The 111,621-nt window shown below is 46.5% G+C and overlaps 5 protein-coding genes and 1 long non-coding RNA gene across 10 annotated transcripts in view; 2 read left to right on the forward strand and 4 right to left on the reverse strand.

The window, feature by feature from the left end:
• Window positions 1-25,251: 25,251 nt before the first annotated feature.
• LOC142849698 (eukaryotic translation initiation factor 3 subunit C) lies at window positions 25,252-43,374 on the reverse strand. The gene is made up of 21 exons (XM_075972223.1): window positions 43,253-43,374; window positions 42,983-43,126; window positions 41,181-41,246; window positions 40,899-41,088; window positions 40,166-40,291; window positions 39,781-39,835; window positions 38,887-38,993; window positions 38,178-38,305; window positions 37,309-37,468; window positions 37,075-37,178; window positions 36,091-36,232; window positions 35,785-35,910; window positions 35,384-35,477; window positions 34,896-35,086; window positions 34,433-34,657; window positions 28,801-29,164; window positions 26,099-26,258; window positions 25,940-26,005; window positions 25,766-25,853; window positions 25,514-25,676; window positions 25,252-25,419 (listed from the first exon to the last, which is right to left on the reverse strand). The coding sequence occupies exons 2-21, from the start codon at window positions 43,081-43,083 to the stop codon at window positions 25,337-25,339; spliced, it is 2,739 nt and encodes a 912-aa protein (XP_075828338.1). The 5' UTR covers window positions 43,084-43,126; window positions 43,253-43,374; the 3' UTR covers window positions 25,252-25,336.
• Window positions 43,375-48,627: 5,253 nt separating this feature from the next.
• Cln3 (CLN3 lysosomal/endosomal transmembrane protein, battenin) lies at window positions 48,628-65,145 on the reverse strand. 5 transcript variants are annotated; one of them, XM_075972225.1, is made up of 18 exons: window positions 64,934-65,145; window positions 64,365-64,842; window positions 63,465-63,772; window positions 63,152-63,334; window positions 62,923-63,001; window positions 61,943-62,039; window positions 61,193-61,264; window positions 60,715-60,794; window positions 60,525-60,610; window positions 59,820-59,892; window positions 59,592-59,735; window positions 57,649-57,761; window positions 55,046-55,092; window positions 54,902-54,970; window positions 54,759-54,814; window positions 54,551-54,644; window positions 49,043-49,183; window positions 48,628-48,958 (listed from the first exon to the last, which is right to left on the reverse strand). In XM_075972225.1, the coding sequence occupies exons 4-18, from the start codon at window positions 63,195-63,197 to the stop codon at window positions 48,839-48,841; spliced, it is 1,317 nt and encodes a 438-aa protein (XP_075828340.1). In that variant the 5' UTR covers window positions 63,198-63,334; window positions 63,465-63,772; window positions 64,365-64,842; window positions 64,934-65,145; the 3' UTR covers window positions 48,628-48,838. The 5 variants fall into 5 exon arrangements, with proteins under 5 accessions (XP_075828340.1, XP_075828343.1, XP_075828345.1 ...); XM_075972228.1 differs by lacking the exon at window positions 64,365-64,842; XM_075972230.1 differs by having other exon boundaries at window positions 63,152-63,252; window positions 63,465-64,842.
• Apobr (apolipoprotein B receptor) lies at window positions 65,108-70,490 on the forward strand. Its single transcript, XM_075972224.1, has 4 exons — window positions 65,108-65,253; window positions 65,550-68,042; window positions 68,128-68,390; window positions 68,475-70,490. Exons 1-4 carry the CDS (start codon window positions 65,197-65,199, stop codon window positions 68,542-68,544), a joined length of 2,883 nt encoding a protein of 960 aa, XP_075828339.1. The 5' UTR covers window positions 65,108-65,196; the 3' UTR covers window positions 68,545-70,490.
• Window positions 69,278-74,862, reverse strand: Il27 (interleukin 27). The gene is made up of 5 exons (XM_075972231.1): window positions 74,803-74,862; window positions 73,041-73,201; window positions 72,854-72,952; window positions 71,474-71,632; window positions 69,278-69,736 (listed from the first exon to the last, which is right to left on the reverse strand). Exons 1-5 carry the CDS (start codon window positions 74,831-74,833, stop codon window positions 69,494-69,496), a joined length of 693 nt encoding a protein of 230 aa, XP_075828346.1. The 5' UTR covers window positions 74,834-74,862; the 3' UTR covers window positions 69,278-69,493.
• A 272-nt stretch (window positions 74,863-75,134) lies between these two features.
• LOC142850966 (uncharacterized) lies at window positions 75,135-98,871 on the forward strand. Its single transcript, XR_012910725.1, has 2 exons — window positions 75,135-75,220; window positions 98,633-98,871. It is a non-coding gene; the product is annotated as an uncharacterized LOC142850966 (long non-coding RNA).
• Window positions 98,872-109,986: 11,115 nt separating this feature from the next.
• Window positions 109,987-111,621, reverse strand: part of Nupr1 (nuclear protein 1, transcriptional regulator) — a 2,226-nt gene continuing 591 nt past the window's right edge. Inside the window, exons 2-3 of the mRNA XM_075972232.1 lie at window positions 111,484-111,621; window positions 109,987-110,286 (exon numbers count right to left, since the gene is read on the reverse strand). The exon at window positions 111,484-111,621 is cut by the window's right edge and continues 6 nt beyond it. Coding sequence (XP_075828347.1) covers window positions 111,497-111,621 — 125 coding nt within the window. The 3' untranslated portion in view covers window positions 109,987-110,286; window positions 111,484-111,496. The remainder of the gene's footprint in view (window positions 110,287-111,483) is intronic.

The following is a 111,621-nucleotide window of genomic DNA, read 5'->3' on the forward strand; positions in this document are numbered from 1 at the left end:
TCTTTTAAATGATTTATTTTTGTTTTATGTTCATTGATGTTTTGCCTGCATTTATGTCTGTGTGATCCTCTGGGTCTAGAGTTACAGACAGTTGTGAGCTGCCATGTAGGTTCTGGGAATTGAAACCAGGTCCTCTGCAAGAGCAGCTAGTCTCTTAGCCGCTGAGCCATCTCTCCAGCCCTCATTCCAGGAACTTTTAATCTATGAGCCATACAGTATCTAGATGCAGACTCAATACTTGGTAATCTGGTTTTGCACACATCTCAGACTCTGGAGGCAGGGAGATTGAAGATTCAAAGCTAGCCTGGGCTGTGGAGTGAGATCTTGTCTATGAATGGACAGGGCTAGGGAGGTAGTTGAGTGGTACCTAAGTTTGCGTTGCAAGAAAAGTAACTTCGCTTCAGACATTTCTAACCTTTCCGTCCATATCTTTTATAAAATAGTTTATTATATGTATGGGTGTTTAGCCTGCATGTATACTTGTGTGTCGTGTGTGTGCCTGGTGTTCCAGAAGAGGGCATCAGATCCCCTGAAACTGGAGTTACAGATGGCCTTGAGCAGCCACGGGGTGTGAGAGTCAAATGCGGGCTCTCTAGAAGAGCAGCCAGTGCTCCCAACCACTGAGTCCTCTCTCCAGCCTCAGACCACCCTCCCAGACTTAGTGTAAAGCCTTCCATAAAAACCCTGTAGCCGGGCGGTGGTGGCGCACGCCTTTAATCCCAGCACTCGGGAGGCAGAGGCAGGCGGATCTCTGTGAGTTCGAGACCAGCCTGGTCTACAGAGCTAGTTCCAGGACAGGCTCCAAAGCCACAGAGAAACCCTGTCTCGAAAAACCAAAAAAAAAAAAAACCCTGTAAAGTTTGAAGAGCCCACATTTAATCTATAAGAACAAAAACTCATTTTTTGGCCAGGCAGTGGTACACACCTTTAATCCCAGCACTTGGGAGGCAGAGGCAGGCAGGTCTCTGTGAATTCGAGGCCAGCCTGGGCTACTCAGAAAAACCCTGTTTTGAACAATTTTTTTTCTGCATATGCCTTAAATCCAAACACTTGGAAAGCTAAGGCAGGTGGATCTCTGTGAGTTTCAGGCCAGCCTAGTCTAAGTGGCAAGATCTAGGCCAGTCAGGGTTACAGTGTGCAACTTCATCTCAAAATAGGGAAAAAGATTGTTTTCACTGTGCTTTGCTTTGCGTATTGTGTGTGGAGGATGGGCACACCGTGGCGTTTCAGTGGAGGTCAGAGGACAGTTTGCAGGAGTTGGTTCCTTCATTCCACCTTCTGGATCCTGGGTCTAGAATCAGGTCAGCTTTGGTGGCAAAAGTCTTTACCTGCTTGTCATCTCACTGGCCTCCACAAACCCTCATGAGTGAACTCTCTCGGAAAAGTCCTGACAATCACCTGGAAACACTGGATAGGACTCCGTCACCCCACCCCTTCCCAGCACCTTCCCAACACCAAGACAGGGTTTTGCTGTAGTTTTGGAGCCTGTCCTGGAACTTGCTATGTAGACCAGGCTGGCCTCGAACTCAGAGAGATCTGCCTGCCTCTGCCTCCTGAGTGCTGGGATTAAAGACGTGCGCCACCACCGCCCGGCTCCTGGCCTCATTTCTTTAAAAAAGAGAAAGAAACCTGCAGCAGTGAGTGCTCTCTAGAGTGTCCAGGATGGCAGTCCTGCAGCAGTGAGTGCTCCCTAGAGTGTCCAGGATGGCAGTCCTGCAGCAGTGAGTGCTCTCTAGAGTGTCCAGGATGGCAGTCCTGCAGCAGTGAGTGCTCTCTGGAGTGTCCAGGATGGCAGTCCTGCAGCAGTGAGTGCTCTCTGGAGTGTCCAGGATGGCAGTCCTGCAGCAGTGAGTGCTCTCTGGAGTGTCCAGGATGGCAGTCCTGCAGCAGTGAGTGCTCTCTAGAGTGTCCAGGATGGCAGTCCTGCAGCAGTGTGTGCTCCCTAGAGTGTCCAGGATGGCAGTCCTGCAGCAGTGAGTGCTCCCTAGAGTGTCCAGGATGGCAGTCCCTGGGTCTTCATCCCTCTGAGCACTTTATGTCCACTGCCAATCTCCCGAGTGTGGAAGATGGAGGGAGTGGGATTTAGGTTCTTGAAGTCTCAGGAGCAGGCAGCTCTCCATCCAGAAGCCCTGGCTTACTCCCAGGAGGGTCTTCCCTGCCTGCCACACAGCACTTCTCAAACATCTGACTTTTTCTTATTTTTCATTTTTATTTATTGATCTTTTCTGCTTTCAGGATTAGGGTCACACTGTGTAGTTCCAGAACATACTGGAGCTCAGTTCTGCTGTCCTAGCCTCCTAAGGACTAGAGTCCCAAGCATGTCTCAGGCCATCTATCTTCCAGCCCCCAGAACTCTCTCTATGTTTTTTTAAATATTTAACTAACCCAGTGCATCTCCTGGGAAGAATTTTACTACTGTGCTGTTTTCCTAGCTCCTTGTTGTTTGAGGTAGGAATTTGCTGCACAACCAGGGTGACCTTGCTGGGTGGTGGTGGCACACGCCTTTAATCCCAGCACTCGGGAGGCAGAGGCAGGCGGATCTCTGTGAGTTCGAGACCAGCCTGGTCTACAAGAGCTAGTTCCAGGACAGGCTCCAAAGCCACAGAGAAACCCTGTCTCGAAAAACCAAAACCAAAAAAACAAAAAAAAAAAAACCAACCAGGGTGACCTTGAACTCTCCAACCTCCACCTTCTTTCTCCTAAGTACTGGGATAGTAGGGGAGCACAACTAAGCCTCTAGCTAATTGTTTTTATGTGTATGTGTTCGTGTGTGTGCAGATACGTGTATGTGCAGATACATATGTGTGTATTTGTGTACATGGGTATGTGTGATTGGAGAGGTCAGAGGACAGCTTAGGGATCCTGAAGATCCTGTGTTTTTTCCTGAGACAGGGTCTCTCACTGGATTGGAACCCCTGTAGGTCAGGCTGGCCTCAAATTCCCTATGTAACCAAGGATAACCTTGAGCTCCTGATCCTCTTGCCTCCATCCCCCAAGTGCTGAGGTTACGTGCAAGGGCCACCACTCCTGGCCTTCCCGTGCGAGCTGTAGGACATCCACACAGTGTATAGCGGCCAGGTCGGAGTACTCAGCATAGCCATTACCTCAGATGGTCATCATTTGTTGTTGAGGACACTCAAATGTCCTCTATTAGTTATTTAGTAATACCCCATTAATTGTTGCTGAACAAAGGTATACTGCTGTGTTTGAAAGGTAATGCCCCTCCTGTGCAGCCATGCCCACTGTACCCACACTTGTCATCTGTCTCACCCCACGCTTTCCCCAGGCTCTGACAACTCTGCCATCAGCTCTGATTTGAAGCTTCTCCTCAGGGAGAGGACGCGATCTTTCTGTGCCCAATGTCAGTCGTCTCTTTCTCATTTTCTCTAATCTCTTTTCTGCTTTCTAGCAGGTTTTTCAAGTGTGTGCATGTGTGCGAATGTGCACACACACGTGCAGAAGTGTAGGTACACAGCTTGATACAGCATGCATGTGAGATCAAAGAGTGCCGGGTGTCTGCCTTCACCATCCACCTTGCTTGAGACGGGGTGTCTTGTTTCCCACACGCACACAGACGCTGGCCTATGAACTTGCAGAGGTTCCTACATTGCTGCAGGAGCACTGGGGTTACAGACTCACGCTTCCATATTCAGCTTTCCCCTGGGCTCCAGGACTTCAAACTCAGGTCCTCGTACTCACAGCAATCACCTTTACCACTGAGCCGTCTCTCCAGTCCTATCTTTATAGTTGTGTTTTTCAGAACTAGTTCTTATTTTGAGCAGTGAGAAAATGTTGAAATTCATTCATTCGTTTGTTGACTAATATATCCAGTGAACTGTAGGAAGCAGAGGGAGCCCTGAGTGAATGTGTCTGTTGATACTGATATAGACATGACTATTTCAATGACCCTAGAGCTTCAGCTCCATGAGAAAATGGCAAAGCCGTCCCCAGTGAGGCACAGAGAAATGATCAAGCCTCCTCTGGTCTGTGTGCAGATGTTGATAGTGTGGCAGAAAATGTCCACCACAGCTTTCTTCCCCAACAGATATGTACAACCTGAGGACTGCTCCCCTACAGAACCTGGCTTCTTCGTTCAACTGTGTAAAACAAGCAAACTAAGCACCCTGGGTGTTGCAGTTTCTCCATCAGAGAGCCCAGACCACCCGAACCCAGCTTTCTGTACATGTCCATTTCTTCATTATCTCCAGCTAGGTCAGCTCTCTAAGACTATACAAGCTAGGAATACATTCATTCTATTGACTGAGACAATTGACATCTTCCATCATTGCCAAGTGATCCTGCCCAAGAAGATGCTGTTATCATTCATACAAAAGTTTTTACTTTTTGCCTAAAGGAGTCTCATTCCCAAAGATTAGTCCTTGACCTGAATATCCAGCTACCTAAATGTTGTGGAATAATCTTTATGTACACTATGAAGATGTGTATTGACCTAATGAATAACTGAACGGCCAATAGCTAGGCAGAGAGGATAGGAGAGATTTCTGGGCAGAGATAGGAACTCTGGGAAGGAATCAGAGAGGTGGAGATTCGCCAGCCAGACACGGAGAAAGTGGGATGCACGGTATTGAGCAAAGGTAATGAGCCATGTGGCAGAATGTAGGTTGATATAAACAGGTTAACTTAAGTTTTAAGAGCTAGTTGAGAACAAGCCTAAGCTAAGGACAAGCTTTCATACTTAATAAGTCTCCATGTCATTATTTGGGAGCTGGCAGTCTAAAGAAAGTATGACTGCATCTCAACCCTACGTTGTAAGACTAACTTCCAACAACAACCAAAAAAGGGTGAGAGAAAAGAAGACAATGATTGAATATACAAATGAACAAGAATGTGTTAAGTAATCATGTCAAACTTTTATAGTATATGTATATGTGTGTATGTATATGTAGACACACACACACACACACACACATATATATATATATATTTAATGAGACAGGGTCTCACTGTGTAGCTCTGGCTATCCTGGAATTACTATGTATAAAATGCTGGCCTTGAATTCGGAGATCTGCCTACCTCTACCTCTTGGAGTGTTGGGATTAAAGATGCATGCCACTATGCCCAACTATATTTTGTATATCTTTTTTACATTTTGTATTTAATTTGTGTCTTAGTCACTGTTCTATTGCATACTCAAGGCAACTCTTACAAAAGGAAGCATTTAATTGGGGACTTGCTTATAGTTTCAGAGGTTTAGTCCATTGTCACTCATGACAGGGAACATGGTGGCCAGCGTGGTGACAGAACAGGAGCTGAAAGCTACACCCTGATCCTCATGCAGAGAAAACAAGACTGGGTTTCAAACCTCACCCCCAGTGACACGCTTCCTCCAACAAGACCACACCTGATCCCATGTAATCCTTTCAAACACGCATTGAAACACGTGAGCTTTGGGGACCATTCTTATTTAGACCACCAAACTCCGTGTATGTGTGTGTGTAGGTGCATGAGCCACAGCGTGTGTGTGTGTGAGTCAGAGGACAACGTGGGAGTCGTCCTCTCCTACCACATGGGCCACAAGGGTGGGACTCAGCTTGTCGGGCTTGGCAGCAGGCCAATCTCATCCGCTGGCCAATTCTGCCAGGCCTACAATTTTGTTTTTGAGACAGACTCACTAAGTAGTCTAGGGTAGACTTGAACTCATGGCCCTTTTGTTTCAGCCTTCTGAGTGCTAGGATTACAGGCATATACCTCTGTGCCTGGCAGATACCATTCTTTTGTTATTGTTTTTTGTTTTGTTTTTTGAAACAGGGTTTCTCTGTAGCTTTGGAGCCTATCCTGGAACTAGCTCTTGTAGACCAGGTTGTCCTTGAACTCACAGAGATCCACCTGCCTCTACCTCCCAAGTGCTGGGATTAAAGGCGTGCACCACTACTGACCGGCCGCAGATATCATTCTTAATACCATCTGTGAAATATTCCTTTACACTATGTGAATATATGTCTCTGTGATTGGCTTAATAAAGAAGCTGGCTGGCCAATAGGATAAGGTTAGGGGGAGAGCCAAACAGAATGCTGGGAAGAAGAAAGGTGGAATTAGAGGAGTCTCGACCAGATGCAAAGAGAAGCAAGGTGGGCATGCTGTACTGAGAAAAGGTACCAAGCCACATGGCAAAGCATATATAAGAAATATGGGTTAATTTAAATGTAAGAGTTAGCTAGTAGCAACCCTGTGCAATTGGCCGAGCATTTATAATTAATATTAAGCCTTTGTGTAGTTACTTGGGAACAGCTTTCCGGACAGAAAGTTGCACCTACACCTATCACATAGCAGCAACCTAATCTCATCCTAGTCGAAGGCTGGTGATTCCAACCAATAAAGTAATTCTTTTGTCTCCAGTTTGTTCAGTCCCAAATGTCTCAGCTGATATAATGGAACTACTGTTGTGTCTCCTGGAGGGAGAAATCCTCCCACGGGGGCTGAGACCTCTAAATGAGCAGGGCTCAAAGTTGACAAAATGAGAGGCAAGCAATAGGTTATGTTTGAGAGTAGAATGGGACCCAGTTCCACTCTTGGTCGTGACTTGTGTGCTCTGGATGAAGGACACAGCATCTCAGAATGGTCTCTGATTAAAGTATACTCTGTCCTATAAAATGGAACCTCATTTGTCATGATTTAAATCTGAAGTTTACTCCCAGACTTGTGTGTTTGGTCCTTCGCTGGTGGTGACTTTTCCCCTGTTTTTGTTTGAGACATTGCCTTTTTTTTTTTTATGGTTTTTTGAGACAGGGTTCCTCTGTGGTTTTGTAGCCTGTCCTTTAACTAGCTCTTGTGGACCAGGCTGGTCTCAAACTCACAGAGATCCGCCTGCCTCTGCCTCCCAAGTGCTGGGGTTAAAAGCGTGTGCCACCACCGCTCGGCGTAGAGACGTCTTGCTATGTAGCCTTGGCTGATCTGAATTCTCCCTATGTAGACCATGTTGGGCTTGAACTCACAAAGATCTGCCTGCCTCTGCCTTCTGAATGCTGAGATTAATGGCATGTACCACCATGCCCTTTGTGACCATTTAAAATTTTTAAATTTTCCTTCATCATCACCACTACCATCTTGTGGTGTGTGTGTGTGTGTGTGTGTGTAGTCCACCTGTGGAGCCAGTTCTACTTTTGCAAAGGTTCTGGGGATCAGATTCCCATCATCAGGCTTGCACAGCGCATCTTTACATACTGAATCATCTTACTGGCCCTGGTGGTACTGTTATGGGAGGTTGTTTGACAAAGGTGGGGCCCGTGGAAGGAGTGGGTGAGTGGGGAGGCAGGCCTTCAGGTTTTGTTTATGTATTTAGTTATTTATTTTAAGATGGCTTACTGTGTAGCCCTAGCTGGCCTGGAGCTCATAGACTCGGCTGGCCTTAAACTCAGAGATCTGCCACCTCTGCCTCTGGGGTGCTGTGACTAAAAAGGCAGGTCTGATGATAGACTTGGTATAGCCACCTGCATACTTTCCTGCCACAGTGGAGCTACCTGCATCCACGCCTTCCCGGTCATGATGGACTGTATCCTTCTAAGACAAGGGACAGATCTGCTCTCCTTTAGGTCGCTTTATCTGATATTTGCTCATAGGGACAGGAAAAGTGACAAATACAAAAACCACAGAAGTAGGTTTATTTGTGATAAATGTGGCTGAGTGGTTCACAGGGCTTGGAACTGGTTTGTGGGAGAGTTTGGAGCATGGGATAGAAGACGCTAGGCTCCTTCAGAGAACCACATAGCCATTTTAGTAAAGTGTCAAAGATCAGACTGTTGTAGCAGGCTGATTCCTTGGCCAACAACCAATTCCCAAATCATGACATGGATACTTATTAATTATGAATGCTTGGCCTAGCTTAGGCTCATTTCTTGCTAACTCTTATAACTTAACCTGTTACTCTTCATCTACCTTTTGCCTTGGGGCTTTTTACCTTTCTTTCCTTTACCTACTTTCACTGCTTCTCATATCTGGCTAATGGCTTCTGGCCCACGGTGTGTTCCTTTCTCCCTTGTTCTCATCTTCTCTTGAGCCAAGATTTCTCCTCCTTATTCTCTCTGCCCACCAGCCCCACCTGTTCCCCTCCTAACTAACTATTGGCCATTCAGTTTTTTATTAGAACATTCTGGTGTCTTAGGCAGGCAAAGTGAAACAAATAGAATACATCGTTACATAATTAAACAATTGCAGCATAAACAAGTGCAACAAATCTTTACACAGTTAAAGTAACATTCCATAATGGACTGCTGATGGGAATGTAGACACTAGGGACAGTTCTTACTAGGTCTCAGGTGAGAGAGCTGAAGTTCACTGGGAAGTGAGCATAGCACCTGTTTTCATTTTTTTATATTTATTTATTTATTTATTATGTATACAATATTCTGTCTGTGTGTATGCCTGCAGGCCAGAAGAGGGCACCAGACCTCATTACCGAGGGTTGTGAGCCACCATGTGGTTGCTGGGAATTGAACTCAGGACCTTTGGAAGAGCAGGCAATGCTCTTAACCTCTGAGCCATCTCTCCAGCCCGCCTGTTTTCATTTGAATGTGACTTGCAGGAAGTTTGTGAGCCCGATAGGGCAGTGGGAACGAAACTCAAGTCCTCTACAAGGACAGCCAGTGCTCCTAATCACTTGGTCACCTCTCCAGCCCCCAACCCCTTTCTTTTCTATCATTATCATCATCATCAGCAGCAGCAGCAGCAGCAGCAGCAGCATCCTCATCATTATTTGTTTTGTCTTTTGAGACAGGGTTTCTCTGTGTAGCCGGGATGTCTTGGAACTCACACTATAGACAAAGGCTGACCTCAAACTCAGAGATCTGCCTGTCTCTGTCTCCTGCGTGCTGTGATTAAAAGGTGTGCTTGTTATGATTAAGAGCTGTTTCTGGCTCCTGAGTACAGGGATTAAAGGTGGGCACCACCAGCCGCTTCTCTTTTTCTCTTCTTTTTTCTTTTTTTAAAATTTATTTATTTTATAATAACTGGTGTTTTTACCTTCATATATGTCTGTGTAAGGGTGTTGGATCCTGTAGAACTGGAGTCACAGACAGTTGTGAGCTGCCATGTGGGTGCTGGGAATTGAACCTTGGTCTTTTGGAAGAGCAGTCAGTGCTCTTAACCGCTGAGCCATCTCTCCATCCCCCCCCCTTTTGTTTCAAGACAGAGTTCCTCTCTGTAGCCCTGGCTGGCTGTCCTGGAACTTACTTTGTAGACCAGGCTGGCCTCGAATGCAAAGATTCACCTGCCTCTGCCTCTCAAGTGCTGGGATTAAAGGCGCTACACCTGGCACTGCTTTCTTTTATTGGATCAGTATTTGATACTAGCTCTCTGGGACATTCCTGCCTTACAGTTTCCCGTGGGAATGCAGAAATCTCTGCTGGACTTTAGTGATGTCCACTACTATGGAGCTGTAGTTCGAGCTTAGAAAACACAGCTACTGTGAATTATGTGGGAGTGGAGACTGTGTTTTGGAGATTTTTTCCAGCATAATATTTTTATTGACTATTTGGGAATTTCACGTCATGCACCCATCAAACATCTCTGTCCTTCCATGCCCCTCCCTGTGTTTCCCCCTAAGAAGAAAGATCAAAAAGAAGAAGAAAAGGAAAATTTTTAAAAGGTCCAATTCCTGGGGCTGGAGAGATGGCTCAGAGGTTGAGAGCAGTGGCTGCTCTTCCAGAGGTCCTGAGTTCAATTTCCAGTAATTGCATGGTGGCTCACTACCATCTGTAATGAGCTCTGGTGCCCTCTTCTGGCATGCGGGCATATATGCAGGCAGAACACTTTATTTTTTTTTAAATATTTATTTATTTATTATGTATACAATATTCTGTCTGTATGCCTGAAGGCCAGAAGAGGGCGCCAGACCTCTTTACAGATGGTTGTGAGCCACCATGTGGTTGCTGGGAATTGAACTCAGGACCTTTGGAAGAGCAGGCAATGCTCTTAACCACTGAGCCATCTCTCCAGCCCCAGAACACTTTATACATAATAAAATAAACCTAAAAAAGGTCCAATATCTGTTGTTCATACACTCACTGGAGCATGGTTAAACTCCCAGTGGCGAGCCTGCGCTCCTGCCAGAACCATCAACTGTGGAGAGCTACTCCAGCATCCTATCACAATTTATTTGTTTAATTAGTTGGGTTTTTTGTGGGTTTTTTTTGGGGGGGCGGGGGGAGCACTTTTTCTGTGTAGCCCTGGAACTCTCTCTGTAGACCAGGCTGGCCTCAAACTCTGAGATCTGCCTGCCTCTGTCTCTCCAGTGCTGAGATTAAGGGCATGTACCACCACGGTCTGGTAAATATACGCATCTTAAGTTATGCAAATGAAAACTTAGGTCAGATGCAAATTTAGGAAGACAGCTTTGAAATACAAAATATATATACTTTATATTTAGGAATGTCATGAGTTTAGAAGTAATGTCTTAATATTAAAATTAACTTTATGTGTATGAGTGTTTTGCCTGCATGTATGTCTCTGCATGCATGTGTGTGTCTGGGTCCCAAAGAGGTCAGAAAGGGCACCGTATACCCTAGAACTGGAGTTGCAGATGGTTGTAATTGCCGTGTGGGTGCTGGGAATAGAACCCAGGTTCTCTGCAAGAACTCTATTCCACTTGAGCCATCTCTCCAGCCCCTTAAACTAACCTTTAAAAACAAAGTTAAGCATAAAATGCAAGAAGACCGGACAGACTACATACCACGTGACAACTGCTGGCCACCGGACCTAAATTACATGCTAACAGCATAAATCTGCTTTAAATCCTTGGCATGACTTATGGGGTTTGGATGAAAGCGGCCGGCACCGGGACTGAAGTTTTAGCGTCCCGCCGAAGCAGAGCATCAAGAGGAGCCGGCACTCCGCCAGTCTTGGCATCCAGGCTGCGCTAGTGCAGCAAGGGAGCACCCCGAGGAGTGGACGCTCCGGCGGAAGCCACGGTGCCAGGGAGCACCCCTGGGAGCGGCCGTACAGACGGGAGCCACGGTGCCAGGGAGCGGCCGCACAGACGGAGCCACGGTGCCAGTGGTGCTGAGGAGGCACAGTGAGAGAGAGAATCTCATCCAGAAAGTTGGTGCGGGCTGACCAGGCTGTGCTCGGAGGACGACGTCGGACTAGACCTGCTGGAACGCAAGACTGCCGGGAGTGGAGGGCCGGTGGAAGGGCCATGCCAAGCACAAGGCATGCGGGGAAGCGAGGAGGTCTGGGGTGAACTGATCTGGGGTCGGGGAGTCCGCAGCGGATTTCTGAGCTGGTTTGTACCGCGAAAACAGCATTTTGGAGAGATTGAGGCCTGTCCTCGGGCCCATAGACAGGCGCCTGCAGGGAAGGATGCGACCCAGAGAGTTAGTGCTCTGTGCGAAACACGGCCACTACGGAGAGTGCTGGGGTGTGTGTGTGTGTGTGTGTGTGTGTGTGTGTGTGTGTGTGTGTGTGTGTGTAAGAGCAATGGCAAAGTTATTTGTTTTTAATGGAGTAGCAGAACTTGAAAAGCAGAACGAGACTGGCAAAAGGAGGGGCAGTTTAATAAAAGGTTTTGGAGGGGAGGGAGGTAAGGAAATGCCAGTTGCTGCTCTTGTTTAACCATTTTCTTTTTGAGTCCTTAAGGAGTTTGACGTGACAGATAATCTGTTTAAGACCACCGAGACTGGCCAGATTTTGTCCTGGGAAAGCATTTTGAGATTGTATAAAAGGCGTGTGAGACGGGGCTGGAGAGATGGCTCAGTGGTTAAGAGCATTGCCTGCTCTTCCGAAGGTCCTGAGTTCACAACCATCTGTAATGAGGTCTGGTGCCCCCTTCTGGCCTGCAGGCATACATGCAGAAAGAATATTGTATACATAATAAATAAATTAAAAAAAAAGGCGTGTGAGAGAAGAGACCTTAGGTATTTGAGAAGGAATGGCACCTACGCAAAGATAACATTGTGTGTCCTCCAACAATGTATGGTCTGGGCTGATCCCGAACCAAGCCAAGTGACCTAGCGCTGAGACTGTAACTGGCCCAGAGACTGGCAGGTGTCCCAAAAACTTGAAAAACTCACCAGACAGGATGAAGGCCTGTGTTGGGTATAAAGACAGCGCGGGCCAGGCGGTGGTGGCGCACGCCTTTAATCCCAGCACTCGGGAGGCAGAGGCAGGCGGATCTCTGTGAGTTCGAGACCAGCCTGGTCTACAGAGCTAGTTCCAGGACAGGCTCCAAAGCCACAGAGAAACCCTGTCTCGAAAAACCAAAAAAAAAAAAAAAATAGACAGCGCGAAGAGGAGGGCGAAGTCCCCAAACTGAACTGTAACCCTTTTCAGTGGCGTTGGATCTGGGTCACATCATTATGAGGGGTGGCTGTGAAAAGGGGCACTAAGACAACTAACTGAGGAGGAAGGTTATCTGTCGGGGGAGTCGATAAAACATGGGCATATGTAGAGAGTGGTAACAGCATGGCAGAGGCTCTGAAGAGGGTTCGGGCCCCACCTCCAGAGGCAGACAGCTTGATGGGCTCTCAAGAGTGTCAGAGCCTGTGCGGAGAAACGGAAGTCTCTTACAGCTCTCTGATGATGAGGGAGGTTTACAGAAAGAGGTGAGGCCAGACTGATCCCAGTGGGATGCAGGTGAGAAGGTGGGTGTAGCACTTCTTTGGTGTAAACTCACAATCCGGGTAGGAAGTCACAGACAATGTGTGAGGTGTTTGTGGGTATCTGCCAGAGGGCAGAGCCGCTGCAAAGCCATGGCTAGAGTCTCACTTGTGATATCCATGGGAAACCCAATCTCTGTATTTTAGCCAGCGTTCTATTGCTGTGAAGAGACACCATGACCACGACAACTCTGATAAAGCATTTAATTGAGGCTTGCTTACAGTTTAGTCCATTCTCAGCATGACAGAAAGCACAGTGCTACACTGGCAGACACAGTGCTAGAGAAAAAGCTGAGAGGTTTTCTCTTTGTTTGGTTTTTAGAGACAGGCTTTCTCTGTGTAACAGCCCTGGCTGTGCTGGAACTCACTTTGTAGACCAGGTTGGCCTCGAACTTACAGAGATCTGCCTGTCTCTGCCTCCTGAGTCCTGGGATTAAAGGTGTGCGCCTCCACTGCTGGGCTGGAGCTGAGAGTTTTCTGCATTCCCATCTGAAGGCAGTGAGAAAGGAGAACCCCTGCACCTGGCTTGGGCTTTGGAAGCCTCCATCCCCAGTGTGTGCTTCCCCAGTGATACACTCCCTCCATCAAGGCTGCGCCTACCCTAACAAGATCACACCCCTAAACCTTCTAAGTAGTGTCACTCCCTTAGGTGACCTTTTGATTGTCTTCTGACAAAGCGTGCTTGCAGTCAGAGGCTGGAGTTAGCTACAAGCCAGGCAAATTTAACCACAGAGGTTTTGGAAGACAGGACAGATAGGACAGGAGGTAGTAAGGCAGGTGGAAAGGAATCGACCTCGCTGTTTGGAGGAAGCAACAGCAAGTAGGGAGGGTTGTTGGCTTCTCTGTTTCTCTGATCTTTCAGAGTTTATCCCAATATCTGACTCCTGGATGTTTATTGATAAAGAATAGAGTAACGCTTCACTCCCTGACAACTAAGCATTCAAATATATTATCCTATAGAGGCTATTCTTATTCAAACCACACCCTCCTTCCACGTGGTTGCTTGCACGTGTGGAACCAGGAGGAGTGTCTAGAGGGTGACCTTAAGCTAAGCCTTTGCTTAAGTCCAGTGCTCTGGTTAGGGCAGTTCTTCAAGAGTCTTCTGGACCAAGAACTCTATACAGAGGGCTCCCTCCAGAGTCTGGGCTAGCTGTGTGGGGGTGAGCACCACAGAGTGGATGGGCTTACAGCCTCGTTAATCACTTCTCATTGGACTTCTGGACTCCCAATAAAGAAGAGCTACATGGGCTGTTGCATGGCACTCAAAGATTTCAAAAATTTAAATTGTTTATTACTGGAGGCAGGCCTTTTTGGGACCTCATCTCAAAGAATATTATCTCTGGTAGAGAAAGGGACTAGGATCTTTGAGACCAATTTGTACAGGGTTAGCTGCCTTAGCTCTCCTGCTTCTTTCATTGGCCACACCTCAGGGTTAATGTCTTCCTGGATCAAGGACAGACACATCAGCCCAGGGGCTATAAGGATAGACCCATCTAGTTTACTCATAGATGTATGTGTGTGGGTGTCTTGCTGTGTGTTTTGCACTGGATGGTGCTTTGCTGGAAAGGGCAGCTGAGTCATCTAGCCAGTCCTGAGCTTCCTAATCTAGATTGGAAGTGGGTACCAGAAATGGGAAGAAGCCTCTGGCATAATCAGAAAGACACAGGAGAGGGGCTGGAGCGATGCTCAGTGGTTACCATCACTTGCTGCTCTGTGGAGGACCATCCCAGCACTCCCACGGTGGCTCCCAACCATCCAGAACTCCAGTTCCAGAAGATCTGACACCTTTTTATGACTCCACGGCACTAGGCATGCAAGTGGTACACGTATATACATGAGGCAAAACATCCATACATGTAAAACAAATATACACAGAAAGAAATAGGTTTTTTAAAAAAAGGCACAGGAAAAAGTACTCTCCCATTGTAACTGAGAGGTGGCATAGAAAAGTGCCTGGCAGGAATGCCTACCACAGTCACAGTTTGAGAAGATGTGGCCAGGATTAGAGCTCAAAAACTAGTATGCGGCTTAGTGCCCAGCTGGAGAACGCCAGGCTTGTCCCCTCTAGTCTGTCACCCGGGGCCCCTGTAAAGTGATGACGTTTAGTAGTTCCAGGTACTTCCGCCCATTGGGACCATTTGTAGGGCTGCCTCTGCTCTTGGGGTTCTTTTTTTTTTTTTCGAGACAGGGTTTCTCTGTGGTTTTGGAGCCTGTCCTGGAACTAGCTCTTGTAGACCAGGCTGGTCTCGAACTCACAGAGATCTGCCTGTCTTTGCCTCCCGAGTGCTGGGATTAAAGGCGTGCACCACCATCTCCCTGCTCCCTTTTGTTTTTTCTGAGGCAAGGTTTCTCTCTAGCTTTGGAGCCTGTCCTGGAACTTGCTCTGTAGACCAGGCTGGCCTGGAACTCACAGAGATCTGCCTCTGCCTCCCTAATGCTGGGGTTAAAGGTAGGTGCCACCACCACCTAGCAGGAAGAGATATCTCAATAGAGGAAGCCATTATGGAATTAGGGAGAAAACTGGCACTAGAGAAACTCCCAGAAATACACAAGGATGACCCCAGCTAAGACTCCTAGCAATAGTGGAGAGGGTGCCTGAACTGGGCTTCCCCTGTAATCAGATTGATGATGACCACCTTAACTGTCATCAAAGACCCTTCATCTATTAACTGATGGAAGCAGATGAAGAAATCCATAGCTAAGCATTGGGCCGAGCTCCTGAAGTCCAGCCAAAGAGAGATAGGAAGGATTATATGAGCAAAGGGGTCAAAATCATGATAGGGAAAACCCAGAGACAGCTGATCCAAGCTAGTGGGAGCTCACTGACTCTGGACTGACAGCTGGGGAACCTACATAGGACCAAACAAGGCCCTCTGAATGTGAGCGACAGTTCTGTGGGTCCACTAGCAGTAGGACCAGGACTTATCCCAGATACATGAATTGGCTTTTTGAGCCCATTCCCTAAGGAGGGATACCTTGTTCAGTCTCGATACAGCAGGGAGGGGGTTGGTCCTTTGACAATTTGATATGCCAGACATTGTTGACTCCCTATGGGAGGCTTTACCCTTTTGGAGGAGTGGATAATGGAGGGCTGGGTATAGGAAAGGTGGGGGGTGGGAGTGGGGAGGGAAGAGAGGGAGAACTGTGGTTTGCGTGTAAAATGAAAAGAAATATGTGTTGTAGGGTTGGAGGCAGGGGAGATGGCTCAGCAGTAGAGTTTGTACTGCTCTTGCGGAGGACCTGAGTTTGGCTCTTAGCACCCATGTCAGGTGGCACAAAACTGCCTGTTAACTATAGTTCCAGGCAGGAACGAAGTGGGGTCTGCCCTTCTGGCCTCCTTGAGCATCTGCACAAGCATGCACATACACACCCGCACTAAAAATGAACCTTACCTTCAATTCCCAACAACTGCATGGTGATTCACATCTATAAGAAAGGTGCCCTCTCCTGGCATCCAAGCATATATGCAGGAGAACACTATACATAAGAAATAAATTTATTAAAAAATACTTATTAAAAAAATAAACCTTAAAGCCAGGCGGTGGTGGCACACGCCTTTAATCCCAGCACTCGGGAGGCAGAGGCAGGCGGATCTCTGGGAGTTCGAGGCCAGCCTGGTCTACAAGAGCTAGTTCCGGGACAGGAACCAAAGCTACAGAGAAACCCTGTCTCGAAAAACCAAAATAAAATAAAATAAAATAAAATAAACCTTAAAATGTGGGTGTGATGGTGCACACCTTTAACAACACCACTTGGAAGGGAGAGGCAGCTGGAGCTCCATGAATCTGAGGTCAATCTGATCTACACTGCCAGATCCAGGACAGCCAAGACTATATAGTGAGAGACCCTGTCTCAAAAATCAAAAACAAAAGGACATTTAAATAAATAAATAAAAATGGTCTTAGATGGAAACTTAAGGCCAATTTTATTATAATTTGAGAAAAGAAAAAAATAACAACAATGCAGACAAGCCTCTGGGAGGAAAACGGGGAAGAGAAAGTAATTTTTTTTAAGTTAGAAATCAAGAAAGCAGCTGGGCGGGCACAACATCTGAGAAAGCCCCAAACCTAGAGAGCAGGCCAATGAGTGAACATCTGTAAGCAGCAGTGCAGCTGCAGATCCCGAGATCCTGCAGAGCGTGGCAGCTGGCACCTGGGCTTTGAGCTACCTCTTGTGATGCTACCTTTTGTTTGAAGTGCTTGATTCTCACCTGAGTTCTTGAAGAGTTCAAAGTCTTTGCACTTTGTTATTAGAGAACTTAGAAAAGCAAGAGGTCCTGTGACGGAGAATTGCTTTAGCATTCGCTTCCTTCAATGACCTCCAGATAAGAGGTTTCTGTACTTAGAAACTGACTTGCTAAAATGAAATTATGTAACAATGAAAAGGCCTCTTGGGAAGAATGTGTAGTTGTTCAACATAAGTTGATGCACCCCACTGCTTTGCTAAGCCAAAATTCATCCTGGACTGAATTCTTCCTAATTCTCCACAGACCCATGCAAAACAGCAACACTTACAAACTGTAGGGGAAGGACGTCCTGGGGTCAGTACAGAGCTCACTAAGGACATTGTCTCTTCCCTTTTTGGGTTTTTATCTTTGCTTTTTTTTTTTTTGAGACAGGGTTTCTCTGTGTTGCCCTGACTGTTCTGGAACTTACTCTGTAGATCAGGCTGGCCTCAAACTCAGAGATTCACCTGCCTCTGCCTCCTAAGCACTGGGATTAAAGTCATGTACCACCACAGCCCAGCAATCTCTTGAAGGGTGTTTTCTTGTCTTTCTGGCATTTAGTGTCTATAGTCTCCAGCTTGAGCCATTTATTTGACCAAAGAGCCTATCAGATTAAAAAGAATTAAAACTAGGAAATAGCCGGGCAGTGGTGTCACACACTTTTAATCTCAACACTCAGGAGGCAGGCAGATCTGAGTTCAAGGCCAACCTGGTCACAGAGCAAGTTCCAGGACAGCCAAGGTTACACAAAAAAAAAATCTCTGATGGAGTTGAAGACTAGTTATAGTTGCAGTTTTCCTTAGTTATACTAGAAGGTAAATAGGGTTAAACCTTTGGACTCACCAAGATAGGATAAATAATGGAGCATTTTCTCTGAGCTAGCCAAATACCAATGGACTGGATAGTGCAAATGTAATTCTTACTTGATATTTATTCTTACAGTGTATATAGCTTTACTATGTTAAAGCTACATCCTTATCAAGGGGAGAAATGTTTTGGAATATTATTTAACTATAAAGATGTGTTACATTTGTTTATGCTGCACTTGTTTAAATATGTAGAGATGTGTGACTCTGCCTGCATAAGGTACCTGATTGGTCTCATAAAAAGCTGAACATGCAATAGGCAGTAGAGAGATAAGAGGGACTGATGGGGAGAGAATAGGTAGTAGGAGGAATCTAGGCTGGGGAGAAGAGAATGAGAGAGAGAGAGAGAGACAGAGAGAGAGACAGAGACAGAGACAGAGACAGAGAGAGAGAGAGAGAGTAGGACATCCAAATGAGGGTAAAAAGCCCAAGGCAAAATGTAGACGAAGAGAAACAGGTTAGGTTCTAAGAGCTAGTGGAACAAGCAGAAGATAAGCCCAAGCATTCATAACTAATCAGTCTCCGTGTCATGATTTGGGAGCTGGTTGGTGGCCCAAAAGAAAGCCTGCTACAACTGCTAGCAGGATGAACAATCCTCTGTGGCAAATTTGAGACTGCCAAGAGAGGTGCCTTTGGAAACATTCAGAAGTAACAGATTTTTTTGAATTAAAGGTCTCTTAGCACCAAAATAAAACTTTAAGTCATAAATGCAGCCCATAATGAGGAGACTGGAAATTTTATTTTATTTTAAAGGTTTACTTATTTATTTCTTATTTATACAACATTCTGCCTCCATGTATGCAGGCCAGAAAAGGGCACAAGATCTCATTACAGATGGTTGTGAGCCACCATGTGGTTGCTGGGAATTGAACTCAGGACTTTGGAAGTGCAGCCAGTGCTCTTCACCTCTGAGCCATCTCTCCAGCCCAGAGACTGGGAATTTTATAAAACAATAAATATAGATTGCCCATAGTGTGTTAGGGAACCTTATTTTCTTAATCCTTGTATAGTCCAGCATTATAGAATACCAGTTTCGGGGCTGTCTCTTTGCCTCCCAAGTGTTGGGATTAAAAGCATGTGCCACCACCACTTGGCAATTACCCTTTTTTGCTTGTAATTTATAGGTCCCCTTTATGCCCTCTCTCACCTGAAATGGTCTTATAGATCCAGAGAAAGCTTCCATTTCAGCAACATTCCATGATCTTGAATGGGGGAACATTTTTTGTAAACATGAACCAAGAAGGAAGAAGTCAAAGAGCTAGCCATCTGTAAACACATTTAGCCATCTCAACTTTTATATAAATCCCTTTTGACTAAAGAATTAATAAACATGAGACATACCAATAACAAATAAATTTAGCATTTGTGTTAAGAAATTTTTCCTAATGGGTACTAGACAACATTTGGAGCCTTTACCCAGTATATAACGGCTTTTCCATTGTTGCACATGTAGACCCCATCCTTATTCTTAGCTTTTAGCCAATGTACCCTAGTTTCTCCAGACAACCTGGAGGCCTCAGGCAAATAGGGCCTGATTATATACAACCAACTGGGAGGAGTGACTGAATGCCCAGGGAAAGTCTAGTGACCAGCTTATCTCAATCCTTGGAAAGAATGTTACTTTTTTTGTTTGTTTTTCAAGAGAGTTCCCTGTAGCTTGAGAGCCTGCCCTGGAACTAGCTCTGGCATACTAGGCTGGCCTTGAACTCACAAAGACTCGCCTGCCTCTTCTGCCACCAGAGTGCTGGGATTTAAGGCGGGCACCGCCGCGGCCCAACAAGAATATTAACACTGAAGAAGTCCAGCTCTGATTTTTGTTTGTTCTGTTTGAGACAGGGTTTCTCTATGTAACAACCGTGGCTATCCTAGAACTTGCTCTGTAGACCAGGCTGGCCTCAAACTCACAAAGATCTACCTGTCTCTGTCTCCTGTGTGCTGGAGGATTAAAGGCATGCGCTACCACGTCCCAGCCAACTCTGATTAGTTTAAGCAAGCATATCTGGTGTTATTATTGAGAGATTTATTATATAACCTGTTTGTGTGTGTCTACAGATGGATTCAGACAACCGGAAAAGCTTAATAAGTATTCATATGCTTATAAATCTTAAGGTACAGAAAATATTAAAGCACATAGTGTCTTTCTTGGGCTGTTTTTTGTTTGTTTTTCCTTTGCCCTAGAATAAGATGGCCTCCTGACATAGGACAGAGATTGAGGAAAATTTTTATTTTATTTTATTTTTTTTTGGTTTTTCGAGACAGCGTTTCTCTGTGGCTTTGGAGCCTGTCCTGGAACTAGCTCTGTAGACCAGGCTGGTCTCGAACTCACAGAGATCCACCTGCCTCTGCCTCCCGAGTGCTGGGATTAAAGGCGTGTGCCACCATCGCCCGGCTTGAGGAAAATTTTTAAATGAGCATGCTTGGATCGAGAGGAGGCCATAGACCCAACTCCAGAGTCGGCTTTTTAATAAACTAGAACATCGTAACACAGTATTTTAATACTATTCATAACCAAAAGATCTGAATCCTTGCAAAACCAAATTGAGCAAAGGGAGAAATCAGAGCAAGCTGAGTACAAAGAAACATTAGAAATAAAAAAAATTCTGGGTGTGGACCAGCTGCAGCAGTGAAGTGAGCAGCAGGGAGTGAAACCCACACTGCCCAGCCCAACAGTGCTTCCTTCAGAAGCAGAGTGCGAGGAAAGGATCTCAAAGGGAGAGTGTAGAGAACCACCTGATGCACCTGTGGACTTAAACAGTAGGCTCCAGCAAGGTAACATAACAGCGACAGAGAAGCTCCAGGAGGGAGATCAAGTCTACTTCGTGGGAAACCTGAAAATGTAGTATGTACCTCAGGGGCAATTTGGCTGTGATGATTGATTTCCATCCCTGCAGCAAGGCTTGAAAATACACACCTAACAGACAACAATGGACAAAGACAGACAGTATAGTAGCACAATCAGGGAAGACCAGATGAACTCAGACACAAGGTGACCACCTTCATTCATACACCAAAGCCAGGACAGTACGCCAGAGACTGGGTCTATGATTGCACCCAATCTTACCTTTCATCTCTTTAAATGTCTGGACTCCAAAACAGAATGGAACAACTCTCCAATGGGGGTGGGGCAAGCCAGCAAGCAACACCCTTCCATGGCTTCTGCCTCCAGGTTCCTGCCCTGACTTCTTCAATGAACAGTGATGTGGAAGTGTAAGCCAGACAAACCCTTTCCTCTCCAACTTGCTTTTGCGTTATGGTGTTTAACAGCATCAAAAACCTTAACAAAGACACCATCCACGAGTTGCCTTCTCACTGTGGTTATTTTCCCTTTTGATGCTAGGAAAAAACCTGGAGCTTTGCAAATGAGAGAGATGATGGCTGGATCTTACTGTCTCCTCCAAATTCATGTGCTGAAGAGTTGGTCCCTAGTGCAGCAGTGAGCATCTATAGGCAGAGCCCTTGGAAAGTCATCGTTTATGAATGCTTTGTCTGACTCATACATGGACTCATAGCTTAGGGACTACTGGGAGGTGGTGGGAAGCTCAGGTCACTGGGGCATTGCCCTTCAACAGTTTTGTTCCCTTCTCCCTTGCCTTTTCTGTCTTCCAGTCCATAATTTTGCTGTATGTGCCCCACACCATGATGCTGTCTCACAAGGCCAGAAACAAATGAGTTTTGTAACCACATGTGGTGGTTTGAACAAGGATGGCCTCCATAGGTTCATATATTTGAATGCCTGGACCCTGTTGCTAGAACTGTTTGGGAAGGATTAGAAGGCTGGCCATGTTGAGAGAAAGTGTGTGTCACTGGGAGGAGGCTTTGAGGTTTCGAGTCTTTCTCTGCCTACTTGTAGACAAGATGTAAGCTCTCAGCTACTGCCTCCAGGCAGCACTAGGCCTGCCTGCCACCATGCTCCCTACCACGATGGTCATGGACTCACTCTGTGAAACTGTAAGCAAAGGCTCCAATGAAATGTTTTATCCACCTGCCTATGTCTCTTAGTGCTGGGGTTAAAGCTGTGTAATATCAGATCCAGCTGTTAGCTTTCTTTTGTAATTGACTTGGTCATAGTGTCTCTTCACAGCAACAAAATAGACACCATGAATTCAAACTTAAGAACTGTAAGCCAACAATCAAGCCTCTTCCCCCTCTAATTCTCAGTATTTTGTCACAGTGATAGAGTGTCCTTTCCTTATTTTTTTTTTTTTTTTTTTTGGTTTTTCGAGACAGGGTTTCTCTGTGGTTTTGGAGCCTGTCCTGGAACTAGCTCTTGTAGACCAGGCTGATCTCGAACTCACAGAGATCCGTCTGCCTCTGCCTCCCGAGTGCTGGGATTAAAGGCGTGCGCCACCACCGCCCGGCTCCTTATTTTCTTTAGTGCAGCAGTTGTCTGTCCTAATCAAAACATTCCCAAGACTGAGGAAACTCAGAAAGCTAGAAGATTGAAAGGCTCTTCCTCGAGGTACGTAAAGCAGCAGACAGCTGCCTTTGAATTACCCAGGTTCCCCTAGATAACTTAAACCCACAGGCTCTCCAAACTGGTCTTAGGTAAAATCCCAGGAAGTCACCAGTGCACACTTACCTACCTTCTACACTCCAGGCAGGCCCACATTACTGAGCTATACTCCTGTCCCTTAATGTGTCTTCAATGTGCGCATCTGATTTCTTTTAATCTTACAACTTTGCTGAATTCATTTCTTAGGCTTAGTCTTAACATTTTTGGTTTTTCTTTTAAAATATTTTTTATTATGTATAGATGTTAGTGTCATGCATAAAGCGGAGATTTCTTTCTTTTTTTTTTTTTTTTTTTGGTTTTTCGAGACAGGGTTTCTCTGTAGCTTTGGAGCCTGTCCTGGAACTAGCTCTTGTAGACCAAGCTGGTCTCGAACTCACAGAGATCAGCGTGCCTCTGCCTCCCGAGTGCTGGGATTAAAGGCGTGCGCCACCACCGCCCGGCATGAAGCGGAAGATTTCTATGAATGTTAAGTACCCAGGAGCTGGGGTGACAGACAGTTGTTATCTACCTAACGTGGGTGCTGGGAATCAAACCCAGGTCCTCTGAAAGAGCAAGTACTCTTACCTGCTAAGCCATCTCTCTAGTTCCTTGAGATTTCTTTCTTTTTTATGTTCTACATAATGAATTGTGTCATCTGAAAATTAGTATCCTATTTCCGTCCTTATTTAGATCCATTTGAATCAAACTTCTAGACACCCTTGGTGCTAAAACCTGTGTTCCTGGTCTAATTCTTACTTGGTCAGGGTGCACAGTTCTTTCAATAAGATGACAGGTTTCACTTGTTAGACTCCGATGCTGTTTACGCTTATGAAATAAGCAGGTTGCTCTAGGGTATACTGAATACTTCATTGCTAGATTGTTAAATTTCAACTACTTTCTGGTGTAGTGGTACATGCCTTTTGTCCCAGCACTTCTCTGGAGTTCCAGGGCAGGGTATCTACATAGTGAGTTCTAGGACAGTCAGGACAAAATAGAAAGATCCCATCTCAAACAATACACCCCTCCCTCCCCCACACACAAACCCTCAATTACATTTGTGTGAACACTGACACCTACCAGAAGGGCAGAACTGTTAAAGTTTTAATGCTTCTAACACCGTTACAGCTCTGTGGTAGAGGACATCCTTAGGCTAAACCAGAACAGAAGTGTTAAGTGGTGGCTCACCCCACTCCTGTCAACATTTTTAGTTGCCAGAGCCAGGCTCCATAGCCATTGCTGCCTATACTTGGAGAGAAGAAGGGAATGGATTCACCTACCACACTCCTAACTTACAGAGTCCTTTTGCCTAGTCCTCAGTTTGACCTTAAAGGTTAAAAAAAGCCACAAGAAAGGAAAAATGCCAAGAAGTCTTAACTACCTGTGTGGAACACTTAAAGTTCTGAGTCCCCAATCTGCTTATAGTTTGCAAAGTTGATGGTACTTCTCGTAATTTTTCTCATTTCTTTCTATCTCCAGTGAGAAACAAGACATAGGCTGGAACATAACTCAACTCCATACTCAGTAAATTCTTTTTTTTTTTTTTGGTTTTTCGAGACAGGGTTTCTCTGTAGCTTTGGTGCCTGTCCCGGAACTAGCTCTTGTAGACCAGGCTGGCCTCGAACTCACAGAGATCCGCCTGCCTCTGCCTCCCGAATGCTGGGATTAAAGGTCAGTAAATTCTTGATACTGAGCTGTTTCATGGCTTCTGTTGCAGTTAAACTTATGCAAACTCATCTTGCAAAATGACCTTTTCCACATACATTTTATTAAAACTTGGTATCACTGGGTGGTGGTGTTACATGCCTTTAGCCCTAGCCCTTGGGAGGCACAGGCAGGCAGGTCTCCAAGTTCCAGGCCAGCCCAGTCTACAGAACAAGTTTCAAGACAGCCACATCTACATAGAGAACTGTCTTAGGGGGTGGGGGAGAACCAAAATAACAACAAAACACTTCCACAAGCCAGCAATGGTGGCACATGCCTTTGATACCACTCAGGAGATCTCTATGAACTGGGGCCAGAGCAAGCTCCAGGACAGCCAGAGCAACAGAGAAACCTTGTCTTGAAAAAACCAAAAACAAACCTAAAAAACAAAACTTCCTATCTATTGGGAACCAAAACATAAAACACAAACAGCAGGAATCATACAAATTAGCAGAAAAATAACAATAGGCTTTCAATAAGTCACTAAGTTTCTCAATGTTCACTGTGATCTTGGCACTTGGCCTATACCAGTTAACAGTGCATCTCTGCTGATCACTGGACCACAGTGGTCCGGACTAAATCACTACCCACCCCACTCCAGGTCCACTATACCTCCCGTACACTATACCCCATAATCAGATCCTATTCAATTTACCTACCTCCTTCAGACTCCCCCCCCCCCCCAAGGCAGAGTTTCTCTGTGTAGCCCTGAAACTCACTCTGTAGTCCAGGCTGGCCTTAAACTACCTCTGCATCCCAAGCGCTGGGATTATAGGTGTGAGCCACCATCAGCTGGTTCATATTCTTTTAAATTTAATTAATTAATTAATTTTTTAAAATTTATTTTATGGATATGTCAGATCATCCAGAAACTGGATTTACAATCACTTATGAGCTGCTGCCATGTGGGTCCTGGGAACTGAACCTACTTTTTCAGGAAGAGCCACCGAGCCATCTCTCCAGGCCTTTATTGTTTTTTTTTAAATATTTATTTATTTATTATATTATGTGTATAGCATTCCTTCCACGTGTGCCTGCAAGCCAGAAGAGGGCACCAGGCCCCATTACAGATGGCTGTGAGCCACCATGTGGTTGCTGGGAATTGAACTCAGGACCTCTGGAAGAGCAGGCAGTTCTCTTAACCTCTGAGCCATCTCTCCAGCCCCTGGTTCATATTCTTGTTAAACACGTTATGACATTTTCCTGAGAAGACTGAAGAGCAGCAGCCCTCCCAACTGACGAGCATGTAAAATTCATCCTGCATCTGAACCTGGCACCTATCATGGGGTGGAAACTCAAAAACATGTTTGGCAAATGAATCCAACACAGCTATATGGCAACAAGCAGACAACAACTATATAAATTCTCAACAGACCTTTAATGACTGGGTGAATTTAGGAATGAAAAGCTAAGTAGTCTGGTCACAGGAACAGAAGTGGAGAATTCAGTAGGCTGTCTGAGACTGCTGCTGGCGGTAGCCACCACGGCGCATATAGCCTTCATTTTTTCGGTAACCATCCTTTTGGTCTGCAGGTGAAAGATACACAGGAAAGAGGGGGTGAGTGAGTGGAGAGACAAAGGTTCAAGGATCCTCGGAGAATGGAGAGATGGAACCACTCACCTCGGAAATAGCCACCATAGGTTCCCTGCTTATGGTCAAACACCCGTTCGTTATTCTCCACTAGGCTGCCAAGCTTCTCAGCCAGCTGCAGAGCCAAGTTCTGCTGCGCAGTGGGCTCAGTACGGTGCATCACCACTGTCTGTGTCGGCTGGTCCAGGGAGGCCTGACAGGAGTGAGAGGGACAGGCAGGATATAGGTCAAACTATATTGCCTTCTTTGTGACCTGCTCAACCCACCACCTCTGACCCTCACCATCAGTTCTTCATTAATGATCATCTTGCTGATAATGGAGTGAACAGTGGGAAGATCCAGCTCGAACATATCTGACAGCGTCTCCATACTGGGGAAATAAGGCAGGAAAGAGGGCTGTTAGGAAGGAACCCCGCTGACAAAGCTGGGACTCTGGACCCCCAGAGCCCGTTTTACCTGATCGAGTCATAGACACTGCTGTAGGTAAAGAGGTAGGTCCTCAGTGACTCTTCCTGGATCTTCCTGTGAGGAGAGGGCAGAAAAGGTGAGGTCCCAAGGGAAGGAGACCAGCCAATTTTTTCCTTCCCACCTACCATGGTTTCTTCTACTGCTCACCGAACTAGCATGGTGCGAACTTTGTCAGCCTCAGGGAAAAGGTCCCACACTTTCCCATTCATCTTTTCATTAATGATGAAACTGTGACAGGTCTTCCAGTCACCCATCTTCATGGCCTTGGAGGCAGCAACCACATGCTCCCTCATGGATTCAGGAGGACCTGAAAGGAGAAGAATAAGGCAGGACTGAAACAAACTTGGGACCACGACTCCTGCCCACATGAGTATTGTTTAAGGAGAAACAGAGGCCAGAAGGGCAAATAACCGGACTAGAGACTTCCCCAGCACTCCACTGAGTAGCCACAGGACTGTACAAGTCACTTAATAGCTGAAGACACTGACTTTAGTGTGAACCAATCCATACAGATGTTTCAAAGGATACTGACTCCCTTGAAACTGCTGACGAATGGTTGCTGTGGATACACTCATATGCATTTTCCTAGGAAAAAGGCCCACAGCTTTTCATCAGATTCTCTTAAAGTTCCTTGCCCTTAAAAAGAGTTACTGGGTGGTGATAGAGCATGCCTTTAATCCCAGCAGAGGCAGACAGACCTCAGTTTGGTCTACAGAGTAAATTCTGTGACACCCAGAGCCACACAGGGAGCCCATGTCTTGAAAAACAAAACAAAAAGTCTAGGGGCTGGAGAGGTGGCTCAGTAGTCAAAGGCACTTGACTGCTCTTCCAGAGGACCTAGGTTCAATTTTCAGTACCTACACGGCGGCCCACAATCCTCTGTACTTAAGTTTCAGCAGATGCAACACCTTCTTTTTGCCTCTGTGGGACGTAGTGTGCGGGCATACATGCAGGCAAAATACACACACATAAAATAATTAAAAAGAAAAGGGTGTAAGATCTTGGGGCTGGACAGATGGCTTCTGCAGTTTAAGTGTTCTTCCTGCTCTTGAGCAGGACCTAAGTTCGACTGTCAGCATCCATAAGCATCTATATCTCTAGTTTCAGAAAATCTGATATCCTATTATGATCTTTGCTGGCACTTGTATGCATACGGTGCACATAAAGGCCCACAGGCAAAGACATATACACATTAAAAAAATGTTTGAGCTGTGTAAAATGTTTGAGGTGGTGTACACCTTTAAACCCAGCATGCGGGAGGCAGAGGTAGGAGGACCTATGAGTTAAGAGGCCAGCCTGGTCTAGAGTTAGTTCCTGGACAACTAGGGCTACACAGGGAAACCCTGCCTCAAAAATCAAAGCAAAAAAGCTTAACATATTTCAAATAGGATAATATTTACCAAGCTTTACAATTTTATTCATTTATGGTTTTTCAAGACAGGGTTTCTCTGTAGCTTTGGAGCCTGTCCTGTAACTAGCTCTTGCAGAGGAGGCTGGCCGCGAACTCAGAGAACCACCAGTCTCTGCCTCCCAAGTACTGGGATTAATGGTGTGTGCCACCACCACCTAGCAACCTTACTTATTTTTTTTTTAAATATTTACTTATTTATTATGTATACAATATTCTGTCTGTGTGTATGCCTGCAGGCCAGGAGAGGACACCAGACCCCATTACAGATGCCTGTGAGCCACCATGTGGTTGCTGGGAATTGAACTCAGGACCTTTGGAAGAACAGGCAATGCTCTTAACCTCTGAGCCATCTCTCCAAACCCCCCCCCCTTTTTAACCTTACTTATTTTTATATTACCTGCTGTGGGGTATTTGTACACTGTGAAGTTATATTGCTGTGATTGCTTTAATAAAGAGCTGAAAGGCCAAGAGCTAAGCAGGACTCCTAGGCAAAGAGGAAACTCGTGACAAATCTAGGTGTAAGACAGAGAGCCACCAAGAGACAAGAAGCAGGATAGGTTGGGGGCTGGAGAGATGGCTCAGTGGTTAAGAGCATTGCCTGCTCTTCCAAAGGTCCTGAGTTCAATTCCCAGCAACCACATGGTGACTCATAACCATCTGTAGTGAGATCTGGTGCCCTCTTCTGGCCTTCAGGCATACACACAGACAGAACATTGTATACATAGTAAATAAATATTAAAAAAAAAAAAAAAAGCAGGATAGGTGGTATGTGACAGAATATAGATGAATAGAAATGGGCATACACCTTTAACCCCAGCACCGTAGAGAAGGGCAAGTAAATCTTTTTGAGTTTAAGGCCAGCCTGGTCTATACCATAAGTTTCAGGTTGGGCACTATACATGGTAAGACCATGCACTAAAAAACAAAAACTAAAAAATCAGTGATTAAAGAAACCCATGTTAAGATTCTTGGCTGATAAAACCCTATTATGCTTGTTTTGGTCCAAAGATAATGCACATGAAGTTGAAAAAAAAGGAAAGTATTAACTGCACTAAACAGGATAAACCATTTATGTTCTCCGTACTGCAGATTTATCATTAGGTGAAAGGTAACAAAAATACTCACACATCATGTTTTATTACTTGATGAAAATCTAATAAATATTGTTTTATTGAGACAGGATTACTAAGTAGCCCTGGGTAGCCTGGAACTTTCATTGTAGACTAGGCTGATCTCACACTCACTATGTCTTGAGTAACAAATTATTATTTCTCAGAGACTGTGCCAGGCAGAGGAGGCATCAATATAAAATAGAAATCAAATGCAATCATCTTGTGAGGAAGTTATACCATCAACTTCTCTTAATGCTTACGGGCAAGCAAAGATGCCTGTAAACAAAGATCCACTATGTGTACAGACTCCAGAGTGTCACACTCACCAAGCAGGGGCTGCCGCTCGCCTACCCGCAGTTGGTGATGGAACTGCTTGCTGATCATGCGTCGTCGGGCATCACTCTCATGGGCAGCCATGTAGGGGATCTCCAGGAGCATGGCAGACACCAGATAAACACACTCCAGCAGTTCCAGGTTGATGTGCAGATGAAAGGGCACTTGTCGGCGTCGCTCTACCTTCTCCTGTTCCTGGTTGCGCTCCTGTAGGCTGCGTAGTAGCAGACCCTGCCCCAGAAGTTCCTTGGCACGACCGCTTGACTGGATATCCAGAAGGGCATTGTGTGCATCCTTTGTCAGGCCTTGGCGGAAGGCACAGATGCCCAGCTGCACCATGGTACGGTTATACAGGATCTGAGTACAAAGAGCAGAGGTGATAGCCACAGGCAAACTATTCATTTATTCAGCAAATACACATAAAGCATCTATTATGTTTGAGCAGTAGGCCAGGGCCAGAGATAAGGCCTATCTTCCATTCTAGAGGACAAAATTACTATGAGAATAATAATGTAAGCTAAGGAGAAAAATAAACTGAGGGGAAGGTTTAGAAAGTGAGTTTGTATGGTGACAGAGGCTGACAATCTGATAAAGGCTTCATTGTGAAGAATAGCTAAGAACTAAGAAGCCACCCAGATAAACACGGATAAAGTTCACACTAGAAAAAGGGAATGCTGGGCTGGAGAGATGGCTCAGTGGTTAAGAGCATTGCCTGCTCTTCCAAAGGTTCTGAGTTCAATTCCCAGCAACCACATGGTGGCTCACAACCATCTGTAATGAGGTCTGGTGCACTCTTCTGGCCTGCAAAAATACATACAGATAGACTATATACACAATAAATAAATAAATATTTTAAAAAAAGAAAAAGAAAAGGGGAATGCTGTGGTGCACGTGAACAACAAGAGTGACGTAGCTGATACTGGTCAAAGACCTTACCATAACCAGGGAGTGAGCGTGTGTAAAGCAGGGTCTAGAGACAGGAAGCCACGGGAAAGTTCTGAGCAAGCTGGTGATAAAATCTGACTCAACAGTGTTACTCTGGTTGTCATACTAAGAAACTCACAGAAAGACAAAGGGGACACGAAGGCGAACCAGAACGATGTTCAGGAAAAGGGGAAGGAAAGGACGATCTGTTAAGAAATGACAGGGGCTAGAGAGATAGCTCAGTGGTAAGAGAACTGGCTGCTCCTCCAGAGGACTGGGATTCAGTTCCCAGACTACATGACAGCTCACAATTGTGCACTCCTGTTTCAGGAGACACGGTACACTTAGACATACACGCACATAAATAAAAATAAATTAAAAAAAAAAGAAATGATCACACAGACTACAAAGAAAAGTGTGAAGCACGATTGAAAAAACTAAGAGACAGAAACTGGGATTTCAAACTGAAGGTCAGAAAAGCAAAAGCAGCCAGTCACTGGCCCTTACCTCAACCTCAGTCTGAAAATGGCGATCCTGCCTCCAGAAAACCTCAGAATGAAACTGAGACTGAGAGCTGTCTCCTCCCATTTTATAATCCTCTCTAGTTCTGGGATTAAGGGAGTGCACCACTACTGCCTGGTTTCTATGGTAAACTAGTGTGGCTACTGGGATTAAAGGTGTGTGTCATTGCTGCCTAGACTGTAAGGCTGGCCAGTGTGGTGTTTTACTTTTCTGGTTCTCAGGCAAGTTTTATTTATTAAAATACAAATGAAATGCCACTATAAAAATGACTTAAGAATCACACGTAACATGAAAGAAAAGAACCAGGCATGGGCCAGGCAAGGTGACACACACTGGCAATCCCAGCACTTGGTAGGCAGAGGCAGGCAGATCTAAATGAGACTTTGTCTCCAAAGAAAGAAAAGAGAACCAGCACTCAACAAGGCACTGAGAATTATGGTCAACGAGATGCAAAGATGTGTGGGCTTGCCACTAATCAAGACACAGACAACTGTAAACCAAAAATATGCAAGGAGGGGATTAAGGTTTCTTGTTTGAGGGTCTGGCTGTGCTTTGAATTTATAACCCTCCTGCTTTAGCTTCCCAAATTCTGCTGCAGAGATTATAGGCTAGTAGAACTAATGCTGCATCCCCCAGGTTGGGGATTAAATTTAGGGTCTTCTACGTACTAGCAAGTTTTCTACTACCTCTGAGAACACAGCCCAACAATAAGCTTTATTAACAACAATAATAAAAATATTAAGGGATCATGAACATAAATTAAAAAAACCTCAAAAAAAAAATATTACCAGACTGGGCAGTGGTGATGCACACCTTTAATCCCAGCACTCAAGAGGCAAGAAGAAGGTGATGTCTATGAGTTCAAGGACAGCCTGCTATAGAGTGAGTTTCAGGACAGCCAGGGATACAAAGAGAAAACTTGTCTCAAAAAACAAAACAAAACACTACTACTCGAGCTAAACAGACAGCTCAGGGGCCAAGAGCGCATACTACTCTCGCAGAGCACCTGAATGTGGTTCCCAGCACCCACATCAGATGGCTTACAATCTACCTCTTGCTTCAGCTTTGGGGAGCCTCTGGCTTTTTTGGGCACCCAAACTTATGTGCACATGCCCACACATAGATACACATGCAAGGCCCTGGGTTTGATTCCCAGAACGATAGTAACATGGAGGAATAGGACTACATTCCCAGCATTCAGGTGTAGAGGTAGGAAAATCAGAAATTCAAGGTCATTCTTAGCTATGTGGCAAGTCTGGGGTCAAGGCTACAGATACTGCTTAAAAAAATATTAGCAATTGGGGTTGGGGAAGAAAAATAAAGAAAGACTAGCAGGGCCAGATAGATGGCTCAGAGGGATAAATATTTGCCACCAACCCTGGTGACCTTAGTTTAAACCCAATGATCTACATGGTAGAATTAAGGAATCAACTCTTTAAAACTGTTCTGATTCCACATGTATGTGCTCATGTATACACCATAATAAATAATCAGAAAAACAAGTCCAAGTGTAGGATGGGGGACTGGCACAAGTTCCAGGCCAGTCTGGACTAGGGACTCACTGAAACTGCTCAAAAGCCAGGAGGGGTGGTGCACACCTTTAATCAAACTCCATCAATCAACCAATCTGTCTATCTGCCTGTCCTTCCATCAGTCCACCCCTGAAACTGTTGGTCTGGTATAATGATAGACAAAAATCAGGATCAGTGGAACAGAACAGAGAGCCCAGAAGTGCGACACTCCAACAGCCTTATGGTTGTTTTTGCAGTTTTTCACAAAACCACCTAAACAAAATAGTAGGGCAGGAAGTATTTGTTACAAATGATACTGGCACAACTGGGTATCATGTGAGCAGAAGAGAGAACCGACTCTAATCTCACACTGCATGAGAATATTAAGATAAACTTTAAACTTAAGATAAACTTATAAACTATAAGTCTAAATGTAAAAATTAAAACTACAAAAGCTTATGAAAGAAGATAGGGAAAAAAGGTGAAAATACCTTCCTGAATTTTATTTTTATATTTCTCTCCTTTTTTTTTGGTTGTTCGAGACAGGGTTTCTCTGTGGTTTTGGAGCCTGTCCTGGAACTAGCTCTTGTAGACCAGGCTGGCCTCAAACTCACAGAGACTCACCTGTCTCTGACTCCCGAGTGCTAGGATTAAAGGCGTGTGCCACCACTGCCTGGCCTATTTCTCAGTTTTTTTGAGACCAGGTTTTTTGTTGTAGCTTTGGCTGTTCTGGAACTTAATCTGTAGACCAGGCTGGTCTCGACCTCAAAGATGCCTAAAAGGTGTGTGCCACCACTGCCCAACTATTTACTTTTATTTATTTAAAATCTTAGGAGCTGGAGAGATGGCTCAGCTCAGGGTCCTGAGTTCAATTCCCAGTAACCACAAGGTGGCTCACAACCATCTGTAATGAGATCTAGTGGCCCCTTCTGTCCTGCCAGCATATATGAAGACAGAACACTGCATACATAATAAACAAACAAACAAATAAACAAAATTAAAACAATCAAAAATCCTTAAGCTGGGCATGGTGGCAATATGCCTTTAATCCCAGCACTAGGGAGGCAGGTGGATCTCCACGAATTCAAGGCCAGCCTGGCCAAGTATAACACAGTGAAATCATATCCCTAAACAAATAAATAAATGGATGAATGAATAAATGAACAAATAAAGTACTCTGACAAAAAAGCACAACTAAGACAAAAGAGACAAACTACAGTGTGGAATGAAATATCTGAGCTTTGATAAGGGGGTGGTCATCCAGACAGACGTGGTGGTGCAAGCCTTTAATCCCAGCACTTGCACAAAGATCTTTGTGAGTAATGAAGCCAGCCTGGTCTACAGAGTGAATTACAGGACAGAAAAACCCTGCCTCAAACACCCCAAAGGAACGGCCATCCAAATATAGAATTCCTACCTCTTCATAATAAAAACATAAATACTCAAATGTAAAAGACTAAGCAAGAGTTGGCTTTTCATCAATGAAATAAAAGAATAAAGAGAAGATACTGTCTAAACCACCACAACTGGGCTAGAGAGAAGGCTCAGCAGGGTATGGTTCACTTGCTGTGCAAACGTGAGGATCAGCATTTGAATTCCCCAGAACCTACACAAAGCTGGATGGAGAAGAGTGCATTTATAACTGCACCGCTCCTACAGGAACAGAGGAGATGGATGAACTCCTGGGAAGCCATGGGTCAGCATTAACAAAACACCATTGTAGCCGGGCGGATCTCTGGGATTTCGAGGCCAGCCTGGTCTACAAGAGTTAGTTCCGGGACAGGCACCAAAGCTACAGAGAAACCCTGTCTCGAAAAACCAAAAAAAAAAAAAAAAAAAAAAGAAATAAAGAAAGAAAAACACCATTGTTTTAAAAAAGGTGAAAGGTGAGGAGGACCCACACCTGAGATTGCCCACTGACTCCTACACATGTCATAGCACACACATACCACCACACGTACTTTAAATTTAAAACCACCATTATAAGATAGGTTTACTAAATGGAAATGTAAACCGGGCAGTGGTGGCACACACCTTTAATCTTAGCACTAGGGAGGCAGAAGCAGGTAGATCTTTGAGTTCAAGGCCAGCCTGGTCTACAGAGTGAGTTCCAGGACATCTAGGGCTACTCGAAGAAACTGTGTCGGGGAAGGGGAGAAGAACCTAAATGTATAAACGTATTTCCCGCTTGCCTTAAATACACACAAAAGGGGATCTACACCTCAAATATGGCTTTTGGTAATTTATATAAAAAGTTCTCAAAATGTTGCTATGCCTTGTCATGAACTCAGCTAATTTCACTGTGATAGTGTCCCAATAGAGCAGTTATCTAGGTTCCTTTTTCCTCTAGTTGAACAACTGCTTCAAAATCCTTTTCATCTTTCTAGAAAAGATCACCTCCTAATACTTTAAATCCACACAGTAGACAAATAAATATTGGCTGAACCCAAATCTAAGCAAATTATAATGTGGGATAGCACAAATTTTATGTCCATGTGTGAAAGCATCAAACAATGCTGGGATTTGGAAAAGACCAAGCACCTGTCTGGGTCTGCACTAGCTAAACAGGTGATAATTCTTATTGAGTCTATTTACCTAACAGAGGACAGCGGCCCAAGGCCTGGCTTCTTCTCCTTCACCATGAAGGCCAGAAATCTCCCCCACCTACCTGCACTGGTGGATCTGCATGCTGAATGTTATCCTGTAAGTGGCTCATGAGCATGAGGTCACGGGCCTGATACCAGCGGGAGTGGAGAGCATGATGGTAGATATGGCAGAGGATGGCACAGGTACGGATCCGGTCTGTACGGTCCTTGGCATAGATGTATTTGCAGAGTCTTTCCATCAACACAGCTGAGTCCTCACCCTCATTTTCTGCCTGGTCTTGCTCAGACTAGAAGAATGGAAGATATCAGTGATGGCTATCCACCAAAGACCATGGCTTTAAATAGCTGAGGCTCCAGCAACAAAACATGGAATTCTTCCCAACCCCAGTGCAATCTCTCCAATTCCCTCCCTATCCTACTTCAGAAGTCCCCTGGGAGACAGAAGACTTACCATCAAGATCTAACAGATAAAGAGGACAAATTCACACTTCTCTCACTCCTCACATGATTGCCAAGTGGTCTCACCTTTGAGGACCCTTCAGGAGGAGTAAGCTGACGCTGATGGGCCTTGTAATCGAACTTGTAATAAGTGTGCAGGATGCGCCTCAAGTAGATCTGGCAGATTTCCTCAGTGGTACCTTTCTCCTCCAGGTAGCGCTGCACACGTTCAATGATGGCACATACTTGTGCCTCATCCTTCAGGTGCTCCACATACTCTGGTAGGGAGGATATCCACACTCATCTCAGATGTCAGTACTGGCTTTCCCAACCATCTGTCTGCAGTCTATCCAACCACTCTGATTTGCCCTCTACAATTACACCCTGAAAACATCACCCTCTCCCATGAGCTTACCACCTCACTGCTTAGGAAAGTATCTGAGTTACCACTCTGGTCAACAAGGACTATAAATCTAACACTTGCCTCCCCAGGGTTGCTCTTTCACTCTGACTTTAATGCTTATAAAACCTCTAAATTAGTATGACCACCAAAGCCCCTGTTTCCTTAGGCTTACCTTGGGAGTGAGGATCAGTATTTTGCATTATTTTGGTAAATTCTTCATCCATTCGCTCCACCAGAGTTAGGATGCAGCCGCGTACACGCAGTGGCTGAAGGATCCAAAGAAGAAACACATTAATCCAGGGTCCTAGCCTAAATTCAACTATTTTTTTAAAAAAAATTTATTTATTAATTATGTATACAATATTTTGTCTGTGTGTATGCCTATCGGACAGAAGAGAACACCCGACCCCATTACAGATGGTTGTGAGCCACCATGTGGTTGCTGGGAATTGAACTTATGACCTTTGGAAGAGCAGGCAATGCTCTTAACCTCTGAGCCATCTCTCCAGCCCCTAAATTTAACTCTTGTCTCCACCAGGCCTTCCCAGTTATCCTGCCAATCCTTCCCCTTACCTGATCAAAATTGTTTAAGTTCTCACTCTCTTCCAAAATGTTCTCTCCAACAAAGATGTTGGAATGCGCAACCAAGATATCCATCAGTTCATTGATGCAGTCCAGGCACATCTGCCACATCTCTGGCTGTCGAGAGATGAAGGGACAAAGTTAAAGAATAGATAAATGTTGTTTCTGAAGAGCTATTCACCAAGAATCACAGGGCCTTCAACAAGGCTGTTGTGGGCCCCAAACCTTAAAACTCTAGGTATTTCCTCATGAGCCCCCCCACACCAACATAATCCCGTACGCTTCTGTTGTTCTCACCTTCATGTATGTGGCCAGGTTAGGGTTGTAGTCGTAGAGAGAGGCAATGATATTGAACTTGATCTTGACAATGACACCCTCCCCTAGGTTGTTTTCAGAAGCAATTTGAACCAGCAGCTGAAGCAATTCAATCTGGGTAGCACTGGAGGGTCACAGAACTGGGTAAGGCTTTGAAGATAAATCTGCCAGTCTCACTTATGCAGGCTATCCTTTCAGACCAGCAAAGCAGCCAATTCCACATCTTTACCATCTGTGTATGTGCTTCTTGTTTATTTATGGGTTCTTTTGAGACAAGGTCCCACATAGCCCAGGCAGACCTTAAGCATGTTATGTAGCTGGGAAAACCTTCAACTTCTGATTCTCAAGCCTTCACTACCCAAGTGCTGGGATTACAGCTCTTTTTATGTGCTGTCAGGATTCAAACCCAGAGCTTCATGTATGCTAGGCAAGCACTCTACCAACTGAACTACATCCCCAACCCTTGCTTCTCTTTTAAATTCCCAACAGAAACAATGGTAATGCCAGCCATCCTGAAGTGCTATTTACAAAAGGTCTTGATTATTTTCATCTTTTTGGTTACCTAATAACTAAAGACACGTATCATTTCCATTTAATTACTGTAACAGAAGTTCAGTAGTTCAAACTTATAAAAAGAGCATGCAGCAGAAAATGGACAGGTATGCTCCCAGTATACAACCACATATAATATTCTCTTAAAACAGAATAATTTCCACATCAATGTTTGTGTTGTAAAGAAAGCTGTCAAAAGAGGACCCTAAGAGAGACATGCATGGATCTACACAGGAAGGAGAAAAGACAAGATCTCCCGAGTAAATTAGGAGCATCGGGGTCAAGGCAGAGAGCAAAATGGGAGAAGGGAGAAAGAGGGGGGAGCTTAGAAAAATGTACAGTTCAATTAAAACAATTAAAAAAAAGTTGTCAAACTCTGAAAACATAGCCATGGGCCAAGGCCACAAATCTCACCGGTCTGTTCCCTTCTTGCCTCTAGCCTGCAGAATCTCATTCAGTTTCTTGATGACGACAGCATGAGTAATCTCAGTGCCCTTGGCAAACATTTTTGGTTTTTCCTGGGCAAAAATATATCCTGTCATACATACATCAACAGAAACCTATTCTTGCTTTAAGCTCCTTCCCACTCCAACAAGATGGAACCTGTGCACCTTCCTAAATCAGTCTCCTTTAGTCCAAAACCCTCACCTTTACAAGTGGCACACCACCACGGACTCTTTCCCACTCCCCGCCTTCATTGTCTTCCTCTTCCTCATCCGGGCGCTTTATCTTCCTATCATGCTTCTTCTTGGCTTTGTCCTCCCGTTTCTTCTCAGCTGCTTTTTTGTCCTCCTCTGTAGTGGGTGCCCTGACAGGAGACAAGGGAGATGAAGAATGAATCCTCTCCTCGCCCCACCTCTTAGGCCTCCTTCTCCCCACAAATGCTGGGGTTACAGATATACACCAATATTTAATTTATGTATTGCTTAGGGATCAAACCCAGGGCCCCCTGCATGGCAGGTAAGCACTCCATCAACTGAGCTACAAACCTAGGCCCAAAACTAACTCGCACATATGACAAGCATACTCATTAAGTTGAATTCTCTTGGTCTAAAGTGACTATAAATTATATCAACAGCTCTGACATAGAACTTCTTGTTCCTGTTCCTTGACTTTGCCCCTTATAATAAATAATAATAACTAGAATCTTTTTGAGTTAGCTTGGGATTATGTGACCCGCGTCCTCACCCCCTTTTCAGTAACACTGAGCCACTTCCTACGCTACCTCAAACATCTGTCCTGGGAGACAACTCGAGACTGAAAAGGTACAGCTTGTCCACTATCACATAACTAACAGATGCCTAAATCGTGAGTTTTGTAATGAGAATGTGGTTAAGATTCGAACTACAAATCCTGTATTTTCAAGACAAGCTTTGTGATCAGGCACTAGAATCTTAAAACCGGCTATAAAAGGGGAGCAGTGGGATTCCATGAAAACAAAGAGCAACAGCCTTCAAAATGATTATAAAGGCTTTTCTACCCTCTCACTGTAACGCTCAAACCCATGACTTCCTTACTTTTTAAGGAACTTTGAAGCCAGAACAGTTTGTTTTCCTTCTTCTTCTTCTGAGTCTGAGTCAGAAGAGGTAGAGCTGGTGTCCCATTCCTCATCATCTTCAGAATCTTCAGAGTCCTCATCATCATCCTTAGAGGAAAGAGAGGATCAGGAGAAAACAAGAGACCTTCTCTGCTCTTGCTGACACACATTCCAGGCATTTGATTACCAGAAAAAGAGCAGTTACTGATAGAACCAAGATATTACATAAAACTGACCACTAAAACTCTCGAGATCATAAATTACCCCAAGAGGTCAGGTGATGGTGGTGTGTGTCCTTAATCCCACCACTCAGGAGGCAGAGCCAGCTGGATCTTGTGAGTTCGAGGCCAGCCTGGTCTACAAAGTGAAGTCCAGGACAGACAGAACTGTTACACAGAGAAACCCTATCTCAAAAAACCAGAACACACACACACACACACACACACACACACACACACACACACACACACACACACACACACAAATTATCGCAAAGCAAGTACCACAAAGCTCCCCAGCACAGTGCTGGGCCTGGCAGCTAGATCCCAATTCACCTAATGTTCCAATCCAAATTCCCTAACTTTCACTGAACTGTGAACTGCAAGATTTTATTAGATCAAGTTTCTTCTTCTAAGGACCCAAATAACCTCTGGCAGCAAATCACCTCCCAGTCTAATTCTGGATCTTACTTCCATCTTTTTGAGGAACTTTCGGCTGTCTCCAGAAGATTCTTGTTTCTTCTTCAAGAAAGCTGCAGCACTGACTCCATCATCATCCTCATCTTCATCGGAAGAGCCTGGTAGGAGATGGGAAGAAAAGAGCTAGAACATTAAAGAGCAAGACTGAAATGAGAAACTAGTACAAAGGAACCCATGACTTTCTAACTATCAGTGAGAGGAGAGTAATTTAAAAATGGAGAGGCTTGTGTTAAGGCTCTGCACAGTCTAAGGCATTAACTGTCGATGACCCCTCTTCTCTGTTTTGAAAACCTGACCAGTTCTCAGAATCGAGAATGGGGAATCTTTTGTTTTAATTAAGATGGAGACCTGTTGATGCGCTTCACATCCTTGACATCTGTCCAATGTCTGGAAGTGGACGTGCATACTGGACCAGGTGTTTGGACGATTGCTGATGACTGGGCAATGAACCCCTTTGTTCCTAAGGCTTAAAATCTTGCCTCAGAATGCCTCTAGCTGCTGCTGTTTCAACCCGGGAGAGACATGCAGTCAGATGAATGTAAGCCTGTGCCTGTGATGTTGTACTGGTGATGCATATTCCCATGTTGTTCCAGTGATGTGTATGTAAGGCCTGGTCCAGTGACATTTACTGGAATGTGTATTTCCATGTTCTGGTGCTGTATACAGAACGCCTAGTGGTAATTCCCGGGTGAAGCACCCTGTCTTGGGGGTTTCCCACTCTATTCCTTTGTTTCAGTTAAGCTTCTTTATAGAGTAAATCTCTCTCTTTACTAATTTCACATCTCGTGGAAGTTCTTTCTCACGGATCGAATCAAAAATAAAAGTCTGCATAGCAAAGTGGGTAAAATTATTCTTACTATCTGCAATCAAGTGATCTTCTCTCACCTTCTGAATCTTCCTCATTCTTCTCTGCATCTTCATCTGCAGACTGTTCAGGGTTCTGCATTGAAGAAAATCAGAGAATTCAGGATGCCTACCATAAACCAGGCATGGTGGTGCACACCTTTAATCCCAGCACTCAGGAGGCAGAGGTAGGCAGATTTCTGAGTCTGAGGCCAAGCTGATCTACACAGTGAGTTTCAGCAGAGTCAGAGCTACATAGTGAGACCCCCATCTCAACCACAACAAAAAAAGCCTGTTAAATCTAACCAATCCTCCTCACACCTGTGAAGTTTGCTAAGGCTTTCTCTGGCCACGGCACCATGTACTAGTACTGAGTTTGGTCACAGGATCATTTTCCTAGTCTGAAGTTAGCCTCGAGCTGACTCACCTGCTTGTAATTTGTGATATGTGACTCAAAATCTCGGTTGTATTTTCGGATCTTCTGCCGCAAGGTACTCAGAGCCTTGGCATTGTTCTTGTTCATCTTCTTTTTCCCTTCTTTATCTTCCCAAAGCTAGCACGGTAAGAAAGGAAGAACAGGGATCCAAGACTGTGGCATTTTCCAAAATTCAGGCTTTATAATCACATTTTGGGATCTTGCTATCTAGATACCACCCAAACCATCTATTAACCAAGACTGTAACTTAATAATGCCGGGGACTGAACCAATGCAAGTGTGCTACAACTGACCTGTATCTCCAACACTAACTAACACATGTTTTTGAAGATTCTTTATATATCACGACTACAAATACAAAACCATAAGTAAAAGGTGATTAAAAAAACAAAAACAAAACACAGCATGGGCAGTGGTGTTACACCCCATCAATCCCACCACTCAGAGACAAAGGTAAGTGGATCTCTGAAGTTGAGGCCAGCCTGGTACACAGAGCCAGTTCTAGAACAGTCAGGGCTACAGAGAAACCCCGTCTCAAAAAGACAAAACAAAACAAACACTCCATAAATACAATAGAGCTCTTGTTAAAAAAAAAAAAAAAGGTTTCTCCTCTGCTTTATCTCATTTTTTATGAGAACACGGTACTGTATGTAATAAGGCAAAGAACCCCGAGGAGGAGCATAGCCGGGGTTGCACCCTCCTCTGTATTCTCACGGAGTCTCACCTCATTAAGATAGTCCTCAAGGTCAGCCAGGATGCGGATATAGAATCGGGGGACACCTTCCTTATCCACAATACTCTTGGCTTTCCCATATGCTTTTCCCAGGAGCTCAAACTCTTCCAGACACTTGGTGACATCTCGAATCTTCATGGCATTACGGATGGTTCGTATAAGGTTGGTCAGCTCCTCAAACCTAGGCAGCGAGTTCAATACCAGATTGGTTGTTTCTATCATGGAGAAAATAACATCAGAACTCCCTTAGTACAGAGCCTACAGTGGCCTCACCTCTTGTCCTTGGCACTTCGGACAACTCTCTTTGTATCCTCCTCATCTTCACTCAGTAACAAAGGCCTGTATGGAAGAAACAGAGACCATTAACCTTCATTCTTATCTATCGTGATTCCTTTTCTCAGAAGAACCAGGAAGAGAATTAGAGCATCCACAATCCTCTTTTCTGATTCTGCTCTTCATACTCAGCTTAACAGCCATAACTTTTTCAACATGGCCCTAAGTCAAACCCACACAGCAGCTGAAGAGTGTATGTATATACCCTACGAAACTGGTTACAAATGGGCATACATGGCTACAGAAGCACCTAAGAAAGAAGCAGAGAAAAGGTACTTCGACCCTAACAAATGGAAAAGCCTTCAAGGAGCTGGTACCTGAACCAGGTCCTAAAAAGAAACATCTTGTAAAACAGGACAGGCCACTAGTAAAGCTTTAGTGGATTCCAGGGTGGTGGTGGCACACACCATTAATAAGAGCATTCAGGAGAGGAGGGTGGATTTCTGAGCTTGAGGCCAGCCTGCTCTACAGAGTGAGTTCCAGGATATCAGGGCTACATAGAGAAATTTTTTTTTTTTTTTTTTGGTTTTTTGAGACAGGGTTTCTCTGTGGCTTTGGAGCCTGTCCTGGAACTAGCTCTGTAGACCAGGCTGGTCTCGAACTCACAGAGATCCGCCTACCTCTGCCTCCCGAGTGCTGGGATTAAAGGCGTGCGCCACCATCGCCCGGCAATATAGAGAAATTTTGTCTGGGACATAAATAAATAAATAGAACCTTTTGCAGCTGGATAGATGGCTCAGAGGTTATAAGAGCATTGCTCTTCCAGAGGTCTGAGTTCAATTCTCAGCAACCACATGGTGGCCCACAACTGTCTATAATGGGATATGATGCATTCTGGCGTACAGGCAGGAATGCAGACAGAACACTGTTTACATAATAAATATTTCTTTAAAAAGTTTTGAGATGGGCCAAAGTATTCATTCACAACAGTTAATATTTTAAAATATTTTTTGTTAATTTTCCCTGATGGTTTTTCACTTTTGAACAGTTACGGAATTGTAGTCACATGAAGGTTATATAAAGATTTTATGTGTGTGTATAAATGCATATATACACATAGTTACATATAATACTACATTATTTTATAACATATCCTCATCTACAGTTCTTCATAAATCTCTGTAGAGATACATAAATAATAATATTAAAACACTACAGGCAGCCTGGCGATGGTGGCGCACGCCTTTAATCCCAGCACTCGGGAGGCAGAGGCAGGCGGATCTCTGTGAGTTCGAGACCAGCCTGGTCTACAGAGCTAGTTCCAGGACAGGCTCCAAAGCCACAGAGAAACCCTGTCTCGAAAAACCAAAACCAAAAACAAATAAAACACTACAGGCACACAGGAAAATAATTGAAGCTTTGAGAACTTTAAAAATTTTCAATTTGCAGAGATGGGGGTTAAGACAGTAAAATAAAGGCGAGCACAGCAGCGTTTAACAACTTGCACGCAGACTCCAACAACAGGACAACAGACCAGACACTGCGCGGCACTCAATGTTTCCGTGAATACTACGTCACTGAGGGCTGCTTGGTGGGAAGAGTTTTACCACGCCTAGTGCGACGCAGACAGGGAGAAGAGGACACAGACAAGGCAATGTGGGGACGGAATCTCAAGATGCAGGCGTCTGATGCAACACCAAGAGGCGGGAATCCTCGGGTCCTCAATCCTCGGCACCGCGGCGAGGACTCCCAAAGTCGGCAGCCGCCAGGAGAGCTGCCCTCCGCAGACGCCCCCAGCTCACCGTTTGCCGTGGGTCCCCGAGAAGGGCTTGGTGTCTAGCTCCTCCCCGGACAAGGACGACTCGGACTCACTGTCCGAACCAGTGGTGAAAAACCGCGACATGGCGACGGCGCTGCTGAGGGGCCGAGGCTCGCGCGGCCGGAACCTGAGGAAAACCGCGGCGTCAGGGCTGGCGGACAACCGTGGCGACCACCTCCCGACCCCGACCCGGTTCCGCCTGCACACCGCCCCCCTCGCCCGCCGGGGAGCACGCGGCCTAAGAGACACAAACCAGCTGTGCGACGGACTCCCCGGGAAAACACGAGTCAGCCCCGACGACGGAAAAGGAACTGATGCCTGCGTCACTTCCGGGAAGCGCCAAAGAATGAGTCAAATAACTACAATTCCCAGCGGTCTTTGCACTATCTATTTGCCGTGCGGGCTCTTTGATTTGCTGCTTCCAAAAACCGCTGCCCCTAGGCTGTAGGACTGAAAAGAGAATGCGGTTTCTGCCTGATGGTTTATGTCTGTAATCCCAGACTAGGGAGGCTGAAGCAGGAAGATAGTGGGTTCTGTAGAATCCTCAAAAAGTCACCAGAAGACCTCCAGTCACAATGCAATCAGCAACAGCATTTATGATACCACATGCAGGTGGGGTCGCAACGACCCAGAGAGGAATCTGTCAGCTCCTTGTAAGCATAGCTGTGGGGCTGGAATAGCTTGGTCACACAGCTGACGTCACAGGCTTCATAAAAAACAGTTGCCTGAATTTACTGGGAGGCAGCACTGGATTCCAGGAAAAGTCATAAGCTGACGTCATTCAGAAAAGCCCAGCATCTAAGGGAAGTAACTGACATTCCAGACCTCTCAACTGTTAGATAAGATCACCAGTGTCCTTGAGTCCAGTAAGGACCTATTCCCCTTTCCACATAGACAGCTTTAGACAAATTAGGGTCCTGAACCCTGAAAATCCCATCACTCCCAACAACTATTATGATAAAAACCCTATCCTGCCCAAGCTGGTCACTCTCTGATCTCCTACTCCTACTTAGGACACACGGAGGCTACAGGCTCAAGCTTAAAATAAAGGTTCTTCACTTTAAGATATGGGATTCGGTCCCCATGGTGATCTTTTGGGAGGTACCCGATCTGGGCATAACATAGCTACAGGAATTTTAAAAGCCATGTGATCATTCTACTTAGGATTGACTTATGAAAGTGGCAATCATATTAGTATATTACTAATTGGTTAAGTCTGGTCTGGACATGTCCCAGACTGTCATTTTTTGGTTATCGCCTGTGTGTGTGTGTGTGTGTGTGTGTGTGTGTGTGTGTGTGTGTGATTTAGCCCAGGCCAAGTGTGTATAGGAATTGAGGCCTAGGTCTTAACTGTGTTTTTAGGGACCTGCCATGGTACTTGCCTGGCCCTCTCTGTTTTGAGACCAGACTGGATCAAGAAAAGTGCTCTGGCCTCCCATCTGATCTTCAGAGTAAGAATCTAAGGGCAAAATGAGCCTATACTAGCCATAGGACCCAGGAGAAAATTCAGCCGAAAAGGCACTTGTCACCAAATCTGAGAACCTTAGTTCTCTGGGGTCACAGAGTGGAAAAGGAGAACAGACTACTGATGTTTGTCCTCTGACCGATCTCCCTCTCTCCATCTCTCTAAATGTAATGAAAACAATAATAAAAATACACCCTCACATTCAGCCATTATTTCATGCATACTTGTTAACGAAATGTTTTCTGTGACTGAGCAGTGGTGCAGGCACAGGACACAGCTGTGAGTAAAAGTGAGCAAACTTAAACGAATTCACATGTGTGTTCAGGGAGGAACTACTGCTCTCCCAGGTGCTTTCGGCTGTGGAAAGACAGTGATTTCACAGCCTCTGTCGAGTATTCCAACAGTGATGTGATCATCTCTGTAGGATGCGCTGAAAGAGGAAATGAGATGTCCGAAGTTCTTCAGGACTTTCCGAGCTCACTATGGAAGTTGAGGGTAAAGTAGAGTCAGTCATGGAGAGGACAGCACTGGTGGCCAATACCTCCAATATGCCTGTAGCTGCAAGAGAAGCTCCTGTTTACATCCTGGAATTACACTACCAGAATATTTCTGTGACGAGGTGATGGGGGAGTGTCATATGTCAATCTGTTGATTTCATTGGCTAAGCAATAAAGGAACTGCCTTGGCCCATTTCATTGGTTAGAAGATAGGTGGGAGGAGTAGACAGAACAGAATGCCAGGAGGAAGAGGAAGTGAGGTCAGACTCGACAGCTCTCCTCTCCAGAGCAGACGCCTTCAGAGATACGCCATGCTACCCGCTCCAGGGAAGACGCACGCCTTGCCCCAGCTCCGACCCAGGATGGACTTAGGCTAGAATCTTCCCGGTAAGCGCACCTAGGGGCGCTACACAGATGATTAGAAATGGGCCAGAGCAGTGTTTAAAAGAATACAGTGTCCGTGTAATTATTTGGGGCATAAGCTAGCCGAGCCAGGCGGCTGGGGATTTGGGGACGCAGCCCCGCCGCCGCCCCTTATTACAACAACGAGGGCCACCACATCAATATCATGGCTGACTCTACCTCTAGATGGGCTGAGACCCTCAGAGAAATCTCTGGTGGCTTAGCAGAAATGCCTGCAGATAGTGGATATCGTGCATATCTTGGTGCCCAGCTGGCCTCTTTCTATGAACGAGTGGGCAGAGAGAAATGTCTCGGGAACCCTGGAAGAGAAGGAAGTGATAGCATTCTAACTTGACTACAAGTTTGTTTATTACTATAGATGACTAACTACTAACCACTTGGGAGGATGAGGCAGAAGGAGAAACCTGGGCTACATGGTAAGACCTTGCCCCAGTCAAACAAATAGCAGTAAACCTCACACACATTCACCCACCCCTTTTGGGGCTCATCCCAAATCAATAATTGCAGTGATGTGGGTAGCAAAACACACATTTCCATCAAAAGCAAAATCACCCTTTTCTTTTTGTTAAAAAAAAAAAGTGAATTGAAAGAAATTCTGAGCCAGTCATGGCAGCATACACCTAAATTTCAAACCTTCAGGAAACTGAAGGTTCTCAAGTTTAAGCCAGCCTGGACTTCATAGCGGAATTCTGGGGATTGAGAACAAGGAAGGAAGACTTCATTTGCTGATAGGGTCTTACTGTGTAGCCCAGACTGGCCTGTATGCCCAGTCCCCCTGCTCCAGTCTCCTGACTGCTGGGATTACGCCCGCACCAGTCTGCTGGGCATCTGTGCCATTTGTTTTCTATCCTCTCTCTGCTCATCACTCATAGCCCTCCAAGCTGCAAGCCTACTTCCTTCTCAATACGTCATTCTTTTTATGGCTGAATATTATTTCATTGCAAGGCTATGCAGCTATATTCATCCATCTGTTAATTGATGGACATTAGGATTTCAGGGTTTTTTTTTTAGTATGAACAATGCTGTTATAAACACTTACACTGGATAACATCAAGGAGAATTGCTAACTCCTTTACCAGTAGTGTATACTCACTACACCCTCCCCAGTACTTGCTATTCTGTGTGTGTGTGTGTTTGGCTAGTTTTGATTTTGTCTTGTTATAGCTATTCTCACTCTGATTTTGATTTGTATTTACACTATTGGTAAAGATGTTAGACATTAAATCTTTTTTTGTTGTTTCTGTTTGTTACAGGAAGTCACACACATGTGAAAGATTTAGAGCTGTGGTCTTGTCAGGCTTGGCGGACCACCCCTTTAACTGCAGCACTCCAGAGGCAGAGGCCAGAGGGTTTCAGAGTTCAGGGCTAACCTGGCTTATAGAGCAAGTTCCGGGACAGTCAGGGTTACAAAGAGAAACACTGTCTTAAAAAAAGAAAAGACTAGAGATAGGTGTGGCCTTGTTTGAGGAGGTGTAGCTCTGGATACAGGCTTTGAATTTCCAAAGCCTGTACTTTTCCCAGTTTCTGTCCCTGTCTCTCTCCATCTGCCTCTTTGTTCCATAATCTCTGAGCTCCTGCTCCAGTGCTGTTCATGCCTGCCTGCTGCCACACTCCCTGCCTGATGGTCATGGACTCATGACGGTCAGCTCTAAGTAAACTCTTTCTTCTGCAAGTTGCCTTGGCCATGCGTGTTTTCTTCACAGAAACGGAAAAGTGATTTAGTCCTGGAAGCTGCAAAGGCATATGCAAACACATAGACTAGCACTCGGATCAGAGAGGTAAGCGCACAAACCCACAGACCAATGCACACAGCCAGGCAGGCAAAGGGAAAGCCTCAGGCCTTTTTGTGTGCTGTGTGAAAATGTATTGCTGTTATCGGTGTAATAAAAAGCCACATGGCCGACACCTAGGCAGGAGGTATAGGTAGGACTTCTGGGCAGAGAGAGGAAGGAGAACAGGAATCTACGTATGGGGAAAATGCCAGGAGACACAGAGAGGAAACAGGAGGTGCAAGATGGAAGAGAGGTAATGTCATGTGACAGAGTGTAGATTCATATGAAAGGGTTAATTTAAGTTGTAAGAGCTAGAGGGACAAGCCTAAGCTAAGGCTGTGCTTTTATAATTAAGTAAGTCTCTGTGTCATTATTAATGAGCTGGCAGCCATCCCCCCCACAAAATCCAACTACATATAGAGGAGACTTGAATAGCCAAACATAGGGTCTGAGAAAGCTAAGAAAAGTTCTGGACAAAGAGCTGGATGTGGATTCCTAATCTTGCAGTCTCTCAGGCAGGCCAGAGCTCGGAGTGCACAGAGAGACACGGCTCCTAGTCGTTGCCTATAGGCTGGAGACAGCTGCCAACACCAGTTTTCCTTGTTACCAAAATCTAAAAAGAAACTCACAAAAGAGATGTAAAGTGCGTAGGGCTGAGAGACATAAAAGCTTAAGTGGTTTGTCTAAGAAAATGTTTTTAAGTTTAAAAAGATATTTTTCAGGAGCCGGGCGGTGGTGGCGCACGCCTTTAATCCCAGCACTCGGGAGGCAGAGGCAGGCGGATCTGTGAGTTTGAGACCAGCCTGGTCTACAAGAGCTAGTTCCAGGACAGGCTCCAAAACCACAGAGAAACCCTGTCTCAAAAAACCAAAAAAAAAAAAAAAAGATATTTTTCAGTTAGTAATATAAGTTATGATAGAAAATGGTTTAGGAATAAAACTCTAGACTCACCAAGATAGGATAAATTGTGAAGTAATTTCTTTAAATATGCCAAATACAAATGGCCTGGACATGAATGTAATTCTGACCAGATAACTGTTCTTATTTTGTATGGTTTTACTGTGGTAGAGTTAAAACCTTCCCTTTCACTTAGACAAAAGGAGGGCGGTGTTGTGAATATTTGTGGACACTGTGAAGATGTGTCACTGTGATTGGCTGAATAAAGAGCTGAACGGCCAATAAGTAGGTGAGAATAGGCAGGATTTCGGGGGAAAGAGAGCATGCTGGGAAGAAGAAAGGCAGAGACACCAGGAAAACACACAACAAACTGGACATGCAGTACAGGGGGTCCACGCCACATGATAGAAGGTAGATTAGTAGAAGCAGGTCAACTGAGCCATAAGAGCTAGGTGGGAACAAGCCTAAGCTAAGGCCAAGTTTTCATAACTAATCATAAGTCTCTATGTCATTATTTGGGGACGGGGCGATACAAAGATAGTCCGACAGAAGGCTTGTTACACGACACAAAAGGTAAACTGATAAAATAAGCATTTATTAGAAGGGCATGAGGCTGAGGGAAAACTCCCAGAGACCAGCTCAGGGGTGGGAAACAATGGGGGCTCCTTGCTGAAGGGGGCAGGACTGTAGCTCTTCCCACTCCCCAGCCTGCTAGGAAGGGCTAGAGCAGAGCTCACAAGTGTGTCTCATCTGTCTGCAGGTCAGTGAGTCCCGAACAACCCATGTCAAGGGAGACGGCAGAGGAAGTCATGCAGAGGCAAGGCCAGGACCCCTGACATGGAGATTCCCAAGGTGTCAGAGATACAGGCAGCCTCCATGGCAAACTCTCGATGCTTGTCATTGGTCTAGGAGAGCAAAGAACAAGGCGTTAGGCTTCCACCCACAAGAATCTGGAGGCCACCCAAAGCCCTTACCCAGCCAGCACAGACCTCTAGAGCAATGTTGTGGAAGGTGTTCACGTAGGCGGCCCCACCCAGGAATCCTTCATACAGAATGATGACGAAGATGAGGTAGATGTTGGGCAGGAAGCTCAAGCAAACATCAGCCAGTAGGAAGGCCAGGTTGAGGCACTGCGGACAGAGGCAAGGGGAGGCTTGAGACCGAGCCACAGCACAGCACTGAGATCGCAAGTCTCAAAGCTGGGGAAGGAAAAGAAGGGACTAACAGGTCTGGGTGGGATCCTAGTGCCCAGCCGGGCCTGCACGACCCTGAGATCTTGGTGGGCCCTCCCTTGCCCCATCCTCATCCCCATACAGCTTGTAGATTCCTCCCTTCCTTTGCTCCCATAACTCCTAGCCTAAAGTGCTCCTCAACAGTCCCTCACTAGTGATCTCTCAACTTGGAACTTGGATCATGGTCATTTCCACTGTGGTCAGTGATCATCTCATTTCCTCCTTGGCTTTTTTGTTTTGTTTTTCTTTCTGGCATGAACCATCACACCTAGACTCCCCCACACTGCTCTCCTCCCCACTGCCTGACCCCCGCCAGCAGATGGAAGTCAGGACCTTGTGCTTCACAGGCAAGTGCTCTACCAGTGTTATCTTCAGCTCCCCAGGGCTCCCCTGAACACCCCCATTCTCCCCTCATTACAGGATGGAGACCTCCCTGTCTGTCTCACTGCATCTAGTCAGGGACACCGCTAACCACCCACAATGTACAAGACGACAACACAACAAACTATCAGACTACGAAAATGGAGACTGGAAAGACGGCTCAGTGGTTACTAGAGCTTGCTGCTGTTGCAGAAGACCTGAGAGTGGTTCCCAGCACCTATGGGACTCAGGAATATCTGCAATCTCAATTCCAGAGGATCTGACACCCTTTCTGGCCTCCACAAGTGCCAGGCACACAGGTAGTTCATACACACACTCTCACACACGCATGCACATGCAAGCCAACGTTTATATAATAAATTAAAAAAAAAAAGAGGGTCGGTAATGTGGTAGAGCACACCATTAATCCCAACACTCCAGAGGCAGGCAAATCTGAGTTTGAGGCCAGCTTGATCTAAATAGTGTATATTCCAGGCCACTCAAGGATACATAGAGAGATCTGGTCTCTCTCTTTTTTGGGGGGTTTTTTGAGATGGGGTTTCTCTGTAGCTTTGGAGCCTGTCCTTGAACTAGTTCTTGTAGATCAGGCTGGTCTCGAACTCATAGAGATCTGCCTGCCTCTGCCTCCTGAGTGCTGGGATTAAACGCATGCACCACCACCGCATGGTGAGAGATCTGGTCTTAAAAAGTCAAAAAATTAGCCCGGTGGTGGTGGCTCACGCCTTTAATCCCCAGCACTTGGGAGGCAGAGGCAGACAGATCTCTGTGAGTTCGAGACCAGCCTGCAGCCTGGTCTACAAGAGCTAGTTCCAGAACAGGCTCCAAAGCCACAGAGAAACCGTGTCTCAGAAAACCAAAACAAACAAACAAAAAGTCAAAAAATTGTTAAGAGTCCTGGTGTTTGAGAAACCATAGTTTTCATGTTCTCATTTCAAGAAGCCTCCTTGATCCCCCACTTGAGGGTGCCAATCCCTCCTCTGTTCCAGGTTCACAGGGACACTGTATGCCCTCCCTCGAGTGTAGGTCACCACCTGGAGGCTCACAGGATCCACATACAAAGTCTTAACTGGGGATGTGTTAAGCAGGGACCAGGAAGGCCTCCTCATTCTGAAGCCATCACTACGTCATCTGGAAGGGCTCAGCGATCTGCATTAAGAACGCACTCCGTTGACAGAGATGCAAGGGGAGGAGCTGCAAACCTGCACCTGTGGCATGAGGCCTGGTGCTGTGGGTAATGGTATAGGGATCAGGGATAAGACAACTCCTCAGCCTGTAAGCTAATACATCCGGCGACTCTAGAATCTCCATGTGTAAATGCTGACAACTATTGACCTAGCCTTGGGCTAATATCACTGATCGGATTTATAGGAGGGTCAGAGGCCATTGAGCTTCAGAATATAATCTATACTTCTGTATTTCATCATAGAATTAAGTTTTCTTACATTAAAAAATTATTACATTTATTTGGTGTATACGTGCACTTATACACATGTATGGAAATCAGATATCAAACTCAGGTTGTTAGGCTTGGTGGCATCACTGAAACATGCACCCCACTCCCCACTTTCACTTTTGTTGTTGTTGTTTTGAGACAGAGTTTTGTGGTGTAGCTCTGGCTGTCATGGGACTTAGTTTGAAGACCAGGCTGGCCTTGAACTCACCAAGATCTGCCTGTCTCTGCTTCCCCAGTTCTGGGGTAAAGGCACGTACCACCACCTCCTGGCACACTTTTTTGATTTTGAGTGTACAAGTGTGTGTGTGTGTGTGTGTGTGTGTGTGTATGCCAGTGCACATGTGTGTAGAGATCATAGAATTTTCAGTAGTTGATCCTCTCCTTCCACCGTGTGGGACTTAGGGATTGCACTCAGGTAGTCAGGCTTGGTGGCAACAGGTACCCTTACATCTTTCTGGCCCACATCTTAATTTAAAAAATGATATTTTTAATTACACATATTTTTTGAGGGGTGGCACATGGCACCTGTGTGGAGGTAGACAGCAACTTCTGGGAGTCCCTTTTCTCCTTCCACCATGTGGATTCCAAGGATCAAACCTGGGTGGTTAGGCTTGGTGGTGAGTAAGCGCCTTTACCCACTGAGCCATCTCTTTAACCCCATGAATTGAGCTCCTCAATGTTAAGGGCAAAAGTATTTTCCTGTAATGCAGGGAACAAACCCCTTAACATTTGGAAACAGAAGGATTTTTTAGATGTTTTTAGCTCTTTGGAGTATTAGCATATACATAATGATAGATCTTGGGGATAGAGCCAAGTCTGAACGTGAAACTCATTTTTCATGTATACTCATACATGTGACCTGAAGGTAGTTACTACAGTATTCGTCGGCATTTCCCCATGAAATGAAGCTTTGTGGTGTCGTACGCATTAGTACATTCTGCATTTTGGGTTTCAGATGTTTACATTAGGGATGCTCAACCCATAGTCAGAGGTTTAAGTCCTTTTAGGGTTGGAGATCTCTAGATGAATGCTGGTGCATGAGGCTCCTCTTGGGAGACTGCTACAGAGAGCCATATTTACTAAGAACCACAGATATCTGTTTGTCAGAGCAGCTGAATTTGTTTCCAGCAATTATTCATGGATAAAAACACTCATCTGACCAAAAATGCCACTGATGTTATTCTAAGTAACCTAACCTACCGTGAAAGAAGCATGCGTTTGCTCCCAGGTGCAAGCAGTATGTCTCTGTCTGATTTGAAAATATGTCTCTTTGCATAAAGTGTTGACAAATAATCATGAAACACATTTCGACCGATTAAAATGTGGTAAAAGCCAGGCATGCGGGACTATACCTGAAATCCTAGCACTCTGGAAACAGAAGTAGGAGGATCATCAAGTTCAAGATCAGCCTGGGCAATACAGTGAGACCCTGCCTTAAAAACATGGGGCCAGGCGGTGGTAGTGCACACCTTTAAACCCAGCACTTGGGAGGCAGAAGCAGGTGGATCTCTGTGAGTTTGAGGCCAGCCTGGCCTACAGAGCTAATTCCAGGACAGGCTCCAAATTGACGGAAAAACCCTGTCTTTAAAAAAAAAAAAAGGGAGCTTGGTGAGAAGGCGTGGTGGTTAAGAACACTCTGGATGTGGGTTCAGTTCCCAGCACCTACACGGCAGCACACAACCATCTGTAACTCTAGTTTCCCAGGATCTCATGCCCTCGTCTGGCTTTTGTGGATACTGAAGCATGTGGTGCATAGACATACAAGCAGGCAGATAAATAAAAAACACCCATACACATACAAACTCAAAATAAGCAAAACCGACAAACTCAAAACAAAACAAAAAAACCCCACTAAGGCTGGGGTGGGGAGTAGGGAACGTGGGAAGATGGCTCAGCAAGTAAAGACATTTGCTGTGCAGGTCTGACAACCTAAATTTGAGCTCCCAAAACCCAGAAGGAGAGACAAAAAAAGGTGTTTTCTGGCTTCCACATCCAGGCAAGTGTGTGCACACCCCTGTGGGCAGATACACATACCATATATTATACATACAATAAAAATACATACATATGATTTTATTAAAAAATAAATCAGGGGGCTGGAGAAGTGGCTCAGAGGTTAAGAGCACTGACTGCTCTTCCAGAGATCCTGAGTTCAATTCCCAGCAACCACAACCACCTGTAATGAAATCTGGTGCCCTCTTCTGGCCTGCAGGCATACATGCAGGCAGAGCACTGTCTACATAATAAATAAATAAATCTTAAAAAATAAAAAATAAAAAAAATAAATCAGCCAAGTGGCACATACTTTTAAAGCCAGCCCCAGTAATCTGGAGGCAGAGGCAGACAGATCTCTGAGTTCTAGGCCAGTCTGATCTACGGAATGAAGTCCCCAGCGCCAGAACTGTTACTTAGAGAAACCCTGTCTTGAAAAACAAACAAACACACGAAAAACAAAACAAACCAAAAAATTTGCCTCCAAATAAAATGCTTGGGCTGATGAGATGGCTCACTGGATAAAGGCCCAAGCTTTTATCCATTGCTCCCAAGCTGATGACCTGAGTTAGATCCCTAGAACCCACATGTGGGAGAAGAGAACCAATCTGCAGGTTGCTCTCTGACCTCCATACACACTACTTGGCAAGCGCCTTCTCCCCCAATAAATAAGTAAAAATCTAATTATAATTTCTTTAAATTGTAAAAATAAATAAATAGAAAGTTTGAAGGTTTAATATGTACCTCAATAAGAGCACTGACCTAACATGCACAAGGCCCTAGGTTCAATCACAAGGACCATAAAAACAAGCGACAACAAGAGGCGAGGCATGACGGTACATGCCTTTAATGCCGGTATTTGTGAGGCAGATCTGGGAGCTCCAGGACAGCCTGGTCTACATACTGGATTCCAGGCCAACCAGAGCAACACAGTGAGATCCTGTCTCAAAAACAAAGAAAAAAAAAACCTAAAAAATAAAACAAACAACAACAATGAAACCAAAATAAACCAAAACAATATCTTATTCTTCCATTTGCCCCTCAATGTGGTTGTACAAAACCATGAGAAATAGTTGTTGCCCACAGCTATTAAACATTTTAGTCTCTGCAGTACTAAGATGGAACCCACAGCCTTACACAGGCTAGGCAAACACTCTGTCACTGGGTTACATATCCTGACCCACCACATCTGATTTCTCAATGGGGAAACTGAGGCTCATTAGAGGTTCAAAGACCTGCTCTGAGTCACACAGCTATTCAGTACAGAAACTGGTATTTGCCCACAAGTATGGCCGGCTTCTGATGCCACCACACCTTTTCTATGGAACCCTGCCTGCGTTTACTGCCGTACTTAGGAATGCTAGCGTACATTAAGATCTTCTGAGTGAGGGATGCTGGGAGTCGAGGTGAGAGTGGAAGAGAGGGCAGGGGCTCAGTACCTGCAGCAGGGCTAGGACCCAGGTGAACCGGATTCGGCAACAGTTCAGAGAAGAACGGGAGACAAAGACGCCAGCCTGGTAGAGCATCTGGTACCTGAGGTGGGGGCAGGGAGGATGAGGTCGCTCCTCTGGTCCTATGGGGTTAACTCCAGGTCCCCAATACAGAGGGATCCTCCTAGCCCACGGCCCACCTGCCAACTTCTCTCACCATCGGTACTGCTCAGCGTGACTCAGGGATGTGTTCCGGAAATACAGGAGCTCAAACTGCAGCAGAGACCAGACAAGTGGGGATTTGTGGAGCCTCAGCCCTATTTCTCCTCCCGCGCCCCCTTCCCAGCAGCCCTCACTCACAAGACCCTGGTTGATGAAATACTCGGCAAAGTAAACCAGCACCAAGGGGGTGATATATCGCAAGAGGCCCTGGAAGAGTGGGAGAAGTAAGCGGGAAGCAGAGACAGAGGCTCCTCACGGCGTACCCACAGCCACCGTCCAAACCTTGAACACTGTCCACCGCTCCTGGAACGAGAGGTCCCAGCTGGAACCTAGAGAGCAGGGAGAAAGGGGGAAGAAGTTGAACGAAGAATACCTAGCTGGGCACCATCATGCGGCGAGCAACCAGACACCAGAGCAGTGCGTTCGTATTAAATGGGGCTTGGATGCATACTTAGTAGCGGCTAAAATGATAGATTTCATAACTTGTACACATGTATACACACACACACACTAAACTTTTTTTTAAAAAAGCAGCAAGACTGTAGATCAGTGTACAGCTTCCCTCTGCTCACCCCATCCCAGACTCTGGTTCTGCTTTCTGTCTCTAAAACAGACTCTTTTTCTACCACAAGGCCTCAGTCAGAGATGTTTCCTGAGCCCGGAACATCTTCACCTACACATTCACAAGGTTGACTCCTGGACAGACAAGTTTCAGTCCAAAACTGTCCTTTAAAGAGCCTTCTGGGGCTGATGAGATGGCTCACACGGATGAGGGTATGTGCTGTCAGGCTTGACTGGGTGGAGTTCAATTCCCAGAACCTCTGACCTCCACATTTGAGCACATGCCCTTTCCCCAGCTCACCCTCCCACTCCCAGTAAATAAACGGTCTGTTGTTTTTAAAAGCTCTCTTGGGGGCTGGAGAGATGGTTCAGTGGTTAAGAGTTCTGGCTGCTCTTTCAGAGGACCCAGGTTCAATTCCCAGCACCCACATGACAGCTCACAACTGTCTGTAACTCTGGTTCCAAAGGATCCAACACCCTCAAATAGACATAACATGGGCAAAACATCAGTGCACATAAAATAAAAATAAACAAAACATTAAATAAAGAAAAGGTTCCTCAGAGATGTAAGGATTGCTAGGAGGTTAAGAGCACTTGCTGTTGGACAGTTCTAAGATGGTTATTTTTACTTTTATACTTTTTTTTTCTAAAAAAAAAGAGTCTCGGGCTGGAGAGATGGCTCAGTGGTTAAGAGCATTTCCTGCCCTTCCAAAGGTCCTGAGTTCAATTCCCAGCAACCACATGGTGGCTCACAACCACCTGTAATGAGATCTGGTGCCCTCTTCTGGCCTGCAGAGATACACACAGACAGAATATTGTATACATAATAAATAAATAATTTTTTTTTTTAAAAAAGAGTCTCTTGCAGGGTGGTGGTAGCACACACCTTTAATCCCAGCACTCAGGAGGCAGAGGCAGGCAGATCTTTAAATTTGACGTCAGCTCTGGTTTACAGAGCAAGTGCCAGGACATCCAGGGCACACAGAGAAACCCTGTCTTGAAACAAAGAGCACTTGCTGCTCCATCATGAGGACCAGAATTAGAATCCCAGCCCCACATCAGGTGGTTCACAACTGCCTGCAACTGCAGCTCCAAGGGATCTGACATCCTCTTCTGGTCTCTGAGGGCACTCAACACGTTCATAGTGTAAATTCACAAAAACCACTTACACATAAATAAAGATAAAAATAAATCTTAGCCAGGTGCGTATGATGGCACACACCTTTAGTACTAGCATCTGGGAAACAGAGGCTGGTGGATCTTGTGAATTTGAGGCCATTCTGTTCTACAGAGTGAGTTCCAGCTCAGCAAGGGCCATACAAAGAGATTGTTTTTGCTTTTTTTTTTTGGATAGGGTTTCTCTGTGTAGTCCTGGCTGTCCTGGAACTTGCTCTGTAGACCAGAGCTGACTTCAAACTCAGAGATCCACCCACCTGCCTCCCAAGTGCTGAGATTATAGGCACGTGCCACCACTGCCCTGTGAGAGACTCTGTAAAAAACACACACACACATACACACACACGGCTGGAAAGATGGCTCAGAGGTTAAGAGCACTGACTGCTCTTCCAGAGGTTCTGAGTTCAATTCCCAAGAGCCACATGGTGGCTCACAACGAGATCTGGTGCCATCTTCTGGCATGTGGGCATACATGCAGGCAGAACACTGTATACATAATAAATAAATAGAACCTTCTGTAAAGCACAGCCCTTAATCCCCCCTGGTAATTTTTTTTTTTCCAAGACAGGGGGTCTCTGTAGCTTTGGAGCCTGGAACTTGTTCTGTAGACCAGGCTGGCCTCAAACTCACAGAGATCTGCCTGCTTCTGCCTTCCCAGTGCTGGGATTAAAGGCGTGCACCACCACTGCCCGCTCCCCCTGGTCTTCTTAACTATCATTTTCTGGTTTTGTTTATTTTTTTCTTTTGCAGGTGTGTATTTTGTCTTTTTTCTTTCTTTCTTTTCCTTTTTTTTTTTTAAACTTTGAGTCAGGGTCCTATTGTGTAGCCCTGGCTGGTCTGGAACTCCTATGTAGATAAGGGTGGCCTTTAAATCATAGAGATCTGCATGTGTCTGCCTCCAGGGGTCAGGATTAAAGGTATGCACCACCACTCTGGGCCTGATCGTTGTTCTCCGGTCTGTGAACATGTCCTCATTTCATCTTGAACACCATGGTCTCAGCAACTGGAATGCCTGGCATGTGGTCAGTAAGTACACATGATTGCTATAACCCAAAGCTGCTCATGCAGCCTGTCCCTCTCAACAGTGGACACAGTTGAGACCAAAACCCCAGGGGGACAGTGACCCTGGGAGGGCCTTTGTCTCCTACCTGGATTTGACTCTGGGGTCTCAGCGCCTATGAGTGGCTGCCGGGCAGCAGTCTCTGCCTCGTCTTCCCCTCCAGGGTCCTGGGCTTCAGGAGATGTGAGCAACAAGAAGTAGCTGGGATGGAACAGAAAAGCAATAGTCACTGAGCTCTTGTTCTGACAAGAGCCCCAGGGGTCCTGCAGGCCACACCTTTTTGGGGACCCCTATACATCTGTATGTATCTAAAGATGGGGAGCTCAGACTCTCAGGTATCCAATCCTGTGCTGTGGGAGCCTCAAATGCATCCTTTCGTTTTGTGGGTTTTTTTTTTTTTCTTGGTTTTTCGAGACAGGGTTTCTCTGTAGCTTTGGAGCCTGTCCTGAACTAACTAGCTCTTGTAGACCAGGCTGGTCTCGAACCCACAGAGATCCGCTTGTCTTTGCCTCCCGAGTGCTGGGATTAAAGGCGTGCGCCACCACCACCCCGCCAAATGCATCCTTTTGGAGCCCAACTTTGGCTCTTTGTTTCTACCGGGGGGCCTCATATGACTGGGTTCACACCAGCAACTCAATTCCATTTCCTTGTTCTCATTAGCCAACAGCTGCTCTAGTACCACTTCTTAAATATCACCGAAATTCTTACTAAATGTGTTCCTTCACGTTTTAATACATGTCTCTACTGCACTCTGGTTCCTCTCACCCCACCCTCCCTGTCTTCTTCCCGCACCTCACAGATTGTATGACCATGGGCTTTTATGTCTTCAGTTAGTTTTTCTGAGACAGAGTCTCACTATCTGGTCCTGGATGGCCTGGGGCTTGATATGTTTACCAGGCTGGCCTTAAGCTCACAGAGATCGGCCTGCCTCTGCTGCCTGAGTGCTGGGACTAAAGGCATTTGCCATCAGATCCAATTATCTATATTTAGTTTTTGAGCCAGGGTCTCCAACATGTGATCCCTCTGCTCCAGTCGCCCAAGTGCCGGGATTAGAGACTGTCACACTACACACATCCTGACTTCTTTTTTGCCATGCCCTTCTAACAGGCTTCCAGACCTTAGCATGACTGACTCCATGACGGAGGTGCCATTCAGGCTATAAAACTCAGCATGCAGACAGCACCACCTGCCAAAACTAAAACAATGACCTAATCCATCAAAGTCCCTAGTTCTGGGGAAGTCTCTAAATGTACTACCCTCAATTTTTAGCTTCTGTACTTCTGTTTCTGGGTAACTGTTCTTGTGAACTGAAGTATGTCAACCCAGACCATGTTTTTTTGTGCTTAAAAGTTCACCCTGAGAAAGGCTCGGTGCTGCACTGGGATCCTGCACACCCAGAGTAGTTGTCAGCTGACTAACAAATACTTTTTACTGACTTAAGACCATGTTTGAGCAGTCTTCTCTGGTGAATACCCCACAACAGTCCTAAGCTATAGATGAAATTACAGCTTTAACTGGCTAGGTAATGTTTTCTTTCTTTTTTTGCTGGGGGGTGTGTGAGGGGGGGAGACAGGGTCTCACTATATAATTCTGGCTGTCCTGGGACTCATTATGCAGTCCAGGCTGGTCTTAAACTCACAGAGATCCCCCTCCCTTTGCCTCCTGACTGCTGGGTTTAAAGGCGTGCGCCAACACTCCTGGTTTAATGTTTTCCCTACACACAGATCCACACAGAATAAACACTGAGCGCGCTCAGCCCTAGTCCAGTTTCAGAGCCCCACTGTGCTGATGCTTCACGGCACCACTGACACAAAATGGCAACCACTGTGACGCGACAGAGACAACTGGGGGTCAGGAATGAAGTTGTCCAGAGCCACCCAGCTAATACATGCCCACTCTGGTACTTAAATTGAGGGCTGTCGAGAGCCCAGAATCCACATGCCCTCAGAAAGCTGAGCAGATCTCAAGACTGGAACGGGATCAAGTTTCTCCTCCCCCACAGTTTTGTCCTTTGGGCCCAAGGACACTCACCTGGCCAGCAGCAGAATGGGAATCCCCAACATAGAAAGCAGGGTGTGTTGCGGGGAAAGGCCAGCCTGCGTGAGTCCCAGGTACGACAGCGATCCAAGGAGCCCTGCACCCCCAGTCCCCGAGGACCACCAGGAGATCACAGCACTGAGGAGAACACAGGAGCACTTAGGAAGATGGAAGCCAGCAGGGGGCATCCCTCTCCTCTTCCTTCCTGACCAGCCTGCTTACCTGGGGTAGAAGGCGGTAAGTGAGAGGAAGGTGACCTCTCCTAGACCTGAGGAGATGCTGGCCAAAACCACTCCTGGGAGGATGAAAAGCATATGGTGGCCTTTAACGGAAAGGAACAGTCCCCTGCAGCACTTGATTATAGCCTCACCTCCATCCGCTCAGCGAGCTAAAAGCAGACGTCACTGAACAGACTGGACAGGGTAGGGTCTCATCTGAAAGAACCACACCCTCTTCCACGTGTCTTCTCTGAGACTGTACCCCATCCTCATCCTCCCATTTATTCAGCTCTGCTCAGCCCAGTCTGTACTGGTCCACCCATCTCTTCCTCTAACACCTCCAAATTGTTCCTAGAGCACACTCTGATTGGGGAGCTCTAGCAGGTTTGTTTTTTAGACAAGGTTTCAGTATGTAGTCCAGGCTGGTCGGGAACTTGCTGTGTAGATCAGCCTGGCCCGGCACTCTCCTTGTTTTTTTTTGAAATAGCATTTTGCTGTGCAGCTTAGGGTAGCCTTGAACTCATTATGTGGTCCAGACGCAATCACAATCCTCCTGTCTCTCAAGTGTGTGTGTCCCAGACGAACACCACTAGCAGTCTCTTGGGGTTACAGACATATCCTTTTACTCTGGGAAGCTGGGGAGACTACCTCAGCAGCGGACTGTGGAGGCTTCTCCAGGCCCATCCACCTCACAAAACAGCATACTCACCACACAGGCTTAACCCCACTGAGTGAGAAAAGGCAACCAGGATAAAGCTTCCAGCAGAACAAACTCCGCTGACGAGGACCCGGGGACTGAGAAGAGGTGGAGAGAAACTCAGAAGGCTGCCTCTATTTGAGACTAGCCAGACTCCTGCTACCTCCCGTCTCTGCCTTCCTCCTGCCACCCTGACCCAGACCTGTAGGGCAGCAAATGAAGGCCAAGAGGAGCCAGGAGTTTGATGATGAGGGTGGGAAGGATGTCTGCCAGGAGCACTGCCTGAAAAGGGAGAACAAAGTAAGAGCTGAGACCCTCCCAGAGGTAACCTTCCCAAACCAGCAGTAGAGCCAGCCGAGGAGACCTCTGCAAGGTCAGGCTCTAGAGTTAGACAGACCAGTGTTTAGTTTCAGCTTTCCCAGAGTTGCGCTTCTCCAATGGGTGTAAAGGCATTTATTTAAACGCTCTGAGCTTCAGTTTCCTCATCCCAAAAGGGGAAGCGTGCAGTGCCTCGTGCACGAAGCCACCTTGAGGGTTGGTTACCTGAGCTATTTACCACTCACAGAAAGGGCCCCCAGTCACTGGCAGTCTTGATCATTGGAATACTGACAGTCCTAACTGGGTGCAGAGGGGACGAGGGTGCAGAGGCACGGATCATGGGGCCTTGTGTGGGTACTCACAGCTGTGGAGATGGAGTTGCAATCAAATCGAGACGAGCTATTGTGAGGTAGGGGTGTTGGGCCTGGCTCCACCTATGAGAGAGAAGAAAGTCTTTCCTATAAGGAGGTAAGAGGTTAAACAAGGCCCAGTCCCAGCTCTGCCCTAACTTGACAGATGGCTTTGGGTAGGCATGGACTTCCTGGAGCCTTAGTTTTTCGACGTGCACCGTGAAGGAGAGTGTTGATAAGCAGTTCAAACTATTGGCCCAGAGGACAACGATGACCCCCCTAAGATGGATATAACATATTTAAGAGCATTCATATAGCAATCTGGGTTTCTGGAAAAAATCTCACCTTGGACCAAATTCCCTATTGGACCTGCAAAGTAGAAGCTGTTCTTAGGGCAAATGTTTTCTAGATCAAGGGGACAAGAAGTTCTGCACCTGGGATGATTTTACTGCTAGCAACATTTGTAACATCTGGAGACATTCTTGGCTGTCACTTTTGGTTGTACAATAGTCACCCAGCCCCAAATGTCAACAGGACCCAGATGACAAAGCACCCTATAGAACAAAGTCTCATGCAGCCAGTTAGTTGAGTTCACCAACCTGGTACCTGTTGCTCTCCAGCATCCCTCTGGCCCTGTGTATGGGAGACTAGGGACTTTAACTCCCTTGGTCCACCCGTGGCTACTTCATGAGTTTTTCAGGGGACCTCTGGCCCTGGATGAGTCCTCAGTAGTCCCGTGGTGGTGAAGAGGGGCTCACTTACGTGGCTCTGGTTCCCAGACGCCTGCTCTTGCTTAAGGATGTCATGAGCAGCGCTCAGCATCACAACGTATGAGAAATTGTTGCAAAGACCCAGGATCCTAGAACGAGGAGAGAGCTTCACTTCCTGGCTTTCTGTCGACCTATAGCCCTTAAAGATCTTTCCCTTCAAACACCAACTTCAGTAACAGTGTCGGGGTTAGAAATAAGAGGCTTTGATATTGGACCAGCTCATGGCCAAGAGTCAAGGCCTCTCCCAGGAAGCTACCCTGACCACTCTTTCTTCTATGCTGGCACTAAGATTCCATTCTGGGGGGCATTTCTCATCCACATATATACTGTGGTACAACAGAAATACCCAAGGCTTGAAACCCCAGTCAGTTGCTTCCTACTTCTGGGGCCTTCGTATATTCTTATGCAAAATGGAGGCAAGTTCTCATCTGACCTTAAAGAGAACTGGAGGAATCAAAATAATACCAGGGCTCCTTTTGATCTGTAAAGTAATAGTTCTTATTTTCGCCTTCCAGAGCTCAGGGTTAGGCAAAAGCAAAGGGACTGTGGACAGAGCTCCCTTGTATAGCACTCTGTGAGCACCCGGAAGGCCCTGCGCTGCAAATAAAAACAATGGGGAGCTGGGCATGGTACTACAGGCCTGTGATCCCAGCACCTGGAAGGCAAAGGCAGGAGGATTAGAAATTCAAGGCAAGCCTCCACTGCCCATAGAGTTTAAAGCCCGCTTCCATTAGAAAAAAAAAAGTTGCAACTGAATTCGTGAGAGAAAAGCGTTTAAGAACGTTACAGATGGTAGAAGCTCTGATCAATAGGTGACGGTGGTAATTTAATGGGATTTGGAAAGCTCACAGGTAGCCATGGGTAAACAAGTTGTGACTCAGTATTTGTAGATTCAGTTGCTTTTTGCGGCTTGATTCTCACCCCTTTTCTTCCCGTCGCACCTGACCTTTGCACAACACTCAGACCACTTACCAGAAACCCACCGCATTCTTCCACTGGGCCCTCTGACCATTCACCGGAGGGGCGTGGGGCTCTGAGTTCGTCTCCTGCCCTGGGAGGAAGAGAAGGCATGACCCACCACTCACGGAGACCCCGCGTATTTTATGTATTCTGTTGCGGCGGTCAGGCCAGTTTCCGAGCTCCTCAGAAGCCTCGTGGGGCAGAGGTGGTCACTCTCAAGACAACCGACAAGAGTACTCACTCTCGGAATCCTCAAGGCGCCTCCACGAGCCCGCAGAGCTTTCCATAGCATCGAGTTCGAGTCCCCCAAAGGGCCCAGAGTCAGCGTGTGTTCGGGGTTGGCTTCAAGAGAACAGATAAAAGTCTGGGACAGATGGGTGCGCAGGATCAACACCAGGCGGTCAGCCCCGGGTCCGGCTGTCTGCTACACAGGACCGTCCGTAAACAGATCCCCCCAGATCCCCGGAACTCCATCTCAGGTCCAACCACGCCCCACCCTTCGGACCCCGCCCCCAGCCCCTCTTAAAGCAAAGCCTCCGCCCCCGGACCTGTACCTTTAAGAGCAGCTGAGCTCTCTGCAAGGTAGAGTAGCAGGTTGGAGGGTCACGTGTCAAAACCAGCGCCTCTCCCATCACGTGCTTAGAAGGTTCCCCTACTTCCGGGTCCTGTTTTTCGCCTTTGGCCTTCCCAAACTTCGGCGAGTGAGAAAAGGAGAGTTCAAGAGAAGCACTGGTTTGAACTGGAACGGTGGTGGGAGCCACAAGTAGAGTCGTGAAAAGCGGCACTCTAGTCGCCGACCAAATCTGCCAGTACTAGTCATGGTGCAGGAGGCTTCAGCTTCTTTCCTGCTGCCCTCACTTGCCTGAAACAAATATGGCTACTTTCTTACTCCGGTACCAAGACCCACCCAACTCTCCAAGGACTAGTTCTGCTTCGGAGCAAAGGCGACCAGCCTCAAGTCCTTCTTATCTGTTGTTCTTACAGACTGTTGTAAAGACCTAAAAAGTAAGCAACTGGGAGGTAGGTCAGAGTAGATTACCTAGAAAGTTAAAAGATAGCAGCCACCAAACAGGTTTTCATGAATTGCCTATGGCAACATTCAAGGAGTTAAGAAATGCCCTTTCCCATATTATTCTAGAACCAACAAATATCACGAAAGTAGTCCAACCCCTGATTTTACAGATGAGAAAACCGAGGTCTCCTTTCCCCAATGTTAATCCTGCGTTAGACCTATAGGTGACTTTAGAGACCCGTTTAAAAAAAAAAAGAAGAAAGAAAGAAAGAAAGAAAGAAAAGAAAAAAAGAGAGCAGAGGTGCTGAGTTCACTGAGCAAGAATTTTTCCTGTTCTGTGATGTCAGTCAGTTGTCCTCTTTGGAAATTAGGAAAACGGGGCTGGGAGGGCAGTTGGAATATGTCACCTCACATAGCCCCAAATAAGGAGTCCTTCCCTTACCTTCCTCTCGGTGGTAGGGCAGCATCTTGACCACTCTTCATCAAGCCCATTCCTCTGTGGGAATGGCTTCTAGCAGCTTGTGCCCATTTCTACCAGTTCTTTTCAACCGGTAGATCATTAAGATTGCTGTTTGAAATATGCCCTCCTGTTGTGTTCTTCCTAGCTCACTCAACCAATGAGACAAGGATCCTGCTCCCCATGCAGGGCCCTAGAGATACCGCAGCCTCTGTTCTTAATGAATTCACAGAAAGCTGCATGACACATGACCACAGTACAATAGCCACAGGTGAGGACATGGGTACTGGAAACACCAATCTAGGCCCTTCATCCCCTCAGAAGTGTCAGTGGCATGGAAGTGGGAAGCCAGAACTTCCACTGGCCTCGTTCTCCGTCCTACTGCTTCTCCTCAGACAAATCAGGAACCACAAACCCGAGCTTCCTCTCACTGAAGGCTGTGGCTTGGAGGAGACGGAACTGGCTGAGGTGTGAATAGAAGACCTGAGTCACTCAGGCTGCGCTTGCCACATGCCCCCTCCCCCATGCCCAAATCTGCCGTGTCCGGTTCCCACCTTTCCTTTCTGGCCTGATCCTCTGCCCTGTAGCTCCAGATGTGTCCCTGAGCCTGAGACACCTGGACACTGTACAGCCGTCTCCCTGCCTGTCGTGAAGTCATCCATGAGCTTGGGGGAGGTGCTCGGGGCCTGGGGTGGAGAGACGTCAGGGACAGGCAGGGGAAGAGGAAGTGTCTTGGGTGCTGGGGAGGACTGGCTTGCACTCGTGGGTGGGGACGGATGGTCATTGTGAGCTTTCTGGACAGACAGAGACGGACAGGATGGATTTTCTCCGGCTTCACCTCCCTGGGCTACATCAGGCCTTGAGGGGAACACTGGTGAGAGGGGCAGAGAGATACCAGAGGCTTCCAGCCACTCCCTGTAGTCTCACCTTTCCCCCTCCCTTAGAGCCTCTCCTCAGGTGTGGGGTCCTTTCCTACAGTCAGCCAGACTTCCTGGGTTTCAATCTCCCGCTCCCACGAGAGCATGCATATACTTCAGACTAGGCCCTATCTTGGTCCTTACGCAGGTTTCCAATCCCAGATTTCTTACCTGGACTTTTTTTGGTGTAATGCCTCTAGGGAAAGGGCTAGATTTCCCCTGAATGTCTTCACTCTGCTCTCTTCTCTTCTAGGATTCCTTCAGCGCTTTTGTGTCCTATCTCATAGGAGATACAGTTCCCACGGTGGAGAGGGAGAGGCAGGCAGCTGAGGAACTGGGGGAAGTGGCTGCAGGGAAGCCGGGGCAGTTTATACAGGAGGAAGCCCAGGAGGCGCTGGAGGGATTTAGAAGTGACCAGAGTCAGAGGGTAGCAGCACCTAGAGAGATCATCAGATGCCAAGAAGGAAGTTTAGCTGGTGAACAGGCATGGGGGTGGAGAGCAGACAGCTCCCCAAGGCCCCGAGCAGAAAAGCAGGACACTGGGTCCAGGAAGGCAGCTGAGGGTGCCAGGGGCCAGGAGCCAAATGCTCCGCTGAAGCCTGAGGCAGGGTCTGGGACTCAGAGAGACAGAAACAGTAAGAGAGCCCAGGAGATCTGGGAGCACGGTGAGCAGGAAGTGAATAGTGGGGAGCCGCTGAGAACCTGTGAACAGAAAGAAGAGGAGGAGGTGGTCAGAGCAGCAGAGCCCGGAATGGCCAGGGGTGTGGAGTTGTCACAACCAGCCTGGCACAGGGAGCCTGAGGGGAATGCTGGTCCTGACGGGCAGAATGTAACAGAGGATAGCAAAGAGACAGACTGGGTGGCCAAGGAGGTAGTCACAGAAACTAAGGGGTTTGAGGCCAAAGGGGCTGATGAGGAAGAAGAGAGGATAGTCCTGGTGAGGGATGGCCAAAGTGCAGGGGCACAGGGAGCACAACACCCAGGGGCAGAATCTGAGGCCATGCTGGATAGAAAGGCCTGGACAGTCTCAGGCAGGGAGGACGCTGATGACTTAGGCATTAGGGAAGCAGACTATGGGCTAGACTCAGAAGACAGCATTCCAGAAGCTACTGGGAGAGTCTGGGTCCTAGAAGAGGCTTGCCAGGGAGAGCAGCAAGGTGAGATGGGTGAGAAGAGAGAGGCTGAAGCTAGAGATGAGCCCCAGACCCTGGAGACTGAGAGGACTGAAGAGATAGTAGAGAAGGAGACTGTGGGAGACCAGGAGATGCAGGGCAGCTTTGAGGGCGAGGAAAGGCAAGACTTAGCCAGTGCTGATAGGAGGGTGAGTCTGGAAGAGGAGATGCAGGTAGAAGAGTTCCCCGAGGAGGAAAGGGGCTATGGGACCACAGAGGCTGTGCTAGCCCTGGACAAGGAGGCTAAATGTGAGCCTGACTTGGAAGACTCTCCAGAAGCCAGGCCTGAGGAGTTGTTTATGGCAGAGGAGAGTGAGGCCACTCAGATGAGACTAGAGGTATTGAGAGCAAAGGTCACTGAAGGACAGGACCCTGAGCTGCTGAGAGGTTTCCAGACCTTGACTGAACACCTTGAGGAAGGACAGCAGGGTCAGGAAGAGACCAGGAGAGCTCCAGACCTGAGCCCAGAGGGGGCGCTGAGCTTGGAGGACTGTCTCAGGCCTGTGGGATTTGTAGATCCTGAGCTAAAAGCTCAGGAAAACCAGGGAAGGGATGTGGACAATAGAAACACTCAGGATGTAAAAGTACATGCTGAAGAAGAAGAGGAGGAGGAGGAAGAGATTGCAACAGGACAGGCAGTGGAGGGCGAGGTTGAAAGAGGCCAGGAGTCCCAACAGCCAGAGGTTCCAGGGTGGGGAGCAGAGGCAGAACTGACCTCCATAGCAGTGGACCAGGAGCTGGAGGGAAGCCAAGGAGCAGAGGCAGCGATAGGCCAGTCAGTGGAAGAATTCAAGCCCACGGAAAGCAAGACTGGTGAGGGGGAGGCTGCCGTGCCTTGGGAGACAAACAGAATGTGTAGGAAGAGGAGCCTGGAGGAGGTGGCCCTGAGCCTGCAGGACAGTGAAGATATGCAGGCCAGTTCTTCAGAGGCTGAGATTAGCATGGGTATCAGGACTGTGGGAGCTGAGGAAGGGCCGGAATGGGAAGCTGGGGTGAGTCAAGAGAGGGAATTTGGGAGAGCTCAGCATTCCAAGGGCAGAGGGGAGACCGGGGGAGGCATGGAGCTGGAAGAGGCTACAGAGACGCAAAGTGGGCAGGAAGTTGCCTCGGAGAGCTCAGTAGAGGAGAAGGCACCTAGTTATGATATCCAAGAAATTGGTGGGACTGGAGAGAGAGAGCAGGCAGATATGGGGACATCTGTAATGGCAGAAGGAATGACAGGAATAGATGGCGTGACTTTAGGCTCTCAGGCAGAGAAAGCTGAGGGGTCTATAACCATCATGGAAACTGAGGGGCGCCTAGGAGATCAGATGTCCTTAGAAGAAGAAGCTGGAGGAGGGCTATCAAGAGAGTGGGAGGCCCACAACTCTGAGAGAGAGACACAAGAGCTGCATGATGTGGAGGATGCCGAGAGAGAAGCACAGAGGACAGAGATCCAGGAGAATGATCCAGAACCCTCAGACCAAGAGAGGCATCAGACACACCAAATCCCCACACTAACTGTGCCTGGCTTCTCTGAATCGGGTGGGGCCACAGCAAGTGCCCCAGGGGATGCTCACAGCAGCTGGAATGAGGTGAGGGCTCCAGCAGGACCCTGAGAGGGACAAGCAGAAGTTGGAAGTCAGCTCTCCACAGTCCTCTGTGTCCCCTACCCTGCAGGCCCTGCTCCCTGGAACCCTCCTGGACGTCTCTGTCCCACGGAGTCGTGTGCTTCTCTCTCGAAGTTCCTCACGGCGGCGCTCAAGGCCCTCGCTGCGCAGAATTTCCGCTCCTGAGCCGCAGTATGACCCTCCCAGTCCCCAACCACAGGAGGAGCTGTTCCCTGAGCCATCGCCTCTTCAGCCAGAGGAAACTTCAGAACTAAGTGCCACAAGGCCTGTAGACACTCCGGTGCCAGCCAGGAGAAAAATGCTGGGACCTGGGTAGGCACGGGGCACTACACTTGGGATGGTGAGGAGGCTGTGGGCACCTGGGATCCTGTTCCCATGGGTCTGTTCCTTCTACAGGTTCGGCTTCGCCCATCCTGGCATGATGCAGGAGCTGCAAGCCCGACTGAGCCGGCCAAAGCCACAGTGACAGGGCCTAGAGCCCTTGTGAGACAAGCCTCCTAAGGGAGGGTCAGGACGCTCTGCTGGACTCTGGTTACCCTCGACTCCCTCAGCTACTGAAACATATCTTTGTACCTCTGTGGGCCTCAGCTGAACCAGACGTTTATGAAGACCTTGAATCTAAGGAGTCTGATCCTACAGTGTAAGCTGGTGGAGCACCGGTCCCACTGGCATCTATCATGGGTCCCTCCCTGGTCACATTTCCCATCTGTCTTGACTACTCAGGAGATTACAAGGAAGACAGGATTAGGGAGACCTCCTTCCCTAAGTCTTCCCTGTATGATCACCCCCACCCAACTACCCATCATGCTAAAGCCCCCCAGAGAGCTGTGTAAGATAACACACCTCTGGGGTGGAAGTCAGCCCGAAGGAAAGAACTTCAAGGGCCTGGAGTTCAAAGGTCATGAGCAGCAGACCAGCTGCTTTTGAGTTTCCAAAATGATAGCTCAGCATCACAACTCTGCAGGTTGCTATGGTAACCTCCAGGCCAGAGTTGGGGTACATTGTGGAAACTTTAAGAATATAGAAGTAGAGAAAGGTTCTGGGCAGGTAGAAGCTTTGGACTCTCCCCAAGCTGTCCTGCTCTTTGGGTGTCCGACACTCCTGTGAAGACATGGAGGCTCAAAGTGGGCCAGAAGGCTTTATTAGGCACCAGGCACGGTGGCCTAACTCAAGAATGAGACAATAAATAAACCATCATTTCCTAAAAATAAATAAATATCCAAGAAATAAATATCTGGTGAGGACTGTTGGACATTTAAGTTATTGGGTCAGGGCTGGGGACTAGTGAAGCCCTGCCTGGTCTAAGGCAAATGGGCTAGAGGCTGTCCTATACTGTTGGCCAGCCTCCAGCCTTAGCGTCTTAACGGGTGTGGGAAGGGAGCCGAAAGTCACTCCATAGGGCCGGAAGCTAGGTGTTAGGAATCCAAAGCCGGGCCTGTGTGCTGGGGCATGGTCAACAGCAGCAGGTCCCGAACAGCCCGAGAGAGGACAAGCTCCAGGGAGTGTAGGAGCTGGTAGGTATAGAGCAGCTGGGGCCAGGACACTTGGAATGACACCTGGTTGGGGCCATCCAGAGCCCCTAGGAGCAGCTCCTTCCCTTCTTCCTCTTCCTCTTTGTCTTCCTCCTCCTCAGAGCAGTTAAAGCCTGCAGCCAGCACCTGTGAGGAAAGGCCCGCGGATCACACAGCGCCGCATGAAGAACCTGGGAGTCTTCATTCCTTCTGTTGCCCATCACCTCCTCATGACATTCATGACCACGGCCATGATTGTTCTGGACAGCCTCTACCCCAGACCTCGGGTGTCAGCATCTCACATCTTATTGGAGTCTGTTTCCTTTTCCTTTAAGATTATCTGTCTGTCTGTCTATCTATCTATCATCTATCTATCTATCTATCTATCTATCTATCTATCTATCTATCTATCTATCTGTGTATGTGCGTGTACCTGAGTGTATGTATGTACAATACATGTGTGCAGTGCTTGAGAAGATGAAAAGAGACATCAGGTCCCCTGGGACTGAAGGACTGAAGTTCAAGATGGTTGTAAGTCACCATGAGGATGCTGGGACTCAAACTAGGGTCCTTTCCAAGAGTAAACAGTGCTCTTAACTGCTGAGCTATCTCTCCAGTCCAAAAATTCTTTTTAATTTTTAATGGTTTACTTGTTCTTATCTTACGTGTATGAGCGTTTTGCCTGCATGTATGTATGTGCACGGCCTGCAAGACTGGTGTTCTTGGAGGCCAGAAGAGGGTGCTGGATGTCCTGACACTGGGGTTATGGATCTTAGTGAGCATTTATCCTCTGCAAGAGCAGCAAGAGCTCTTAACTGCCGTGTTCTCTCCAGCTCTATATTTCTTGCATGCGTTTGTTTCTACAGAATCTTCCTATGTAACTCCAGATCACAATCCTGCTGCCTCAACCTGCCAAGTGTTTGGGACTACAGGAATGCATCACCACACTTGGCTTAATAGATTAAAAAAACAAAAACAAAAACAACTTTTACATTTATTTTATGTGTATGGATGTTTTCCCTACATGTAGGTCTGTGCACCACCTGTGTGCCAGGTCCCAAGGAGGTGAGAAAGGGCATCAGATCCCCTGAGCTGATGCTTGTGAGCTGCCATGTAAGTACTGAGAATTGGACCCAAGTCCTCTGGAAGAGCGGCCAGTGCTGTTAACCACTGAGCCATCTCTCCAGCCCCCTTACCTATTATTATTATTATTTATTTATTTGGTTTTTCGAGACAGGGTTTCTCTGTGGTTTTGGAGCCTGTCCTGGAACTAGCTCTTGTAGACCAGGCTGGTCTCGAACTCACAGAGATCCGCCTGCCTCTGCCTCCCAAGTGCTGGGATTAAAGGCGTGTGCCACCACCGCCCGTTACCTATTATTTTTTAATTAAAAAAAATGGCCATAGTAGAGCAAGGCATTACGGACAGGGTGGGATTGATCCCCTGGGTCACCCTGGGGGTCAAGCTCAGGAAATCCCTCTCTGCTCTTAAGGAATTTTTCAGGGTCAGCAGGTGTGACATAACTACTTCCCGCTCTTGCTTGCATTTTCTATTCTCCTTTTACTAAGGTAAAATTTCTATTGCCCTCTGACATGTCTAGGAGAATCTGAGTGATGTCAGAATCGGAGGGAGAAGAGAACAGATACTGGGCCTGATGATGGCAGAGTCTGTCCTGGTGACCCTGGGTTCTTTCCTTGGAATCCAGTCCCCAAGAGCAGGCAGAGACTTTGGGGCAGAGCCAGGCTTTGATGCCGCTATTTACTCACAGGCCCTGAAGGTCTCACTAGGCTTCCACAACCTGATTCACAGGGGTCTTTCAAAAGGGAGCCAGTGAGTTCATTTGGCTTTTAGATCCCTGGGGGTCAAGGGTGTAGTGGCCACACTACCTGGAAGCGGAAGTGCCTGTGCAGGTCTCGGAGATCCAGCCTCATGGCCCACAGCTGCACCCTCTCTGAGCTGGTCCAGGTCGCCTGGCTCCCCAGTGCTCCCAGCAGGGCAGGGAAGGGCCTGAGTGTGGTGGAGAGGAAGCAGAGCCTCTCTGGGTCCTATTAAAGGGAAGGGGGATGGTCAAGAGACACCTGCAGAACCCCAAACCCAGCCTCATCTTCATGTGGGTCTCCTTTTCATGCCAGCTTTCATTTCATTCTCAATTTACTCTTTAAAAATGTATTATGTCCGCCGTGGTGGCGCACGCGTTTAATCTCACTCAGGAGGCAGAGGCCGGTAGATAGATCTCCGTGAGTTTGAGGTGAGCCTGGTTTACATACTGAGTTCTAGGATAGCCAGAGCAAATAGTGAGAACTTATCTCAAAAAACCCAAAGAACTCATTACACTGTGTTTGTTTATAGCACGTGCGTATGTGTATGTGTGCGCATGCCTGTGGAGGTCACAGGACAACTTGCTGGGATTGGTTGTCTTCTGCCATGTAGGTCCCAGGGACTGAACTCAGGTCGTTAGGCTTGACAGCAAGCACCTTTGTCTATTGAGCCATCTCGCTGCCTCCTTGAATTTATTCTTGTGTTCCCTCACCATTGCTGTGAGCTCTATCCCATCCCCTCCTTAGCCCATACTCTGGTCTCAACTCAGCCCATCTCCCTCCATCCACAGTCTCATTCCACTCCTTCTGTTGCCACCCTGTCCAACCTGTCAATCACATCCTGATTCCAACATCTCTACCTCTTTCTGCCTCATTCCCACTCCTAACCCAGTTCCCTCTGCAGACTCAGATTCCTTGTTTGCCCCTTCCACCCATTTTGCCCGTCCCTAGCCTAAATTTTCACCATGATTTCTACAGCAGTCTTCTCATCTCTGACCTGACCCCACTCCCATCCCAGTCACTAGCCCACTTCTTTCCTCCACCCCCAATCCACTGCACTCCCAGCCCCACCTCCTCCCCTACTCAGAGTCAGTCTCACCATCTTCCTTTCCCATTTTCAAATTCCAGCATGCTTCATCTCCCTCCTTGTTTCTCTCTCTCTCTCTCTCTCTCTCTCTCTCTCTCTCTCTCTCTCTCTCTCTCTCTCTGTTTCTGCTTCTGTCTGTCTTTCTCTCTCTCGCTCCTTCTCTCCCCCCTCTCAAATTGAAGTCTCTGCTTCCTAAGTACTGGGGTTACAGATGTGTGCCACTATCCACTATCCTTTCAGCTTCTCTTCTATATACAGAGAGGCATATTAACCACACAAACTTGTAGATCCATGTTCACTTAAACCCTTGTCTGTGTACCAGGCTCTACTGCCAGTTTCCCCACTCCCTGCCCTTCACTCACAGAGAGGTGACGCCATGCCTGGAAGGTCAGGGAAACATTGGGGAGATGATGTCCCAGGGGCAGGAGGTCCAGGTTCACTCCTGGCAACCGAGATTCAGCCTGAAGGGTAAGTTCTGTTAGTGGGGCCCAGTGGGACTTAGGGGTGTCCCCACCCACCTCCAGACCTGACTGCATTAAGGAGACTCACAAAGTTGTGGACATAGCTCTGAACCTCAGAGAGCAGCTTCCTGGCAAGGTGCAGGCTGGCTGTGAATTCCCTGCGTAACTCCTGCAGGCTCAGGGGGCCTGTTGGGAACCCCCAGGCACCAGCTTGCACCAGAAGCAAGGGTAGCAGCAGCAGGCTGAGCCCTGGAGAGAGGAGAAAGGGCTCAAGATAAAAAAGAGAGCAAGATAAAGGCCTGAGAACCCCAGAGAAGAGAACCAGTCTATACAGCACTGAGTCTCTTTCCCTGGCATCTTCAAGCTGTCCCCTTAGAACCACCATTTGGACCATAGAAGCTGCCCTGTGTCATCTCTGCACAAGTGTCACTGTTGTAAGGAGACAAAGGTGGGACCTGGACACATACACCACCCCCACTGATTCCCTTGGCCAGTTTTCTGCATAACTGCATGCATGTAGCCTGGTCCTTAGTATTGTCTCCATTTTGCAGTGGAGACGGATCTTGAGACCGGGAAAAGCAACTAGCCGGAACCAGACAGTGAGAGGAACCGGGAGGCAGGGCTGGATTCCAGATCCGTCCAAACACAGCCCAGCATGCTTTCCCCAGGGAACTCAGATGAAGTAGTCTCCTGTCCCAGAAGTGGGGACTCTGCTCTGCTAAGGATTCTTTGGACTCTCCTAGGCAGCTCTGATGCTTTGAACTAACCTAGGGCTATGGAAGAGACCTGGCAAAGCCAGGGGCTCTATTCTAGGGACTCAGATGGAAGGGCCACAGTGCACTGGAGCCCTTCTGGGGTAAATCAGCAGCATGGCACTGATGGGAGGGAGGAGGCTATCCTAGTCCTTCCTCGAGCAGGTCACTTGTTATCTCTGTGTCCCAGGCTCCCAAGAAGGGAGCAGGACAGTGGAGTGGAAGAGGGCAGTCTTCAAAGGTTTCTCTCTCAATCGGGAGTTACACAGTTCCTCTCGAAACCCCAAATTTGTCACCACTCCCGCTCTTCTCCATTCCTCTTCTCTGTCTATTCATAATCTCTAACCCACCTCTGAGTGCCCTTGGAAGAAGTTAATGGGCTTTCAGAAGTAGGCAGTGCTTGAGATCTCTGGCATTCAGGCTTCTCGGCTTGGGAACTTTCTGACTCTCTAGCATCTTGGAGACTAAAGCAAAGCAGAATTCTTCCTCGCTCTAGGATGGGGATAGAACATGTACCCTTGGGCCCTAGTAAAGATTACACCCCAGACTAACCTGTGCTAACTCATACCCTCTTTAAGTTCTGGACACGCCAAGATCCCTTTTGTAGTGAAGCCTGCCCTCATCCTCCGGCTCTCCTGATCCTACCCAGTCCTGCCACTTGTCCTCCTACAGTTCTGTTCCTAGTTCCTTGGTTACCAGCTGCAGACTGGGCAACCTCTAAGCTTCAGAGGGGCTGCCCACTTGGTCCCAGGCATCGCTCGTTCCAGCCCCCTCCCCATGCTGTTCCTCTGACAGTCCTCAGTTTTCAGCCCTGTCTCCATTTGTCTATAGAGTCCTACTCCTAGCCACATCGCTTATCCAGTCTTTCTTACACATCCCAGACAAACTGTCCTAACACTTGCCCAGTCTGGGCAAGTCTATAATCCCACTGTTCCAGCCCCTGCCCTCTTACACCAGTCTTGCTGTATGGCCAGCCAGCCATGCCCATGAGCTGGGCCAAGGTGCTGCCCCTCAGCCCTCTGCCCCTGCCCTACCTGTCCAGCTCTCCCAGGCTCTCCTTCAAACCTCCCATCCCTCTGCCCAGTCCCAGCAACTCACGCCAGCCAAGGCCTCCGGTCACCTGGCCCATGTCAGGGCCCAGCCTCTGAGTGCAGCCATCTCCTGGGTAGGGGGGTCTTATACTGGGGGTTGCGCCCAGTTTCACTTTCTGTCCTGCTTGTACTTTCAGCTTTGTGCTCACCAAGTCTTCCCTTCTAAAATGGGGAAATGTAATTTCCCTTCCCAGAGGGGGAAGCAGGGGGGTGGCGGGAAGCTCGGGGTTTCAGCCCGTCTGAGCTCCGGACCTACTGCTGGGCTCCCAGGTCCAGCCCCTTCCTCAACTCCCCACCTCTAGTCCACTCACATAGTTCCGTGCACTGGTGGAACTCAAAAGATCCAACCTCCTCATACTTCTCTACTGCTACTAGCATCCAAGGGCCATTGCCACTCCATTGTCCTGTGAATGACAGATGGCCAGGTAAGGGAATTACCCACAAGAGGGGACTTGGTGGGGTTGACTCATCCATACCCTCATTCGGTTTACCAGATGGCTGAAGAGTGTGCGGGAAGTCAGAGCTCCATAGTGAGGAATGAGTCTGTGTGGGGCTGGCAGGGACTAGTTTGACGCACCGAGAGCTGGCATTCAGGTCTCTGTAACCAAGTGTCAGGGCTGAAGGAGACCAATCTCGAGACCACGGTATCATAATCAGCTTTATTCAGACAATGGCTCTGTCTATGGACAGAGTCACATGGATTAGGGCTCAGTCCACATCAAAGGTGAGAACTTGGTCTAGGGCCGAACTCAGTGCCTAGTCTGGGGCCAGTGTGTGTGCTCTCTCTGTATTTGGGGCCAGAGCTATCAGTGAACCCTCTGCTTGTGGCTGGTCAGTGTTAGGCTTCGGGCTTCATGGGTGACAGAGCTGTGTAGCTTCTGACGGAGGCTGTGACTCAGTGAGGTGAAAACTTGGGCTAGGCTAAGACCTCAACCAAAGACCAGAACTGAGGTTCAACCTGAGGCCAGCTTGGGGTTGTATGAGGTTCAAGCCTCGGTCAGGCCCCGCAGTAAACCCAGGGTTTCAGGACCATGAGGATCATGGTCAGGGATGGAGCCTGACCACAGCTACTACAACTCTGCTCTCAGCCACACCCTTGATTTCCCATCTTTTGAGAGAGCATGGGGGTTTCTTGGTCTTCCCCAAACTCCCACTTTCCTTTTGGGACTTGTGGGGTTTCCCTACAGGGTTCCTTCTGTGAGACAGAAACCAAGGGGGCTTCCCCTTTGGGTACCCTAGCTCCTCAGCACCGCCTAAGAACTGCCCACCCAAGTATGCCCAGGACATTGTGCCAGGGAGATACCAAGTCCTGGAAGCTGTTGGAGAGCTGCAGGGGAGAAAATGGAAACTGGACCAGCGCATCCTGGTCCAGTCAGGTGTCTTCTGCCCCACCCCCAGGGTCAGCAGCTCTTCCACCCACTTCTGATGTGGTAGGGGGTCGGGAGCTGCGGGATGATAAGGACAGAGATTGGTTTGGCCTTCTGCATAGCCACCCCACTCCCCACCATGGAGTACACAGTCCTTGGTCCTCCCTCAATTCTGTCCACTGCCCCTCCCATTGTCCGTCCTCTCATGAATAAACCACATCTCTGATTATTGCTTCTGGACCTCTGGCCTTCCCTCCCAGTCCCTCTGGCCTTCATCACCCCCCCCCCCCCCCACTTTATGCCAGTTCTAGCCATTGGCGTGCTGTCCCCACGACAAGTGGCTCCACCCGAGTCCTGGACCTATTCCCTTTTGGTTTCCCTGGCGTTCTGGCTCATCCCCTCCTGACAAATCTTATCTCAAATGGATTCTTTGCAGTTGTTGTACCCTGCTCACTCCACTCCCACACATGTTTCTGCCACACTGGCCTTCTTGTTGCTGTTAGAGCATCAAGTCCTCGTGGCCTTTGCGCTTCCTTCTCCTTCCTTTCCTCAGCTATCTCAAGAGTTTACTCTTTGAAACAGCCCCGATACCTCCTGCCTCACGTTCTCAGATGATTCACCCAGTAGATAAAATTCTCCCTCGGGTGGGAGTTACACAATTCTTCTCAAAACCCAACCTAACCATCCACTTGTCTCTGCATTTTCTATCCTTTCCCTGCTTAGTCATTGTTATTATTGATAATTATCATTATTAATTTTTTATTATTTGTTTTACACGCGTGCGTGTAAGGCATGTGTGTCAAAGTGCACACGTGGAAGTCAGAGGAAAACTCTGGAATCGGTTATCTTTTTCCACCTTTGTTCAGGTTTTAGGGATCCATTCTAGATCCTCAGGCTTGTGTGGCAGGTGCTATACCCCCTTAGCCATCTCGCTAGCCCTCCATACTTTATTTTTGAGCTTTGCTTCTCTCTCTCTCTCTCTCTCTCTCTCTCTCTCTCTCTCTCTCTCTCTCTCTCTCTCTCTCCTATCTATCTATCTATCTATCTATCTATCTATCTATCTATCTATATTTTGTAAGTGCTTGGGAACAGAAAGAGGCAGAGCTCTATGAAGTCGGCATAGCCTGCAAGGACAGACAAAGCCACATAGAGAGACCCTGTCTCAAAAAAAAAAATACTAAAAACTTTTGAAAAAAAAAGAAAAAGACAGACTGGCCTCAAGCTTGAACTCTTCCTGCTTCAGTGTCCCAAAGCTGTGGCTTAGCCTGGAGCCAGCAGGAAATGGAAGGGATGTGGTGAGAGGTGAGAAAAGGAAACTAGGGAAGCCTGGGGCGTGGCTTCTAGGGTGCGACCTGGCGATCTCGGACCTCAGTTTCCTCCTTGAGACTTGACAGCTAGTTTCAGAGTCAGCCAGTGATATCACACACAGAAATTAAAACCCAGAGCAAGAGCGAAAGGACCGTCTGCCGAGTTTCTAGTTCTTTCCCACACCCTGTGGGCTCTCCAGAGCTTGGGGGGAACCCTGAGCTTGGGGCAGCATTGATTTCAGAGGAGCCATGGGAAGGAAAGTCTCACTGGAGGCACGTGGAGAGCAGGAACAGAACGCAGTCCGGAACTCAGCTCGCGTTTCCAGCTTGTGCCGAACTGGGGAATCCCCAGGTTACATGATGTCAGTGCCAAAGTCCTAACATGGTGCCACCAAGATGGCCTGTGGGGAAGGCAGGAAGGTCTGGAGTTGAGCCTCACATGGCGGTTTCTGAGCCCAGGTGGAGAATTCTGATGTTGGGAAGGCTTCCACTCCCTCCGACAGGAAGGTGGATGTGGCTATAGCAGGCCACATTCCACCCGGGGCCTTTGTTTTGTTTTTGTTTAGAAACACTTTTTTTGGGGGGGGGGTTTGAGACAGAGTTTCTCTGTGGCTTTGGAGCCTGTCCTGGAACTAGCTCTTGTAGACCAGGCTGATCTCGAACTCACAGAGATCCGCTTGCCTCTGCCTCTCGAGTGCTGGGATTAAAGGCATGCGCCACCATCGCCCAGCTAGAAACACTTTTTTAAAATTATACATATTTATGTGTGTGTCTGTGTTGGGGTTTGTTTATAGCATGTGGGTACTAACAGAAGCTGAGGTGTTCAATCCCCTGGAAATGGAGTTAGAGGCAATTAGTTGTATTGTCTAACATAGTTCCTGGGAACTGAACTGATGTTGTCGGAAAGATTAGTAAGCATCCATAACTGCTGAGCCATCTTTCCAGCTCCCTTCCCCTTTCCAGACAGGGTCTCACTGTGTAGCCCTGGCTGGCCTGAAGCTTCTCTGTAGATGAAGAACTCAGTGAGTGACCTCTACTTTTTGAGTGCTGAGATTAAAGGCATGTGCCACTATGCCAGCCCCTACCACCTGCAACGCACTTTTTAAAAAAAAAAAAACATAGGATTTTGTCATATAGCCCAGGCAGGCCTGGAACTTTCCATCCTTCTGTTTGAGTCTACCAAGTTCTGGGGTTCTGGGCATGTGCCACTATGCCTAGCTAAGATTCCTTTTTTCTCTCAGGGTCTTGTGTATGTTAAGGACACTCTACCATTGAGAGTCTACCAGGAGAAACCCTACAGTGTCCACTCACAGAATGAGCAAGGGACTTTATTGTCCAGCTCCCTCCTGACTACCATCCTGCACCCAAACACACCTGCATTTCTAGACCTAACTTTGCAATGTCCTTTTACAGGGAAAAAAAATGAAGGTTTTACCTCTTGCCCTCCAAGGCTGTTGGTTCCATGACAACATGTTTAGGCACAGGATGGTAGGCATACAGTGAGTTCCAGGACAGCCAAGGCTATATAGTGAGTGACTCAAAGGGGGACCCTGCTTAGACTCCTAGCAGTTGGGGATAAGTAACCTGAACTGACCATCTGCTGAGAACAGATTGGTGTCTGACCCAATTGTCATCAGAGAGGCGCCATCCAGCAACTGATGGAGGCAGATGCAGAGACCCATAGCCAAACATTAGGCAGAGTCTGGGAATCCAGAGGGGAAAAGAAAAAGGCATGTAGGAGCCAGAGATGTCAAGGACGCCATGGGAAGGCTCACACAATCGACTAACCTGGGCTCATAAGGGCTCTCAGAGACTGAACCGACAACCAGGGAGCCTACATGGGACTGACCTAGGCCCTCTGAATATATGCTACAGCTGTGTAGCTTGGTCCTCTTGTGGGATTCCTAATAGCAGGAACAAGGGCTGTCTGTCTCTTTCATTGGCTTTTGGGACTCTACTCCTTATACTGGGTCACCTTGCCCAGCCTTAATACATGGGTGTGTGTGCATTGCTTAGTTTTACTGCAACTTGGTAGGCTATGTTTTATTGATATTCACGGGAGACCTGCCCTTTCCTGGATGGAGTTGGAAGAGGAGGGGGGTGGGAGTGGAAGTGGGGTAGAGATGTAGCGGGGGGGTGATGAGGAGCGGCTGTGGCTGGGATGTAAAATAAATAGATGGATAAAATTAAACAGACCTCTTGGAAGGAGTCTGTCTGCAGAGACTGATGGACAAACTGGAGTCCAGGACTGTGGAGAGCTAAAAATATCATCAGATAGCATCTTGGACCTTTAAAGGGTTTCCCCTATCTCAACGCATCTGCCTGTCTGGTGTGCCCACCAATGTATTTTAAACTTGCCTTATTTATGACTTTCTTTGTTCTGTAACACTGAAAAATCCCTGTGAAACTGTTTCCATGTTGGAACATGGAATTTGGGGGTAACATAAGCCTGTGTTCCAGGATCATGATCACTCATAAATGCTTCAGAATAAACTATGTTTTATTCCTTTTAAAAATAAAAAAAGAATGAAAAACTAAGTCAGCACAGCCGCTGGGTAGCAAGCTGTTTGGCTGGCAGATTCCCTATCTGTACCATCTGTATGTGAGACAAAGAGTGCCAACGGCTACACCTGGAGGGTTCACCAGGCCATTGTGCACGAAGCAGTAAGCATGAGGCCCTGCATTGGTAAAACAGGGGTTTAGCTATTAGTGGTTATTATAAGGCCTGACCCACAGGAAACAACAAGAAATACCAGTTCTTGCTAATCTGAGATGAGAGCCCAACAAGGCACTCAGCTTGTAACTTGCTGGGAAACCCTTGAAAGTCACAAAGACCAGAAGTCTTTGTTTCTTCCCTTTCAGAATGGGGTTCAGCAAGCAGCAGTCTCCTTCCCAGAGGAACAAAGGGCTCAGAGGAACAGAGAATGCTACATAAAGAGACGTCCCGAGAAAGGGACCCAAGCCCAAACACATTTGTTTCTTTTATATGTGACTTATACACACACAGCCAGACTGGGTGGTGGTGGTACATATCTTTAATCCCAGCACTTGGGAGGCAGAGGCAGGTGGATCTCTGTGAGTTTGAGGCCAGCCTGGTCTACAGAAAAAGTTCCTGGACAACCAAAACTGTTATACAGAGAAACCCTGTCTCAAAAAATCAAAACAAAACAAAGGTATACACACCCAGAAGTATGTCATATCCTTTACATTTGATCGCACAAGGCTGAGAAGCAATAATGTTATGTATTTCCAATGGTCCAGTGCTTCGTCTGGAGTCACAAGTTCTAGTGTGGAGCATCCCACTGTGGCGTCATTTTGGCACTCAGAAGGATCATATTGAGTCTGTCAAGATAGTTCACTGGAGGCTGGAGAGACAGATCATTGGTTAAGGGCCAAGTTCATAAGTCTCAGCATCCACACAGCTGATCCCAACTCAATTGTTTGTAACTCCAGTTCCAGAAGATCCTTTGCCTCTTCTGGCCTCCCCCAGGCACCAGGCATGCACGTGGCACACAGACATACATGTAGGCAAAACACCCATCCATAAACATAAAAACAATAAAAAAGATTTTTAAAAAGCTGGGTGATGGTGGCACATGCCTTTAATCCCAGCATCCAGAAGTAAAAGGCAAGTGGGTTTCTTAAGTTTGAGGCCAGCCTGATCCAGAGAGAGTTCAGGACAGCCAGGACTACACAGAGAAACCCTTCCTTGAAAAACCAAAACCAAAAAAAAAAAAAAAAAAAGACTCAGCTAGGCGGTGGTGGCACACGCTTTTAATTCCGGCACTTGGTTGGCAGAGGCAGGTGGATCTCTGTGAGTTCGAGGCCAGCCTGGTCTACAAGAACTAGTTCCAGGACAGGTTCCAAAGCTACAGAGAAACCCTGTCTCGAAAAACAAAACAAAACAAAAAAAGGCTCAGTTGTTTAGGGCTACTGATGTCAAGCCTGATAACTTGAACTTGACTCTCAGGACACGTGATGGAAGGAGAGAACTGACCAGCTGTAGTGTGGGGTGCTTCCCCTCGCTCTCCTTCACACACACACACACACGCACGCACGCACGCACGCACGCACACACACACACACATGCCTTCAGGATCTAGGAACATTTAGATTTCAGATTTCTGAGTTAGGAATGCTCAATCTATTTGATAAATAAGTTAAAACCTGTCAACTGGCCAGGGAGTGAACGAGTAAGGAGGGCCTACAGGATACAGTTGACAGATCATTCCCACCTTTTTATTTAAAATGGAGTCCTCCACTCCTTTTTAAATGAAAAAAAAAAGTACTTGGAGCTGAGCATGGTTGTATATGATATCCCAGAACCTGGAAGGCTGAGGCTAGCCTACGCTACAAGGCAAGATCCTGTCTCAACTACCCTTACCCTAACCAAAAAAAGAGAAAGAATAAAAATTAAAGTCTTGGGGTACGATCCCCAGCACTGAGATAGAGGTGGATGTCTAGATAGGCAGACAGGTAGATATAGATGTAGATCTATGGGACACCAGTTAAGTGTGGCCCAGTCATTGCTCTACTTTTATTTTTAAATTTTACGTATTGTTTCATTTTTAATGATATAGAGATTGAATCCAGGGCCTTGCTTGGGCTGGGCAGTCTACCACTGAATGAAAATCACAGCCCTAGTCATTCTTAGTGAAGCCTATGATCCATGCCATGGAATTATAACTGCACTGTAGTCAAATGCTTATGAAGAGGCCAAGGTAATGACATCTTGTCCTGTGTGGTGGTTTGAATAAGAATGGCTCCCACAAGCTCATATAGTTGAATGCTTAGTCATCAGGGAGTAGCTCTATTTAAGAAGAATTAGGAGGTGTGTCCTTGTTGGAGGAAGTATGTCCCTGAGGGTGGGCTTGAACATTTCAAAAGCCCACACCCATTCCAGCCTTCCTCTCTCTTTTTCTCTCTCTCTGGATCAGGATGTAATTCTCAGCCACTGCTCCAAAGCCATGAGCATCACCACGCTTCTGCCATGCCCCCACCATGGTGACAATGGACTAACCCTCTAAAACCATAAGCCACCCTCCAATTAAATGCTTTCCTTTATAAGAGTTGCCTTTGTCATGGTGTCTCTTCACAGCGACAGAACAGTGACTAAGGCATCATTATCTTACCCTGGCCCCATTTCTGTGTCTGCTCAGGCAATTTTCAGTCCCTAAACCCCCTGAACAGTCATATCCACCTTGGCAATGAATTCACATCCCATTCGGGACTTTTCATGACCTTGACCATGGCCCAGATGAGAACCAAAATAGCTGCTGAATTTATAGCTAACTCTAATGTTACCAGGTTTCCCCGACCTACACCTGACAGTGGTGCAATTTCGAGTTTTGCTGTTAAAATTCTCTGTACTTCTGAGCTTTAGTGGCAAGAGTTCTCTAGGGCAAGGACTTACTCTTGTTGCTAGCTAATAGCAGAGTCTAATTTGGCTTCCACTCTTGGTGGTCTGGAACTTTCTCACCTGGGCTATAATATTTACGTATGTCACACACTTCAGCTATTTCCTCACTTAACACCCCCACTGTTCCTGTGCTGCTGGCATTATTCTTCATGCTCATTCCATATGAAAGAGGCTCAGGAAGACCTTCCCAAGCTCACAGAGCCAGCAAGTGGTAGCTTTGGGGTCTGAACCCAGGCAAACTGGCTTTGTTAATTTAGGACAGAAAGAAAAAAATTAAAGGAACATAGGAATGGAAAAGAGCCCGGAAATCTGGTGGAATTTTCTTGCCAGCTGAGAGTCAAGATTCCCAGTATACGGTGCTGGATATGACTCAGTGGCTGTCGCTCTTTCAGAGCTCCTGGGTTCGGTTGCTGATGCACGGTGCTTCACAACCACCTGTCAACTCCAGTTCCAGGAGACCAGGATTCAGGGTGCTCTCTTCTGACCTCCGTGGGTGCTACATGCACATCTTACATAGAGACACTTCAAGTGAATGTTAAGATAGAGATGAATCATGCTCAAGGCTTAAGCATCTGTGGCTGCTCTCCTTTCCCAGATGCTAACCTGCAACTTTCAAGAAATCTCACAAGAAAAACCACCTACGGGAAAGACATATTTCAACCCATGTATGGGAGGGACCCTTCTGTTCCATGTTTTATCTTAACTAATTACAGTTTTGTCCCCAGAACCACCTGTAATCTCACTCACTGAAAAAGGGAATGGATAGATGAGACAGTAGAGATGAGTCTTAGAAACCCACTGAGCAACGGGATCCCCAAAGCCTGCAAAATCCCCTCCTTCGCTACCGCTGCGACAATTTCAACTCTCCCCTGAGAAGCCTTCACCCACTCTTGAAAGTGTCTTATTCTCTCTCTACAAGTCCTTTCTCTCTCAGTTAACTCCTCTCCTCGTAGCTCAGTTTAAAGTTCTTATTCAGGAAGAGCTCTGGCTGACCTGGAACTCACTATATAGACCAGGCTGGCCTGCCTTTGCCTCCTGAGTGCTGGGATTAAAGGCCTTGTGCCACCACTGCCTGACAAAGATACCATTTTTTTAAAAATATTTATTTTCTTTTATTTTATGTGCATTAGTGTTTTGTCTGCTGCATGTCCATGTAAGGGTGTCAGATTCCCTGAAACCGGAGTTACAGACAGTTGTGAGCTGCCGTGTGGATGCTAGGAATTGAATCCAGGTCATCTGGAAGAGCAGTAAGTGCTCTTAACTGCTGAGCCATCTCTCCAGCCCAAGCTACTCTTTATTATTATTTTATTTATTTAGTTATTTATTTATTTTGTTATTTTTTGAGACAGGGTTTCTCTGTAACTTTGAAGCCTGTCCTGGAACTAGCTCTTTTTTTTTTTTCTGGTTTTTCGAGACAGGGTTTCTCTGTAGCTTTGGTGCCTGTCCCGGAACTAGCTCTTGTAGACTAGGCTGGCCTCGAACTCACAGAAATCTGCTTGCCTCTGCCTCCTGAGTGCTGGGATTAGAGGCGTGTGCCCCCACCACCTGGCTTGTATTTCCTCATTTTATTTTGTGAGTGTTGGCTACATGTCCATATATGCACCACGTGGGTGTCTGATGTCCGCAAAGGTCAGAAGAGGGCATTGGATCCCTTAGAACTGGAGTAACAGATGGCTGTGACCACCATGTAGGTGCTGGGAAATGAAACCTTGTCCTCTGCAAGAGCAGTAAGTGCGTTTAACCACGGAGACATCTCTCCAGTTCCCACGTGGTAACACTTTTTTTTTTTAAGGTAATAGGGTTTCTCTGTGTAATAGCACTGGCTGTCCTGGAACTCGATTTGTAGACCAGGATGGCTTCGAACTCACAGAGATCTGACTGCCTCTGCCTCCCAATTCTGGGATTGAAGGTGTGCTCTTCCATGCCTGACTCTTTTTTTTTTTTCCAGAAGTTATTTTTAATGTGTATGCTAAATAAATAACATTTAAACACAAGGTAAGACTATCAGATATTTATCTAAGTAAAATGTACAGAGGTACATTAACAAACCACAGAGAAACCCTGTCTCGAAAAACAAAAAAAAAAAAAAACAAAAAAAAATTATTTTAAAAAACCTTGCAGGCTCTAATGACTCATGCCTGTAATCTCAGCACTGAGGAGGCCAAAGCACTAAAACAGATGAGTTTGAGGCCAGACTGATCTATGTAGCAAGATCCTGTTTCAAAAATACCAATAAACCAAAACACAGGGCTTCTCTGTGGCTTTGGAGCCTGTTCTGGAACTAGTTTTGTAGACCAGGCTGGTCTTGAACTCACAGAGATCCGCCTGCCTCTGCCTCCTGAGTGTTGGGATTAAAGGCGTGCGCCACCATCACCCGGCTCCAAACAAGTATTTTTTAACAGTGTTGTCAGGTGTCCATGTCTATCCTTCCTTCCTTCCTTCCTTCCTTCCTTCCTTTATTTATTTTGTTTTTCGAGACAGGGTTTCTCTGTGGTTTTGGAGACTGTCCTGGAACTAGCTCTTGTAGACCAGGCTGGTCTCGAACTCACAGAGATCCGCCTGCCTCTGCCTCCCAACTGCTGGGATTAAAGGCATGCGCCACCACCGCCCGGCCTTTTTTCTGTATTTATTCTGAAAATTCATGAGCCTTACTTGCTCCATGGCTCAGCAGCAAGACCTACCCCTGTTCCCTCATCCCTGAAGATGTGATGGTCATGACCGTGCTGGTCAGCAGAAGGCAGAGCACACAGGGGACTGGAAGCACTTTGTGGGCAAAGGAGACGGTGGAAGCCCCGCTGGGTCCCTCACAGCCATTCCCTCTCAATCTGTTGCTGCTCATCGGGTTAAATGGAGGTGTAAAAGCATTTCAAGCTCTCCCAGGAAAAGCCAGGAGCAGAGATGGAAAAGAGAGGGACCAGGCCATTGGGAAGGGGGCTACATGGAGTTGCCCCTCTGAACCTCCTACACACATGCGCATGTACACACACACACACCAACTCTGCACCTCCTACACACACACATACACACACAGGCACACACACATATGCATGCACACACACACACACCAGCCCTCTGCACCTCCTACACAACACACATACACACACACACATACACACACATGCATACACACACGCACATATATGCACACACACACACAGGCCCTCTGCATCTCCTACACACATACATGCGCATACACACATATGCACACACACACACACACACCGGCCCTCTGCATCTCCTGCACACACACATACCGGCTCTCTGCACCTCCTACACACACACACACACACACACACACACACACACACACACACACACAGAGGTATACACACACATATGCATGCACACACACACACACACACCGGCTCTCTGCACCTCCTACACAACACACATACACACACACACACACACGCATACACACACGCACATATATGCACACACACAGGCCCTCTGCATCTACTACACACATACATGCGCATACACACATATGCATACACACACACACACCGGCCCTCTGCACCTCCTACACACATACACACACATGCACACACACACACGCACACATATGCATACACACACATATGCATGCACACACACACACGCACACATATGCATACACACACATATGCATGCACACACACACACACACACACACACCGGCCCTCTGCATCTCCTGCACACACACACACACACACACACACATACACACACAGGCATACATACACATATGCATGCACACACACACATACGCACACACACACATAACACCCCAGTTCTGGCTGTGGACAGACTGATTCTGTCCCCCCCACCCAGGACTGGTTAGTTAGGACTTCAGAGGCCTCAGGCCACCCTCCTGGTCTGATTCCAGAAAACCACTTGTTACTGGAGGAGGAGAGCAGAGCAGGCCCTGCAACTCCAATAGAAGCCACAAAGTTATTCTAATACAGCTTTTGTGCTTTACTCAAAAGAGAGGATGTGGACACAAACCCTAAAATAGGCTGCGTTGACCAAAGAGGGCATAGATCTGTACTGAGAGGATGGAGCCACTTAGAGGAGGAAGAGGCACCCTGACCTCTGAGCCTTTACCTCAGATGGGAGGAAAGGAGCCTGGACGGCCTAAACCAGGCCGCAGGTCTGTGCCCAAATTCACCTCTGAGCCACTTCCCCATCAGAACCCAAACTTGTAAAGATTTGAGCAAACGTGTTTCTAACAGCTCAAGGTATGATCCCTCAGATTACCCCATCTCGACTTACAGGGCTGGCCCCAGAAAACTCAAGGCAGCCAAAAGAATTTATTGTTGTTAAGCATGGAGGCACCCACCTGTGATGCTAGCACCCAGGAGGCTGGGGCAGGAGGATGCCCAGTTGCAGGTTCAGTCTTTGACTCAAAAAGTCAAGTGTGTGTGTATCACATATTGGTTCCTCTGTTTTATCTGTCTATCTGCCTGTCTGTCTTGTTGGAGTCAAGTGCATTCATCAGGTACACACACACACACACACACACACACACACACACACACACACATTCCTATAAACCCAGGACTACAAGTTCAAGGATATCCTGAGCTACATAAGGAGAACTTGTCTGGCTATCAGGGTAATATTGTTTGTTCCAGCTGTCCTCTGAAGACAGAGCCCTGTCTCATAGCCTCGAAGGAACCTAATTTTATAACCACCGCTTAACCAAACCCCAATGGGTTTCACATGAACCAACACTTCCTTTCTAGTTTTTGAATTGGCGCTCACGACATGCCTCTTCCTGATTCCCTCACTCTACTCTGTAGAAACCAGAGCTGAGTTCAGTTCACCCTGGACTACTTTCCGTATTGCAATAATTTATTATTGATTCAGATCTGCTCCTATTAGGAATGAGATGTGGCTAAGTGACAAACCATTTTCCCAGAATCTCTGAGGCTCTGGGTTTGAGCTCCAGTACGGTGAATACAAACAAAATCTATTCGAGTGTTCTAACTAGTGTCTGCTATTTATTTATCTATTTATTTACCTATCTATCTATCTATCTATCTATCTATCTATCTATCTATCTATCTATCTACGGGAGAATGACCACGTTACACGGGTCAGTTTTCTCCTTCCATCACAGAGGCTCTGGGGATCAAACTCAGGCCATTAGGCATGATAGCAAGCACCTTGGCCCACTCAGTCATCTTGCCAGCCCTTTGTTGTCCCTGTGCCTGCAGCTTTCGCAACCAGCATTGCTAATTGTGTCAGAATGCTTGATTTTCAGCTGGCAGGAGGCTCCATCCAGACTGGAGGGAGGGTCCCTTTTCCTTCCTATGACCCCACAGTTTCCCAGTCTCCCCACCCTGCCTCAGAGTGAACAGCAGCAGAAACCGTCTCTGAGTTTGTAAGCAGTCTGTCGGCAGTGCTGGGACCACTGTGTAGTTGAGAGGCCGTGGATTGGCCTAATACTGGAGAGTCCTAGGCTGGGCAAGGTCTCCACTTCGTGGGAATCCCTTAGATTAAATAGCCAGCACTCGAGAGGCAGAGGTGTGAGGAAAGTGTATGTGGTTTGACCTGTGATTATCCACGTGCTCAGCCCAAACTAGGTTCACTTGTCACAGCCCAACACTCAGCACACTATTCTGAATTGTCTGTCGATGTGAGCTGCAGTCCACAAACTTCAGAAATGGAGAGCTGCGTAGAGGGGCCCAGTTGGCTGCTGTGTCCTATGCTGGCCAGATTTCCTCTCAAAGTTCGTTGCTTTTGTGTCAGAGGTCACTTGTTTCAGACTCATGCCTATTCAAACAGTGGCGCGGTGGCTCCCTCTCTCTTTTCCCCACCACTTGAGCATGAATTGGTGGCACCTCAGAAGCCAAGCTGTTTGTGTCCTTTGACCAGGCAGGGTGATAAGGGCCCTTATGTGGCCTGTGCTATAATCCCTTCTGTCCCCTGCACATCCACGCTGCTGTACTTTGTGTTCATTGACAGTCGCAGACTAGACTTCGTGACTTACTTCTAAGAAACAGAAAAGAGCATGCACGAGGGCTCTTCAGGCATGGAAGACTCCCTTGCAAGGGTGATTGTTACATAATAGCAAGCTTGGCAGATTTGGTGGCCTCTAAAAGCCCAGCAGGGAGAGTGAGGTAGGGGTGTGACTTGTAAGGGTCTAGGGTAGCCTGGGCTGCCTAGTGAGATCTTGTCTTAAAGGAGGAGGAAGAGGAAGCCTGCTTGGTTCCTCTCTTGCCACCTGATATCAGCCTTCATGCTGTGACACAGCCGGACGGGGTCGACCAGATGCTGATACCGTACTGTTGGATATTCTAGGCATTCCTAGCCATTAGCAGTCATGAGTTAAATAATCTTCTTTTTGTTTACTTGGAAAACCCCAAAAGGTTTCTGTTTGTTTTTATTTTTTATTTTTTTTTTGTTTGTTTTTGAGACAGGGTTTCTCTGTGTAGCTCTGGCTGTCGTGGACCAGGCTGGTCTTGAACTCAGAGATCCGTCTGTCTCTGTCTCTCCGTTGCTTTACCCCATTGGAGTAAAGGCATATCTAGCACACCTGGGTAATTTTTTTAAATGAAGTTGCTTTGCACGTAGTCCAGTCCTTGAACTATAATCTTCCTGCCTCAGCTTCCTGAGTGCTAAAATTTTGATTGTCTTTTACTATCTTCTGATTAAACTCTTTTTAAAATTAAAATATCCAGTCTCTGATTTTGTTTTGCTTCATTTTGGTTTCAAGAAAGGATTTCTCTGGGTAGCTCTGGCTGTTCTGGAACTGCTTTGTAGACCAGGCTGGCCTTGAACTCACAGAGATCCGCCTGCCTTTGCCTCAGGAGTGTTGGGATTAAAGGCACGCGCCACTACTGCCCAGCTTTATCTCTGTCTGTCTGTCTGTCTGTCTATCATCTATCTATCTATCTATCTATCTATCTATCTATCTATCTATCTATCTATCTATCTATCTATCTATCTATCTATATCACAAAGTGAACTGAGAACTGACCGGTTGGGGCTGGAGGGATGGCTCGGCATTTAAGAGCATGTGATGCTCCTGTAGAGGAGCCAGGTTTGATTCCTAGCACCTACCTGACAGACAGCTCACAACCGTCTATAACTCTAGCTCCAGGGGATTATATGACATCTTTTGGCCTCTGCGGGCAGCAGGCACACACATAGAATACATACGTACGTGCAGGCAAACCACTCAAACACAGAAAATAAAAATAAAAAAACTTTAAAAACTAAACCAAAAATGTCTGATCACAGTCAATGGGGACTAAAGGCCTGCGGCTTCCACTGAGTGAGGAAGCAGCTCTTGCTCCAGGTCCGAGTTTTAAACTGACTGCAGGACATGTTCCGCCCCCTCCCCCCCCCCCCCCCCCCGCGCCCCCACATCAGCTCCAGAGCCCTGACTGGCAGGTTTGTGAGACTGTGAAGGGTTGGGAACCAGAACCACACACCAATGCCCAGACCCCTAACCCATAAATATATATGGTTTAATTCCCAGCACTAGAAAAATAAAAAATTTTCTGTTTTTGTTTGTTTTCATTATTCTTAAATAGGGGATCTCACTGTATTGTCCAGGCTGACTCAGAATATACAACCCTCTTGCCTCTGTTTTCTCCAAAGAAATATCTTCTGATCTTTTATTTCATCCATCATTATCAATCAGACGGTTTTATTTTATTTATTTATTTATTTATTTTTGGTCTTTTTGACACAGAGTCTCTCTGTTATGCAGCTCTGGCTGACCTGGAACTTTCTATGTAAACCAGTCTGTCCTTGAACTTCTAAGTGCTAGGATTAAAGGCGTGTGCTACCATGACCAGCATTATTTATTTTATTCTTAACATTATTCATCTAGTCAGTAAATATTTATTGAACATTTACTATATTCAGGTAACAAAGAGAAGGCAGCGGACTAAACAGCCGCTCAATAAAGATAAGGCGATATAATGTGGCAGATGCATGACAATGTCCTCTTAATGAGTAAGCAGGAATCGTAGCTTGACAGGACTTCCTTCCGGCCTTGCTTAAATGCTTCTTGATGTAGCTTCTCTTAGCCAAGGTACTTAAAAATACACAGTGTGGTGAGATTCTTATCTGCCTGTGCTCTTGTCGTGTTGCCCTACGGTTCATGAAAACTCCAGAAAGAATGAAGTGTCTCTCTAGTTACTGCTGCGTTTGTAGCTTCTAGAATATTCCCTATGACACCACAGGGACTCAGGAAAGATTTGTTAAATAATAGATGTTTGTTTTCCCCCCAACAAAACCCTCCAAAACGGCTTTTTAGGAAAGAGAGACTAAGATAAGGGTGTTCAGATCTGCTAAGAACACTCCATGATGGGATTATAGTGGGTTAATTTCATAGTTGAAGTGTGTTTTGCAAGAGCTGGGAGGAGGGTGCATTTAGGACTTGGAGGACAGACCAAAGCCTGGAGATTCTCTTGTGATTCTGTAGTCAGAGTGCTTTAATAGTCAGAAAAAGAAAAAGAGTATGTCCAGATGACAGACCTGGCTGTTGGCCCTGCCCTGCGGAGTGGCCTTGTCCTTTAAGTGGCTGATAGCACCAGCTCGCAGAGTCATGGGTTGGGGAATGAGGGCACTCCTGGAGCTCCTCTCCTTTGCTATCCCCCTGGAATACAGTAGTGCACTCCTTTAATCTCAGGACTGAGGAGGCAGAGGCAGGTGGATCTCTGTAAGGCTAGCTTTAACCTATATACCAAGCTCCAGGCCAGCCAAGGCTACGTATTGAGTGTCAAGTTGCAGAAAAAACAAAACAAAACAAAAAAATAGCCAGCAGCTATCAGGTGTAGTCTTTAATTCCAGCAGTTGGGAGACAGAGTAGAAGGATTGGAAGTTCAAGGTCAGCCTGGATGCAGAGGGCACAGCCTCTGGGCTGCAAGCATTCCTTATAATATCATGCTAATATAAAAGTTAAACAGGCCTCCCAGCAACCGGGCACAGTTGTTTAAGCAGAAATGCTGCTGCAGGGTTCCCCTGGGGAATTTTCTCTGGTGCGGGGAAAGCTTGCAGGCCCAGTTCTTCAGCTGGGGCAGTCTGAGAGGCTGGCCCTGATGGAGGGTCAGAAGGTCCTTGAGAGCACAGGCCAGTGGTTAGCACTAACAGCGCAGGGACAGTGCCAGGAAGTTCAAGGGTCATTGAATCCCGAGTCATGCAGTCTCAAGTTCTCTAGGAGATGGATATCAACACAGAGAGGCTAGAGAAATGGTGTCTTGGGTACACAGCAGTGCAATCCTAAAAACCATTCCCAAAATTCCAATTTTATTTATTTATTTAGTATACAATACTCTGTCTTGTGTGTATGTCTGCCGGCCAGAAGAGGGCACCAGACCTCATTACAGATGGTTGTGAGCCACCATGTGGTTGCTGGGAATTGAACTCAGGACCTTTGGAAGCACAGGCAATGCTCTTAACCACTGAGCCATCTCTCCAGCCCCAAAATTCCAATTTTTTAAAATTATCTCACTGGGCAGTAATCTTGCACTATGAAGGCCCACAGGACAGCGTAGGGTCGGTTCACTAGTACATTAGTGCCGCCTTGGGGTTAGTTTGTTAGTATATCAATGTCTGTCCTGCTGCAGGCTGGTGTCTGAGCTGCAGGGGGGCCTGTCAGGGGCTTGCTTTGGAGGCCTAGCTCCTGGTGGCAAACTTCTGTCTCACAATACATTATATTATTCCAAGTCACGCAAAATGATTTTTGGATTTCACAAAATTGTTTTTAAGTTATATTCCTTACATTCCATGCCGTCGATACCATCTTGTGCTATGTAGTCTTGGTCAAGGCAAGTATTAGAGCATTCGGACATGCAGGGTGGTGGAGGTGTGTGCGCCTTTAATCCCAGCACTCAGGACGCAGAGGCAGGTGGATCTCTGTGAGTTCAAGGCCAGCCTGGTCTACTGAGCAAGTTTGAGGATAGCCAGGGATACACAAAGAAACCCTTCCTTAAAAATACAACCCTTCCCCCACGCCCGCCCTCCAAAAAAAGAATGAGCACTTGGCGTTAGGTTTTAAACCCAGGACAAATAGCTGAGGTGCCTATTTAACATATCAGACTGGCACTGGCCTTTAGGTTCTGCCAGGATCCCTCAGTCCCTTCCTGTTACAGTAAATGGCTGGCATACCCTGCCCTCTACCCTGTCCTTTCCCCAGAGTCTCTTCCTTATATAATCCAGACATTTTGGTTACCAGATCTTTTTGTTCCTTTGACTTCCTGGATGCTCCCACCTGGTTCCCCATTTCCCTATTCCCTTCTTCTCCCCCACTTCCTCACGCGGCTCAGAGTCACGCCCACTCTAGACTCTCCCAAATGTCTCTACCTCTGGGTACGTTTCCCTTTTATCCATAACAAACCTTCTCCTCCACCATACCTTGGAGCAGACATGCCCTTTCCTTTCCCTTTTTAAAATTTAATTTATTTATATTTTATGTATGAGTGTGTTGCATGTACACCTGCAGAGATGTTGTGAGACACTATGTGGTTGCTGGGAACTGAACTCAGGAACTCTTAACCACTGAGCCATCTCTCCAGCCCCCTTTTCTTTTTTTTCTTTTTTTTTATACATTTGGTACACCTTACAATCTGAGATGCCCAATATTCTGCTGGGATGTCCCTGGTTCCCAGAATGTCCTATACATAATAGGGATTTTAGAATAACATCTCTTAATACCATTGCATATTAATAAAAGCAAACAATAACAGCAAAATTTAGAACAGAAGTTTTACAACACTATCAGTCACTCAGTTCCATAGCCAGGATCAGACTTGGATGAGAAGTCCAAAGGCTGAGCCTTCCCAAGATGCAAATCCAGAGAATCTTAGATGCCCTGTAGTTAAGTGGCAGGGTTCGTTAACCCCGTTAACATCTTTTTTTTTCTTTTTTCTTTTTTTTTTTTTTTTTTGGTTTTTCGAGACAGGTTTCTCTGTGGCTTTGGAGCCTGTCCTGGAACTAGTTCTTGTAGACCAGGCTGGCCTCGAACTCACAGAGATCCGCCTGCCTCTGCCTCCCAAGTGCTGGGATTAAAGGCGTGCGCCACCACTGCCCGGCCCGTTAACATCTTGTTAAGCCTATTGCCTTTATATTGAAGACGTGAACCATAGTGGTGAAGTCATGTGCTTGTTCTGCATCAGAATTTAGGTTATCATTATAATTTTGAACTGCTTTATGAATTGCTTTTTAGTCATCTCCTAGATAATTCGAAATTTGTTATAGGACTTTTTTTTGAGTGTTTTGGGAATGTCTTATCCTTTTAAAGTTTCACAAGTGCTGTTAAGTATTACGTGAAGGCTCAATTAAGTAGGTATATTATTGGTTAAGATGTGGTTGTGTTTAGTCTTTGTCTTTACATGACATAGTTTTATTTTAAGATCACCAGAGTTGGTAAAGGAACAAACAATCCATTCATATGGACCAGTACTCAGGAGTTGCTTGCCATGTGAGTAGACTAAGAAGGTTTGAACTAAATTTGTATCAGATACAGGTTTGAGGCCACCTTGGTCTACAGAGCGAGTTCTAGGATAGCCAGGGCTACACGGGAAAACTTGTCTCGGAAAAAAAAAAGAAAGAAAACAAAAAACAAACAAATGTGTCAGTCCTTCTAGACCAAAGCTGTTTTCCATTGATGGTAAAATTTTTCCATTTATTTTGGACAAGCTTGCAATAGCATTTGCTAAGGCCTAAGAGTCAGTGTGTATGTTTATCATCTTATGGCATAGAGCCCTCCTTGCTGCTTGGGTTTCTGCATGCTCTACAGACCTGAATCTCTCAGCCTCTGTGGTGTGGCTGACTTCTGACAGCCACAGTGCTTGTCTTTGAGGCGGAGCCATCTCTGAACCAGACATTTTGTAGGTCTGAGCTGTAAGGGGGCCCCAAGACTCTATAGGGGTGAGTGTTCCTCCTTAGTCTCCCTCCGCCTCTGGTGGGGAGACCTCCACGACTGAAAGTTCTTCAGTCAGCTTGTGTATTTCTCCACCCTGTCTGAGTTCCCTTGCTTGGATGTCGTTGGCACTTTTTTTTAAACTCCTTGCTCTTGGGGGGGGGGCATGGCACCCAGATCCCAAATAAATAGAGAGACTTATTCTTACTAATGAAGGCCAGCCTTTGCTTGGTTTGTTTCTAACCAGCTTTTCTTAGTTCAAGTTATCCTATCTACCTTTTTTTTTTTAAAAATTGATATTTGTTGAGCTCTACATTTTTCTCTGCTCCCCTCCCTGAACTCTCCCCTTCCCCTTCAATCCTCCCCCAAGGTCTCCATGCTCCAAATTTACTCAGGAGATCTTGTCTTTTTATACTTTCTACTTCTCATGTAGATTATATCTATGTAAGTCTCTCTTAAAGTCCTCATTGTTGTCTAAGTTCTTTGAGATTGTGGTTTTTAGGCTGGTTTTCTTTGCCTTATGTTTAAAAACCACCTATGAGTGAGTACATGTGATAATTGTCTTTCTGGGTCTAGGTTACCTTACTCAAAATAATGTTTTCTAGCTCCATCCATTTTCCTACAAAATTCAAGCTGTCATTATTTTTTTCTGCTGTGTAGTACTCCATTGTGTAAATGTACCACATTTTCCGTATCCATTCTTCGATCTAGGGGCATTTAGGTTGTTTCCAGGTTCTGGCTATGACAAACAACGCTGCTATGAATATAGTTGAGCACATGTCCTTGTGGCATGATTGAGCAGCCTTTGGATATATACCCAAAAGTGGTTTTACTGGGTCTTGAAGTAGGTTTTTTCCTAATTTTCAGAGAAATCACCACACTGAAATCCAAAGGGGTTGTACCAGCTTGCATTGCCACCAGCAATGCAGAAGTGTTCCCTTTTTCCCACAACCTCTCCAGCATAAGTTGTCAACAGTGTTTTAGATTTTGGCCATTCTTAACAGGTGTAAGATGGAATCTCAGAGTTGTTTTGATTTGCATTTCTCTGATGATTAAGGATGTTGAACATTTCCTTAAGTGTCTTTCAACCATTTTAGATTCCTCTGTTGAGAGTTCTCTGTTTAAGTCTGTACTCCATTTTCTTTTTGGGTTATTTGGTAGTTTGATGTCTAGTTTCTTTAAATTGTCTAGTTTCTTGAGTTCTTTGTATATTTTGGATGTCAGCCCTCTGTCTGATGTGGGGTTGGTGAAGATCTTTTCCCATTCTGTAGGCTGTCGTTTTGTCTTGTTGACCACATCCTTTGCTTTACAGAAGCTTTTCAGTTTCAGATGGTCCCATTTATTAATCTTTTCTCTCAGTGTCTGTGCTAGTGGGGTTATAATTAGGAAGTGATCTCCTGTGCCAATGCGTTCAAGTGTACTTCTTACCTTCTCTTCTATGAGGTTTAGTGTGGTTGCTTTTATGTTGAGGTCTTTGATCCATTTGGACTTGTGTTTTGTGCATGGTGATAGATATGGGTCTATTTTCATTCTTCTATATGTTAATATAGTTATGCCAGCATTATTTGTTAAATATGCTTTCTTTTTTCCATTTGATATTTTTTGCTTCTTTGTCAAAAATCAGGTGTTCGTAGGTGTGTGGATTAATATCTGGGTCTTCGATTCAGTTCCATTGGTCCTCCTGTCTGTTTTTATGCCAATACCAGGCTGTTTTCAGTACTGTAGTAGACTTTGAAGTCAGGGATTGTGATGCCTCCAGAAGTTGTTTTATTGTACATGATGATTTTGGCTATCCTGGGTTTTTTGCTTTTCCATATAAAGTTGAGTGCTGTTCTTTTGAGGTCTGTGAAGAATTTTTCTGGGATTTTGCTGGACATTGCATTGAATCTGTAGAATGCTTTTGATAGGATTGCCATTTTTACTATGTTAATTCTGCCTACCCAAGAGCATGGGAGATCTTTCTACTTTCTGGTGTCTTCTTCAATTTCTTTCTTCAAAGATTTAAAGTTCTTGCCATACAAGTCTTCCACTTGTTTGGTTAGAGTTACTCCGAGAAATTTTATGCTATTTCTGTCTGTTGTAAAGGGTGATGTTTTTCTGATTTTTTTCTCAGTCCACTTATCATCTGTGTATAGGAGGGCTACTGATTTTTTTTTTTAGTTAATCTTGTATCCTGTACATTGCTGAACGTGTTTATGAGTTGTAGAAGTTCTTTAGTGGAATTTTCGGGGTCACTTATGTAAACTATCATGCCATCAACAAATAGTAAGAGTTTGACTTCTTTTCTGATTTGTATTTCCTTGATCTCCTTTTGTTGTCTTATTGCTCTAGCTAGGACCTCAAGAACTATATTGAATAGATAGGGAGAGAGTGGACAACCTTGTCTTATTCCTGATTTCAGTGGGATTGCTGTGAGTTTCTCTCCATTTAGTTTGATGTTGGCTGTTGGCTTGATGTATATTGCCTTTATTATGTTTAGGTATGTTCCTTTTATCCCTGCTCTCTCCAAGACCTTTATCATGAAGGGATGTTGTATTTTGTCAAAAGCTTTTTCAGCATCTAGTGAGATTATCATGTGGTTTTTATTTTTCAGTTTGTTTATATGGTGGATTACATTGACAGTTTTTTTATATGTTGAATCATCTTAGCATCTCTGGGATGAAGCTGACTTGATCATGGTGGATCATGGTTCCGATGTGTTCTTGGATTCGATTTGCCAGTATTTTACTGAGCATTTTGGCATCAATATTCATGAGTGAGATTGGTCTGTAATTCTCTTTCTTAGTAATGTCTTTCTGTGGTTTGGGTATCAGGGTAATTGTAGCCTCATAAAAAGAGTTTGGCAAAGTTCCTTCTGTTTCTGTTGTGTGGAACAGTTCAAGGAGTATTGGTATTAGTTCTTTGAAAATCTTGTAGAATTCTGAGCTGAAACCATTTGGTCCATTTTTTGGTTGGGAGACTTTTGATGACTGTTTCTTTAGCAGTTATATGTTTATTTAATTTGCTTAACTGGTATTGATTTAATTCTGGTAAGTGATATTTATCCAGAAAGTTTCCCATTTCCTTTAAGTTTTCCAATTTTGTGGAGTACAGGTTTTCACAATATGACCTGATGGTTCTCTGTGTTTTCTTCGTGTCTGTTGTTATGTCCCCCTTTTCATTTCTGATTTTGTTAATTTGGATATTCTCTCTCTGCCTTTTGGTTAGTTTGGATACAGTTTTGTCTATTTTGATGATTTTCTCAAAGAACCAACTCTTTCTCATTGATTCTTCGTGTTGTTTTCTTTGTTTCTATTTTGTTGATTTCAGATCTCAATTTGATTATTTCCTGCCATCTAGTTCTCTTAGGTGAGTTTGCTTCTTTTTGTTCTAAAGTTTTCAAATGTTCTGTTAATTCACTAGTTTGGGATTTTTCCAGCTTCTTTATGTAGGCATTTAATGCTATGAACTTTCCTCTTAACACTGCTTTCATTGTGTCCCATAAATTTGGGTGTGTGGTGTGGTCATTTTCATTGAATTTTAGGAGGTCTTTAATTTCTCCCTTTATCTCTTCCTCGACCCATTGATAATTCGGGTGAGCATTATTTAATTTCCATGTGTTTGTGGGCTTTCTGAAATTAGTGTTGCTGTTGAATTCTAGTTTTAATCCATGGTGATCTGATAAGATACATGGAGTTATTTCAATTTTTTTTTTAATCTGTTGAGGTTTGGTTTGTTACTGAGTGTGTGGCCATGACAACTCTTATAAGGAAGACGCTTAACTGGGGCTGGTTTACAGATTCAGAGGTTTAGTCCTTTATCATCATGCTGGGAAACAGGGCAGCATGCCGGCAGACATGGTGCTGGAGAAGGAGCTGAGAGTTCTACATCTGTATTTGCAGGAAGAGGAACAGAGAAACATTTGAAACTCCAAAGCCTACCCCCCAGTGATACACTCCCTCCAACAAGACCACACCTCTTCATGCCACTCCCTAAGCATTCAGATATGAGTCTATGGAGACACCGTTGACCATGCTGACCACAGACCTTCCAGAAGAGGCTGCTATAGGGTCCATGCTCCTGCCTATAACCCTTCTCCTGGCACTCTGTAGAAATCTAATAAACTCACTGATTCCTCAGAGGCAACTTTGGTCGGTGGATTGAATGTTGTTTTGTTATTGGGACATTAGAAGAGTGTGTGTGGGGGGGGTTCATATTCGCTTCTCCCCACCGTGAAGAAAACTCTCCCAAGACACATTCTGGGGGAATGACCACTGAGCCACGTCCCAACTCTTGGAGCTTCACTGTTGTCGCATGTATATGCAGGTACGTATACATGTATGTGTGTGTGTCTGCATGGAGGTCAGAGGTTGATGTCTGGCGTCTTGCTCAACTGTTCTCCCTACTTATTATTATCCCTACTGTTTTGAGCTACGGTTAACCCTGGCTGGCCTGTAACTCACAGACACCCATTTACCTCTGCCTCTTCAGTGCTGGTCTTAAAGGCACGTGCCACCTTTTCTACCTTAATTTTTCTTTTTTTCCAAGACAGGGTTTCTCTGTGTAACAGCCTGTCTGTCCTGGAACTCTCTATAGACCAGACTGTCCTCAAAGTCACAGAGATCCACCTGCTCCTGTCTCCTGTGTGCTGGGGTCAAAAGTGTGTGTCACCCATCTGGTTTCTTCACCTTAAATTTTGAAACAAGGTCTGTGTAGCCCAGGCTGCTCTTGAACTCCTGAATCTCTTGCTTCTACCTCCTACGTGCTGGGAATACGTAATGACAAGAGATGTCACGGGACACTAGGGATGAGGGCTGTCACTTCACTTTATTTGGGCCGAGGGCTACATTTATGAGATTCTGCATGAGTATGACCTTGAGGTAGGAGTCCATCTTCTCCAGTTTCAACTGTCTGCCTATGTGCAGCTCGTGTGTGCCTGGATACTTGCTGGAGGCTGACTGGTGAGTGGCTGCCTAGCAACCTTCCCCCAGAGGGAATAAAGTCGGTCTTACTTGCCTGCAGCTCCTTGAAATCTTTCAGTCTCTCAAACTCCTGTAACCCTCTCCTTTCCTGGCATCAGAGCTTGGCCCTCTTAGGAGGCCCATTAGGAGAAGCTGTTTCTCCTGCCTGTGTGCAAATCCACCTTGAGCCGTTCCAATGAGGTAGGAGGAGTAATTATCCCTCTAATGTTATATTATAGTTTTTCTTCCCAGAATTCCCACCCCTACGGAAACTGCTTACAAAGCTAAACAACTTCAGGAGTGGGCTGTTCTTTTACATTTCTCCGAAAATGTCACTTTTCCTTTTCTCCCTTCTATCTCTTTCGCTAAGAGGTAGATTTTCTTTTCTTTTTAAATCATTTTTCTGTGTGTGCATGTATTGTCTTATACATGTGAGGCCTTAAAGGCTGGAAGATGATGGCATTGGAGCCCCTCGAATTGGAGTGACAGGTGGTGAGCGCCCGGCGGTGCTGGGAACCTGCTCTGGCCCCTATAAGAACTGTGTGCACTTTTGGGCTGAGTCATTCTCTTAGTCCCTCTGCCTCTGCTCTCAGCCTGCTTTCCCTACAACTTGGGCTTCTCTCCTCCCCACTCTGCAGCTACTTGGCTTCTAGGCCTCACCTCCATGCCTAACTCAAAGGATTGGTTCTCTCTCTTCCTCTTTTCCACCTCCCTCCCTCAAGCAGTTGGCCCAGAGATTTGATTTTTACACTGTCTGTCCCCAGGGCTTTTCTTTTAACCGCTAATAAAATTGTCCTGGAGCTTCCTTTTGAGCCTGTTTTTAAATTCTTTTATTAATGAGACTAAGAACTCCAAGAGGGAAACCCCGGTTTTCCTGGTAATAAGTGGCAGCACTGGTGGGACTCCCCAAAATTTCCAGTAACAATGGGAGTTAAAGGCCAGCCTGGGCTACCTGAGGTCCTGTCACAAACAAAACAAAACAGAAACAAAAAAAGGAAACGACGATTTACAGATTTTGGTAGCACAAATCTGTAATCCCAGCAGAGGCACGGAGAGTTAAGGGCTAACCTGGGCTACATAGTAATATCCTGGAGAGAGGGGACGGTGGAGAAGAGATAGAAAGAGGAAGAGGAAAAAGAAAGAAGTACCGGTGGCGCACGCCTTTAATCCCAGCACTCGGGAGGCAGAGGCAGGCGGATATCTGTGAGTTCGAGGCCAGCCTGGTCTACAAAAGCTAGTCCAGGACAGGCTCCAAAACCACAGAGAAACCCTGTCTCAAAAAACCAAAAAAAAAAAAAAAAAAAAAGAAAAAGAAAAAAAAAAGAAAAGAAAAAAAAGAAAGAAGTAAACGTATCTTCTTCCCCAAGTTCTGGGCACAGAGCTCCTGAAGCCCAGAGGAACAGAAGATAGTGTTCTTTTCTCGCCTTTTTCAGGCATATCTTCATTTATGGGAATGGGAGAGGCAACCAAACCAACCCAAATTAGAGGTTTTAGCTCTTGCCTCCCCACAACATCCCCTCCCCCACTCCCTCAAGGAAAGGGACCAGAAGTTGAGTTAATCTTTAAAGGCAAAAAAGCTGGTCTGTGAGGTGGAACTGACTTGGGAGGGCCTCACAAGGTGACCTGTGGGAGGGCTCAGGAAGGTGACATTCAGGAGGGTCTTTACTTCCTCATCAGCTCCCCAGTGCTCTGGTTCTTTCTGAGTGGTAACCTTTGTTTAAACTACTCCACAGAAGCAGGTGTGTCCCTGAGTTTTGTGAACTCTTTTGGCAAAGGACAGAGCCCGAGGAGAAGGTTCTAGGAAGCCTGAATTTATATGGCCGCTGTTACTGGCAGGTGGCAAGCTCTGAGGGCACAGGGACTAAAATGAGGGCATGCTATGCACTATACACAAGGTGACAAGGTCCCCTGAGGGAACTTCAGCTCTGGAGCAGAAGGAGCTGGCACAGACCAAAAGAGGTGGACAAGCTGCTCACTTAACAAAGACAATAATAGACTTCAATATTCTTGACTGAACTTAAGTAGCCGTCCACTGGTCAGCGGCACAGTTTTGAAAGTAAAGGTATTTTTCCTTCCTCTGCACAATCATTCTGACCTTGGGGCAGGCTAGTGGCAGTAGGTTTACCCCAGAACTGATGAGTTCCTTCTGTTGTTAATGTCATTATTTTATTATTATTATTATTATTAGAGATAGGGCTTCACGAATTCCTGACTGGCCTTGAACTCACTATGTAGCTAGATGACCCTGAACTTCTGACTCTCCAGTCTCCACCTCTGGCTTCTGAGATACTGAGAACAGAGTCCAGGCCCTTGAGCACACTAGGCAAACCCTCTACCAGCCGAGCGACATCAGCTCCCTTCTTTGACTCTTTGATAGAGCTTTCCTGTGTAGTCCTGGCTGGCCTTAAATGTATAGCACTCTTTCTGCCACTGTCTCTTGGGTGGTGAGATTACAAGCATGCACCACCATGGCTAGCATTCACTCCGGTCTCATACTATCTACTCAGGCTGGCCTTAGACTTGACTACACAGCCAAGACTGGCTTTGAGGTCTTGATCCTCCGGTCTCTACCTCCCCAGGGCTGAGATCACAGGCCTCCACACCTGGCTTGACATCATCCTCTTCCTCAGGGTTTGGCTTGTGGCTAGGGGAAGGCTGAGGGACTGTACATTCTTCAGCTGCACAGCTGCTGAGAAAGCTCAGGAGTGGGGAAGAAGAAATGATTCAATGGGAAATAGGCCAAGTTCACCTATGTTATAATTGGTCTTGGACTAAATAGTTATGTAAGCAACATGTTTATATACAGAGCGGAGGAGACCCTAAAGTGTGAGGTAGCGAAAGGGACAAGAACAATGTAAGAAGAGAATTGCCACACTGCCTATCTCATTTGTGTGGTCCATCTGTAGCCTTGAGTGATTCCGACGCTACCAGAAAAACAGCCTTCAAGTTTCCACAAGAAACCCAAGCCACTGTTGTCATAGCCCGCAGGTCAGAGACGCCAAAGCTAACAGGAGTCAGTAATATGTTGCCTAGTTGGGTGACCGCCAACATTAGTGACTTTTAGGTCAACTGAGAGGACACAAAGGCTGGGAGTAGAGCTCAGTGGTGTGACCCATAGCACATGCCAAAGGCCTGGGTTCAAGTCCCATTACCATAGACGCTCATACACACATGCGTGTGTGCATGCACACACCACACACACACACACACCACACATACATGCACTCACAGAAGTTTTGTGGGTTTTGTTCTGACGGATTGTTCAAAATCTGAGTTGATTTTGGGGGGTTTACCAAGGGCATTTTATGGGACAAAGTGTTTCCTCACTAACAATTCCCCTCTTGTCTCTGTCATCTGCACAGCTATCTCTAACTCTAATTTTAGCTTGGACATATTTCAAGGGGCTTCTCTACTCCATAAGAATGCTGCCCTGATGGCCCAATCTAATGTCTTGTGACAAAGCTGTTGGAGAGTACAAAGAGGAAGGCAGATCACACGCCACGCTTTCATTGCTCAGGGCCCCAAGCTCACTTGCCTTGTGCCCTCTTGTGGTAGTCCCTGAGCTGTCTCCATGGGTCAGAAGTACAGAAGGCCTAGGCTTTAGTTTGATTTCTACAGTGACGGCAGTCCTCTAGGACTGGGTCTCTATCCTGTGGAGTCTGCACTAAATGCATCTGATAACAACATCAGATTAAATCCCAGGACCACAGGTGTCCACAGAGAAGCGCAGAATCAAGTGGTGTCATATTCCAAAGCAAGGCTATTCTCCCAGTCCTTGTTTCCTCTTAGTTGACCTAAAATTCACTACTTTTGGAGGTCACACAACTAAAAATACATTACTGACGATATAGAGAAAATCAGTGAGTGGCAGCAGGGGCACCCACCACTTTACTTCATGGGTGCAGGTGCTCCCCAATATGTGGCGGGTTCATGCCTTCATGAGCCCTCTGTAAGCTGGAGATATCAATAGGAAATGCAGACATTGGGGGTGTTATTGCTTGCCTGCAGCATTAGCACAAGGAAGCTTGAATCTGGGGATCCCAAGTTCCTGACCAGCCTGGGCTACCCTGTAGAACCTTGTATACTGGTTACTTTATTGTCACCTGGGAAGAGTGACCTCAGAGATCAGACTGGCCTATGGACATGTCTGAGGGTCGCTTTCTTGATTGCTAATTGATGCGGGGTTGGGAGGGTCCAGCTTACTGTGAGTGCATCCTTAGGCAACTGGGTACAGGCTATCTCAGGTGACTTAGGGACTGAAGGACTGAGCTCAGTGGTTGAGAGTACACACTACTATTGTGGATGTCCCAGGCCTACACCAGGCTGCTCGTGACCCCCTTTAACTCCAGCTGCAGGGTTCCAGCTTCATCACCTGCACCCAGGTGCATACTGCCATATTCACATATCCATTTTTTTAGTTTTTAATGATTTATTTAACTTTATTTTATGTGCTTTGGTGTGAAGGTGTCAGATCTAGTGGAACTGCATTTTCAGATAGTTGTGAGCTGCCATGTGGGTGCTGGGAATTGAACCCCGGGTCCTCTGGAAGAGCAGTCAGTGCTCTTAACTGCTGAGCCGTCTCTCCAGCCCCACATATCCAAATTTTAAAAAGAATTTTAGCAAAGAAGAAAGTAAGCTGGTTGGGCATGAGCCAGAGGGGAAAAGAAGTAAACCCCACCCCTCCATGATTCCTGCTGGTTCCTGCTTGGGTTCGTGAGCTGGCTGACTTCCCTCAATGATGGACTGTGGCCTGCAAGAGGAAGACGAAGAAACCCTCTCTATGTTGCTCGTGGTCATAGAGCTCCTAACAACAACAGAAGAAAACTAGGATTTCCTTTATAAAACTGTAAATTGGTTAATATTTTTAAAAGAACTAGAGAGCTGGGCAGTGGTGGCGCAAGCCTTTAATCCCAGCACTAGGAAAGCAGAGGCAGGAGGATCTCTGTGAGTTCGAGGCCAGCCTGGTCTACAAAAGCTAGTTCCAGGACAGGAACCAAAAGCCACGGAGAAACCCTGTCTCAAAAATCAAAAAATAAAAAAAAATAAAAATAAAAATAAAAGAACTAGAGAGACGGCTTAGTAGTTAAGAACACTTGCTGCTCTTCCAGAGGACCCTGGTTCAATTCTCAGCATCCACAAGGCAGCTCAAAACCATCTATAACTGCAGTTCCAGGTGATCTTCTGGCCTCAGTGGGCACTGCATACATGTGTGCCCAAACATACATGTAGGCAGAAATCCATCCACGTAAAAATAAAAACAAATACTTAAAAATATATAATAAAATAGGTCCAGTCAGATGGTCCCAAAGGTGAAAACACTTGCTGCCAAGCCCGAGGAGCTGAGCTGAATTGACTTCTCTCTCCCACAGTTTGCCCTCTGACCTGTGCATGCGTATTGTAATACACATAACTTCTCCACACATCAGATAGATGATAGATAGATAGATAGATAGATAGATAGATAGATAGATAGATAGATGATAGATAGATAGATGATAGATAGATAGATAGATAGATAGATAGATAGATAGACAGATAGATAGATAGACAGATAGATAGATGTGATGTCAAAAACGGAGAGAAAGCTCAGCATGGTGGCACATGTCCTTAAGCCCAGAACTCGGAAGGCAGAGGCAGGAGGATCTCTGTGAGTTCTAGTACAGCCAGGTCTGTTACACAGAGAAACCCTGTCCAGAAAAATGAATAAATAAATAAAATAAAAAATGGGGAAGAGGCAGCAAAATGACTCAGCAGGTGAAGGTGCTCCCCACCAGTCCTGACAATCTGAGTTCCGTCCCCAGGACCGCATGGTGGAAGGCAGGAGCTGACTTCTGCAAGCTGCCCTCTGACTTCTACACTTGTATTATGTACCATGCCCCCATAAGTAGATAGGTAGGTAGAGAGCTAGAAGCTAGATGGATAGGTGGATAGATGGATGGACAGAACAGACAGATGGACGGACGAATGGACAGACATACAGATAGATGGATGGATAGATGGATGGAGTAAAGTAATTTTTTAAAGTTTAAAATGCGGAGTTAGGGATGTGGCTCAGTTGGCAGCATGCTTGCACAGCATGCATGAAGCCCTGGGATTGATCTTTTTGTCTAATAAAATGGGGAGCAGCGCCAGGAGGTGGTGGTGCATGCCTTTAATCCCAGCACTCGGGAGGCAGAGGCAGGTGGATCTCTGTGAGTTCGAGACCAGCCTGGTCTACAGAGCTAGTTCCAGGACAGGCTCCAAAGCCACAGAGAAACCCTGTCTCGAAAAACCAAAAAAAAAAAAAAAAAAATGGGGAGCAGCATGGCAACACCAGGCACGTTTGTCTTGTGCTGTCAGCACCACACACCGTGTGCTTCCCAAAGTGCACGATCGTGACTTTCGGTCATTACAGGAAAACATGAACTCTCTCTCTCTTCAAAGACAGAGTCTCACACTGTGGAGCCCTGGCTAGCTGGAACTCAACTCAAAGAGATCTGCCTGCTTTTTCCTCCTGTGGGTTGGGATTAAAGTCAGGAACCGCCAGGCCCAGTTAAGATGAACTTCTTAAAGAAGATAATTTTACAGTTAAGTTGTATTTGTTTGTTTTGCGTTTTGAGACTGCGGTCCTCTTGCCTCAGTCTCCCAAGGGCTGGGATCACAATTTTAAGCCCCCATACTTGGCCAGAGTTAATTTGTGCTTATGATGCTTCACTAGGGCTCTTCTTTAGGATGCTTACAGTTTCCTTTTTAAATGCATTTGAGTAAAAAAGGTAAAGGGGTGATTTTTTTTCAATGCTAAGTAAATACAATACAGCACGTGTGTCCCGTGGGGCGGAACTGGAAGGAATGGTGTGAGAGATGACGCTGGGGAAGCCCTGAGGCACCCACCATAGTGGTGGCTACAGCTATGACTCTGACCAGCATTATCTTCAAAAAGTACTAGTTGAAAATTAACTTTGAGTCATCCTGAAATTTAAATATATATATATGTATTTATGAATGTATGTATGTATATAATGTATTGTGAGCTGACTTTTGAGAAAGGGTTGGTTATAGAAAAACTAAAAGGGAAAATTAGTGAGTTTTTCAATTCTCTGTAAGGGGCTGGGAAGCCTTTCAGTTATAGAAATCTCAGAGAAGTTTCTGGAAGGCCCTGAAGGGAAAGAGTTCAGTGATTTCTCTAGTTCTAATGAGGAATCCCCAAAACTGGGGGGGGGGGGAATAGACATTATATGCAACCAGAAAAAATGGTAAAAAGGAGGGGTGGGGAAGAGGACACTCTGCTCAGGGCCCTCCCTGATCTAGGATATCTGAGGTTTCAAGAACTGCTGTAACAGTTCCTAGGACAGCCTGGAAAGGCCTCCCAGGCAGAGACTGTGCCAGGGCAGCGGAGGCAGGGGGCTCCCAGCCAAGGCCAAGAGTAAGGGGGATGTGTGGGTCTCCTGAGAAGCAGGCGCTAAAAGGCCCGGAAGCTAGGACTGGCTGGGAACAGGGCATTTCTGACCTTCATTTTCTCCTTGACAGAAGGGACGTTGCGCTCACGCTTTGAAGGGTGAGGAGACCTATCCTTAGATCTATAATCTAGGGTCTCTCATTGTCAGGACTCCATGTTTCTTTTTCTTGTATTTATTTATTATGTATATAGTGTTCTGTCTGCATGACAGATGAAGGCACCAGATCTCATTACAGATGGTTGTGAGTCACCATGCAGTTGATGGGAATTGAACTCAGGATCTCTGGAAGAGCAGGCAGTGCTCTTAACCTCTGAGCCACCTCTCCAACCCCCTGACTATGTGTTTCTTAAGCATACCATAAAAAGGAAAAAGGTCAAGGGTTAGAAATCAGATAGACCTGAGCTCATAGTCTCATGCCCCACTAGTTGAAGTTGCTTGACTCTTAAGTGCATTGTGAAGTACAATATAATGTAGTGTACACTTACAAAGCGAAGCCTTGGATTTCCGTTTGGAAAAATAGGAGCACTGATAATATGTTCTACTATAAGGATTACGTGGAGGACTCCTGTGAAGTCCAGTCCCAGTGCAGACTGCCTTCTCAGCATGCAGCCCTGCCTCTGATGTCCAGAGAAGAAAATAAACCCCACAAACAAACAAATGAGCAAGACCTGTTCCAGGGCAGCAGCCTGAAACACAGGAGCTGTTGCTATAGTTTCTGAAGCCGACATCCAGATAGACGCATGCTGCTGCCAGCATGCTGCACCAACTGTGCTCTTCTGGAGCTGCGGTAGCACCATCGGCCCATCCTGGTGAAATGACAGGCAGCTAGCAAGTGATAAATCAGTGAGCGATCTGGGCTAGGCATAGTGGCACATGCTTTTCATCCCAGCACTGGACAGAGCCAGGGACAGGTAGATAGATCTCTATGAATTCAAGGCCTGACTGGGCTACATAATTCCAGCACAGTCAAGACTATTTAAAAAAAAGCCAGGTTGTCATGATAGAGCCCTGGTAGGCCTGGAACTCACTATGTAAATCAGGCTGGCCTCGAACTCACAAAACTCTGCCTGCCTCTGTCTTCTGAGTGCTGGGACTAAAGATGTATGCCACCATGCCCAGCCAGGCCAGAAAGTTTTGTTTTATTTTTTAATGTTCCCAGGTACAGATTCCAGGAGAGACTGTTGTTGGACTCAGAAGGTGACTGAATATGGTTCCTGAGAATTCCAGCTGGGTCCCAGTCTGCGGTCATGTCATTGAGTCAGCAGGCACCCTAGCCCCTGGCCCTACCTAACTGCAATGGCTTCCGAGCCAGACAAGTAGAGTTTCTGTGGAGAAGTCAACGGCCAGGCCAGGTTGGAGCTAGGGCTCTTCCCTCCCACTTCAGCTGGAACTGGGTGTAAGTGACGCTTCTTACTCACCCCTTCCAGTATTCTTCCTCTTCTTCCTCTAACAAACCCCGCCTTCACCCAAGCTCGGGTTAGCTCAAGGCTGAGCAGCTGAGTATGACCTTCCTGGCTTCTCTTAGAGTTGGGAGCCGCGTGTGACTAAATTATGAGCAAGCACTGGATGTTCCACTTTCAAACGGTGCCCTTGAAAATGAGTAGGGAGAGTGGGAGTCATGGCGTATACCTGGCATCCCAGCACTCAGGGAGTCGAGGCTGGAGGACCACACAAGTCCAGGAGTTTGAGATCAGCCTGAGAAACAGAGAGACTCTGTCTCAGAAAGGAGAAAAAAGAAGTGCTGTGTGGCCTTTTCTAATCTCTATCCTGCCTGACTTTCCATAGGCTGAGGTGCAGATGTGAGCTCAGGGCTGGAGCGGCGCGGGGCTGGAGAGGCGCGGGGCTGGAGCGGCGCGGGGCTGGAGCGGCGCGGGGCTGGAGCGGCGCGGGGCTGGAGCGGCGCGGGGCTGGAGCGGCGCGGGGCTGGAGCGGCGCGGGGCTGGAGCGGCTATTATTTGGGACTTCAGAGTAGAACTGTGTGGAGTATGGCAGAATAACAAGCTAAAAGTAGCGGGCCCCGATCAACAGAGCTGCCATCTGCAATTTAGGAATATTTACTCTTGGAGCTATCACGTGTGAGAGAAGAACTTTCTGCCTTGTTTGTCCGAGCGTCACTGCAGCTGCCCAAACTCAGGCCTCCGTCACCTACACCGGTGGTCCAGACCATCTTCTCCTTTGCTCCACACTCTCCTGGAACTCTGATCCTGAGACCCACCAAGAACCTGCTCCCCAGTTGACCCAGCACCCTATCCCAGACATTCCTTGCTTGGGTTTGAGCCCTCAGTCGCTGAAAACAAATCCTCCCCATGTTTTTTTGTTTTTTGTTTATTTTCATTTTTTTTTTTGTTTTGTTTTGGAGACAAGCTCTCTTTGTGAAGCCCTGGTTATCCTGGAGCTCTCTCTCTCTGTAGACCAGGCTGGCCTCGAACAGAGAGATTTATCTGCCTCCCACATGTTGGGATTAAAGGTGTGCCACCAGCGCCCAGCCAATCCTCCCCATGTTTTAAACTCCGGTTGTTTATTATTTCATTTTGCAAATGGTATTAATAGTAACATTCTCTTCAAAAAGCAGTTTTATATAAATATGACCTCATCCTGTTCAGGAATGTCAAGGGGCTGACTACAGTTTGTCTCTGGGGTAGCAATGCAAAGAAATAAAGCAATTTCCCCAAAAGAGACCACAGAAATAGGCACCCAAAAAATCTGCATATATTACAGAAGGGCGACAGCACCAGGAACCTGCTTGCAGTCTCCAGTCCTACATAGTGTGGAATCTGCCATTCTAATAGTACTCCCGAGAGAGACGCACCACGGGCACAGTCAGACACAACAAAGACAGCAGGAAATACACAGGAAAGCTGTTGCTGCTGCTCTGTTTATTGTTGCTGCCTCTGGGGGGCATTTGGTTTCTCTCACATTTCTTTTTGGGGGTGCTAGCTCCCCCATCCACCCCCTGCTTTTTGCTCCTATCTTTCCCTTTGGCTGGGTCTGGAAGGGCTCTTTTGGTGGCCTCTCTCCAGAACCTCACTTAGGTGGGAAAGAGTCAAGCACGCCGTGGTCCTGCCTGTGTCTCCTAATTTCTCCAGGGTCCTGTATCCATTGCTGGGTGTGGTTGTCCTGTGTCCATTGCTGGCTGTAACGTCCATGGTCTGGCCTCATCTGTGAGGAGGGAAAGCAGGTGGTGGAAGGGGCGGAGACCCAGGTTTGAATTCTGGCTTTCCTATTCTTTTTTTTCTGTAACCCCAGAGAAGTACTTGACTCTGTCGAGCTTCAGCTTCCCATGCTGTAAGCCAAATTACCTTCCAATTAGAGAGGCTCTACGGGAAACTGTCCCCAACACTGGTCGCCAGGGAACTCAAATACGGGGCTCATTTTATTCTCACTGTAGATGACATACTATTGCTTTTTTTTGTTTATTGGTATGTGGATGTGCACGCGTATGTGTGTGCACGCGTGTCTTCTCATGCGCTTGGGGCACTGTGAGCATGTGGAGGTCAGGATGCTGCAGGCGTGGTCCTTGTACTCACAGAGAAACACCAAGAGAACCACAAATGTTAATCATGCAGGGTTGTCTCCTCAGTGGAGGAGATAAAATCAAATTTCTGCATTCCATCCGGAAAGCTGAGAGTGGATCTTATTAATGACCTGGTGATCCTTTTACTATTCGTGGGGGCAGACCGCACCCTCCTTTTACTATCCGTGGGGGGCAGACCACACCCTCCTTTTGCTATCCCTGGAGGCAGACCGTGCCCTCCTTTTGCTATAGAGGCAGACCGCACCCAAATTCCCTAGAATGATTATCCTGGACTCCTCCCTCCCTGGTCCATCCCATCCTTAGGGGAGAAATCTCTGATCTCTAGGCTATCAGTCCAAGACCACACTAGATTCTAGGCCTTTCAGCCTCAGAGCCCACACTCGTAGGCACACGTACTTTGTAAGAGAGTCTCTATGTAGTCACACCTTGAGCTTTATTGTGCACCTGGACCTGGACTGGTTGTTGCCTGGAAACCTTTTCCCAAACTGCACTGTGTTTTAAATATGCCGACAAGGAACCGCCTGGCATTAGGCTGGTGAAGTCAGTCTGTACCGTGTTCTCATGCTCGTCTCTTCTCGGCTTCACTTCCCTGTAGAACACCTGCAGGGTCCCCCTAAGAGGACAACTTCCAATTGACTCTCTCCCCTTTCATCATGTGGGTCCCGGATATCAAGCACAGGGGGCCAGGCTGGGCAGCAGGTTGAGCCATCTCACCAACCCAGGGACTACTCTTGATTCCCCACATCCCACTCAGTTACACACTTCGGCCGGTCGCCTTAGGCAAAGCCACCTCTGCTGGCTCTCTGGCTGTGCCTCCTCACCTCCAGCTCTGCCTCAGCGCCAGGCCTTTTTCCTTTCAGAATTCTGGAACTTGGTCAGCAGCTTCCTCTCGTGTCCACCAGGGCTCGGGCGGTTGGTGTGGGCAGCAGCTTCTCTCTTGGTACGACCTTTCCGAGCTC

This window comes from Microtus pennsylvanicus, chromosome 5 (genome assembly GCF_037038515.1).
Source record: "Microtus pennsylvanicus isolate mMicPen1 chromosome 5, mMicPen1.hap1, whole genome shotgun sequence".
Lineage (NCBI taxonomy): Eukaryota > Metazoa > Chordata > Mammalia > Rodentia > Cricetidae > Microtus > Microtus pennsylvanicus.

Bases quoted from the DNA above. Each gene is read 5' to 3' on its own strand.
- LOC142849698 (XM_075972223.1), bottom strand. From the start codon at position 43,083: ATGTCGCGGTTTTTCACCACTGGTTCGGACAGTGAGTCCGAGTCGTCC. The intron at 37,179-37,308 runs GTGAGGGTTTTG...ATTTTTGCCCAG, and splicing joins GTGGTGTGCCACTTGTAAAG to GAAAAACCAAAAATGTTTGC. The intron at 25,420-25,513 runs GTGAGTGGTTCC...TTTCACCTGCAG, and splicing joins CTATGGTGGCTATTTCCGAG to ACCAAAAGGATGGTTACCGA.
- Cln3 (XM_075972228.1), bottom strand. From the start codon at position 63,197: ATGGAAAGCTCTGCGGGCTCGTGGAGGCGCCTTGAGGATTCCGAGA. The intron at 63,002-63,151 runs GTGAGTACTCTT...TCTTCCTCCCAG, and splicing joins GCGCCTTGAGGATTCCGAGA to GGCAGGAGACGAACTCAGAG. The intron at 54,645-54,758 runs GTGAGAGAAGTT...CCCCCACCTCAG, and splicing joins CACGCTGAGCAGTACCGATG to GTACCAGATGCTCTACCAGG.
- Apobr (XM_075972224.1), top strand. From the start codon at position 65,197: ATGGATTTTCTCCGGCTTCACCTCCCTGGGCTACATCAGGCCTTGAGG. The intron at 65,254-65,549 runs GTGAGAGGGGCA...CTTCTCTTCTAG, and splicing joins AGGCCTTGAGGGGAACACTG to GATTCCTTCAGCGCTTTTGT. The intron at 68,391-68,474 runs GTAGGCACGGGG...TTCCTTCTACAG, and splicing joins AGAAAAATGCTGGGACCTGG to GTTCGGCTTCGCCCATCCTG.
- Il27 (XM_075972231.1), bottom strand. From the start codon at position 74,833: ATGGGCCAGGTGACCGGAGGCCTTGGCTGGC. The intron at 71,633-72,853 runs GTGAGTGAAGGG...TCCCTTTAATAG, and splicing joins AGGCATGGCGTCACCTCTCT to GACCCAGAGAGGCTCTGCTT. The intron at 69,737-71,473 runs GTAGTGTGGCCA...CTTTCCTCACAG, and splicing joins ACAGGCACTTCCGCTTCCAG to GTGCTGGCTGCAGGCTTTAA.